Here is a 141,998-nt window from a genome sequence, read left to right on the forward strand (position 1 = left end):
TGATTGGTTGAAGAAAGGAGGATGAAATCATCAAGATGTGGAAACTGCCTTCTTTGGTGAGTGAGCCCCTCATGGGGGGCTGGCTATGATTCATGACCTTTATTGTGGTAAATGGCACTCAGGAAGCACTTTGGCTTGACTATCAGGCCAAATTTTATCAGCACCATGGGCAAGTTTGCAGGACGACTCGTTCCTGTTTACCCCATGCACCCCAAGGGAAATTGCTGAAGTTTCTGTTTATCTTGGTACAACTAAAGAAGGATGCAAGAATGGACAAACTTTTTTGGCCACTCATTTACTCCTCCCGGTGCTGGGTCTTTACACACCTGGCATGATTTCATGGGCTGGTTCTTATCCACAGGTGACTCTTCCACGTCACTCAGGTTTCTGCTCAAAGGTCACCTCCTGGGGGCCCCCTGCCTGATCACCATGTCCAGAACAGCCCCCTTGGTCCCTTTCTATCTATTCCTGCAGAATAACTGATGCCAGTAGTTTCCCTGATATGCAAAACCTGAAAGAATATCTCAAATGGAGAACTCACATTTCACAATGCTTGAGACGCTGTCTCTAGGGCAGTTAAAGAAGTCTATAATTTTGTGACAGGGTCTATGTGATTCTAAGGCAAGAAGCAGCAAACAGCTATGAGGGAGCAGTCAGAGAACAAGCTGACGTAATGATTAATGCTGCATGTGCTGCAGACTTGGTTCATTTTTTTCCCTCCTCCCTTCTTCCAAGATTAATTTTATAAAGTGTATAGGTGATATGGTTGGGCTGTGTCCCCACCCAAGTCTCCTCTTGAATTGTAGTCCCCACAATCTGCATGTGTCGTGGAAGGTACCCGGGAGGTAATTTAATCATGGGGGTGGTTACTCTCATGCCGTTCTCATGATAGTGAGTAAGTTCTCACAAGATCTGATGGTTTTATAAGGGGCTTTTCCCCCTTTTGCTTGGCACTTCTCGTTGCTGCTGCCATGTGAAGAAGGACATGTTTGCTTCCCCTTCCACCATGATTGTACATTTTCTGAGGCCTCCCCAGCCCTGTGGAACTGTGAGTCAATTAAAACTTTTTCCTTATTAAATTACCCAGTGTCTTTATTAGCAGCATGAAAACAGACTAATACAATAGGGATGGGTCACTGGTGAGGGTGCTGGGGTCAGCTGTTCAGGACCAGCACCACCCAATAGATCCCACCCATGAGGGGTTGATGCCAACTCTTATGGGTCATCTGGACTTTTCTGAAACTTTCCTGGGGCTGTTTTTCTCCAGCTCATCTGATCTCCTGTTGCCTCTGGCAAGGTGCTAGCCAGTCAGTCTAGCTCTGGACATGCCTTGGGAGGCTGGCTATGATTCATGACCTTTATTGTGGTAAATGGCACTCAGGAAGCACTTTGGCTTGACTATCGGGCCAAATTTTATCAGCACCACGGGCAAGTTTGCAGGACGACTCGTTCCTGTTTACCCCATGCACCCCAAGGGAAATTGCTGAAGTTTCTGTTTATCTTGGTACAACTAAAGAAGGATGCAAGAATGGACAAACTTTTTGGCCACTCATTTACTTCTCCCGGTGCTGGGTCTTCACACACCTGGTATGATTTCATGGGCTGGTTCTTATCCACAGGTGACTCTTCCACGTCACTCAGGTTTCTGCTCAAAGGTCACCTCCTGGGGGTCCCCTGCCTGATCACCGTGTCCAGAACGGCCCCCTTGGTCCCGTTCTATCTCATCTCACTCTTGTAATTTCTTTCATCACCATCACCATTGGATTTGGTCTTATGATCTGTTGGCTTCCTCCGTCAGACAAGAACACCAGGTTGGCAGTGTTGACTGAAATTAAGGCTTTGAGGCAGAAATAATTCGATAAAGGTTTATTGGAAGTCAAATGTGAGGATTGATTGGGGAAGACACAGTAACGAAATTGAGCATGCTTTAAAGCCTTTTATACATTGGAATGTTTTTGTGAGAAGGTTTAGGAGAAGGGAGGGGAACTCAAACAGGAGTTGTATGTTTTTCTTCCCCTTCCTTCTTTCCTTCCTTCCTTCCTTTCTCTCTCTCTCTCTCTCTCTTTCTTTCTTTCTTGTTTTGAGACAGGGTCTCACTCTGTCACCCAGGCTGGAGTGCAATGGCACAATCACAGCTCACTGAAGCCTCAACCTCCTGGGCTCAAGCGATCCTCTTGCCTCAGCCTCCCAAGTAGCTAGGACCACAGGTGTGCACCACCAAGCCTGGTTAATTATTTTTTTTTGTAGAGACAGGATCTCCTTTTGTTTCTCAGGCTGGTCTCAAACTCCTGGGCTCAAGCAATCCTCCCACCTCAGCCTCCCAAAATGCTGGGATTACAGGCATGAGCCACTGTGCCTAGCTGGAGTTGTCTTTTTCATTGCAGGGTATAATATAGAGATTATAATTTTGGCTACAAATGACAACATATAGGCTAAAACATTAATATATGTAAAACAATCTGTACAACTTTATGATTTAGAAACAAATTTGTGTCTTTTTCAATGTCAGTAGGTTACATATTAAGCATGTCAACAGTTTGAGGAACTCAGGATAAAATTTGAGGCTGACTATGATTCATGACCTTTATTGTGGTAAATGGCACTGAGAAAGCACTTGGCTTGACTATCAGGCCAAATTTTATCAGCACCATGGGTAGGTGTGCAGGACGGCTGGTTCTGCCAAGCATTATTTTTCATTCAGGGACAGGAGGTAAACCACGAATCATAAGATCTTCCTGGGATGGTTACTTTGGAAGCCTGCCAAAGGTGACTTGTAGATTATTAGTCCTTTGGATAGAAAATCTTTTCAAGGAAGCAGTGATGACCAATCTCTGTTCAGGTTAGAGTAACAGGGGTTATTTATCTTTTGCCATTGGGAAGGCTCATTTGCAAGAAGTCATGTCTTTCCAGGCTGAGGAGATAAATAATTTTGTTATTGCAGGCAGGTGAAATTGTTAGCGACATGGGGCAGGTCATGACTTAAGGCTCTGTGTTTTCTTTTGAATTGCGAGTCATATCTAGTTGTTGGGCAACCATTATTTTGGTCTTAGCTGTTGATGAATAGTTTTAAAATTCTAGAGAATTCAGGTAGAGAGAAAGGTAAATGTTTTAATTTTGTTTATAAAATTGTGTTTTATCCATTTGTTGTAAGACATACATAGTTTAAAAGAAAAAAATTTTTTTATTTTGGAAAACAATATAAAAATAATTAGCATTGTGTTAAATAGAAGCTCATATAAATCATAAGGAATGGTACCAGTTCCTCCTTGTACCTCTGGTAGAATTCAGCTGTGAATCCATCTGGTCCTGGACTCTTTTTGGTTGGTAAGCTATTGATTATTGCCACAATTTCAGAGCCTGTTATGGGTCTATTCAGAGATTCAACTTCTTCCTGGTTAAGTCTTGGGAGGGTGTATGTGTCGAGGAATTTATCCATTTCTTCTAGATTTTCTAGTTTATTTGCGTAGAGGTGTTTGTAGTATTCTCTGATGGTAGTTTGTATTTCTGTGGGATCGGTGGTGATATCCCCTTTATCATTTTTTATTGTGCCTATTTGATTCTTCTCTATTTTTTTCTTTATTAGTCTTGCTAGCGGTCCATCAATTTTGCTGATCCTTTCAAAAAACCAGCTCCTGGATTCATTAATTTTTTGAAGGGTTTTTTGTGTCTCTATTTCCTTCAGTTCTGCTCTGATTTTAGTTATTTCTTGCCTTCTGCTAGCTTTTGAATGTGTTTGCTCTTGCTTTTCTAGTTCTTTTAATTGTGATGTTAAGGTGTCAATTTTGGATCTTTCCTGCTTTCTCTTGTGGGCATTTAGTGCTATAAATTTCCCTCTACACACTGCTTTGAATGTGTCCCAGAGATTCTGGTATGTTGTGTCTTTGTTCTCGTTGGTTTCAAAGAACATCTTTATTTCTGCCTTCATTTCGTTATGTACCCAGTAGTAATTCAGGAGCAGGTTGTTCAGTTTCCATGTAGTTGAGCGGTTTTGAGTGAGTTTCTTAACTCTGAGTTCTAGTTTGATTGCACTGTGGTCTGAGAGACAGTTTGTTATAATTTCTGTTCTTTTACATTTGCTGAGGAGAGCTTTACTTCCAACTATGTGGTCAATTTTGGAATAGGTGTGGTGTGGTGCTGAAAAAAATGTATATTCTGTTGATTTGGGGTGGAGAGTTCTGTAGATGTCTATTAGGTCCACTTGGTGCAGAGCTGAGTTCAATTCCTGGGTATCCTTGTTAACTTTCTGTCTCGTTGATCTGTCTCCAATCAATAGAAAAAGAGGGAATCCTCCCTAACTCATTTTATGAGGCCAGCATCATCCTGATACCAAAGCCGGGCAGAGACACAACCAAAAAAGAGAATTTTAGACCAATATCCTTGATGAACATTGATGCAAAAATCCTCAATAAAATACTGGCAAACCGAATCCAGCAGCACATCAAAAAGCTTATCCACCATGATCAAGTGGGCTTCATCCCTGGGATGCAAGGCTGGTTCAATATACGCAAATCAATAAATGTAATCCAGCATATAAACAGAACCAAAGACAAAAACCACATGATTATCTCAATAGATGCAGAAAAGGCCTTTGACAAAATTCAACAACCCTTCATGCTAAAAACTCTCAATAAATTAGGCAATGATGGGACATATCTCAAAATAATAAGAGCTATCTATGACAAACCCACAGCCAATATCATACTGAATGGGCAAAAACTGGAACCATTCCCTTTGAAAACTGGCACAAGACAGGGATGCCCTCTCTCACCACTCCTATTCAACATAGTGTTGGAAGTTCTGGCCAGGGCAATTAGGCAGAAGAAGGAAATAAAGGGTATTCAATTAGGAAAAGAGGAAGTCAAATTGTCCCTGTTTGCAGATGACATGATTGTATATCTAGAAAACCCCATCGACTCAGCCCCAAATCTCCTTAAGCTGATAAGCAACTTCAGCAAAGTCTCAGGATACAAAATCGATGGACAAAAATCACAAGCATTCTTATACACCAATAACAGACAAACAGAGAGCCAACTCATGAGTGAACTCCCATTCACAACTGCTTCAAAGAGAATGAAATACCTAGGAATCCAACTTACAAGGGATGTGAAGGACCTCTTCAAGGAGAACTACAAACCACTGCTCAATGAAATAAAAGAGGATACAAAGAAATGGAAGAACATTCCATGCTCATGGGTAGGAAGAATCAATATCGTGAAAATGGCCATACTGCCCAAGGTAATTTATAGATTCAGTGCCATCCCCATCAAGCTACCAATGACTTTCTTCACAGAATTGGAAAAAACTACTTTAAAGTTCATATGCAACCAAAAAAGAGCCCGCATCGCCAAGTCAATCCTAAGCCAAAAGAACAAAGCTGGAGGCACCATGCTACCTGACTTCAAACTATACTACAAGGCTACAGTAACCAAAACAGCATGGTACTGGTACCAAAACAGAGATATAGATCAATGGAACAGAACAAAGCCCTCAGAAATAATGCTGCATATCTACAACTATCTGATCTTTGACAAACCTGAGAAAAACAAGCAATGGGGAAAAGATTCCCTATTTATTAAATGGTGCTGGGAAAACTGGCTAGCCTTATGTAGAAACCTGAAACTGGATCCTTTCCTTATACCTTATAAAAAATTAATTCAAGATGGATTAAACGTTAGACCTAAAACCATAAAAACCCTGGAAGAAAACCTAGGCATTACCATTTAAGACATAGGCATGGGCAAGGACTTCATGTCTAAAACACCAAAAGCAATGGCAACAAAAGCCAAAATTGACAAATGGGATCTAATTAAACTAAAGAGCTTCTGCACAGCAAAAGAAACTACTATCAGAGTGAACAGGCAACCTACAAAATGGGAGAAAATTTTCGCAACCTACTCATCTGACACAGGGCTAATATGCAGAATCTACAATGAACTGAAACAAATTTCCAAGAAAAAAACAAACAACCCCATCAAAAAGTGGGTGAAGGGCATGAACAGACACTTCTCAAAAGAAGACATTTATGCAGCCAAAAACACATGAAAAAAATGCTCACCGTCACTGGCCATCAGAGAACTGCGAATCAAAACCACAATGAGATATCATCTCACACCAGTTAGATGGCAATCATTAAAAAGTCAGGAAACAACAGTTGCTGGAGAGGATGTGGAGAAATAAGAACACTTTTACACTGTTGGTGGGACTGTAAACTAGTTCAACCATTGTGGAAGTCAGTGTGGCGATTCCTCAGGGACCTAGAACTAGAAATACCATTTGACCCAGCCATCCCATTACTGGGTATATACCCAAAGGACTATAAATCATCCTGCTATAAAGACACATGCACACGTATGTTTATTGCGGCACTATTCACAATAGCAAAGACTTGGAACCAACCCAAATGTCCAACAATGATAGACTGGATTAAGAAAATGTGGCACATATACACCATGGAATACTATGCAGCCAGAAAAAATGATGAGTTCATGTCCTTTGTAGGGACATGGATGAAATTGGAAATCATCATTCTCAGTAAACTATCATTAAGGACAAAAAACCAAACACCGCATGTTCTCATTCATAGGTGGGAGTTGAACAATGAGAACACATGGACACAGGAAGGGGAACATCACACTCTGGGGACTGTTGTGGGGTGGGGGGAGGGGGGAGGGATAGCTTTAGGAGATATACCTAATGCTAAATGACAAGTTAATGGGTGCAGCACACCAGCATGGCACATATATACATATGTAACTAACCTGCACATTGTGCACATGTACCCTAAAACTTAAAGTATAATAATAATAAAATTAAAAAAAAAGTCAGGAAACAACAACAACAACAAAAAGAAGGTCATATAAATCATTTTAGTCTTTTATCATTTCAGTCTCCTATAATTTTTGTTGTGTTTGATGTTGGGTTAATAATCTTTATGCATAAGTTTTTATTGGAGTTTTGAACGTTTTTATTTAGTCTATAGATCATTAAATTATTAGAAATCTGTGTTGTAGAGTCTTTTATAAGAAAAGTAATTTTGGACTGGGTGCAGTGACTCATGCCTGTAATCCCAGCACTTTGGGAGGCCAAGGCAGATGGATCAATTCAGGCCAGGAGTTCCAGACCAGCCTGGCCAACATGGTGAAACCCCGTCTCTACTAAAAATATAAAAATTAGCCAGGGGTGGTGGTGTGCACCTGTAGTCTGAGCTACTAGGGAGGCTGAGGCAGGAGAATCGCTTGAACCTGGGAGGTGGAGGTTGCAGTGATCATGCCACTGTACTCCAGCCTGGGAAACAGAATGAGACTCTGTCTCAAAAAAAAAAAAAAAGTAATTTTATGCTAGAGTTGGTTGCAAATGTTTTTGGGCCAGGCATGGTGGCTCATGCCTGTAATCCCGGCATTTTGGGAGGCCAAGGCGGATGGATCACCTGAGGTCAGGAGTTTGAGACTAGCCTGGGCCACATGGCAAAACTCCATCTCTACGAAAAATACAAAAATTAGCTGGGCATGGTGGCGGGGACCTGTACTCCCAGCTACTTGGGAGGCTGAGGTAGGAGAATCGCTTGAACCTGGAAGGTGGAGGTTGCAGTGAGCTGAGATTTCGCCACTGCGCTCTAGCCTGGGCAACAGAGTGAGTGAGACTCCTTCTCCAAAAAAAAAAAAAAGATAATGACCAGAATTATCACTGGCAACAGCATCACATCAGAATCATCAGACTTTTATAAATTTTGCATAATCTTTAGGATATTTATAACATTTATATAAATCTAATTTTAGAAAGTATTAACATAATTAAAATTATGACTGCAAATATATTCGATATTTATAAATTTAAATAATTTTTGGAACATTTATATCAATAACATATTTATAAACATGACTGAAAGATCTAGTATTATTTATCATTTGACAACATTTTTAATATAATTTTTCAAATCTAATTATTTAATCTATAAAGACTTATTTTAGGATTTTGATCTTGGAGAAACCTGTAAAAGATAAAAAGATCTAAACACCTTGTCAAATTAGAGTCATAGGCCAGGCATGGGGGCTCACATCTGCAATCCCAGCACTTTAGGAGGCCAAGGCCGGCGGGTCGTTTGAGCTGAGGAGTTTAAGACCAGCCTGGGCAACATGGTGAAACACCATCTTTACAAAAAATTCAAAAATTAGCCGGGTGTGGTAGTGCACACCAGTAGTCCCAGCTACTCAGCAGGCTGAGGTGGGAGGATTGCTTGAGCCCAGGAGGTTGAGGTTGCAGGGAGCCAAGATTGTGCCACTGAACTCCAGCCTGGGCAACAGACCAAGACCCTGTGTCAAAAACACCAAAAAAAAAAAAAAAAAAAAAAAAAAAAAGAAAACAAATTAAAATCACAGGTCATTGTAAAATAATATTTATTTAACTAGAGTGATGATCAAAATACTTTACAAGCAATAGAGAAAATTATATGGATGTGAAAATCTTAACTGTTTTATTTTATTTAATTAATTAATTTATTTTTGAGACAGGGTTTTGTTCTGTCACCCAGGCTGGAGTGCAGTGGTGCAACCATAGCTCACTGTAGCCTTGACCTCCTGGGCTCAATCTATCCCATTGCTTCAGCTTCCCGAGTAGCTGGGACTACAGATTTACGTCCCCACACCCAGCTTTTTTTGGTTTGTTTTGGAGAGACGGGGTTTCCCTATGTTGCCCAGGCTAATCTTGAACTCTTGAGCTCAAGCAATCCACCTGCCTCGGCCTCCCAGGGTGCTAGGATTATAGGCGTGAGCCACCAGGCCTGTCCTAACTCTTTTGCAGCTTAGTCTTAGTAAGTAATTAAAAATGTGATAAAGATAACACAGAAATTATTTCAATAACATGTAAACTTTTTGTTTTTAAGGCCAATGACCAAAATGTAAAGACAAACCTCTTGTAGTGTGACTGTGGTTTTTTTTTTTTTTTGAGACAGAATTTTGCACTGTCACCCAGGCTGGAGTGCAGTGGCGCCATCTTGGCTCACTGCAACCTCTGCCTCCCGGGTTCAAGTGATTCTCCCGCCTCAGCCTCCCTAGTAATTGAGATTACAGGCATGTGCTACCACATCAGGCTAATTTGTTTTTGTATTTTTAGTAGAGATGGGGTTTCACCAAGTTGGCCAGGCTAGTCTGGAACTCCCGACCTCAGATGATCCACCCACCTTGGCCTCCCAAAGTGCTGGAATTACAGGTGTGAGCCACTGTGCCTGGCCTGAATTTTTATTTTTAGTAACCTTAAATTTTAGTGGAAACTTAGAAAGTAAGATCTTGAGTTGTCTGTCACAAATTAGTATGTTAAAGAGATGAGCTACTTTATAATGTTTAGAAACATGTTTTTTTATAATATAGTTTTTTCTTTTCTTTAACTTTTATTTTAGGTTCAGGCGTACATGTGCAGGTTTGCTACACAGGTAAATGGCACGTTGCAGGAGTTTGGTGTACAGATTATTTGATCACTAAGGTAATACACATAGTACCCAGTTGGTAGTTTTTGGTCCTCACCTTGCTTCCCACCCTCCACTCTCAAGTAGGCCTTGGTGGTGTTGTTCCCTTCTTTGTGTTTATATGTCCTCAATGTTTAGCTCTTATTTATAAGTGAGAACACACAGTATTTGCTTTTCTGTTCCTGTGTTAGTTTGCTTAGGATAATGGCCTCCAGCTCCATCCTTGTTGTTGCAAAGGACATGGTCTCATTCTTTTTTTATGGCTGCATAGTATTCCATGGTGTATATGTACCACATGTTCTTGATCCAGTTGATGGACATTTAGGTTGATTCCATGTATTTGCTATTGTGACTAGTGCTGCAATGAACATACATGTGCATGTGTCTCTATGGTAGAACAATTTCTATTCCTTTGGGTATATACCCAATAATGGGATTGCTGGGTCAAATGGTAATTCTGTTTTAAGTCCGTTGAGAAATTGTCAAACTGCTTCCCACAATGCCTGAACTAATTTACATCCCCACAAGCAGTGTATAAGCATTTCCTTTTCTCCATAACCTCTCCAGCATGTTATTACTATATATATAATTTTTACTTTTTAATCATAGTCATTCTGACTGGTGTGAGATGGTATCTCATTGTGGTTTTGATTTGCATTTCTCTAATGATGAGTGATGTTGAGCATTTTGTTGTATGCTTTTTGGATACGTGTATGCCTTCTTTTGAAAACTGTCTGTTCATATCTTTTGCCTACTTTTTTAATGAGGTTGCTTGTTTTTTCCTTGTAAATTTAAGTTTCTTATAGATTCTTGGTATTAGACCTTTGTCAGATGCATAGTTTGCAAATATTTTCTCCCATTCTGTAGGTTGTCTGTTTACTTTGTTGATGGCTTATTTTGCTGTGCAGAAGCTCTTTAGTTTAATTAGGTCTCATTTATTGATTTTTGTTTTTGCTTTGTTACAATTGCTTTTGGCGTCTTCATCATGAAATCTTTGCCAGTCCTATTTCCAGAATGGCATATCCTAGATTATCTTTCAGAGTTTTTACAGTTTTTGGTTTTACAATTAAGTCTTTAATCTATCTTGGGTTAATTTTTGTGTATGGTATAAGGAAGGGGTCCAGTTTCAGTCTTCTGCATATGACTAGCCAGTTATCTCAACACCACTTATTGAATAGAGAGTCCTTTTTCCATTGCTTGTTTTGTCAGCTTTGTCAAAGATCAGATGGTTGTAGGTGTGTGAACTTGTTTCTTGGCTCTCTATTCTGTTCCATTGGTCTATAGGTTTGTATTTGTACCAGTACCATGCTGTTTTGGTTACTGTAGCCCTGTAGTATAGTTGGGTAATGTGATGCTTCCAGCTTTGTTCTTTTTGCTTAGGATTGCCTTGGCTGCTCAGGCTATATTTTGTTTCCATATGAATTTTAAAATAGTTTTTTCTAATTCTGTGAACAATGTCATTGGTAGTTTGATAGGAATAGCATTGAATTTGTAAATTGCTTTGAGCAGTATGGCCATTTTAACAATATCGATTCTTCATATTCATGAACATGGAATGTTTTTCCGTTTGCTTGTGTCATTTCTGATTTCTCTGAGCAGTGTTTTGTAACTCTAGTTGTAGAGGTCTTTCACCTCCTTGGTTAACAGTATTCTTAGTTATTGGGCCAGGCGCGGTGGCTCACGCCTGTAATCCCAGCACTTTGGGAGGCCGAGGCAGGCGGATCACGAGGTCAGGAAATCGAGACTATGCTGGCTAACACGGTGAAACCCTGTCTCTACTAAAAATACAAAAAATTAGCTGGGTGTGGTGGCGGGCGCCTATAGTCCCAGCTACTGGGGAGGCTGAGGCAGGAGAATGGCGTGAACCTGGGAGGCGGAGCTTGCAGTAAACCGAGATCGCGCCACTGCACTCCAGCCTGGGTGACAGAGCGAGACTCTGTCTCAAAAACGAAAACAAAAAAACGGTATTCTTAGTTATTTTATTCTTTTGTGGCTATTGTGAATGGGGTTGCATTCTTGATCTGGCTTTCAGCTTGGACATAATTTTTTCTTAATTAGAAATGACCCAGATGTTTAATGAGTATCTATTATTTAATTTAACATAACTTTAAGATTTTGAATTACACAAAAAGTTTTTAATAAGCATTTATCTCATTTACGCTTACCCAATTTATTTATTTTTAATAGGTTGACTAGACTATTTATGAGAACTTAGATATTAGACAAAGTCATTATCAAAAGTTATGTATGGTTATGTTAAACATTTTTATAGCCTGTGATTATCAGGTGTTCACCCGAGTGAGAAACTTAAATTAAAATATGGGTATTTTGTCAACAACTCAGAAGATTTAGCTGTTTTTATTAAGCTAACAATATTAAATGTCTTATTTATTAAAATTACACAAACAAAGATCATTTGGTTTTGACCAGATTTATAGTCTTATAACCTTTGTGTCAAACCCAGGCACCTTAAAATATCTAGTGGAGAGAAATACAAAACTTTCTGACCAGTAAACTCAGACAAAAATGTACGTTGACAATTTTAAAGACATTTAAATGTTTCTCTTATCAATAATTTGAACACCAACTTATTTATTAAAGACTTCTTTAAGTCATATAAACTTGGAACACACTTGGGTTTAGTAATTTATGAGCACTCATCTATTTAGAAGTCAGTTTTGTAGCATATAGATACAACATATAACAATATATGTACATATATTTAAACACATCTAAACGAACATATACACACACATAAAGACTTTATAGTATTTATTTTAGAATTTTAGTCATGAGAGAGTAGCATAAACTTACTAGTTTATAAAAGACAGTTGGATCCATATTACATCTGACAAAATTGGAACTTGTTTACATGGCTTAAACTTTATTTGTCTCAACAGATAACTTAATGAAGGCTGTGGATCAAAATTTTGGGTAAAGCAATTCTTATGGCAGTTTGATTTTAAAAACATCTTCTGCCCCCTTTTTCTTTAGTTCTAAATGAGCTTAGGGTTAACATTTTAATGTTTATATTTTAGTTAGAACTGGCTGAATTGTTAAAAACACACACACACACACACACACAAAATCTCTACGTAATTTTGCATTAGCAATACCATAAACAGTGAGCTTTATCTCAATACCAGTAGAAAAGTTAGCAGATTTAAAGTGGGCAGAAAAAAAAACAGAGAACTTAGAAGGCTCTGTGTGCTAACTCTAAAGTTATAAGTTGACCATCTGAGCTCTGAATTCCTTTTCTTTTTTTCCAGCAGGAGTCTTGCTCTGTCACCCAGGCTGGAGTGCAGTGGCACGATCTTGGCTAACTGCAACCTCCGCCTCCTGGGATCAAGTGACACTCCTGCCTCAGCTTCTCAAGTAGCTGGGACTACAGGTGTGTACCACCACACCCGGCTAATTTGTGTATTTTTATTAGAGATGGAGTTTTGCCAAGTTGGCCAGGCTGGTTTCAAACTCCTGACCTCAAGTGATCCACCCGCCTCGTCCTCCCAAAGTCCTGTGATTACAGGCTTCAGCCACCTCGCCCGGCCCCTGAATTGTTTTAGTGTAATCTGTCCATCAATTTAAAATGTACAGAAGAACCAGCCATGATACATAGCCAGCTGTAGTCTCAAAAAAACCTGGCATATATTAATGTTTGAGAATTTTATTTTGTTTCTTAATCTCCCAGTTTAGAAAAAAATTTTTGAATCTGCATTTTTAAATCTTGTTTCATTTTCTTTTTGTAGTTGTTCCATTTACTCTTTTCGTTTTACATTTATATATATTTTCCCCTTTTGAGGGAAGGAAATGTGTGCATTGTGAACTCCTAAAAATCTCTGCCTAAGAGATATATGGGAGCTGAGTGAACAAGGAAAAAGGGATGAACTCATATTGTTTCCGGAACCAAACTGGGTCTGGCTGCGTTTTCTTGAGGCCCGATAAGGAGAAGCAGACAAACTAGGAAAGAAAGGAATTTATTACTGTAACCAGACACACGGAGAAGGCCAGAGATAATTCAAACAGACCAACTCAAAGTGTTAGAATTTTCTTAGTGCTTACATAGGTTGGGGTTATGTGCCTATCTGCTGTATATCATTCACCTAAGTCTACTGGTAACTAATTTTGTTTCAACTAGAAGGTCAGAGGCAAAAAATGCTGGCTAAGTCTGATTAAAAGGGTCCTAGTGCCTTCAAGGCCTGTCTACTGTGGTACTGGAGTGACTATTTCTTTTTCTTTCTTTTCTTTTTTTTTTTTTGAGACGGAGTCTCACTCTGTCGCCCAGGCTGGAGTGCAGTGGCACAATCTCGGCTCACTGCAACCTCTGCCTCCTGCGTTCTAGTGATTCTCCCGCCTCTGCCTCCTGGGTAGCTGGGATTACAAGCGTGTGCCACCATGCCGGGCTAATTTTGTATTTTTAGTAGAGATGGGGGTTTCACCATGTTGGCCAGGCTGGTTTTGAACTCCTGACCTCCGGTGATCCGCCTGCCTCAGCCTCCCAAAATGCTGGGATTACAGGTGTGAGTCATCGCGCCTGGCCTGGAGTGATTATTTCTATCTTATCTCCTTTACAGCTTGACCCAGAGAGCTGCCTTAGACTCTCCAATGAATCTATTCAAACAGCTGCCTGTTACCTTGACTTGTCTCAGATTCTGTTACCCGAGATGGGTCCTGGCACTAGGAATGTAAGACTGTCTCTATTATTTTGACTTGTTCCAGGTTAGGGAGAAGCCTGTGCAAGGCTCCTACTGACCATATGTTTCATTTCTAGCTTTGATGTCTGGGCACCTATTTCCCTAGTTTGGACTATTTGCTCAATTTTTAAGGCAGCTCTGTGGAAATCTGTTTGTGTAACACAAGCGCTATGCAGGCCTGTCTGTGTGACTGTCATGTAGGCCTGGTTGTGTGGTTGTCAGGGAGAACTCTCCTGCCACAATAGCACAGGGGGTAAGAGGAGGGGAAACAGTTGGAGGTTTAGAAGCTTGTAAGTCCCATTGAAAGTCTCTCATTTAATTTTTCTGGTTCTAAGACTAGCAACTTTTTCTTTTTCTTTTTTTTTCTTTTTTTTTTTTCCTCAGGGGAGTCTCGCTCTATCGCCCAGGCTGGAGTGCAGTGGCGCTACCTCGGCTTACTGCAAGCTCCGCCTCCTGGGTTCACGCCATTCTCCTGCCTCAGCCTCCGGGGCAGCTGGGACTACGGGCACCTGCCACCACGCCCGGCTAATTTTTTTTTGTATTTTTAGTAGAGACAGGGTTTCACCGTGTTAGCCAGGTTGGTCTCGATCTCCCGACCTCATAATCCGCCTCCCTCGGCCACCCAAAGTGCTGGGATTACAGGCGTGAGCCACCGCAGCCGGCCAAGACTAGCATCTTTTTTAATTGCCCACACAAACAAATCACTTAAGGCATTTCAAAAAGATCTCCATTTCAGCTATTGTTGCTTATAACCATTGTGGGTTAGGCAGGACCACTTACCTCAGCACTTGTAAATATGAAGACTTTTAAAAATAACTTTTCATGGCTGGGTGCAGTTGTGTCCAGAATTGGTGGGTTCTTGGTCTCACTGACTTCAAGAATGAAGCCGCGGACCCTCGCGGTGAGTGCTACAGCTCTTAAGGTGGCGCGTCTGGAGTTTGTCCCTTCTGATGTTCAGCTGTGTTTGGAGTTTCTTCCTTCTGGTGGGTTCGTGGTCTCGCTGGCTCAGGAGTGAAGCTGCAGACCTTCGCGATGAGTGTTACAGCTCTTAAGATGGCGCGTCTGGAGTTGTTCCTTCCTCCCAGTGGGCTCGTGGTCTCGCTGGCTTCAGGAGTGAAGCTGCAAACCTTTGCGCTGAGTGTTACAGCTCATAAAAGCAGTGTGGACCTAAAGAGCCAGCAGTAGCAAGATTTATTGCAAAGAGCGAAAGAACAAAGCTTCCACAGTGTGGAAGGGGACCCCAGTGGGTTGCCAAGGCTGGCTCGGGCAGCCTGCTTTTATTCTCTTATCTGGCCCCACCCACATCCTGCTGATTGGTAGAGCCCAGTGGTCTGTTTTGACAGGGTGCTGATTGGTGTATTTACAATCCCTGAGCTAGATACAAAGGTTCTCCACGTCCCCATCAGATTAGTTAGATACAGAGTATGGACACAGAGGTTCTCCAAGGCCCCACCAGAGCAGCTAGATACCAAGTGTCGATTGGTGCATTCACAAACCCTGAGCTAGACACAGGGTGCTGATTGGTGTGTTTACAAACCTTGAGCTAGATACAGAGTGCCGATTGGTGTATTTACAATCCCTGAGCTAGACAAAGGTTCCCCACGGCCCCACCAGAGCAGCTAGATACAGAGTGTCGATTGGTGGATTCACAAACCCTGAGCTAGACACAGGGTGCTGATTGGTGTTTACAAACCTTGAGCTAGATACAGAGTGCTGATTGGTGTATTTACAATCCCTGAGCTAGACATAAAGGTTCTCCAAGGCCCCACCTGACTCAGAGGCCCAGCTGGCTTCACCCAGTGGATCCCGCACTGGGGCTGCAGGTGGAGCTGCTTGCCAGTCCCGCGCCATGTGCTCGCACTCCTCAGCCCTTGGGTGGTCATGGGACTGGGCGCCCTGGAGCAGGGGGTGGTGCTCGTCAGGGAGGCTTGGGCTGCACAGGAACCCACGGAGACGGGGGAAGGCTCAGGCATGGCGTGCTGCAGTCCCGCGAGGCCTGCCTCGCAGGAAGGCAGCTAAGGCCTGGTGAGAAATTGAGCGCAGCGCCGGTGGGCTGGCACTACTGGGGGACGTAGTACAGCCTACGCAGCCGCTGGCCCGGGTGCTAAGTCCCTCATTGCCCGGGGCCGGCAGGGACAGCCGGCTGCTCCCAGTGCCGGGCCCGCCAAGCCCACGCCCACCTGGATCTCCACCTGGCCTGCAAGCGCCGCGCGCAGCCCTGGTTCCCGCTCGCGCCTCTCCCTCCACACCTCCCTGCAAGCTGAGGGAGTGGGCTCCGGCCTTGGCCAGCCCAGAAAGGGGCTCCCACAGTGCAACGGTGGGCTGAAGGGCTCCTCAAGTGCTGCCAAAGTGGGAGCCCAGGCAGAGGAGGCGCTGGGAGCGAGTGAGGGCTGTTGGGACTGCCAGCACGCTGTCACCTCTCACAGTGGCTCACGTCTGTAATCCCAGCACTTTGGGAAGCCGAGGGAGGCGGATCACCTGAGGTCAGGAGTTCGTGACCAGCCTGGCCAACATGGTGAAACCCTGTCTCTACTAAAAATACAAAAAAACCCAACAACAACAACAACAACAACAAACTAGCTGGGCGTGATGGTGGGCATCTGTAGTCCCAGGTACTCGGGAGGCTGGGATGCTGAGGCTGGAGAATCGCTTGAACCCTGGAGGTGGAGGTTGCAGTGAGCTGAGATTGCGTCATTGCACTCCAGCCTGGGTGACAAGCGTGAAACTCCGTCTCAAAACAAACAAACAAACAAACAACTTTCTCCATAACTTTTACGTATAAACACTGGCTGATGTACAGTCAGTCTTAACAGGACCCATTTCCCATCCTGGTTGTTTTGAGTGAGACAAGCTATGTTGTGGAGCAAGAGTGTCCTAATGTGATCAAAAAATGATAAAATGAAGGAAAGTTTGTCTCTCCCCAACCCCCTAGAGAAACCATTCACAAAGATCCTATTTTACCCTGCCCTAGAATTCAACAAAAACCCTTACCTTAAATTTCTAGCAGTAGCTCTTATTCTGAGAACATCACTGCACTTCCTAGCCAAGGGGGAAAGCAGCTTCAATAAGGCAGAACTTTGCCTAAAACAGGAAGTTGGTTGATTTCAGGAGAAACTTATCTGTTGCATCCAGCAGGGGCATCCCAGTTGGGGGAACACGATGGATTCCGTGCATGAAGGTTGAAACCTGCTCAGGAAGGTCCAGGGTGACCAGGGAGGCCACTCTGAAACACTGATGACTACATCATTTTGTGGACTGAAATTAAAGCTGCCGAGGCAGAAATACTTTATAAGGGTTTATTTGAAGCCAAAGGTGAGGATCAACCCAGAAAGATGCACCAACACATTTGGATGTGTGCCAGAATCTTTTACAATTTGGAATGTTTTTATAAGAAAGTTTAGGAGAAGAGAAGGGAACTTCTTATATCAGAATTGTCTGTTTTTATTGGAGGGTATAATGCAGAGGTCACAATGATTAGATACAGGTTATAACATACAGGCTAAAACATTTTGTATGTAAAACCATCAGTGAAACTTTATAAGAGAGGGCACAGTGGCTTATGCCTGTAATCCCAGCACTTTGGGAGGTTGAGACGGGCAGATCACTTGAGGAGAAGCTCATCACTCCTGAGGCCAGTAGTTCGAGACCAGCCTAGCCATATGGTGAAACTCTGTCTCTACTAAAAATACAAAAATTAGCTGGGCATGGTGGCACATGCCTGTGATCCCAACAACTCGAGAGGCTGAGGCAGGAAAGTTGCTTGAACCTAGGAGATGGAGGTTGCAGTAAGATGAGATTGCGCCACTGCACTCCAGCCTGGGTGACAGAGTAAGACCCTGTCTCAAAAAAAAAAAAAAAAGAAAAGAAAAGAAAAGAAAAACTTTATGATTTATAAATATATCAGCAAAACTTCATGGTTTAGAAACAAAGGATTGTGCTTTTCCATATCAGTGGAAAATCAGAACAACAATTGGAAGAACTCATAAGATCTGAGTAATTAAAGATAAAATTTGAGAAACTCACAAGACTCTTTACTCAGGAACAGGATGTAACCCATGCATCAAGAGATCTTTTCCGGGGGCTAATTGGGGAGCCTGCCAAATGTGACTGGTAGGTTATCAGCAGAGACCACGTCTGTCTTGTTCAACCTGTGTCCCAGGTCCTAGCACCATGCCTGCTACCATTTAAGTGTTCATGTGAAGTTTGTTGTTGAGAAACTAATTACCTAAAAGTTAGAACTTGACCTCTCCATTTTACCGAGGAGGCTATGAGACTCAGAGGGTTACACAGCTAGTGAGTGGCAGAGCCTGGACTTGAACTCAGTTGTGCTGAAGCCAGAATGTGTTCCTTCCTGAGCATTCAAGGACAGGGAAGGTGAAACTCCAGCTAGCGGGCAGCCCGTGTGCTTGTTCTAGGGAGACCGCAGGCCGATTCCTGGGAGCTGGGTCTTCATGGTGACACAGTAAGAACAACTAACCTATTGGCTGGGCGCAGTGGCTCACGCCTGTAATCCCAGCACTTTGGGAGGCCGAGGTGGTCGGATCACTTGAGGTCAGGAGTTCGAGACCAGCCTGGCCAATATGGTGAAACCCTGTCTCTACTAAAAATACAAAAATTAGCTGGGTGTGGTGGCTCATGCCTGTAATCTCAGCTGCTCGGGAGGCTGAGGTAGGATAATCGCTTGAACCTGGTGGGGCGGAGGTTGCAGTGAGCCGAGATTGGCACCATTGCCCTCCAGCCTGGGTGACAAAGTGAGACTCAGTCTCAAAAAACAAAGCAAAGCAAAACAAAACAAAACGAAACAGAACCACTCACCTATGTTGTGGATCAACTGTGTCCCCACTGTACCAAATCCTTATTTATTTAAAAAAATTTGCTTTGGACCCTTTTCACAAGATGGCGCTGAAAGCGAAGAAGGAAGCTCCTGCCCCTCCTAAAGCCGAAGCCAAAGCGAAGGCTTTAAAGGCCAAGAAGGCAGTGTTGAAAGGTGTCCACAGCCACAAAAAGAAGATCCACACATCACCCACCTTCCGGCGGCCGAAGACACTGCGACTCCGGAGACAGCCCAAATATCCTCGGAAGAGCGCTCCCAGGAGAAACAAGCTTGACCACTATGCTATCATCAAGTTTCCGCTGACCACTGAGTCTGCCATGAAGAAGATAGAAGAAAACAACACACTTGTGTTCATTGTGGATGTTAAAGCCAACAAGCACCAGATCAAACAGGCTGTGGAGAAGCTCTATGACATTGATGTGGCCAAGGTCAACACCCTGATTTGGCCTGATGGGGAGAAGAAGGTATATGTTCGACTGGCTCCTGATTACGATGCTTTGGATGTTGCCAACAAAATTGGGATTATCTAAACTGAGTGCAGCTGCCTAATTCTGAATATATATATATATATATATCTTTTCACCATATACATGCCTCTCTGTCAATTTCTGGTTGGGCTGGGAGGCCACACACAGACACTGACATGACAGGGCTTAGGCAAGACTCCTGTTCTACTTATCCTTTTGAAATATTCACCCTGCCACTCCACCATGTGTGATCACTCCAGAGATCTTTGTGACTAGAGTTAGTGTCCTAGGAAAACCAGAACTTGGAACTTGCCTCCATGGTTGAGGGTAACAAGAAGCTGTACAAGAACCCCTTTTATCCCTGGAATAGGCTGTGTATGAAACCAATGCCCAGAGTTTGAAGGGCGTTAGCATACATTTCAGGGGAGTGTGGATTGGCTGGCTTTCTGGTAGCATTTTGTCCTCACACACCCATCTACTATGTCCAACCGGTCTGTCTGCTTCCCTCACCCCTTGCCCAATAAAGGACAAAGACTTCAGAGGAAAAAAAAATTTGTTTTAATTATTACATTTATAGCAGCCCAGCTTGAAAAATGAAGCAACAGAGACATGTAGAAAGTTAAAAGGTTTCTACTCCAATTGTAATTTCTCCAATTCCATCGTGGTATGTGCATTCTTCTGGATTTTTTTCAATGTGCGTACACATGTGTACATACAGACACACACACATACACTCATAGATTTTTTATATTGATGGGACCATTACTCACATCTTTAATTTGGAACTTATTCTCTGCTCTCTCTCCCTGTGTCTGATAGAATGCTGGCAATGCTTTGTGATGCTTTAGGAGACACATTTGTCAGATGTGATGACTTAGGCTTAGGAATTGATGGGTGGTGACTGAGGCTGGTCACTCTGTGGTCTGGTGCACTTTCCCACTGCCTCACTCTGGGTAGGGGTGGAAGGGCCCCTGCAGAGAAGCACCAGCTTCTGTTTTCCCATGAGTGACTCCTCTCCCTCCAATACTCACTAGGGGACTTTCCATAAGCCAGGCTGTGTGATTTGGCCCCTGAGATATTCCTGGTTGGATGAGAAATCTTGGGGAGACTCCAGCCTTCTCAGGCACAAAACTCCCAGAGTAGAGAGCTCCCTCTGGACTATCACTCCTGCCCTTGGCCTCAATTTCCTGTTCTGCTACCTGGTCCAGGAATCAGGACCTCAGTGATGAACCTTGGCTTCTCCCAGGCTGCAGAGTCCTGCTGGGGTGTGAGTCCTTGCTCATGGCTCATGAAAGTTCAACATATGCTTATGGCTTCAATATTGGGCCAGATTTCGCTTCCCACCTTGGCCTTCCCAAGGATGAATTGTGTGGTCCCACGTGTTGGTGATCTCAGCATGAACTGCAAAGGAACAAGAACTCATGTGCATTTTTGCGCAGCCTGGGTGCCGCATCCCATGGCTGCCCTTGGAGGGTCTCCCTCTTCATTCATGTCTCTGCTAAAAGGTCACCTCCTCCTGGAAGCCCTCCCTGATTCTCTGATTTATTGGATTGTCTGATTTATTGGATCATTGCCTGTCTCTTTATGTGATGTGATACCTTTGACAGCTGAGCACTCACTGTTGCATCCCCAGTGCCTGGCACATAGTAGGTGCTCAAGAAACATATAGTTGCATGAACAGCCCTGAGAGGCATAGATTTTTCTTTTTATTTTATAACTGAAAGAAGCCCTGAGAATCAGAAAGGTTAAGGGGTTAACTCCCAGCATCCCTGCAAAGCCTGGAGCCAGGAATCTTAAAACAAGTCTACTTAAACTTGAAGGATTGTATAGGGATTTCCTGGGGTTCTATTAAGATGCAATCCTGAGTTAGTATTTCTGGATTGGGGCATGGGATTCTGCATTTCCTGCCAGCTCTCAGGTAATGCTCATGGCGCAGGTCCCTGGACCACACTTTGAGTAACTGAGCCTTACAGTTAAAGTGCATGTTGCCAGCTCCTTCCCTTCACCTCTTTTTGAGGTTCTTTCCTCTGAAGACTCCTCCTCTGTCCCCCTCTAAAGCCCCTCATTCCACATGCCATCTCCCAAATGCAAAATCTGAGCTCACAGCAATTTGGGAGGCCGAGGTGCGCAGATCACGAGGTCAGGAGTTCGAGATCAGCCTGGCCAACATGGTGAAACCCTGTCTCTACTAAAGATACAAAAAATTAGCTGGGCGTGGTAGTGGGCGCCTGTAATCCCAGCTACTCGGGAGGCTGAGGCAGGAGAATCGCTTGAACCCAGGAAGCAGAGGTTGCAGTGAGCCGAGCTCACCCTCCATCCCGTCGCGTCAATGCACTCCAGCCTGGGTGACAGGGCGAGACTCTGTCTCAAGAAAAAAAAAAAAAAAAAAAGCCTGAGCCCAGGAGGGGCAGTACTGCCCATCATCAAAGCAAGGACAGAGCAGAAGGAGGACTCCACTCAGGGTCCCCTGGCTCTGCCTTCCACTGTCTCGACCTCGTCTGCTCTCAGCTTCCCTCAGCCTTACCCTTCACGGGCCCCCTCTGTCCTCCTATGCTGAGCCCAGCATCCAGGTTGCTTTCCCAGCTGGTCTCGTTATCTCCAGAATCTGACCCTGGGTAATCCCCAGTGGTGCTGCATTCTTTGTTCCTGCTCCTGTCAGTCAGGTCTCAGCCTAGGTCCTGGGCTGCTGGGAGGCAGGACTTGAATTCCTGCCAGGCTGGCAGTGGAGGGCAACAGGCTTCTGTCTCTGAATCTCCTAAATCTGCACTGAGAAATGGTGCACAGCATTCTCCTGGCCCACATTTGGAGGGGAACTCGGGGGATGTTTTGGGAGAAGGCTTGCCCTCACCCAGCTCACCTGGCATCTGAACACTTCATTCCTTTACCTACCTTCCTCTGGTCTTGGAAAGGCAGGGTGGCTGCAAATTTTGGGGCTCAGATCACCATTGGCTGCCCTCCAACTTACCCTCTGCCTTACATGAGAGGTACCAAGGACTGAGTGGCCATGCTCGGTCACCCTGAATTGGTTCTTCTACAGTTATGGTCCCCACCAGTCCCCGGGTTTTGGTTGGCTGCCCTGGCACAAAGGAGGCATCCAGGCTGTGAGGATTGGCTAGTCCAGCCCAGCCCAGCCCCGCCCAGCCTCCTGCAGTGTTTCCTAGATCTGGGGCCAGGAACAAAAACCTCCTGGCAAAGGAGGAGAGGAGGTTGTGCGGGACAACCTTCTCCTGACAGAAGGTGCCAGGCTGGGGGTGGCAGGGCTGGATAGGGAGGGGCACTGCCCAAGACTGGGGTGGCTCCAGGGAGCTGGCCCTGGTGATGGGTGCTTGCAGGTAACCAGAGGTCAAGTTGGCTGGTGGTTCTAGATGAGGCTGTCTGGTTTCTGGTCTCTAGTTTCCTTGATCTCTAATTTTGTGTCACTTCTCCTCTCCCCTCTCCCTTGGCTTCTTCCCCTGAGATTCCCTGAATCTCCCTCCATGCTCTTAACCATGTTTACCCATCATTGGTCCTGGAGCTCCCCAGCCCCTTTCCTAGGCCTCAGGACCTCACCCTCCATCCCGTCTGCCCTGCAGGATGTCGCTGCTGAGCCTGTCTTGGCTGGGCCTCAGGCCAGTGGCAGCATCCCCGTGGCTGCTCCTGCTGGTGGTCGGGGCCTCCTGGCTCCTGGCCCACATCCTGGCCTGGACCTATGCCTTCTATCACAACTGCCGCCGCCTCCGGTGTTTCCCGCAGCCCCGGAAACAGAACTGGTTTTTGGGTCACCTGGGCCTGGTGAGTGGCAGGAGGATGGATCTAGTGTCTCAGGGTGGAAGGGTGGAAATGGGGCTCAGGCTGAGGGGGTGGGCTCGGGTCTGAGACGGCAGAGAAACTCACTCATTCCTCTCCTCACTCACTCATTCCTCTCCTCACTCACTCATTCCTCTCCTCACCCACTCATTCCTCTCCTCACCCACTCATTGCTCTCCTCACTCACTCATTCCCCTCCTCACCCGCTCATTCCTCTCCTCACCCGCTCATTCCTCTCCTCACTCACTCATTCCTCTCCTCACCCACTCATTCCTCTCCTCACTCACTCATTCCTCTCCTCACTCACTCATTCCTCTCCTCACCCACTCATTCCTCTCCTCGCTCACTCATTCCTCTCCTCGCTCACTCATTCCTCTCCTCGCTCAGTCATTCTTCTCTTCACTTGCTCATTCCTCTGCCCACTCACTTATTCCTCTGCTTTGCCATGCCAAGCCTTTCTCATCTCCTTGTCTAGGGGAAGTCACCCCTAGCCTGTTTTGAATTCTTTTCCTGACTGTTTTCAGTATACTAGTGAACCTCTGATGGGTTGCTATGGGAGAGTGGGGCTTACACAGCAGGTATTCACCATTATTTCCACATTATCCACTGCTGTACTGGAGGCCTCTTGGGCTCACTGTCTAGAACCCACTTTCTGCCTGGCCCATTTGCTTGTGTCCATCCATCTCTGGGCTGCAGTTTTCCCATAGGAAGTAGCTATACACCCCCTACCCTCACATCGTGACACAGCTGGGCCAGAAGAGAGATGTGTGCCATCTCCACCCTCTCCCTTGTGGGGGCATCTTCTTTATCCCCACTAAGCTGTCCCAATGAGTTGTGTTGCCCAACCTGGATAAAAATTGGCCAGTGACTTCCTCTTTAAAGTTATCTTTGAGCCTTCAGACCCTGCCCTTTCACTTAGACCTGCTGTCCCCTTTGGGCGATTTGGCATCAGTCTGTTCATTGGCAAATGGCAGGAATGATGGGTGTGTCCACAGGTGCAGGGTGAGGGAGCACAGGACGGACTAGCTCTGAGCTTGATGTGCAAAAGGTGCTCCCTGGTGAGAGCCGCTGTTCTTCCTGACAGACAGTTAGAGTCACCTCTTCTCCCCTGGGGGCTGCTGAGAAAGGAAGTTCCACAGTGTGCAGACCTTCTCCATGGGAGGACCTGGAGCCCCTGAGGCCCAGCCAGGACATAAAAGGATGTGGGGACCAGTCCTGGGGACATGTCCTGAGGCCACATTGCTGCCCACACACCACCCTTGTGGAGCCCACCCCACATTACTGTCCGTGGGCTGGAGCCACTCCCAGGATGAGAAAATCCATCCTCTTTATTCAAGGTGGGCTTCTCCATGAACAGACAGTTTGTCTTCCCCCTGTTCCCTGGGATGTAGCCTTGGAACTTAGATACTGCCCCCAAGAGAAGGGAGCAGGAGGGAGTGGAGATTACCCCTATGTGTGCAGAATCTGGACATGCTGTTCATTGCAGAGGCTGTGCCACCTCTAAAGCCTGCAGTGGGACCTGCTGTGGCTCCTCCTGGGAAATGTATTTATTTCTCCAGAGTAATAGAATTAATAGGATATCAATATCTATATCTATCTATCTATCTATCTATCTATCTATCTATCTATCTATGTATCTATCTATCAGTCTGTCTGTCTGTCTATGATCTATCTAATCTATGGAGAGACAGAAGAGGGCATTTATTATAGGAATTGACTCATGTTTATGGAGGCTGAAAAGTCCCACTCTATGCCTTCTGCAAGCTGGAGAATCAGGGACACTGGTGGTGCAATTCCATCTGGGTCCAAAGCCCTGGGAACCTGGAGTTCTAATGTTCAAGGGCAGGAGAAGATGGATGTCTCAGCTGCAGAGGAGAAAACAAATTCACCCTTCCTCCACTTTTACATTCTACGTGGACCCTCAACAGATTGGATGATGCCCACACAGACTGGGAAGGGGAGATCCTCCTTCCTCAGTTTTCCTTCAAATGCTAATCTCTCCTGAAACACTCTCACAGAGATACCCAGAAATAATGTTTGACTGGATATCTGGGCATCCCTTAACCCAGTCAAGTGGACACAGGAGGTGATGGCCCTTGCCTTGCTTGCAGGTCACTCCCACAGAGGAGGGCTTGAGGGTCCTGACCCAGCTGGTGGCCACCTACCCCCAGGGCTTTGTGAGGTGGTTGGGCCCCATCACTCCCATCATCAACTTGTGCCACCCCGACATCGTCCGATCTGTCATCAATACCTCAGGTACTCCTGCAGAGCTTGTGGTGGTGGGCACAGGAGAACATTGGAGGGCTTCTAGATCTCATCCCCAAAGCTTCTGTGCAGCTCTTGTAGTACTCAGCCCCTTCCTTCCTGCTTCTCTCTCAGCCACCTTCCTCTTTCCTTCCTGTAGTCACCAACCCCAACCTCAGTGTCTTTTCTCTCTGCTGCCATCTTCCCCACCTCCGTGTTGTTCTGGGAACCACTGGGGCCCCAAGAAGCCTTAATCCAAGGCTCTGTCCTGGAGGAATCCCCAAACTTGAAGAGATGGATCAGTACAGAGACATCCCCAACTTCATGGGGTTCAGAATGGGCCAGGAGGAGATAGGCTGTGACAGAGCAGAGGAGAACAAGGTTTCTACTGGGGCAGGCTGGAAGGCTTCGTGGAGGAGGAGTAGCAGGAGTTGGGTCTGGAAAGATGAGTGATAATTTTTTTTTTAAAAGCAGGGGCAGGGTGATGCAGTGGGCATTGTTAGTATTCAAGGCTCCGGACCAGGCTTGGCATTGGCCTTGTCCTTCTGCAGGCCCAGAGCAAGGACAAGAAGATGAGAAGGAGTTGTGGTTGGTGGAAGATCTGGGCTGCTATTTCCATGACATTCACCTCTTGTGGGTCGATTCCTTCTAACCCCATCCTGTGGCACTTCCACCATATGCTCATTGCCCTCTTGCTCCAGGCCCCAGGAATCTCCAATAGGAGACACCACCCCAGCCTGGAGCCGTACCCTTGCCCTCTGCCCTTCCCATCTTTGGACAGGCCAGGGAGAGCAGCAGAAGGGGTATCACGCCACAGAGACCATGGCTCAGGCCCCAAAATGCTGAGTGACTCTGGGCAGGTCCACGGCTCTCTGTGGGTGCTGAGGTGTCTTTCCATTGTGAGTGGTAGAAACTCAACCCCAAGCAGTCAAAGCCATTAAAGAGAAGCTATTGACTGCAACATCCAGGGAGGATGGCCTTCAGGCACAACTGGATCCAGGTCTCACCTAATATCATCAGAATTCTGTCTTTAACTCTTATTCTGTAAATGTGTTTTGTAGAGTGTTGACTTATGCTTGGGTGTTGCAGAACATGTTGGACCATGTAGGAGCCACGTCAAGACATGCTGGGTGTGCTGTACCATGTCAGGGTGTATCATTGCTCTATAGTGTTGTTGCAGCCTAGTCCGGCCCCCTTTATGCCCCCCACCCTCCTTTCTTCTTCTGCCCATGGCCTCCTTCCTGCTATGCTGGGCTTGGAGAAAAGAAGTCCAAACCTCTGGCTGGGAGCCACCCTCCATACCCAAAGTCCCTCCTCTATTCCTCTCCATGGACCCTGATGGTCCTCATTCATGTCAGATGCCATTACAGACAAGGACATAGTCTTCTACAAGACCCTGAAGCCCTGGCTGGGTAAGTAACTGTAGGTGGACGGGACGGGGACCAACTTTTGTGGCCAGGGGAAGATTCTGCCCTTGCCCACAGCCTTTGGCTGCCATACTAGGGGATGGGCTCTTGTTAAGTGTTGGTGACAAGTGGAGACACCACCGTCGCTTGCTGACGCCTGCCTTCCATTTCAACATCCTGAAGCCCTATATAAAGATTTTCAGCAAGAGTGCAAACATCATGCATGTGAGTGCCTTGAACTCAGCGTCCCAGCTGCAGCTTTGGGGTGGAGGGATCACATACAATTGGGTCTGGAATGTTGGCTCTCCTGGGTGGGTTTGGGGCCATTGCTCTTCCTCTCTGTGCCTTGATTTCCCCATGAGGCTAATAATCCTCACTAAAAGGTGGTAGGAGCATGTGATGGACTCATGTCTCTGACACTTAGTAGGTGGTCAGAAGGAGTCAATTTCCACATTTTTCTCACAGAAGCCCTGTAAACTCAAGAAAGGAATGATGACACTTGCATAGTAGTCATTGCTGAGTACAGATCACTTCAAAACTAATTGGTTTAGAGCAATAAGGGTTTATATTTGCTAACAAATCTGTGGGACTGTTGGCCAGCCCTTCTGCATGTGGATAGGATCCCTCATGGTATAAGAGCAGCTGTGGGTCAGGTAGGCAGCTTTGCTTGTGCCAGCTCAGTTCTCTCACATATTTGGAGCTTTGCTGGCTTCTGGCTGATTTAGGATGGCCTCAGCTGGGACACCTGGACTTTTCTCCATGTGATTCTCTGCCTCTAGACGACACCCCAGGATTGCTCACATGGCAGAGACAGGATTCCAAGGCAGTGAGAGGAGGATACAATGCTTCTCACTAGTTATTATTATTTATTTTATTTTTGAGATGAAGTCTCGCTTTGTCTCCCAGGCTGGAGTGCAGTGATGGGATCTTGGCTCTCTGCAACCCCCGCCTCAAGCAATTCTCCTGTCTTAGCCTCACGGGTAGATGGAATTACAGGCGCCCACCACCATGCCCAACTAATTTTTTGTATCTTCAGTAGAGACAGGGTTTCACCATGTTGGGCAGGCTGGTCTTGAACTCCTGACCTCAAGTGATCCACCCTCCTCGGCCTCACAAAGTGCTGGAATTACAGGCATGGGCTGCTGCACCCAGCCAACTTCTCACTAGTTATGGCCTTATCATTTTCACCACATTCTATTGGCCAAAAAAAGTAAAACGTCCACCATGAATCAATGTGGGGCAAAATAGGCTCCATCTCTTAATGGAAGTTGCTAAAAAATCACATTGCAAAAGATGTGGATGCAGGGAGAAGAGAAGAAATGGAGCCAAGCGTTTTGTGAAACGACTAGGATTTTTTTTTCTCCTGTGAGCTAATAAATTAGCTTGTTACTTTTGCATGGATTCTGCCAGAAGACACGAGACTTCTGGGTCAAAGACAAAAGTTTATTACTCATGTCTCAGCAAGTGGCATGTGCATCTTGTTGGTTTGGATCCTTTCTCTAAGCCACCCAAATTCCCTGGGGTGATAAGGTGGGCTTCTATAGATGCCTGCCATGTAGTATATTTGCATGATGGGGAGGAGCATTAGGCTTAGAGAATCAGCTTTTAGAGCAAGCAGAATAAGCCTAACGTGTGTCCCAGAGGAGCCATTACCTTATACCCCAAGGCTGTTCTCTGCAAACACAATGCTGAGAAATAGCCCAGATTAAGAACCTCAGGGTTGACCGGGTGTGGTGGCTCATGCCTGTAATCCCAGCACATTGGGATCACTTGAGGTCAGGAGTTCGAGACCAGCCTGGCCAACATGGCGAAACCCTGTCTCTACTAAAAATACAAAAATTAGCAGGGCGTGGTGGTGCGTGCCTGTAACCCCAGCTACTCAGGAGGCTGACACAGGAGAATTGCTTGAACCCAGCAGGCAGAGGTTGCAGTGAGCCAAGACTGTGCCACTGCACTCCAGCCTGGGCAACAGAATGAGACTCCATCTCAAAAACTAGCAAACAAACAAAACAAACAAACAACAACAACAACAACAAAACTTCAGAGTTTTGCATTCTTGGCATGCTCAGAAAAAAATGTTCAGGGGGATCACAGGGACTTTTTGTAATCAATTTATAACAATGAAGATGAATCAAGATAATATTTATTGAGAACTCATCATATGACAGAAACGATGTCATATGCCTATTCCGTGGTATATGTGGTCTCATTTAATTTACACAGCCTTGTGAGGTAGAGGATATTTTCCACCCTCTTCCCCATGCCATGACAAATGGTGAAACTGAGGGCCAGAGAGGTTAGGGAGATTTCCCAAGTTCACCCAGCTTGTCAGTGAGTCTAAGAGTGGGGGAAAAGAGGTTCTAGCCTGGCTCCCTGGCATCAAAGCAGGTCATCTTGATTGCTATTGAGGATTTGACAGGTGAGACCTAGAGGAGGGCTGTGAGTTGACCAAGGGTACACACAGCTTAGGAATCACAGCTGGGGCTTGAACCCAGCCATGGGATCTTCATCTCCTAATAGTAACAGCTTCCACTCTCACCCAAGCCTAGTCCTCCCTGAGGATGGGCATCTGGGACAGAAAACCAGGAGCATGCCTCTGGGGGAGTCCATCCTGGTGGTTGGGGTTGCAGGGGGACTCAGAGGAGCCAAGGCCTGGCCCCAGCCCTGTTCCCTTCTCTGGCCAGGCCAAGTGGCAACGCCTGGCCATGGAGGGCAGCACCTGTCTGGACGTGTTTGAGCACATCAGCCTTATGACCCTGGACAGTCTGCAGAAATGCATCTTCAGCTTTGACAGCAATTGTCAGGAGTGAGTTCTTGCCCAGGGCCTGGGAACATGGGATGGAGTCGGGGGGGGCGGTGGGTGTGGGGAGAGCAAAGCCCAGGGAGACAAGAAGAGCTTTCCTGGAGAGGTGATGAGAACTAGGCATTGAAGGACAAAGAAGGAGAGAAGGAGAGAGAGAGAGAGTGAGAGAAAGAGAAGTTTCCTCCAAACAAGTGGAACTGTTTGGGTCAAGGCAAGGAGGCTAAGATGAGCACAGCATGTGCAACAGGCAGTTGGGAGACACTTGGAAATGAAGGTGGAGGGGTTGGCAGTAACTAGATCTTAAGGATCTTGAAAAGTCAGACAAAGGGAGATGCATTTTATCCAAGGTTCCTAAGGAGCCATGGAGGTGTTTGAGCAGATGAGAGTCATGGTCAGTACTGAGCTTGGACACTGGGCTCTATGGGACTCTATGGAAGATTGACTGTCATGTAGACACAGCATGCAAGGATGCCAGGGAGAGGAGGTCTGAGTTTGGTGGAGAAAACGGGGCAGATTTGGGAGAAACTGAGTAATAATAGGCAGGAGCAGATGTTTTATAAGACAGAGAGAGGAGATGCCCATGATGGCCAAGCTGTGCCCTGGGGACCTGGGGCAGGAGGCAGCTCACAGAGAGTGGGAGGCAGAGAGTGAAGTGTGCTTGCAGGACACCCCTTTCTGCATGGAACGTGGTCCTGGGATTCTGGCTGGAAGGTGCTCCCAGGCTTTCATGTGGGTAAGGAGCTGCTTCCTCTCTCTGGACTGGCCCTGCAGGAAGCCCAGTGAATATATTACTGCGATCATGGAGCTCAGTGCCCTTGTAGTGAAACGGAATAACCAGTTCTTCCGGTACAAGGACTTCCTGTACTTCCTCACTCCCTGTGGACGGCGCTTCCACAGGGCCTGCCGACTGGTGCACGACTTCACAGATGCTGTCATCCAGGAGCGGCGCCGCACCCTCACTAGCCAGGGTGTTGATGACTTCCTCCAAGCCAAGGCCAAGTCCAAGACTTTGGACTTTATTGATGTGCTCCTGCTGAGCGAGGTGGGCCTCTCTGGGATCTGAATTCAAGAGGTGAAGTGGAGCTTCAGGTCAAATGTCAGATTGAAGGACCGGACTTGATACAGAGGGCACTAAGGAGCCATGGAAGGTGCTCGAAGAAGGGAGGGACAAGTCAGATAAATTTTAGAGGTGATTGCATAGAAAGCTGCATAGAGAGCTGCCTGGGAAGAACAAACAGGAGGTCGGAAGGAAGCTGTGGGGGTAGATCTGGAGGTGACAAGGGAGGGATCCTTATGGGATAATGGGTCTTCAGAGACTGTTTCAGTTTAGACTCCAGTGACCCCAGAACTAGTGTGATTGGGGTTCTTGTCTCCAGGATAAAAATGGGAAAGAGTTGTCAGATGAGGACATAAGAGCAGAAGCTGACACTTTCATGTTTGGAGGTGAGTGTCCCAGTCTGGGGCTACAGTGGGGACAGGGGTCTCTCCACTCCAGGGAAGTGGAGGGCCGGCCCTGAATCACTTCATTCTGCCCAACCTTCCCCTCCCCTCAACCTTCCTGAGAGCCTCAATGTATGGGCGCTGTCCACCCTCTGGGTGCTGAAGCAGCCCAGAGATTCAAGCCTGCCTGGCTGACCCTCAGGCCATGACACCACGGCCAGTGGCCTCTCCTGGGTCTTGTACAACCTCGCGAGGCACCCAGAATACCAAGAACGCTGCCGGCAGGAGGTGCAAGAGCTTCTGAAGGACCGTGAGCCTAAAGAGATTGAATGGTGAGTGCAGGTGCTGGTGGCTCTGCCTTTCTGCCTTTCTGAGTCCTTCTCGTTGGTTCTTCTCCCCAGGTGGGGGAAAAGGGGAGGATCTTTTTGATGATTCTGCCATTGTTGCCTAGTGGGAATAGGAGTAGAGCCCAGAAACAGGGCTCTACTACTCTACCTAATGGGGGCTAGCAAGGGTAACATTGCATGCTTTGGGGACAGAATGGTCTGGGAGTCCATATTTATTCCCCCACTAACTTGCTATGCAAGCTTAGTAAAATCAATTCCCTTTTCTGAACAACTTTTCTCCTTTGTAAATTGGGGGTGTGGGGAATTGCTGTCCCACAGGGCTGCTTGGAGAATTAATGGCAAAAACCGCAATGACTTTTGGACCAATCTAATATTATGATTTATCAAAACATTCTCTTATCAACGCGTGTTTTTATACTTTCCAGCCTTTTGGTATAAAAGACATGATGTGTTGAATATCGGTGTACGATGATCATTGCTGACATGTCATCTTTGTAGAGCAGATTCCTAGAAGTGCAACTGCTGAGCCAAAGACCATTTGAGTTTTACAACTCAATAGCTCTTGGGAAATCTACTCCTATACACAGATTTTGAGAATACCAAATTTCCTCATAACCTCCCCAGAAGTGCCTATTATGAAACTAAAACATTTGCCAATCTGATAGATGCAATATAACATTTTGTTATTTTAATGAACATAACTTTAAATGTGGGTAAAGTTGAGCACTGTTTTCACCTGCTGATGAGCCATCCATATCTCTTTTTCTGTGAAGTCAGTTTTTGCGTAATTTGTTTTTTCTACTTTGGGTCATACTAGTTTTCTTATTTACTTATAAAAACTCTTTACATATTAAGAAAATTATTTCTTTTTTCTGTTATGCAAAATGTTGCCTTGCATTGTCTTGGACTTTATTTTTATTTTTGGTTCATTTATTTGTCACCAAATTTATTAATTTTTTCTTTTATAATTCCTGTTTGTGTTTTTTAAAAAGTTATTTAAAAACCCTTTTATACTCTAATAGTAAAATGCAAAACTCTTGTTTGACTTATTTTAATAGGCTTATATATTTTTAAAAGTTTAACATTTTATCAATATTTTTCACATTTAGAAATATTTCCCTTTGAAATCTATGTTGGAATCTATTTTTTCTCCAAATGTCTAATTGTCCCAACCAAGTTTAATGAATATTTTGTCCTTGTGTCATGATTCTAAATAACAACAAATTCACAAGAAACTATGTGTATGTGTATATATATATAGTGTATATATATAGTGTGTGTGTATATATATATACACACACACTATATATAGTGTATACACTATATATATATGTATTTTAAGGCAACAAATAAAACCATATATATATATGCCTATCTTAGGCATGTATGTATATATATGGTTTTATTTGTTGCCTTCATTTTGTTCCATTTATTATGTAGTCTTACATGAGCAGCATGAAGTCTACTTTTAAAAACACTTTAGTATTTGGTAGAGTTTGTTCTGTCTCATTACTTTGTGTTTACAGTTTTTTTTCCCTCGAGTTCCTATTTTTTTCCATTTGAACTCTGTGATCAGGTTAACTAGTTTGACAAATACTTTTGAAAATGTTAATTAATAAATTTTTTGGACCTTAGGTGCTAATGTTTGAGTTAATGATGCTCCTCAATTCATGGCAAATTCTCATCATTTTTCTATACAATACGTATTTCTTCCCATTTATCTCAAATCTCTACTTCCAGCTCTCCATCAGTATGATTACAAAATGGTGGATACTTTTATCTGTAAAACTTGTTGTTGGGGTGGATACATTTTAAAATTCTATATATGTTTTTATCTCACAGATGTTGTGCTGGTTCTTACCTTTTCAGAAATATAGCACTATGATTTGTGCTACGTTTGCAGCACCGTGGCTGCATGCTATGATTTGTGCTATATAAATGTAGCAATATGATTTGCGCTACGTTTGCAGCACCGTGGTTGCATGCTATGATTTGTGTTATATAAATGTAGCACTATGATTTGCAGCACCGTGGTTCTAAGTACATTTATTCTCTTGCTTTTAGCTATGATCTAGTCCTTTTCTCTTCAATTCTGTAGTGGATACCTGGACTGCTTCTATCTCTCCAGTGCAATGACCATCTTTGTGCATATCTCTTTATCTGCATGTCTGATAATTTCTCTGGGATCTACAGTTGGGAACCAGCTTGCTGGGCTGTAAAACACACATCTTTCCTTGGCCATGTCCTGGAGGTTGCCTTCCATATTGGCAGCTTCTGTGCACCCCACTATCAGTGCATGTGACCCCTCTACCCACACCTCAGCCAACCCTTGGCAACACCTACCTTTGGCCATTCTAGCCTCGAATAGATGTGAAGTGGTACCTCGTTGTCAGCTAGCTTCTATTTCTATGACAGCTAGTGACTTTGCACATCTCCTGTTACATTTCTCATGTTTGAGCATCCATGAATTCTTAGATCAAATCCTTTGTCTACTTTTCACTTGGGTCACCTGTTCGTTCTCTTGTAGATTTGCAGGAATTCCTGACATATTCAGATATTGTTCTGGATCTATCTATCTATCTATCTATCTATCTATCTATCTATCTATCTTAGGCATCTTCTCTGAATCTCTTATCTCTCTTTGGAATGTTAATTGGGTCCACTGTATCTTTTACTGCACAGAAATCCTTAATTTGCATGCATATTTATCCTTTATATTTTATCTTGTTTAAGCTTTTGGGGTTTTAAGAATTCCTACTCTTAAGTCACAAAAATTTCTCCTATGTTATCATCTTTTAACATTATAATTTTACCTTTCTCATAAAGGAAAAGACTCCTCCTTGTATATGCAGTAGACAAGAACCTGTTTCTCTCTGTTCCCACATTTCCAGTGGTCTGAACAACTTCCACCACACTATCCATTCTCTAGGGGCGTGTGGACCTTCCTTTAGCAGATGTTAAGTTTCCCCCTATTCACAGGCCTGATTCTGAGCTCTCTACTCTGTTCTATGGATCTGTTTTTCTGTTCTTGCAGCAGTCCCACAGTTTTTTTTAAAATTATTTTATTTTTATTAGTATGCATTTGTAATATCTCTCAATATCTGGAAGCTTGGGTTCTCCTTCTTCAATCTTTTATTTAAAAATTGACCTAGCTTGGATAGGGCATGGTGGCTTACGCCTGTAATCCCAGCACTTTGGGAGGCTGAGGCAGGCAGATCACTTGAGGTCAGGAGTTTGAGACCAGCCTGGCCAACATGGTGAAACCCCGTCTGTACTAAAAATACAAAAATTAGTTGGGTGTGGTGGTGCACACCTGTAATCCCAGCTACTTGGGAGGCTGAGGCACAAGAATCGCTTGAACGCAGGAAGTGGAGGTTGCAGTGAGCTGAGATCAGGCCACTGCACTCCAGCCTGGGTGACAGAGTGAGAATCCATCTCAAAAAAAAAAAAAAATTGACCTAGCTCTTGATGAACTTTAAAATTCCTTCAATTAGAATAAGATTTCAAAGTTCCAAAAAGAATCCAGCTAGATTTTTATTAATCGCATGAAGTATACTGATTAGTTTAGAAATAATTGACACCTTTACAACATATGGTCATCCCACCCTACAGTGTGGAGTGGAGATTATTTATTCAAATAACTTTATAAGCCCTTTGTAGAGATGTTTTTTTCCTGCTTTTGTTACCTCTTTATATAATTTTAAATACTTTTTCACACAAACAAATGAACACTTTTGTTTTTGAGATGGAATTGCTCTGCCTCCCAAACTGGAGTGCGATGGCGTGATCTCGGCTGACTGCAACCTCTGCCTCTCAGGTTCGAGGGATCCTCCTGCCTCAGCCTCCTGAGTAGCTGGGACTACAGGTGCCCACCACCATGCGTGGCTAATTTTTGTATTTTTAGTAGAGATGGGATTTCACCATGTTGGTCAGGCTGGTGTTGAACTCCTGACCTCAAGTGATCCCCCTGCCTCAGGCTTCCAAAGTGCTGGGATTACAGGAGTGAGCCACTGCACCCCGCCGGAATGAACACTTTTAAGAGACACCCTCTGAATATTGTTTTGCTCAGAAATACCTCTAAAAACACCAGGTCAACTTTTCTTCTAGTAGTTTTGTGACTTTGGTCTTCTAATGCTTACATCTTTGTTGCTTCTGGAATTAATTTTGTTATAGGACTGAGGGTCAGAGGGAGGTGGTGAGAGGGTCTCCAGGGGCAGCAGGAGGGCCGTGTTTGCTCCCTGGATAATTGTTGGGTGTTTCCTTAGGGACGACCTGGCCCAGTTGCCCTTCCTGACCATGTGCCTGAAGGAGAGCCTGCGGTTGCATCCCCCAATCCCTATATTCGCCCGCGGCTGCACCCAGGACGTGGTGCTCCCAGACAGCCGAGTCATCCCCAAAGGTGCCCTCCATGGCAGGGGAGGAGGGTCCTGGGCAGGGCGGTGGTCCCAGCAGGCAGCTCGGACCTTGTCCTTACTGTCCTCTCCTGCACGACAGGGAATGTCTGTAACATCAACATCTTCGCAATCCATCACAACCCCTCAGTCTGGCCAGACCCTGAGGTGCTGCCCCTCCCTGTTTCTCCATCCCCCGGGCCTGGTTGGGGGAGGGGTCTTGTCCCGGAAAACCAGATACTCCCTCTCTACTCCACCCACATCTGTTTTATGTGGGGGTGGCTGGGTGTCCTGAGAGGCCCCATCAGCAGCCTTAACTTGCCTCCACCCCAGGTCTATGACCCCTTCCGCTTCGACCCAGAAAACGCCCAGAAGAGGTCACCTATGGCTTTTATTCCTTTCTCGGCGGGGCCCAGGTGAGGCCAGGGGGTGTCTGAGGTGGGCATGGGCTGAGGGTGGCACAGATGGCTGCCTTGTCAGATGCCTGACTTGTAGGACCACGTGTTTCTGTGATAGGGGTTTTAAAGAAGATCCTAGGAAAAAGGGTGTGCTCAGAGCCTCCTGCCCCGTCTGGTTTCAGTTGGGGCTGGGGTCTGGGCTAGGCTCTGGGAATATGCAAGCCCACATGGGGGTCCCAGACCCAGCTTCCCCCCTGTCTGCCCAAGGTGATCTGGGTGGGGTTGGGGGTTCCGGGCCTGGTTTCTGGCGCAGTGGGGCCGGGATCTGGGTCCTGGGTGCAGTCAGACCTTCCACCCTGGCCCCCAGGAACTGCATCGGGCAGAAGTTCGCGATGGCAGAGATGAAGGTGGTCCTGGCGCTCACGCTGCTGCGCTTCCGCATCCTGCCCGACCACAGGGAGCCACGCAGGACGCCGGAGATTGTTTTGCATGCGGAGGACGGACTTTGGCTGCGAGTAGAGCCCCTGGGCTGAGGCCTGCAGTGACCCACCCACCTACCTTTGCATCACCTACCTTTGCACCAACTACCTTTTCAGATTTCCGGTAATAAATCTGTGCTGGCCCCTGTGCCTGAGTCCCGCGGATGGCCAGTAGGGGGCGCTGGAGGACTGCGGGGATCTAGGGCCTGGCTGGGAAGAGGCGGCGAGATGTCTCTGTGCCCAAGATACTCACTGCCTCTCTGGGTGAGCACAGGAGCCCCGTGCTGAGGGTGGGATCTCCCAGAGTCTAAGTAAAGACTTTTTCCCCCCAAAAATAATTGTGTATTCTGATATAAATTTTTTCCAATTTAGAATCCCTGTTTTTTAGCTAGGTGCATAGCAGCCTGAAATACAGATCACATTTGAAAGCCTTTCTTGAAGCTCAATTGGTTAAGTGACTGTGGCTGTCCCATGTGGAGAAGCCAAAGATTATGTGGTAATTCTGGTAACCTTTCTTAAGAGAAAGCTGCTACAGTCTGTCTGCTCAGTCCTCCCCTCTTCCCTCCTGCTGCTTGGAAGATTTTTTTTTTTTTTTTGAGACAGGGTGTCTCTCGTCGCCCAGGCCGGAGTGCAGTGGCTCACTGCAACCTCCACCTCCTGGGTTCAAGTGATTCTCCTGACTCAGTCGCCTGAGTAGATAGGACAACAGGCGCCTACCACCACACCCGGCTAATTGTATTTTTAGTACAGATGGGGTTTTGCTATGTTGGCCAGGCTGGTCTCAAACTCCTGGCCTCAAGTGATCAGCCCACCTCAGCCTCCCAAAGTGCCAGAATTGCAGGTGTGAGAATAAAAATTCTTGAGTTTCAATGTTTATTTTAGAATCAGGTGCTAACATGCAAATTTATTACAAAGGTATATTGCATCATGCTGAGGTTTGGAGTATGAATGACTCCATCACCCATGTAGTGAGCATAGTATCTAATAGGCAGTTTTTCAGCTTTTCCCCCTCCCTGCTTCCCCTGTCTAGTAGTCCCCAGGATCTGTTGTTCCCATCTTTATTACCATGTGTATCCAATGCATAGCTCCCACTTATAAGTGAGAATATGCAATATTTTGTTTTCTGTTCCTGCATTAGTTTGCTTAGGATAATGGCCCCCAGCTGCATCTATGTTGCTGCAAATGACATGGTTTTGTACTTTTTAATGACTGCATAGTATTTCATGGTGTATTTCTACACATTTTCTTTATCCACTCCACCATTGATGGGTGCCTGTGTTGATTCAGCATCTTCGCTATTGTGATTAGAGCTGCGATAAACATGTGGATGCATGTGTCTTTTTGGCAGAATGATTTATTTTCCTTTGGGTGTATACCCAGTCGTGGGATTGCTAGGTCAAACGGTAATTCAACTCTCAGTTCTTTGAGAAATATCCTAACTGCTCTCCACACTCCATTAGTTTAGTGGATGAACTAATTTATATTTCCACCAACAGTGTATAAATGTTCCTTTTTCTCCATAGCCTTGGCAACATCTGCTATTTTTTGACTTTTTAACAAATTGCTTGCAAGATTGATGTGGCCTCTGGAGCTCCATCTTGGCCCATGAGGACAGGGACTGCTATTTAGGGCAGATGGGGCAGATGGCTAGAAGCAGTCAGGGTCTATGACCCTAGATCCATGCTGTGACCTGAATGTTTATGTAGCCCCCAAATCCATACATTGAAGCCTAGTCTGCATGTGGTGGTATTAAGAGGGGAGGCCTTTGGGAGGTGATTAAGTTGTGAGGGCTCTGCCTTCGTAAGTGAGATTACCCCTTATAACAGAGACCTGAGGGAGCTTGTTTGCCCCTTCCACCATGTAAAGACACAAGCAAAGCCATCTATGAGGAACAGGCCCTTAGTTGACACTGAACCTGCAGGCACCTTGATCTTGGACTTCCCAGCCTCCAAAATTGTAAGCAATAAATACCTGTTGTTTATAAACTACCTAGTGTAAGTTATGTTGTCATAGCAGCCTGAATGGGCTAAGATAATCCATATCCCCTTGGAACTGTACTAAACATCACCTTGAAGTTGTATTATAAATGTCAGAATCCCAGTCTGCTATTCACTAGCTGATTGGCTTGGGGAAAACTTGTTTATCTCTGTAGCCCTGGTTTTGTTTACCACTTAATAGTATTCACCTCATTGGGCTGCTGGAAGACTGAACAAGCCAGTATCTACAACATCCCTGAGCTACATCTGTTGGGTATTAGCGGTCCATGAGGGTTAATTGCCTCTCTTTCTCTTCTTTTTGCATCACATTTGAAGTTTTGACATTTTAAAAAATCGCAAGAGGTTGCTTCAAGCTTTGGGATGCATGGCAACCTTCTCTTGAGGAAAATTCATTCGAATATTTTGTGTGCTGAAAATATCTGTTATGACATCCGAGAATCTACAGTGGACTTTGGTGAAAGGTTGGCCCAAAGCTTAGAACGGAAAAAATTAATTTTTCCAGAGAGGCACGACTCGGAATTTATTCCTGTCTAAAAAGTCCAGGTCATGAAGGTTTTCTTTTTTTTTTTTTTCTTTTTTAATAAAAAAATAAAGATTTTTATTAGGTACGGGGGTGTTCTACTCTCTCACATTACCCCATGTCTTCATCCTACCTTCTGTCCTGATGAGACGCTGCTTCCTGGCTCACAAGGCGGGGCTCCATAGACAAGGGGAACCAAGGTGGGGCAGGGAGAGGGTAAGGCTAACACAAACAACAGAAAGATGGTTCTGGGCCCAAAGTCTTCCCGCGCCCCCTCCAATTACAATCTAATCAAATCTGGCCAGTCAAATATCCAGGTCGTCATCTGGGTCTTCTTGGTCCAGGTCATCATAAGCATCTGGCTCATAGAAGATGTGGCTGGTAGCCTGCCCTGGCCTAGGCCGCAGGAGAGCCTGCTGTCTGAGAAGGGAAGATTTGGTGCTGGTGAGGGTAGCTAACAGGTTGGGTCTGGATACTTTCTTCCAGGTGACTGTGACTCTCATTCAGGCAACCTGTTAGGCCTCCATGTCATTTTATTGGTCCAAGTCCCTTTCTCTGACCTCCATGTTAGAGCTGAAGCACCATTTGGTACTGGGATAGATACCCTTGTACTGCTCTCCTAATAAAACCGTAAGTTCCTAGCAGCTTGAGGGCAAGGATCTTGTAGTCTTGCTTCATCCGCCCACATACTGGGCACAGAACAGCAGGCATGTACTAAGCCCTTGTTAACCAGCCTTTGCCACACCCATATAGCCTTCTGTCCTCCTAGCACCACTGCCTAGGGATAGCGCCACCTCCCAAGGGTCTGGTCTGGCTCAGCCCAGGCCCAGGGTGCTCTGGGGACAACTGGAGCTGTGACCCAAGGGTCTAAGGGAGAGAAAAGAGACATAAAGGTCCTCTGCCATTATAGGGGGAATGGGTGGATCAAGAACTTGGACTTGTCTCTGGAGGTGGACTTCAGTCCCTATAAAGTCAGGTTAATCAATAACCTGTTGCCCCACCTCTCCACGGCCCAGATGCTGGGCTCTACTCAGGGATCCACGTACCCAGGTCCCAACCTTACTTTTCAGAACTGAACTGGAAGGGCAGGATCAGGCTATCTCTGGCTTCTCTCTCTTTCTTGGACAGGTGAAGGTTAAAGGTCAAATGAGTTGTGGGATCCACCTGTAGGTACAAAGGATGCTGCCACTCTGCCCCATCCCTAGAATCCCTGACCCCACCCCCAACCTCTGCAGCTTTTATTTTCTCTCCCTTGACCAGACACTAAACTACATTTCCTTGTTCTGGCCTTGGCATTCTTAGATACCGGGGGTATATGAGGATCGGAGTAGGGCTGGGACTCTACAGAGGGCCCCTCTTGGAGATCCAGGCTGAAGTCCGGAAGGATGGAGAACCACTGAGTCTGGTCAGTTGGGCGCTGTCGGGGCCTCCGACACAGGATGTGGGCCAAGGCCTGGCCCATGGTACCGCCCAGGGTCACCTCAGTCTGAGCAAGGCTGCTGAGAGCTCCCACAGGGCCTGGTCCATGAAGCTCTTCATGTAGCAAGCCCAGCACACTCACTTTCCCCACTGAGGAGCTGTCACCAGGACAAGAGTCCTGATGGCTCACAGCATGCAGGGCCTGGCAGAGTGTGGTGCAAGGAAGGCGAAGTAGCAGCCAGCTGAGTGAATCGAGAGCAATGGTGACAGGAACAGGATCTGTCCTCTTGCACATGGCTCTCAAGGCTCCCAGCGGCCCCCCAGGAAAGGCCTCCTCAGTTTTTGACCAGTTGAGAGGGTCTCTGAAGAAGTCATGGTAAACCAGCCGATTGTTGATATCAGAGTCAAAACCTTCACGAAACTCTTCCTCGCTCACTTCACAGCCCAGGATATGCACTTGCTCCCCACACAGTGCAGATTTCTTGACAAGCGCCTTCAAGAGACTGCGCCCCTCCCACTCCACGGAATCCCGAAGCAGCACCAGGCCGCCCAAGGCCAACAGCGAGTCCAACATCTCCAACTCGCGTCCGGTCCCTGCTCTGGCGCCCTCTGATGGCGTCATGACCCAGTGTCCCGCCCCCTCGGGGTGAAACGGGCGGAGGACTCGGGCGTCCTCCCACCATTAAGACCTAACATAGTCTGGAATGAGAGGTGATTATGTTCAATATTCCCAGGGGAGCGCTCACGCGGAGGGCGCCCGTCCCCGAGCCCTGGCGCACAGTCGTGCGGACAACGACCCCGTCTACATTTTCACTGTGACCGGGGCGGGAAGAGCAGTGAGGGCAGTTGTCAGTGGGAGGGGGAGGAGGACCCACAAGCCCCCGTCATGAAGGTTTTCAAGTGAGAGGAAGGTAGAGGGTGTGGGCTGGGCGGGGGGGGGGGGGGGGGGGGGGGCCCGCCCCTTTCAGCACCAGGGACAGCGGCTGCACCGGGACTTCCCCCTGTCTGACTGTAGGGGGCTCCTGCGGGGCGCAGAGTCCAAGGACCGAGCGCCTTTCAGGGGCCCACAGACTGGGAACCTGGAAGGATTATTGGCTGCAAAATAAGAATGGAACATTGCAAAACGAAATAAATAACTATTTAATATATTCTATGCTGAAAGTCAATTTGTTTTTCTTCCCTTTAAAGTTTAACTTTCATAAATAATGCATGCTTATAGAAGAAATTGCAAGAAATAAAAATCATCCATAATTTCAAAATGTCAAAATAATCACTGTTTATATTTTCTTGCATATGCTTCCAGTTTTTAATTCATATGTGATCTTTTTACATACGAAAATGTTTATTTACATCTATATATCTGTGTCATATCACATTTGCATGTAATTTTGTTTACAAATGCTATTTTTCTGCCAAATGAGCACATGAAAAGATGCTAAACATTATTCCCATTATGCAAACCAAAAGCACAACGTGATGTCACCTCAACACCTACAGGATGGCTAGCAACTAAAAAAGGGAATATAACAAGTGTTGGAGAGGATGTGGAGTAATTGAAGCCCTCATCCATTCCTGGTGTGACTGTAAAAATGGTGCAGCTGCTGTGGAAAACACTCTGGAGATTCTGAAAAAGTAAAACATAGAATTACTATATGACCCAATTCCACGATATCATATTAGGCTCCTAGCTATATACTCAAAAGAATAGAAAACAGTTGTTCAAACAAAAAAGCTTGTACATTCATGCTTATAGCAGCCCCATTCACAATTGCCAAAAGGTAGAAAGAACTCAAATATCCATTAACAGATGGATGGATAAAGAAAATGTGATCTATTCGTATAATGAAATATTACTCAGCCATTAAAAGGAATGAAGTACTGATACATACTACCACCTGGATGAACCTTGAATACATTATAGTGTGTGAAAGAAGTCAGACACAAAAGGTCACATAGTGTATGATTTATTTATAAGAAATGTCCATCTGGGTGTGGTGGCTCATGCCTGTAATCCCAGCACTTTGGGAGGCCCAGGCAGGCAGATCACTTGAGGTCAGGAGTTCAAGAGCAGCCTGGCCAACATGATGAAACCCCGTCGCTACTAAAAATTCAAGAAAAATTAGCTGGGCGTCATGGGATATGCCTGTAATCCAAGTTACTTGGGAGGCTGAGGCAGGAGAATCACTTGAACCCAGGAAGCGGAGGTTGTGGTGAGCTGAGATCATGCCATCACGCCACTGCACTCCAGTCTGGGCAACAGAGTGAGACTCTGTCTCAAAAAAAAAATAATGTCCAGAATAGGCAAATCTATAGAGACAGAAAGGAGATTGGTGGTGTCAGGAGCTGTGGGGAAGTGGGAAGAGGAAGTGCTAATGGGGTCAGGATTTCCTGCTGGGTGGTGAAGATGTTCTGGACCTAGACCGTGGTGAAGTTTCCACAACACTGTGCATATACTAAGTGCTACTAAATTGTACCCTTTAAAATGGTGAATTTTATGTTATGTGAATTTTACCCAAACAAAAAATGCTATTTTATCTCAAATTTTTGTTAATTTGGGCTACTCACACGATATGCTGTTAACGTCTTTCCATGACATCAAATCATTTTATGAAACATTATTTTGTGGTTTTAACAAATATTTGGGTTATGTATTCAAACCACTCTATTTCTTAAAAATGGCATGATGTTACAAAATGATATAAAAGTGCTTTGTCTCACGTTGCAAGAATTGTCTTCATACAAGTTGACAGTTTGAGGTATCATCGGTTACAAATTGAGTAACTTCATCAAATAACTTTTGGGGTAAAGATTTCATTTTCAAAGCAATAGATAGCAACTATTTTTTGTCTTTCTACTCAATATATGGGTAGTTTACATAACGCAGTTACAGTGTTATAGTATTGTGTTTGTCTATGTACTTACAGTGAGTTTTGTACCTTCAGATGATTTCTTATTGCTCATTAACATCCTCTTCTTTCAGAGTGAGGAACTCCCTTTAGCATTTCTTTTAAGACAGGTCTGCAGATCCCTTACGTTTTGTGTGTCTGGGAAAATCTTTATTTCTCCTTCATGTTTGAAGAATATTTTTGCTGGATATAATATTCTAGGATAAAAGTTCTTCCCTTCAGCACTTTAAATATGTCATGCCACTCTCTCAGCATATGAGGTTTCCACTGAGAAGTCTTCTGCCAGACATATTGGAGCTCCTTTGTATGTTATTTGTTTCTTTTCTCCTGTTGCTTTTAGGATCCTTTATCCTTGGCCTTTGGGAGTTTAATTATTAATCTTTTTTTTTTTTTTGACAGGATCTGGCTCTGTTACTCAGGCTGTATGTAGTGCAGAGGCATGATCTCAGCTCACTGCAACCTCTGCCCCCTGGGCTTAAGCCGTCCTTCAACCTCAGTCTCCTAAGTAGCTGGGACTACAGATGCATACCACCATGCCCGGCTAATATATATATATGGTAGATACAGGGTTTTGCCATGTTGCCCAGGCTAGTCTCCAACTCCTGGGCTCAAGCAATCCACCTGCCTCGGCAACCCAAAGTGCTGAGATTACAGGTGTGAGCCGCCCTGCTCAGCCTAACTATTAAATGTTTTGAGTTAGTCTTATTTGGATTAAATCTGCCTGCTGTTCTGTAACCTTCTTGTACTTGAATGTTGATATCTTTCTCTAGGTTTGGGAAGTTCTGTTATTATCCTGATCTCTCTCCACCTCCTCTTTAAGGCCAAGAATTGTTAAATTTGCCCTTTTGAGGCTATTTTCTAGATCCTGTAGGCATACTTCATTTTAAAATTCTTCTTTCTTTTATCTTCTCTAACTGTGAATTTTCAAATAGTCTGTCTTCAAGATCACTAATTCTTTCTTTTGCTTGATCAGTTCCACTGTTGAGGGACTCTGATGCGTTCTTCGGTATGTCAAATGGATTTTTCAGCTCCAGGATTTCTTTGGTTCTTTTAAATTATTTCAATCTTGGTTCTTCTTAATTATTTCGATCTCTTTGTTAAATTTACCTGATAGGATTCTGAATTCCTTCTTTGTGTTGTCTTGAATTTTACTAAGCATTCTCAAAACAGCTATTTTGAATTATCTGCCTGAAAGGTCACATATCTTTGTCACTCTGGAATTGATCACTGGTGTTGTATTTAGCTCATGTGGTGAAGTCATGTTTTCCTGGATGGTCTTGATGCTTGTGAATGTTTGTTGATGTCTGGGCATTGAAGAGTTAGGCATTTACTGTAGTCTTTGTGGTCTGGGCTTGTTCTCACCTGTCCTTCTTGGGAAAGCTTTCCAAATATTCAAAGGGAATTGAGTGCAGTAATCTAAGTCTTTGGTAACCACAGCTGTATCTACACAGGGAGCACCTCAATCCCAGTAATGCTGGGACTCTTGCAGATTAGTAGAAGTACTGCCTTGGTTGTCTTGGGTAAGATCTGGGAAAATTCCCTGGATTCCCAGGCAGAGACTCTTCTCTTCCCTTACTTTCCCCCAAACAAATGTGTCTCTCTCTCGATCTGTGCTGATCTGTCTGGAGCTAGGGGAGGGTTGACACAAACACCCCTGTGGCATCTACCACTGGGACTGTGCTGAGTCAGACCTGAGGCCACCACAGCACTGGGTCTTGCCCAAGGCACACAGTGACCACTGCTTGGCTACCAGCTGTGTTGACTCAAGGCCCAAGGGCTGCATAATCAGCATGTGGTAAATCTAGCCAGGCCTTGTGACCTTCCTTTCAGTGCAGTGAGTTCCCCACATATCTGGTGGGTCCAGAGATACTGTCCAGGAGCTGTGGCCTGGAATCAGGGACTCCAGGTGCTCCATCCCACTGTGGCTAAGCTGGTACCCAAGCTGCAAGACAAGGTCCCCTTTACTCTTACCTCTCCTTTCCTCAAGCAGAAGGAGCTTCTCCCCGTGGCCACTATGGCTGGGAATGTGCTGGGTCACACCTGAAGCCTGTATGGCACTGAGTCTCACCCAAGGCCTGCAACAAGTACAACCCAGCTACCACTGATGATTATTCAGGGCCTATGTCCTCTTTAATCCACAGGTGGTAAATCCTGCCAGGACTGGGTCCTTCCCTTCAAGGCAGCATGTTTCCTTTGTCCAAGAGTGTGTTTAGAAATGTTGTCTGGGAGCTAGAGCGTGGAATGGGAGCCTCAGGATGCTGTCTGGTGCCCTATTCTTCTGTGGCTGAGCTGGTATCCAAGCTGCCTCTCCTCAAGCAGAAGGAAGAAGTCTCTCCTGGAGCAGCAAGCTGTGCTGCCTGGAGTTGTGGGAGGGATGATGCTTGCCAAGACTCCCTTGGCTGCCCTGGCTGGTGCCTCACTAGGTTGTGTGCACCCCAAGTTCACTGGCTCTGAGCCCAGCGCAGCACCAGGACTTGCTCCAGAATTGCAGTCCTTGTAGCTGGATTTACCACATACTGATTGTAGAGCCCTTTGGCCTTTAACAAACATAGGTGGTAGCCTTTCAAGTTTATTTAGGACCCTGGAGCACTTTAGCCTGCAATGGTGGTACTAGCTGGAACTCAGGTTCTGACCACTGGGACGGACAATTCCCTTCTGACTAGGGCTGGCCTAAATGCTTCCTCTGTCGGCACTGGCTAAATTCTACCCCATGTTGCTTTCTGCTGTGACAGGGCAGCACTGAGTTTCAATGCAAAGTCCCAGGATCACTGTGCTCTCTCCCCTCCACTCAAGCACACAGATTCTCTCTCCAGCCATGAGGCCACTTCTAGGAGATGGGGAAGTGTTAGTGTAGGCAATTTAAGACTCTTTTGGCCAGGCACAGTGGGTTACTCCTGTAATCCCAGAACTTTGGGAGGCCGAGGCAGGCAGATCACCTGAGGTCAAGAGTTCAAGGTCAGCCTGGCCAATGTGGCGAAACCCTGTCTCTACTAAAAATACAAAAATTAGCCGGGCGTGGTGGCATGAGCCTGTAGTCCCAGCTACTTGCGAGGCTGAGGCTTGAGAATCTCTTGAACCCAGGAGGCAGAGGTTACAGCGAGCTATCGTGCCATTGCACTCCAGCCTGGGTGACAGAGCAAGATTCTGTCTCAAAAAAGAAAAAGAAAAAAGAAAAAAACCCTGTCTTTTGTACATTCTTTAGTGCCTCTTTAAATTTTTAATTTTTGTGGGTACATACTAGGTATATATGTTTATGAGGTACATGAGATATTTTGATACAGGCATGCAATGCACAGTAATCAAATCATGGAGAATAGATTATCCATCCCCTCAAGCATTTATCCTTTGTGTTACAAACAATCCAGTTACATTCTTTTCATTATTTTAAAATGTACGGTTAAGTTATTATTGACTATAGTCACCCTGTTGTACTATCAAATAGTAGGTCTTATTATAGGTCTAATTAATTCTTTCTATCTTTATTTGTACCCATTAACCATCCCTAACTTCCCCTCACTCCTCCACTCTCCTTCCCAGCCTCTGGTAACCATCCTTCTACTCTCTATCTCCATGAGTTCAAAGTACCTCTTTTTTTTGATATGATGTTAAAACCAGATACCATGATCACTCACCTAATTTTTGGTTCTTATGAAGGTATTTTCTTGTGTGGATATTTGTTGTATTTGGCGTTCCTGTGGAGGAGAAGATCAATGACGCATTTTATTCTGCCTTCTTGCTCTACCTCCTCGTTTTTGTGATTCAGATGAGACTCCTTGACAGCTGGTGGCTAAATTTTCAAATGCAATATTTTTGGCAGAAAATATATTCACGCATGTAAAAAATAAAATGCACAGTGAAAAATGTTTCTTGTACCTATGCCCTTCATTTATCCAGTCTCCCCATCTTTACAAAGGTAAACACTTTTACTTTTTCTGTATCCTTTCATAGTATATTTAGGCAAATAATACATGTAATTAATCTCCTTTGGTCAGGATGATGAATTGCCCCCCGCAATTGTCAGTTCACCTCCCTGGGGCACAACCGTAAAACCCTCACAGCTCTTGCTGTATTCAGGGTCAACTCCACCAGCCATTTCATCCACCATATGACTCCTACAGATGAGGTGCAGACAGGTTGAGAGATTTGCCCAAGGTCACACAGCCAGGAAATAGCAGAACTGTATCCAAACCTAGGCCTGGTGAACATCCACAACACCGCATGCCTCCTGCATGGTCTCAAACTCCTTCTCCTTGTCCTTGCCTGTGGACAGCCCCACTCATCTTAAAATTACATTTACGGCCAGGCACAGTGGCTCATGCCTATAATCCAAGCACTTTGGGGGTCCGAGGCAGGAGGATAACCTGAGGTTGGGAGTTGGAGACCAGCCTGACCAAAATGGAGAAACCTCGTCTCTACTAAAAATACAAAATTATCCGGGCATGGTGCTGCATGCCTATAATCCCAGTTACTTGGGAGGCTGAGGCAGGAGAATCACTTGAACCTGGGAGGCGGAGGTTGCTGTGAGCCAAGATAGTGCCATTGCGCTCCAGCGTGGGCAACAAGAGTGAGACTCCATCTCAAAAAAAAAAACAAAAAACAAAAACAAAAAAAAAGCAAAAAACCAAAAAAACATTTACTCAGTAGGCACTCTTTTTTTTTTTTTTTGATGATGAGTATCGCTCTGTCTCCTAGGCTGAAGTGCAGTGGCATGATCTCAGCTCACTGCAACCTCTGCCTCCTGGGTTCAAGCAATTCTGCCTCAGCCTCCTGAGTAGCTGGGATTGCAGGCACACACCACCATGCCCAGCTAATTTTTTGTAATTTTAGTAGAGGCAGGGTTTCACCATGTTGGCCAGGCTGGTTTCGAACTGCTGACCTCGTGATCTGCCCGCCTCGGCCTCCCAAAGTGCTGGGATTGCAGGTGTAAGCCACTGTGCCTGGCCCAGTAGGCACTCTTTAAGAGCAGGTGTCACACAGTAGAAACTCTATGTAGACCATATGTAGACCATGAGTCACAGAGTGGGCACACTATGAAGAGCAGGTGGCAGCAGTAGGCACTCTTTATGTAGAGCAGGCAGCAGTGAGTAGGCACTCTTTATCAGGAGCAGATGATATTCAGTAAACACTCTTTATATAGAGCAGGTGGCATCTGTAGGCACTCTTTATCTAGAGCAAGTGGCATTCAATGGGCTCTCTCTCTTTTTTATTTTTTTGTGAGACAGAGTCTCACTCTGTTGCCCAGGCTGGAGTGCAGTGGTATGAACTCAGCTCACTGCAAACTCTGCCTCCCGGGTTCATGAGATTCTCCTGCCTCAGCCTCCCGAGTAGCTGGGATCATAGGTGCCCGCCACCGCGCCCGGCTAATTTTTGTATTTTTAGTAGAGATGGGGTTTCACCATGTTGGCCAGGCTGGTCTTGAACTCCCGACCTCAGATGATCTGCCTGCCTCGGCCTCCCAAAGTGCTTGGATTACAGGCGTGAGCTACTGTGCCTGGCCAGTAGGCACTCTTTATGTATTGCAGGTGGTACCAAGTAGGCACTTTTTATGTAGTGCAGACAAGAGTAGGAACTCTTCATGTAGAGCAAGCAGCACTCAGTAGGCACCCTTTATGTACAGAAGGCAGCCCACAGTAGGTACACTTTATGGAGCACAGGCAACACTCGAGCAGGCAGCACTCAATAGACCCTCTTTATGTAGATCAGGAAACACTCAGTAGGAAGTCACCATATAGAGCAGGTGGTATCAGTAGGCACTGTTTATGTAGAGCACTTGGCACTCAGTAGGCATGTGTTATGTAGACAGCACCTGGTGCTCAGTGGGCACTCTTCATATACAGGGGGTGGCACTCAATAGGCACTCACTATGTAGAGCAGGTGGCACACAGTAGGCACTCTATGAGGAATATCAGGAACTGAGTATACAGGGTTAATGTAGAGCACCTGGCACACAGTAGGCACACTTTATGGAAAGCACTTGGCACAGAGTAGACAGGATTTAGCACCTGGCACACAGTAGCTGCCCTTCATTTAGAGTATTGGCACACAGTAGAAGTACTTTCCATGCAGCCTTTGTGCAGAGTAGAGACTGGCACACAGCAGCTCAAGTGCTAGTTGCCACCCTTTCCCTTCACTCCTTTTTGGGGCTCCCTCCTCTTAGGAGCCCTCATTGTCCCCCGCTAAGGCCCTCATCGAACATCCCATTTCCCAGATGGGAAGACTGCGCCCAGGAGGGGCAGTACTGACCAAAGTCAGAGCAAGGATGAGGCAGAATGAGGACTCCATTCATGGTTCCCTGGCTCTGCCCTTCCCCTGCCTGGACCCCATCCGTTCCCTCTCATCCTAACCCTCCACGTCCCCGCTCTGTCCTCCTATACTGAGTCTGGCCTCCAGATTTGCTTTTCCAGCTGAGCTCTTAATCTCCAGAATCTGACCCAGGTAATCCTCAGTGGGGCTGGATTCTTTGTTCCCGTTCCTAGCAGTCAGGTCTCCAACAGGGCCCTGGACTGCCTGGAGGCAAGACTTGAACTCCATCCAGCAGCAGGGGGATAGAGGCTTGTCTCTTCCAGGTTGCCTGATTCAGCATCCAGAAGTGGTACACGGTGTCCTACCGGTCCAGGGTTAGAGAGGAGCACAGGAGATGATCTGGAACAAGGCTTGGCCTGGCCTGGCTCGCTTGACACCTGAACCCTCAAGTTCATGCTTTTATCTGCCACACACTCAGTAGGTGCTCTTTAAGAGCAGGTGTCACACAGTGGAAACTCTATCTGACCCCTCTCGGCTTACTCTCCACCTTATGTGGGAGGTGCTGAGACCTGAGGATCCAGTGCCTGTGCTGTGTCACCCTGAGCTGGTTCCTCTGCATCCAGTTGGTCTCCCACACCCAGGTTTTGGCCAGCTGCCCAGACATGGGCGCGGCACCCAGGCTGTGGGGATTGGCTGGCCCAGCCCAGCCCAGCCTAGCCTCCCACAGCCTTCCCTACATCAGGGGCCAGGGGCAAAAACCTCCCAGAAGAAGGGGAGAGGAGGTTGTGTGGGACAAGGTGCTCCTGACAGAAGGTGCCAGGGTGGGGGTGGTGGGCCTGGGGCATCCTAGCCTGTGATGGAGATGGGCACTGGGCAAGGGATTGGGTGCACACATAGGGGAGCCCCAGCCTTCCCACATTCTCCATTGCTGCCCAAGGCCCAGGCAGCTCCTGGTTGCTGGCTTGGAGGATGAGTGGTTTTCTAACTGAAACCAAGCCCCTGGCAACCTCCTAATGATTCAGGCTGGGCCTTTCTGGACTTTAATCAGTTTCTCTATCTTTCTCAATCTAAGTGCTTACCAGGTAACTGGAGGCCACTTGGTTGCTGGTTTTGGCTGGGCCTTTCTGGACTTTACCCCTCAGCCCCTGTTTATCCATCCCTGTTTACTCTTACTGTTCTATCTCCAGCACTGCCCGTCTCTGCCTCTCTCCACTGTCCCTGGAGCTCCCTGGGCCCTTCCCTGGGCCTCAGGACCTCACTCACCATCCCATCTGCCCTGCAGGATGCCACAGCTGAGCCTGTCCTCGCTGGGCCTTTGGCCAATGGCAGCATCCCCGTGGCTGCTCCTGCTGCTGGTCGGGGCCTCCTGGCTCCTGGCCTGCATCCTGGCCTGGACCTATACCTTCTATGACAACTTCCGTCGCCTCCGGTGTTTCCCGCAACCCCCGAAACGGAATTGGTTCTTGGGTCACCTGGGCCTGGTGAGTGTGGCAGCAGGACGGGTCTGGGGTCTCAGGGTGGATGGACTTCCTGAGGGGTAAGAATGAGGCTCAGGTGAGAGGGGGTGGGCTAGGGTCTGGGGTGGCAGAGAAGCAGGGGAGGCGTCTTACTCATTCCTCTGCTTATTCATTTCTGTGAGGTGCCAACCCAAGCCCTTCTCACCTCCTTGTTCTCCCACTCTTGGCCTGTGTTGAATCCTTTTCCTGCCTGTCTTTCTACATTAATGCACCTCTGCGGGGCTCTTGGGCAGGGGGTTGGGTGCACAGAAAGGTGAACCCCTGGCGTTCCCACATTCTCCATTGCTGGACTCAAGGCCTCCTGCACCCACTGTCCAGGGTCCTCTCCCTACCTGGCCTATTTCCTGTTATGAGGGTACAGGTGGGCCAGAGGAGAGGTGTGGGCTGTCTCTCACCTCCACCACATCCGGAGGCACCTTCCTCTTATCTTGTTCCTCCCCAGTAAGATGTCCCAATGGGGTCCTGTTGCCAAACCCACATAAAAGTTGGCCACTCACTTCCCCTTTCAGAAGCCTTCCCTGACCTTTCTCCTCCCCCAGACCTTGCCCTCTGACTTAGACCTGCTCTCCCCTTTGGGGAATGTGGTCTCAATCTGCTCATTGCAAATGGCAGGATTGATGGGTGTGTCCACAGGTGAAGTGGGAGGATGCACAGGATGCACTAGCACAGAGCCTGGTGCAGAAGCTTCTCCCAGGTGGGAACCACTGTGATGATGGACAGTTAGAGTCACCTCTGCTCCCCTAGTGGCTGCTGAGAAGGGAAGGTCCCCTGTGTGCAGAACCTTCTCCATGGGAGGAACTGGAACCTGTGTGGCTGGTGGAGGAACCAGCCAGGGCATGAAGGGATGTGGGGACCAGCCTTAGGGACATGTCCTGAGGCCATACTGCTCCCCATAAACCTCCCCTGTGAGGACCTCCTCATATGCCCACCTCTGGGCTGAAATGACTCCCAGAACAAGGAAATCTTTCCTCTCAAGCTAAGTGGGCCTCTGTGAGTGGACAGTGTGTCTTTTCCTTCTGCCTCGGGATGCGCTCTTGGGACTTGGAGGTGGCCCCAAGAGAGATAGAGCAGGAGGAATGTAGACAGATAGATAGGTAATAGGGTAGATGGATGGGTGGATGCACAGATAGGGTGAATAGATGGCTAGCTGGCTGGATAAGTTGGTGGGTAAATAGACAGATAGATAGATAGATAACAGGATAGATGGATGGATGGACAGATGGATGCATGGATAGGATGTATGGATGGATGTATGGATAATACATACATAAAGTAGTAGAAAGGATGGATAGATTAGGTGGATAGATAGGTAGAGTAGATATGTAGGATGGATAGATTAGACAGATGGATGGATAGATAGCTAGATGATTGATAGATAATAGGATAAATGGATGAGTGGATGAATGTACAGATAAGATGGATGGATGGATGGATGGATGGATGGGCAGATAGATACATAGATAGAAAAGTTAGATAGGATGAATAGATTAGATAGATAAATGAATAGATAGGTAGGTAGATAATAGGCTAGATGGATGAATGGATACACAGATAGGATAGATGAATGGATAGATAGATAGACATATAAGATAGAATGGATGGATTAGATAGATGGATAGATACATAGAAACATAGGTAGATAGATTAGATAGATAGATAGATAGATAGATAGATAGATAGATAGATAGATAGATACATACATACATACATAGATACATAGATAGATAGGTAGATATGTAGATATATATATAGGTAAATAGATAGATAGATAGATAGACAGACAGACAGACAGACAGATAGAAGAGGGAGTTTATTACGGGAATTGGCTCACAGGATTATAGAAGCTGAGATGCTTCATGGACTGCTGTCTGCAGGCTGGACAAACAGACACTGGTTGTGTAACTGAGTCCAAAGGCCTGAGACGGTGGAGTTCTGGTGTCCAAGGGCAGGAGAAGATGGATGTGCCAGCCCCAGAACAGAGCAAATTAGCCTTTCCTCTGCATTTTTGTGCTACCTGGGCTCTCAACAGATTGAATGAGCTCTGCCCACACTGGGGAGGGTGATTCTTCCTTCCTCAGTTTACCAAATTGAATGCCAGTCTCTTCTGGAAACACCCTCACAGACGGATGATCAACTATCTGGGCATCCTTTAGCCCAGTCAAGTGGACACCTAGAATTAACCATAACAGGAGGTGACGGCCCCTGCCTTGCTTGCAGGTCACCCCCACGGAGCAGGGCATGAGGGTCCTGACTCAGCTGGTGGCCACCTACCCCCAGGGCTTTAAGGTCTGGATGGGCCCCATCTTCCCCGTCATCCATTTTTGCCACCCCAACATCATCCGGTCTGTCATCAACGCCTCAGGTACCACCTGGAATACTTGGTGGTGGGTGCTGTGGTGCATTTGAGGCCTGCAAGTCCCTCTATCCCCAAGCCCCTGTGTGGCCCCTGCAGTACTCTGGTCTCTCCTTTCCTTCTCTCTCAGCCATCTTCATCTTTCTTTCATGTATTCACCAATTCCCATCTCAGCATCTCCTCTCTCCATTGCCATCTGACCCCCTGTCCTGGTGTTCTGGGCTGCCCTGGGGCCCCAAGAGACCTCAACCCAAGGCCCTGTCCTAGAGGAACCCCCAAGCTTAAGGAGGTGGATGTAGACAGAGACATCCCTAACTTCATGGGGTCAAGAAAGGGCCAGAGGGAGATGGATGACAGCCCAGAGAAGTGCAAGTTCTCTGCTGGGGCAGGCTGGAAGCCTTCCTGGAGGAAGAGTTACTGGAGCCATGTCTGGAACAATGAGTAGGAATGTTTGAAAGGAGAGTGCAGGGTGATGCAATTGGGCATCGTTAGTGTTCAAGGCCCCTTGCCAGGTCTAGCGTCACCTTGCCTGTCACAAAGCTTAGAACAATGAGGAGGACTTGTGGCTGGTGGAGGATCTGGACTGTTATTTCTGTGATGTCCATCTCTGGTGTGGGTCAAGTCCTTTTACCCCATCCTGTAGTTTGTCTGCCCGAAGTTCATTGCTTTTCTGCTCTAGGCCCTGGGAATCTCCAAAAGGAGAATCCACCCCAGTTTGGGGCCCTCTCCTTGACCCCTGTGCTTCCCTTCTTGGACAGGCCAGGCTGAGCAGGGAAACAGGCAGCATCCTACAGAGACCATGGCTCTGGCCTCAAAATGCTGAGTGACTCTGGGCTGGTTCCCAGCTGTCTCTGGTTATTGAGGTCTCTTTCAGTTGTGAGTGGTGGAAATCCAACCTGGTGTAGTCTAAGCAAAGAAAGAGAATCTATTGATTTTAAAGTCCAGGGAGGATGGCCTTCAGGCATGGCTGGATCCAGGTCTCACACAGTGTCACTTCCTCTCTTGGCTTTAGCTTTCTCCATGCCACTTTTGGCTTGTCTTCCTCTCTTGGCTTTAGCTTTTTCCACGCCACTTTTGCTTTCAAGACAGTCTTTCCCTCATGAGGTCAACAATGAGTCCTAGAAGCTCAATTCTCATGGGAAAGCCCACATTTCCCCCAGAGTTCCCAGAAAAGGCCCATGATTTACTTCTCCTGGCCTGGATCACCAGACCAATTTTTCACCCAGTCCCTGTGTTTCTGATTGCCTAGTCTCGGCAGGCCTGGGCCTTCTAGAGCTACTGTTTTGGGGGCACAAAGAAGTTTGATGGTTAAGGACTCAGGCCATGGGTGCAGATAGACCCAGTCTCAGGCCTCAGGCTTGCCATGGTCTGGGACTCTGGGCAAATTACTTTATCATTTAGAGCCTCAGTCTCTTCATCTGGAAAATGGGATGAATGAGAGCCCAGGGAACATGGTGTGTGGATCCACACGGGGAAAGACCTTTTCTGTCTGTGTAACTGAAGGACTGGAGAGTCCTGCATGGAGGATGTGAGTAGGAAGCCCAGGGGGGGCTCAGCACTGAGAGGGAGATGAGATGCTGCTTGAAATTCTCAGGGAGAGGGCTTCCACCTCTTCCCTGCAGATCCTTCTCTCTCGCAGCCTAGGAGAGCATGAATTGGGTCCTGTGTCTTTCTCTCCAGATTCACAGCTCGGAGGAAGGTCTCCTATACACACAAAGCCTGGCATGCACCTTCGGTGATATGTGCTGCTGGTGGGTGGGGCCCTGGCACGCAATCGTCCGCATCTTCCACCCCACCTACATCAAGCCTGTGCTCTTTGCTCCAGGTAGACACTGCACTGGCCACTCCAGGTAGACACTGCACTGGCCACGCCTTGCCCATAGCTGGGGTCTCTGTGCTGCCTCCAGCAGGTCGCGTGCCCATGTGCAGACAGGAGGGGCTGTGGTGGAGATGCCACTGCTTCCATCTCCCCTGGACTTCCATCTGTCTGACCTCTGTTCCTGTTTGCTCATGTCTGGGAAGTGTCTCTATGATGGCTGTTATATGGTCAAGTCTGCTGTACGGCTACGTCTTGTCACCTGTATATTTACACCTGGGTCCTGGTTACACATGAAATATGTTATACCTGGTTACATCTGGTATATCATTCCAACTGAGGTCATGTAGAGCTGGTCATGTGTGGGGTTCATCTGTGGCCAAGGACATTTGGGGCATGTGAGGGGCTGTTTGGTTCTTGTCGCAGGTGCTGTTTGACACTGCCGTTTTCTCCTGCTGGTCACATCTGGGCCATGTTTGGGGGTTGTGTGAGGTCTGGGACCCAGGGTCCCTATGTGAACTGTCTGAGACATTATTTGAGTCTTGTCTGAGGCATGTGTTGTAGTATGTTTGGGTCATACGTGAGGAACAGTCTGGGTCACGTGTTGGCTATGTCTGGGACGTTAAAGGTACCATATTTATATTCAACCCAGAGCCTGTATGTGGAACACGCTTTTAAGGTCATGTTAGACCTTCTCATGTGCATGTTAGAGCACACAATCTCATGTTAGGAATTGTCATGTATTTTGTGGCCATGTCAGGACATGTGAACACATGTCAGTGTCATGTCTCATGTCTAGGTCCATGTCAGAAGATGCCATGTGAGAATATGTCAGAGAGTGCTGGGACAGACAGGGTGTCCTAGGTCCTTGTGAAGGCATTCTGTAGAGTGCTGAGCGTGTTCAGGGTTTGCAGAACATGTTGGATCATGTAGGAGGCGTGTCAAGGCATGCTGGAGCCCTGACATAGCTCCTACGTGCCATGTTAGGCAGTGTCATTGCTGTACTGTGCTGCCGTAGCCTGGTCTGGTCTTCCCTCCCCTCCCCCATCCTGCCTTCTTCCTCTGCCCTTGACCCTCTTCTTGCTATGTGGGGCTTGGAGGGGAGAAGTGCAAACCTCTTGCTGGGAGCCTCCCCCCACCCCCAAAGTTCCTCCTTCACCTGCCTCCATGGCCCCTGATTGTCCTCATTTATGTCAGCCGCCATTGTACCAAAGGACAAGGTCTTCTACAGCTTCCTGAAGCCCTGGCTGGGTGAGTATCTGCAGGTGAACAGGGTTGGGAACAACCTGGGGGGCCAGGGGAGGGAGAGGTCCTTGCCCATGGCCCTTGGCTGCCCTGCCAGGGGATGGGCTCCTGCTGAGTGCTGGTGAAAAGTGGAGCCGCCACCGTCGGATGCTGACGCCTGCCTTCCATTTCAACATCCTGAAGCCCTATATGAAGATTTTCAATGAGAGTGTGAACATCATGCATGTGAGTTATTTGAAGCCAAGGTCCCAGCTGCAGCCTTTGGTTGGGGGGAACCACAGACAGATCTAGTCTGGAATTCTGGCTCTGCTGGGTGCCTCTGGGCCATTGTCTTCCTCTCTGAGCTTTGGTTTCCTCATCTGTAAAATCCCTACTTAAAAGAAGGTCAAGGTGATGTAGTGGAGTCATGTCTCTGGCACATAGTAGGTGCCCAGAAGCTGTCTGTTTCTATGTTCGCGTCACCCGAACCCTGTAAACTCAAGAGGGTCAGGACAACAATTGCATAATAGCTGTTGCTGATAAGAAACAACCTGAAAACTCATTGGTTTAAACCAATAAAGGTTTATGAATCCTGATAAGTCTGTGGGACAGTTTGTGGATTCTTCTGGATGTGGATGGAAGGGATCAGTCATGGTACATGAGCAGCCTGGGGTCAGGTAGGCAGCCTTGCTGGTGTTGGCTGAGTTCTCTCACATGTTTGGGTTTTGGCTGGCTTCAGACCGATACAGATGGCCTCAGCTTAGACCCCTGGATGTTCCTCCATCTGATTCTCTCCCTCCAGAAGGAGTCCCATGGTTTACAATACAGATAGGGTTCCAGGGAATAAGATGAGGCTTAGCTTCATTAGTTATCACCTCATCATTTTTACCACATTGTATTTTGACATCAAAAGCCAATAGTCCAACACGGAATCAATGGCAGGGGGTAAAATAGGCTCTCTGTTTATTATTGGGAGTTGCTGAAAAAGCACATTGCAAAGGGTGTGGATATGGGGAGAAGGGAAGAATTGGGGCAAAGGTTTTGTGAAGTGTTTAGAATTTTTTAACTTTAAAATTGATGTTAAGCTAGTTACTGTTTCATAAATTATTCTGGAAGAACAAGAAACTCCTGGGTCAGAGACAAAGGATAGTTTTACTACTCATGACACAGAGAGCAGCATGTGTTGCTTGTTAGATTGCACTTCTTCTCCAAGCCTCTCAAATCCCATGGGCTGACACAAGTGGGCTTCTATAAATGCCTGCTGACATCATATATTGCATTACAGGGAAGGGGCATTAGGCTTAGGAATCTGTTTTTATAGCAAGCAGAAGCAGCATATCCAGGGGGTGTCCCTTATCCTCAAAGTTATTTTCTGCAAACACAACTCTGAGAAATTTTTCAAGTTAACAACATCAGCGTGTTGCATCTGTGACATGCCCAGAAAGGGTGCTCAGGACTCATGGAGGACTACCTCTACAAACCTAGGATATTTTTATAATCAATTTATAACTGCAGATGAGGAAACCCAACATTTATTGAGAACTCACAATATGCCAGAAACAATGCCATGTGCCCATTCCATGATACGAGTATATATTGTCTAATTTGATTTTAACAACTCTGCAAAGGAGAGATTATGTATTTTTGCCCCATGGTAGATGATGAAACTGCAGGTCTGAGAGATTAGGGAGCTAACCCAAGTTCACCCAGCTAATGAGTGAGCATGGCGAGGTGGAGCAGAGTTTCTAATGTGAATTATATGGCTCCAAAGCACATCATCTTAACTGTTCCTGAATATCTGACAGGTGGGATATAGGGGAGGGTAATGAGTTGACTAATGGCACACAGAGCACAGAGGACAGAGCTGGAACTTGAACCTAGGTCTCCTGACTCCCAATCTTGGGGCTTCATCTCTTAATAGTAACAGCTTTTGCTTGCACCATAACCTGGTGCTCCCGGGTAAAGGGTCCCTGGGGAGAAGATGAAGAGGCTTATTCTGGGGCGTGCATATTGATTGTTGGGGTTGGAGAGCTGCTCAAGGGAGCAAGGGACCTGCCCCAGCTCTGTCCCCTTCTCTGGCTAGGCCAAGTGGCAGCTCCTGGCCTCAGAGGGTAGTGCCCGTCTGGACATGTTTGAGCACATCAGCCTCATGACCTTGGACAGTCTGCAGAAATGTGTCTTCAGCTTTGACAGCCATTGCCAGGAGTAAGTTCTTGCCCAGGGTCTGGGATCTTGGGCCGTGGACACAAAGTTGGTAGGTGGGGGGCGGGGGAGGACTGAGCAGGGAAATCAGACAAGCCTTCTTGGAGGAGTTGTTATACCTGATCGTTGAAGGACTGGTATGAATTTTATCTTGAGGTTTCCAGGGACTCATTAAAAGGGTTTGAACTGGTGGGTGTGGTCAAAGCAGGTCTCTCTCAGGGACTGACTGTAATGTAGCACTAAATGGAGTTAACACTGATGCAAAGAAGCTAGGGTGGAAGCTGGACCATGGACCAGTTGGAAGAGGATAAAGTCTGAGCTTTGTGGACAGCTTCAGGAAGGAGAAGGGGCAGGACTGTATACTGGGAGGGAGAGAGAGAATAGGAGCATAATGTGCAAACTATCCTCTGGGTGCCTAGCTGCATGGAGGCATCTCACAGAGATGGGATGCAGGGAGAGATAAGAGAGCCTGGAGAGTCGATTTCATGCTGATCCCCATCCTGCATCTGAGGGGCCATCTGTTCCTGGATATCCCGTTTACTGATAGGAGGTAGCTCCTAGCTGCTGGTGGGAGGTGATCCTGGGGCTTCAGGTGTATTAAATTGTTGCCTCCCTTTCTGCCCTTATCCTGCAGGAAGCCCAGTGAATATATTGCCGCCATCTTGGAGCTCAGTGCCCTTGTGACAAAAAGACACCAGCAGATCCTCCTGTACATAGACTTCCTGTATTATCTCACCCATGATGGGCAGCGTTTCCGCAGGGCCTGCCGCCTGGTGCACGACTTCACAGATGCCGTCATCCAGGAGCGGCGCCGCACCCTCCCTAGCCAGGGTGTTGATGACTTCCTCCAAGCCAAGGCCAAGTCCAAGACTTTGGATTTCATTGATGTGCTCCTGCTGAGCAAGGTGGGCCTCTCTGGGATCTGAATTCAAGAAGTAGAAGGGAGCTTCATGTGAAATGTCAGATGAAAGAATTTGAACTTGATTAAGAGGGCACTAGGGAGCCATGGAAGGTGATTGAGGAAGGGAGGGACAGGTCAGAGATAGGTTTTGGAGATAGCTCTGTGGACTAGCACCTACCAGGGGACTGCTAAATGAAATTGTGATGAGTCTGAGATTTACTCTATTTGTAAGTTAATAAGCTAATTGACCACCTTTTAATCTATATATCTACATCTATACCTATGTCTGGGTCTATGTTTATGTTTTTGCCTATGTCTTTCTGTATCTTTGTCTCTGAGTTTGTGTCTCTGTCTATGACTATGACTATGTCTATGTCTTTGTCTTTGTCTTTTTCATTGGCCATATCTGTATGTCTTTGTCTGCATCTGTGTCGTCTTTGTTTACGTTTATGCCTTTGTCCCCTCCCTCCCTCCCTGCTTTCTTTCTTTCTTTCTTTCTTTCTTTCTTTCTTTCTTTCTTTCTTTCTTTCTTTCTTTCTTTCTTTTTCTTTCTTTCTCTCTTTCTGTCTGTCTGTCTGTCTTTCTTTCTTTCTTTTCCTTCCTTCCTTCCATCTTTCTTTCTTTCTTTTTTCTTTCTTTCTCCTTCCTTCCTTCCTTCCTTCCTTTCTTTCTCTCTCTCTCTTTCTTTCTTTCTTTTTCTCTCTCTCTCTCTTTCCTTTTTTTGATGGTGTCTCGCTCTATCACCCAGGCTGCAGTGCAATGGCATGATTTTGGCTCACTGGTAACCCCTGCCTCCCGGGTTCAAGTGATTCTCCTACCTCAGCCTCCCGAGTAGCTAGGACTACAGGGGCATGCCACCATGCCTGGCTAACTTTTGCATTTTTAGTAGAGACGAGGTTTCACCATGTTGGCCAGGCTGGTCTCGAACTCCTTACTTCATGATCCATCCACCTTGGCTTCCCAAAGTACTGGGATTACAGGCGTGAGCCACTGTGCCCCACCTTGTCATGTCTTTTCTATGTCTGTGTTTATGTCTTTTTCTATATCTATATTTTTGTTCTTGTCTATGTCTATGTGTCTGTGTCTATGTCTTTGTCTTTTCTCTGTGTTTGTGTCTTTGTCTCAGTGTATGTCTATGTCCATGTTTTTTTGTCTGTGTCTATGATTGTGTCTATGATTATGTCTATATCAATGCTATATCTATATCTTTGTCTTTTTTTTTTTTTTTTTGAGATGGAGTCTCGCTGTGTCACCCAGGCTGGAGTGCAGTGGTGCGATCTTGGCTTACTGCAACCTCCGCCTCCCGGGTTCAAATGATTCTCCTGCCTCAGCCTCCCAAGTAGCTGAGATTAGAGGCACCTGGCTAATTTTTTGTATTTTTAGTACAGACGGAGCTTCACTATTTTTAGTCTCAAACTCCTGAGCTTGTGATCTGCCTATCTCAGCCTCCCAAAGTGCTGGGATTACAGGTGTGAGCCACCGCGCCCGGCCATATTTTTGTCTTTGAATTTGCCTGTGCCTGTGTCTGTTTTTGTCTGTCCATGTTTATGTCCATGAGTATTTGTGTCTGTGTCTATGTCTATGTCTATGTTTATGTGTATTTGTGTGTCTGTGTTTGTGTCTAAGTCTATGACTTTTTCTATGTGTTTCTATGTCTATGTCTGTGTGTCTATGTCTTTGTCTATGTGTATGTCTGTTGTGACAGAGGCATTACATCTCTGGATCAGAGCAGCTCATGTCTTGCTTACGGCAATACTATCAGCCAGAGTAGGATTGTGGCACTGACTCTCCATTCCCAAGTCAAATTCCTCCAAGGGCAATGCAATGTTTTCCCCTGTACGTGCAGCAGACTTTGTACCCTAGGAAAGGCACCCTATATTATGAGTCTCAGCACATTTTCTATAGAAAGAGGGAAAGAGGAAGAAAGAGAGAGGGCACCAGCTTTGTGAGAGATTATGTGCTTTGTTCTGGATGCCATATTCCATAGACTTACAACTCAAATGTCTCCAGGGAGATAAGATTCATTTACCACTGTAGAATGTGGGCAAATATCTTTGAAGCAATACTTAATCTCTAATTTCCAAGACAAATTGCCATTTAATTATCCTGTAACCCAGGTTGCCAGTAACTTTTTCTCAGAAAGTTTTCATCAGGCAGAAACATGAAAGCATTCATGGATCATTGAGTCTTGCCATTAGGGACCAAAGAAAAGGCAAGGAAGCCAGGGAGGAAGCCCATGGGGTCGGGGCTCTGGCCATGGTGACCAAGAAGGGTCTAGGAGTGCAAGATGGGCTTGGATTTCTGGAAAGAGGATGAATCTTCAGAGATTGTCTCAGATTAGACTCAAGAGCCCTCAGAGGTACTGTGACTTTTTATGGGGGTGGGGGTGGGGTGTTATTGCCTTCTCTCCAGGATGAAGATGGGAAGAAGTTGTCCGATGAGGACATAAGAGCAGAAGCTGACACCTTTATGTTTGAGGGTGAGGGCCCCAGTATGGGGCTAGAGTGGGGACTTGGATATCTCCATTCCAGGAACAGGGTGGGTGGACCCCTCACACTTCCCATCCCCCTTCCCCCATCCTCCCTGAGGTCCTCAATGCAAGGTTGCTGTCCACCCTCGGGTGCTGAAGCAGCCCAGAGACCCAAGCCTGCCTTGCTGCCCCCCAGGCCATGACACCACGGCCAGTGGTCTCTCCTGGGTCCTGTACCACCTTGCAAAGCACCCGGAATACCAGGAGCGCTGCCGGCAGGAGGTGCAAGAGCTTCTGAAGGACCGTGAGCCTAAAGAGATTGAATGGTGAGTGCAGGTGCTGGTGCCCTGTTCCTGAGCCTCTCTCATTGGCTCTGTTCCCCAGGTAGGGAGGGGAGAAGGGGTTGTTTTTGTTGATTCTGCCACTATTGTTTAGTGGGAATAGGAGCAGAGGACCACAGGCAGGACTTAGTACCCATCCTGACTGTCTGGGAAAAGGTTATAGGCCCTTAGGACAGAAAGACCTGGGCTTCTGAGAGAATTGTTGATGATATGTGAGGACAGATAACGCCACTTAGCATGTGTTCAGCAAATGAACTTCCCCTCCACTCTCTTCCTTTTCTCCAAGAAATATTTTTTTGAATGTCTTCACTTGTTGAATGTTTGCTCTTCTGTTCCCTAATTCCTACCCTTCTGTCCAGTCCAGGGATTTATAAGGGAGACCTGGGGATAAAATTCATCCATTCTTGTCCAGAACACCTGCATCATTCATCCTTCCAGTCCTCGTTCAGCAAATACTCTCATACTGCATTCCAACCCCCCACATCTGTGCACAGCATCTTTCTGTGCTCTGGAGACCTGGGAAGGACCCAACCAGGGATCTATTTTCCAGGTGCTCCCAGCCTGGTGGGGGAACTGTCCCTGGGCAGGACAGTCCCAGCCCACGTGGGCAGGGATGGGGTTTACAGTAAGGGAAGCAGGACTAGGGGGGTATAGAAAGTGTCTCAGTTGAAAGCCTGAATAATGATCAGTAGATAATTGGGTACAGTTGGGGAGCAGTGCTGTAGGTCAAGAAGACCGCCTGGGGTCTTTGGGGGAGGAAGAGAGAGGGGAGAGAGAGAGAGAGAGAGAGTGAGAGAGCGAGAGCAGGGTCAGGACAGAAAGGAGGAGAAGGGGAGAAAGAGGGAGAGACTGAGTTGTGGTGAGATGATAAAACTGGAGATGGTAGCAGGGGCTGGCTGTGGAAGCCTTGGGGAAAATGTTAATGGCTTCAGTTTTAGCCCAAGGGCAATAGGGAGCCATGAGAAGTGTTTGAACAGGGGAGGGACAAGTCACATCTGGGTACCAGGAAGATCTTTCTAGGGCTAGTGTGGAGGGTGTACTGGAGAGGACCAGCTATAGAATGAGAGCACAGTGGGGACATTCTGAGGCTCAAGCCAGGCCAGGGGCTGGAGGAAGGAGAGGAAGCATTGGAGTGGACGGGTGTTTTGGATTCAGTGTCCTCCCGTCCACGCCTTTGCCCAGCACAGCAGTCCTGGGAAGGGAAGAAACATTTTTATGCTTTTAAAATAAAGAATATTTTTGCAATTTTATTTTTTAAAACACATTTTTATTGATGCATAATAGATGCACATAGTTTTGAAATACATGTGATAATCTAATACATTCATATAATTGATGAAGATCAAATCAGTGTACTTGGGATATCCATCGCCTGAAATATTTGTCTTTTCTTTATGCTAGAAACATAACTAACATAAGCAAACTACTTTCTTTTTTCTTTTTTTTTTTTTTTTGAGACGGAGTCTCGCTCTGTCGCCCAGGCTGGAGTGCAGTGGCGCGATCTCGGCTCACTGCAAGCTCCGCCTCCCGGGTTCACGCCATTCTCCTGCCTCAGCCTCCCAAGTAGCTGGGACTACAGGCGCCCGCTACCACGCCCGGCTAATTTTTTGTATTTTTAGTAGAGACGGGGTTTCACCGTGTTAGCCAGGATGGTCTCGATCTCCTGACCTCGTGATCCGCCCGCCTCGGCCTCCCAAGCAAACTACTTTCTAATGTACAGTACATATTGTAAACTACAGTGAACCTACTGATCTATCAAGTGCTAGGTTTTATTTCTCCTATCAAAACTCAAATTCGTACCCATTAATCAACTTCTCCTTATCCTTCCCTCCCCTCTGCCAATCTGTCTTCTTTTTTCATGAGACCCACTTTTTCAGCTCCCACACGTGAGTGAGAACATGCGATATTTGTCTTTCTGTTTTTGGCTTATTTACTTACCACAATGACCTCCAGTTCCATCCATGTTGCCACAAATGACAAAATTTCAGTCTTTTAAATGACTGAATAGTATTCCATTGCGTATACACATTACATTTTCTTTATCCATTCATCTATTGATAGACATTTAAGTTGATTCCATATTTTCGTTGTTGTGAATAGTGCTGCAATAAATACAGAAGTACAGATGTCTCTTCCATAGATTTATTTTCTTTCTTTGGGATAGAAATTTCTTCTCTTTCTTTTCAGTAGTGGAATTTCTGGGTTATATGGCAGTTCCAGTTTTAGTTTCTTGAGGAACCTCTGTGCTGTTCTCTGCAGTGGCTGCACTAATTTATATTCCCACCAACAGTGTGTGTGAGTTCCCCTTTCTCCATATCCTCACCAGCATCTATCATTGCCCTTCTTTTTGATAAAAGCCATTTTAACTGGGATGAGATGATATCTCATTGTGGTTTTGATTTGCATTTCTCTGACTGTTAGTGACATTGAGCATTTTTCCATCTACCTATTGGCCATTCGTATGTTTTATTTTAAGAAATGTCTATTCAGATCTTTTGCCCATTTTAAAATCAGATATTTGGTTACTTTTCCTATTGAGTTGTTTGAGCTGCTTATATATTCTGGTTATTAATCGCTTGTCAGATGAGTAGTTTGTGAGTATTTTCTGCCATTCTGTGGGTTGATTCTTCGCTTTGTTGATTGTTTCCTTTGCTGTGCAGAAGCTTTTTCGCTTGATATAATCTCATTTCTCTATTGGCTCTGCTTTTGAAGTCTTACATAGAAAGTCTTTGCCCAGACCCATGTCCCGGAGTATAAAACCAAGATTTCAAGCAAAATTATGCGTGTAGTTTAAAAAAAATGGTCGAAAGACTTTATGACAAAAATGAAGTTCCTTATTAAGCTGCACCTTAGCGGTGACTACAGTCAACAGTTCTCTGTGTATTCTTCTAGAAAATGGCTATCCCGATGCCCACATTTATATGAACTCACACTGTGACTTTTATTTATATGAACACATACTGTGCTTTTCTTTGTAAGTGAAAGTCCATAAAATAGACATGGGTCTGCATATTATCTCTGAGATCTTTTGCTTTTCTCAAAATATACATTTTGGAAAATGAGTTTGTTTTTAAATTTGTTCTTTGTCTTTAATTGACAAGTTTTAATTATATATGTTTAGAGGCACAGTATGATGTTATGATATATGTATACAACCTGAAATTATTAAATCAAGGTAATGAACAAATCCATCACTTCATGTGTTTATCATTTTTGTGTTGAGAACATTTGAAGTTTACTTTCTTAGCAATTTCAACTAATACAATACATTGTTCACTAAAGGCACCAGGCTGGGCAGCAGATCTCAAAAACTTATTCCTGTTGTCTAACTGAAGCTTCTACCTTTTGACCAACATTTCACCCTTCTCTGTCCCTCCCCCAGCCCTGGCCTCTGGTAACCACCATTCTATTCCTATTTCTATGAGCTCAACTATTTTAGGTCCCAAGATAAGTAAGATCATGTGCGTTTGTCTTTTCTGCACCTGGCTTACTTCACTTAGCATGAGTTCCTCCAGGTTCTTCCACGTTGTGGCAAATGAGATAATTTTTTCTTTTTTAAAGGCTAAATGGGATTCCATTGTGTATATATATATATACACCACATGGAAAAACAACATTAAATTACAAAATGAATGATAAAAAAGAGTTCTTCTTGTACCAAATGAGACATTACAGATAAGACTAGGGTTTTCCTTGACAATCCTGCCACCTGACCTAATCCTTTCTCATTCTCCAAAGGTGTTTCTAGAGCCATAGATTTGTTATCTATCTATCTACCTACCTATCTATCCATCTATCTATCTTCTATCTATCATCTATCAATGTATCTATCATTGATCTATCTATCATCTATCAATGTATCTATCATTGATCTATCTATCATCTATCAATGTATCTATCATCTATCTCTATTATCTGTCTATCTATCATCTATGTATCTCTGTATCTATCATCTATGTAACTATGTCTCCATCATCTATTATCTATCTCTCTACTTATCTATCTACCTATTATCTATGTATCTATCTATATTATCTATCTATCTATCTATCTATCTATCTATCTATCTATCTATCATCCATCCATCCATCAATGATCTATCTCTCCATCATCTATGAATCATTCATTTTTATAAATATATATCCATATGCTTCTTGCTGTTTTACATGTACATATGTATATATTTGTCACTTTTTTTCACTCAACAGGGTGCCTTAATGCTATCTTTTTCTGAGTGCTGTATATTTTATTCCATATTTTATTCAGCTCATTTCTATGTTGAAGAGGACATTAAACATTTTCAATTATAGTAGATATTTCCAATTTGCCTTCCAGAGTGTCTGTACTGATTTACCTTCTAGCCTGCAGTATGTGGTGAGACTAGTGATCCCTATTTCCTTCTTTTGTGTAGCTGTATAGTATTCCATTGTGTGGCTGTTTATCTAAACATTTTCCCATTAATGTATATTTGGCTTGTCTCCAAACTTTTGCTAAACTGGACATGAAGCAGTCAGCACGTGTGCACAGTGACCATTCCTTACATGCATAGGCATCTCTGCAGGACAAATTCTCTGAAGTGCAATTGCTGAATCAAAGACCATTTGCACTGTATAATAATTATTTTTTTGAGACAGTTTCACTCTTGTTGCCCAGGCTGGAGTGCAATGGTGTGATCTCAGCTTACTGCAATCTCTGCCTCCCAGGTTCAAGCAATTCTGCCTCAGCCTCCTGAGTAGCTGGGATTACAGGTGCCCCCCCACCATGCCTGGGTAATTTTTTTTGTAGAGATGGGGTTTCACCATGTTGGCCAGGCTGGTCTCGAACTCCTAACCTCAGGTGATCTGCCTGCCTCGGTCTCCCAAAGTGCTGGGATTACAGGCATGAGCCACCATACAATATGACTGCAAATCCTTTACTATTAGCTGAGTTTTATGGCACAAACTTTCCCATAACTTTACCAATAGTACTATTGTATTATTGAATTTTAAATCTTGGCCAATCTTCATATTTCTTCTTTTGATGGACATTTAAAAAAAGTAAGAGTGAGGCTGAACATCTTTTGCACGTGTTGATGTTATTTGCTTTCTTTTTATGGAACTGGTTTTCTTATTATTTTTCCTCTTTTTCTTTGGACCCTTTAAAAGTATTTACTTTTAAGAATGTGTATTAAGATTGATATTTTGCGTGCCTAGTGTTGCAAAATATTGCCTTTTAACTTTTGGAGGGTACTGTTGATTAATTTTTATGACGTTAAGTAGGTCCACATTTTTCTTTCACAGCTGTAAAATCCATCCATTTCCCAGGATTTTGTTTGGGGTGGGTGGGGGCCCCTTCACCAAATGTGAAGTTTTCACTTATTCTCATGTCTTTTTCTGAGCTCTTTATGCTGTTCCATGGGTCTATTTTCTTGTTTCTGCAACAGTGCCACACTGTTTTTATTCCTGCGACTTTGTAACAATTCTTTTAAAAAGTTTATTTCGTTACAGGGAGAAAAGGTCTCACTTGCAAACAGAAGCTGGAGAGTTGTGTCTTTGCTCCCTTGATAAGGATTGGGGCTGGGGTGTTTCCTTAGGGACGACCTGGCCCATTTGCCCTTCCTGACCATGTGCATGAAGGAGAGCCTGCGGCTGCATCCCCCAGTCCCTGCCGTCTCTCGCTGCTGCACCCAAGACATTGTGCTCCCAGACGGCCGGGTCATCCCCAAAGGTGCCACAGCCTCGGGGGGAGGAGCCTTCTGGGTAGGAAGAGGGGCCCCTCAGGCAGGGAGCCTTGTCCTGACTGCCCCCTTCTCTCCCACAGGCATTATCTGCCTCATCAGTGTTTTTGGAACCCATCACAACCCAGCCGTGTGGCCGGACCCTGAGGTGCGGGGCCCCCCTCTCTGTTTTTGTCCATTCCAAGGCTCCTAGAGGAGGGGGCAGGGTTTTGATCAGGAGAATCCAACATCGCCTCCCTCCAAGACACACACCACTGTCTCTCCAAGGCTGGCGGACTGGGAGACCCCACCCGGCAACCCTTCTTGGTCTCGCCTCCAGGTCTATGATCCCTTTCGCTTTGACCCAAAGAACATCAAGGAGAGGTCACCTCTGGCTTTTATTCCCTTCTCAGCAGGGCCCAGGTAAGGGCGGCCTGTGTCTGAGGCGGGGACGGGGAGATGGGTGCAGGGGTCTGGGCATGACAGTGGGGAAAAGGGGGACATTGTAGACGGTCCGAGTTCCAGCTCTCCTTCCCTCACCTCCTCTGGAGTTTATGGGAAAAGGTCCATAGAGTAGGGTTGGGTTGGTCCTAGAAGGATCCCTAGTGTGCTCAGAGCTCCCTCCCACCCCACCTTGGTCTAGGCTGGGGGTTGGATCTGGGCTAGGCTCGCAGTATATGCAAGCCCACATGGGGATCCAGGCACGGATACCCCCTTCTCTGTTCCTCAAACTGACCTGGGCGGGGTTGGGTGTCCCAGGCCAGGTTACCGGCTTGATGGGGCCAGGATGGGGCTCCTGGGTGCAGTCAGAGTTTCCACCCCTCTCCCCAAGGAACTGCATCGGGCAGGCGTTCGCGATGGCGGAGATGAAGGTGGTCCTGGGGCTCACGCTGCTGCGCTTCCGCGTCCTGCCTGACCACACCGAGCCCCGCAGGAAGCCGGAGCTGGTCCTGCGCGCAGAGGGCGGACTTTGGCTGCGGGTGGAGCCCCTGAGCTGAGTTCTGCAGAGACCCACTCTGACCCCACTAAAATGACCCCTGATTCATCAAAAGTGAAGCCTAGAATTACCCTAAGACCCTGTTCCACAGTCCTGTATTCCATCCTAGATATCTACTCAAAATAATTGAGACAGGTGTTCAAACAGAAAGACGCTTGTGTGTGAATGTTCATGGCAGCCCTATTCACAGTAGCCAAACGATGAAAACAACCCCAAAGTATATATTACCAGATGAAAGGATAAACAAAATGTGGTCCATCCATACAATGGAATATTACACAGCCATAAAAAGGAATGAAGCAGTGATCCCTACTACACTGTGGATGAACCTTGAATGCATGATACTGAATGAAAGACGTCAGATGCAAAAGGTCACATAGTGTACGGTCCTTTTATACGAAATTTCCAGAACAGGCCAATCTGAAGAGATGCATAGCGGATTGGTGGCTTTCAGCAGCTGTGCGGAGGTGGGACTGAGGAGCGACTGCTAATCAGGATGGGGTTTCCTCCTGGGATGGTGAAAATGTTCCGGACCTAGATAGTGACGAAGGTAGCATGACACTGTCAGTGCACTAAATGCTATTGAATTGGACACTTTAGAATGGTTGAAATAGTGATTTTTATGTGAATTCTACCTAAACATGCTATTACAGCTCATATATACTTTTTCCATCTGGATTCTTCACAAAAGAATATGTTGTGAGCATCTTTCCATGATATTAAATCATCTTAGGAAACATTATTTTGTGTTCTTCAAAATGTGCATGTTAAGTATTCAAAACAGTCTTAAATTTTTAAAAGTATGTAATTTTAGAAAATAATTTAAAAGGTTTTGTCTCAGTTTGTAAGATTTCTTTTCTGGCACTTTAATGGCTTGAGGTATCATTATCAGTTACAAATCGAGTTATTCTTCATCAAATGACTTTTGGAGTAGAGATTTTATTTTTGTAGCAATAGATGCACAGATATTCCTGTAAGATACAGGTGTGGTTAGACACTTTTCTGGAACAGGTATGCCCTGCAAACTCCACAGACACTGACTGTTTTTGTCCTATTAACAAGTAGACCACTGAGAAGGGAGAAGGTGACATTTTAGCTTTCCCAGGTAAAAGTGGTTTTCATCCTCACACCAGTTTAATGGACTGGACGTTAACTCTCTTGCTCAAGGTCACTCTGTGAGTGGAAGAGTGGGGATAAATCTGGTTCGTTTGGCATCAGAGGCCATGACTTTTCCTACCACAGAAGTAATTTTCAAAGTAAGTCTCTGCCCTAGGCACATCAGATCACCTGGGGACCACTCCAGAGTGAGTAGACAAGACTTTGACAGGGGTGCCTAATTTTTTTTTTTTTTTGAGATGGAGTCTCGCTCTGTTGCCCAGGCTGGAGTGCAGTGGCATGATCTCAGTTCATTGCAACCTCCGCCTCCTGCGTTCAAGTGATTGTCCTGTCTCAGCCTCCCAAGTAGCTGGGATTACAGGCACCCACCACCACATCCAGCTAATTGTTGTATTTTTAATAGAGGCGGGGTTTCGCCATGTTGCACTGGCTGGTGTTGAACTCCTAACCTCAGGTGATCCACCCGCCTCGGCCTCCCAAAGTGCTGGGATTACAGGCCCGGCCCAGTTTGATAGTTTGTTATCATGTTATACGTACACTTAGAATATGATCCAGCCATCTCATTCTAACAGCAATGAGAACTTAGGCTCCCCTCTCTACTAAAATACAAAAGTTAGCTGGTCATGGTGGCGCGGGCCTGTAATCCCAGCTACTCGGGAGGCTGATGCAGGAGAATCACTTGAAACCCACAGGCGGAGGTTGCAGTGAGCTGAGGTGGTGCCACTACACTCCAGCCTGGGGGAGGGGGACATAGCGAGACTCGATCTCAAAAACAAAACAAAACAAAACAAAACAAAACAAAACACTGCCAAACTGTTTCCAAAGCATCTGCATCGTGTTCAATTTCCATAAGTAATGTATGAGAATTCTAGGTCCTCCAAATAATTAGCAGTCCTTGGTAGTGTCAGTTTTTGTTTCAGCCTTCCTTATGGGTATGCTGTGGCATATCCCTGAGATTTTAATTCGCATTTTCCAGTGACTAAGGGTGTTGAACCACTCGTGCCTTCCTGTGCCTATTTGACACTCCTATATTTTCTTTGGTGAAGTGTCTGTTCAATCATCTGCTCATTAAATTTTCCTTCGGTTGTTTGCCTTCTTATTGTTGGATTTTGAGAGTTCTATGTACAAGTCCTTTGTCAGTCGTGTGATTTGCAAGTCTTCTTCCTAGACTCTGAAGTTTCTTTCTTTCATAGAGCAAATGTTTTAAATTTTTATGAGGTAAGACTTCTCAGTTTTATTTTTGGTGAATTATGTTTATACTGCCATATATAGGAACTCTTTGCTTAACTGGAGGTCATGGAGATTTTCTCCTACATTTTCTTTTAAAAGTTTTACAGTTTCAGAGTTTACATGTAATTCCATAATCTCCATTTAGTTAAATTTTGTATGGGGTGTGAACTGTGGTTTGACTGTTTTCTTGTATATGGATATCCAATTGTTTCACACAATTTTTTTGAAAAGAATATCCTTGGCAGGGCATGGTAGCTCACACCTGTAATCCCAGCATTTTAGGAGGTCAAGGTGGGCAGATCATGAGGTCAGGAGTTTGAGACCAGCCTGGCCAATATGGTGAAACCACGTCTCTATTAAAAATAGAAAAATTAGCCAGGCGAGGTGGTGTGTGCCTGTATTCACAGCTGCTTGGATGGCTGAGGCAGGAGAATCGCTTGAACCCAGGAGTCAGAGGTTTCAGTGAGCCGAGATTGTGCCACTGCACTCCAGCCTGGGTGAAAGAGCTAGATTCTGTCTCAAAAAAAAAAAAAAAAAAAGAAAAGAAAAGAAAGAAAGAAAGAAAGAAAAGAAAAGAAAATCCTTTTTGCTTTAACTTGCCTTGCAGGTTTGTAGGAAACTCAATTGTTGAAATTTGGGTGGATATATTTCTGGATTTTCTATTCTATTCCATGTTGGACCAATACCACACTGCCCTGGTCACTGTTGAATTATAGTACATCTTTAAAGGAGTAATGGGAATCCTTCAACTACATTTTTTTCCCCAATAATTTTTGGCTATTCTGCTTCCTTTGTGTTTCTATGTAAATTTTATCATCAGTGTGTCTATTTCTACAAATAGTCCTGATAGGGTTTGAATTGGGATTTCTGTGAATCTATAGATCAATCTGAGGAGACTTAATAATGATATTGATTCTTCCAATTCATGAATATAGTATACCCCTGTATTTATTTGTTTTCTTGAATTTCTTTTATCACTGTTTTGTAGTTTTCACCATGAAAATCTTGCACATAGTTTGTTAAATGTACAGCTGAGAATTTAATTTTTTCTGGTGTACAATGCTAATAAAATGGTGCTTTAAAAGATGTGTTCTCCAGTTGTTTATTGTTAATACATGGTAGAAGTTTGTATCCTGTTTTTGTAAAAGGCCACATAGTCAATATTTTAGGTCTTGCATGCCCTATCTGGTTTCTTCTTCTCTTTCTCCTTCTTCTCCTTGTACCACCTTTTAAAATATAAAAACCATTCTTGGCTCATAGGCCATACATATACAGTACACAGGCCATATTTGATCCATAGACCATGGTTTGCTGACCCTGGGATATGGGAATATGGTTGATTTTTGTATATTGTCTGTATATTGGATCATTCTTATTGGAATACAATAATGCTGTTATTTCCTCAGTCTTAAAACACTTCCCCTCTTGGCCTCATTTTCACACCAGTCGATGCTCCATTTCTTTGCCCCACTATGCAGCAAACTCCCTCAAAGAGTGACCCACACGTGGGTGTCAAATGTCTCCTCTCCCACTCCAAACAGGCTTTGAGAATCCTCTCAGGGGAGTGAGGGTTTATAAATGAGACATAAACCCACAGGACTCTGCTACACCCGTGTATGTAATTCTCAAAACACACTCAGGCCTGGTCTTGTTACTGGCTGCTATGAGACCTCCATCCTCTCCTGAGTGAGTGTGAAGGAGGCACACTCTGCTGGACAGTTTGGGGACAACTGGCCCTATAGAGTCTTTATTAGTTTCATTGTATGTATGTGAGAGAGCAAGAGAAGACAGAGTGTGTGCGTATGTGACTCTATGTGTTTGTGTGACTGTGTGCAGTGTCGTAACAGCACGTGTGTGCGTGCATACAGGCGCATATGTGAGGCATTCTGACTGGTGTTAGGTGGCGTTTCATTGTGGTTTTGATTTGCAATTTTATATAATCAGTGATGTTGAATGTCAGGACATGTTAAGATATATTGGAGCTATGTCACATGTTCCGGCTTTATGTCAGGGGATGGTAGAAAGTGCCAAGAAAGACGAAGTATGCTAGGTCCCTGTAGAGGCATTTTGTAGTGTTGAGCTATGCTCAGGTTTTGCAGAACATGTTAGACTATTTTGGAGCCATGTCAAGTCGTACTGTAGCATGCTGTGCCATGTTAGGCTGTCATTGCTGCACTGTGCTGCTATAGCCTGGTCTAGTCTCCTCTCTCCTCCCCCATCCTCTCTTCTTCCTCTCTCTTTGGCCCTCTTCCTGCTGTGTGGGGCTCGGAGGGGAGAAGTGCAAACCTCTAGCTGGGAGCCTTCCCCCAACCCCAAAGTCCCTCCTTTACCCACCTCCATGGCCCCTGATTGTCCCCATTCATGTCAGCCACCATTGAACCAAAGGACAAGGTCTTCTACGGCTTCCTGAAGCCCTGGCTGTGTGAGTATCTGCAGGTGAACAGGGTTGGGAAAAAAGTTGGGGGACCAGGGGAGGAAGATGACCTTGCCCATGGCCCTTGGCTGCCCTGCTAAGGGACGGGCTCCTGCTGAGTGCTGGTGACAAGTGGAGCTGCCACCGTGGGATGCTGATGCCTGCCTTCCATTTCAACACCCTGAAGCCCTATATGAAGATTTTCGATGAGAGTGTGAACATCATGCACGTGAGTTATTTGAAGCCAAGGTCCCAGCTGCAGACTTGGGGTGGAGGGACCACAGACAGATCTGGTGTAGAATTTTGGCTCTGCTGGGTGGCATTGGGCCATTGTTCTTCCTCTCTGATCCCTAGTTTTGTTTTTTTTTTTAATCTGTAAAATGGGTATAATAATCCCTACTTAAAAGGTGGTCAAGGTGATGTAATGGAGTCATGTCCCTGGTGCATAGTAGGTGCCCAGAAGGTGTCTGTTTCTATGATTCTGTCACCCAAGCCCTATAAAATCAAGAGGGTCATGACGACAATTGCACAGTAGCTGATGCTGATAAGAAACCACTTGAAAACTCATTGGTTTAAAACAATAAAGGTTTATGAATGTTAATAAGTCTATGGGACAGTTGGCAGGTCCTTCTCTATGTGGAAGGGATCAGTCATGGTACATGAGCAACCTGGAGTCAGGTAGGCAGCCTTGCAGGTGTTGGCTGAGTTCTCTCAATGTTTGGGTTTTGGCTGGCTTCAGACTGATACAGATGGCCTCAGCTGGGACCCCTGGATGTTCCTCCATGTGATTCTCTCCTTCCAGAAGGCACCCCATGGTTCACAATGCAGGCAGGCAGGTTTCCACGGAGTGACACGAGGCTTAGCTTCATTAGTTATTACCTCATCATTTTCACCACATTGCATTTCATCATTGAAAGCCATAATCCCAGCACACAATCAGAAAAGGAGAGGAGGAGTAAAATAGGCTCTGTCTCTTAAGGAAAGTCGCTAAAAAATCACATTGCAAAGCGTGTGGATATGGGGGTAAGTGAAGAATTGGGGAGAGGGTTTTGTGAAGTCTCTGGGGTTTTATTAAACTTGCAAATTGATAAGTTAGCTTGTTACTATTTCATGGATTCTGCCAGAAGACAGGAGACTCCTGGGTCAGAGGCAAAGGGTGGTTTATTACTCATGGCACAGCAAGGAGTATGTGTTTCCTGTCAGATTGCATTGTTTCTCCAGGATACCCAGATCCCTTCGGGTGACATTGTTGGGCTTTTATAAATGCCTGCTCAGGTAGTATGTTGCATTACAGGGAAGGAGCATTAGGCTTAGGGAATAGCAAGCAAAGTAAGCCTGATACGGGTCCAAAGGGAGTCATCACCTTATTCTTGAATGCTGTTCTCTGCACACACAACTCTCAGAAATGGCTGAAGTTAAGAACTCAGTGTTTTGCATTTTTAGCATACCCAAAAGGGATACTCAGGGCTCATGGAGGACTTCCTGTCCCAACATAGAGATATTTTTGTAATCAATTTATAACAAGGCAGATAAGGAAAGCCAACATTTATTGAACCCTCACTATATGCCATAAACAATGCCATGTGCCCATCCCATGGTATGAGTGTATATTGACTGATTTGATGTTCACTGTTCTTTGAAGGAGATATTTTTGCCTCACTGTAGAGGATGAAGCTGTGGGTCTGAGAGATTAGGGAGCTTGCCCAAGTTCACCCAGCTAATAAGTGAGCTTGGAGTAGTGAAACAGGGTTTCTAACCTTGTTTATGTGGCACCAAGGCAATCATCTCAACTGTTCCTCAAGATTTGACAGGTAGAACGTAGGGAAGGATAAGGAGTTCACCAAGGACATTCAGAGCTGGAACTTGAACCCAGGTCTCCTGACTCCCAGTCTTGCATCTCCATCTCTTAATATTAACAACTTTTACTCTCACTGCAATTTGGTTACCCCTGGGGAGGGATTCTTGGGGAGAAAACGAAGAGGCTGGAATAGTGTGCCTTGGTGGTTGGGTTTGGGAGGGGCTCAAGGAAGCCAGGGACAAGCCCCAGCTCTGTCCCCATCTCTGGCTAGGCCAAGTGGCACCTCCTGACCTTGGAGCACAATGCCTGTCTGGACATGTTTGAGCACATGAACCTCATGACCTTGGATAGTCTGCAGAAATGTGTCTTCAGCTTTGACAGCCAATGTCAGGAGTGAGTCTTTGCCCAGTGGCTGGGAATTTGAGCCATGGACCCAAAGGAGTAGGCTGGGGGAGAGAGAACTGATGAGGGCAAGCAGAAGTGCCTATCTGGAGGAGTTGTGTCACAGTCTTTGAATGACTGGTATAAACATTATCATGAGGTTTCCAGGGAGATATTGAAGGGGTTTGAGCTAATGGGCATGGTCAGAGCTGAGTTCTGTGAGGGACTGACTGTAGTGTGGACACTAAATGGAGTTGACGTTGGATGCAAGGAGGCTAGGGTAGGGTAGGGACAGTTGGAAGAGGATGAGGTCTGATCTTTGTGAACAGTTTCAGGAAGGAGAAGGGTCAGGATTATATACCGGGGGCAGGGGAGAGAGAATAAAAGCATGATATTCAAGTTATGCTCTGGGTGCCTAGGGGCATGAAGGCATCTCACAGAGATGGGATGCAGGGAGATAAGGGCTTGGAGAATCAATCTCATGGCTGACCCCCTCTTTGTATGTGTGGGGTCATCTGTTTCTGTATACTCTGTTTCCTGATAGGAGGTAGCTCCTAGCTGCTGGTGGGAGGTGCTTCTGGGGCTTCAGACATGTTAAGTTGTTGCCTCCCTTTCTGCCCTTATCCTTCAGGAAGCCCAGTGAATATATTGCCTCTGTCTTGGAGCTCAGTTCCCTTGCGGCAAAAAGAAACCAGCAGATCCTCCTGCACATGGACTTCCTGTATTATCTCACCCGTGATGGGCGGCACTTCCACAGGGCCTGCCGCCTGGGGCATGACTTCACAGATGCTGTCATCCAGGAGCAACGCCACACCCTCCCTAGCCAGGGTGTTGATGACTTCCTCCAAGCCAAAGCCAAGTCCAAGACCTTGGACTTCATTGATGTGCTCCTGATTAGCAAGGTGGGCTTCTCTGAGATTTGAATTCAAGAAGCAGAAGGGAGCTTAATGTCAAATGTCAGATAAAAGAACTTAGACTTGATCCAGAGGGCACTGGGGAGTCATGGCAGGTGCTTGAGGAAGGGAGGGACAGGTCAGAGATAGGTTTTAGAGATGACTCTGCTGAATGCACCTAGCAGGGGACTGCTAGATGTGAAACTGACAAGTATAAGATTTTACTCTATTTATGCATTAATAAGCTAGTCTATATATGTATTAATATATCTATATCTATATCTATATCTGTATCTGTATCTGTATCTATATCTATGTCTAGGTCATTGTCCATGCCTGAATTTGTGTCTGTGTCTATGACTATGTCTGTGTCTTTGTCTTTGTCATTGCTAGTGTCTGTCTTCGTATCTGCTTCTTTTTCTTTCGTTGTGTCTATATCTATGTCTTTGTGTCTTTTCTATGTCTACGTCTGTGTCTTTTCTTTGTCTATATCTTTGTCAATGTCTATGTTTATGTCTTTGTGTATGTCTGTTTATATCTTTATGTATGTCTTCATCTCAGTCTTTATGTCTATGTTTAGTGTCTTTTCTGTGTCAATGTCTATATCTAGATCTATGTGTCTTTGTACATGTCATATCTGTGTATCTATGTCTTTGTCTTTTTCTGTGCCTGTGTCTTTGTCTATGTCTATGTATATTTCTGTGTCTCTTTGTCTATGTGTATGTGTATGTGTATGTCTATGTATATGTCTATCTCTTTCTCTTTGTCGATGTCTGTCTGTGTATTTGTCTACATCTATACCTTTGTCAATGTCTGTCTTTGTCTATGTCTGTGCCTATGTCTAGGTCATGTTTATGCCTTTGTCTATGCTCATGTCTATATCTTTCTCTATGTCTGTGTCTGTCTTTGTCTAATTCTTGGTCTTTGTCAATGTCTACTTCTTTGTCTATGTCTGTGTCTTTGTCTGTTTCTTTTCTTTTTCTCTTTCTTTTTTTTTTTTTTTTTGAGAAAGATTCTTGCTCTGTTGCCAGGCTGGAGTGCATGCAATGGCATGATCTCGGCTCACTGCAACCTCTGCCTCCTGGGTTCAAGTGATTCTGCTTCAGCCTCCTGAGTAGCTGGAACTAAGAGTGCCCGCCACCACGCCCAGCTAATTTTTGTATTTTTAGTAGAGATGGGGTTTCACCATGTTGGCCAGGGTGCGCTAGATCTCCTGACCTTGTGATCTGCCTGCCTTGACCTCCCAAAGTGCAGGGATTACAGGAGTGAGCCACGGCGCCCAGCGTCTTTGTCTGTTTCTATTTATGTCTACGTCTACATCTTTCCCTACGTTTATGACTTTGCCGATGTCTATACCTTTGTCTATGTCTATATCTTTGTCTATATTTGTGTCTGTGTCTATGTCTATATCTATATCTTTCTCTATGTTTATGTCTATGTCTTTTTCTGTCCATGACTTTTTCTATTGTGACAGATGTCTATTGTAACAAGTGCATTAAACACCTGGATCACAGCAGCCCATTTATTGCTCACAGCAACACTAGCAGCCGGAGTAGGATTGTAGCATTGGCTTTCATTCCCAAATCACATTTCTCCAAGAGCAATGCAATGTTTTTATCTGTATGTGGAACAGAGTTTGCGCCCTAGGAGAGGGGCTCCACATTACGAGTCTTGGCACATTTTCTATTTATTTTCTCGACAGAGAGAGAGAGACAGAGAGAGAGCAAGAGAGAGTGCTTTATTCTGAAGCGTAAACCAATTCTCTCCAGTGAGATGTAATAGTCTGTAGACTTACAACACAAATGTCTTCAGGGGAAATAAATAAGATTGTCTGCATTTACCACACTGGAATGTGAGTATACATCTTTGGAGCAATACTTAATCTCTAACTTCCAAGGCGAATTGTTATTTAATTATCCTGCAGGCTCATTTGCCAGTAACTTTTTCTCAGAAAGTTCTCAACATGTAGAAACATGAAAATATTCATGTGTCATTGATTCTTCCCACCAGGGACAAAAGAGGAAGGAAGGAAGCCAGTGAGGAAGATTGCATGGTGTGGGCTCTGGTGATGGTGACCAAGAGACATCTAGGAGTGCAAGCTGGGCTTGGGTTTCTGGAAAGAGGATGGATCTTCAGAGTTTATTTCATGTTAGACTGAGGAGTCCTCAGAGCTTGTGTGGTTTTCAAGGGTGTTTTGCCTTCTCTCCAGGATGAAGATGGGAAGGAGTTGTCTGATGAGCACATAAGAGCGGAGGCTGACACCTTCATGTTTGAGGGAGAGGATCCCAGTGAGGACCAAGATGTCTCATCCCAGGGACGTGGTGGGTGGACCCTGGATGGCTTCACCCTTCCCATCCCCCTTCCCCCATCCTCTCTGAGGCCCTCAATCCATGGGTGCTGTCCACCCTGTTGTGCTGAAGCAGCCCAGAGACCCAAGACTGCCTGGCTGCCCCTCAGGCTATGACACCAGGACCAGTGGTCTCTCCTGGGTCCAGTACAACCTTGCAATGCACCCAGAATACCAGGAGCGCTGCGGGCAGGAAATGCAAGAGTTTCTGAAGGTCTGCGAGCCTAAAGAGATTGAATGGTGAGTGCAGGTGCTGGTGGCTGTTCCTGAGCTCCATGACTCATGTTGGCAATGCCGATGGCTCTGCTCCCCAGGTGGGGATGGGAGGAGGAGTTGTTTTTGTCTATTCTGCTACTATTGCTTAGTGGGAGTAGGAGTAGAGGATGACAGGCAAGGCTTAATACCCAGTCTGGCTATCAGGGGAAAAGTTGCAGGCTGTTTGGACAGAAAAGATCTGCTCTGCTGAGAGAATTGGTGACAACATGTGAGGGGAGATGATGCCACTTAACACATGCTTAGTAGATGAACTTCCCCTTTACTCCCTTCTTTTTATCCCTGAAATGTCATTTTGCATGCATAATCTGTTTTAGTTATTGCAACAACCTTGTGAGGTGCTGCTGCTGAAACACCCATTTACGGACGTGAAGGAGCACAGCCTGGTGGTGAGGGGGAACAATGTGAGGCTGGGTGGGTGGTCTGGGTGCACAGCCCAGATCCACCAGCTCTATGACTGTGGGTGGTCACTCAAATATTTTCCAGACTTGATTTCTCATTTGTAAAATGGGAAAACAAAATGGTTAATGTAGTTAAAAGACTTAAAACAGGCTCCATGACTCATGTTGGCAATGTTGATGGCCGCCATTCCTGCTCTAACCTGCTTGCCCATCCCAGGCACACAGGAGGTCTGCAGTGAGCTGAGCCCCTCTAGCCACTGGGGGCACTTTCTTCTGTGTCCCTAGGACCCTGCCTGTTCATCAACCTCTGGCTTTGCTCCCTGAGCCTAAGAAGGATGGAACCACCAGCAGGTGAGGTCTGTCCTTGCAGAGGTAGTGGGGATTTTGGGGGATGCACCCTACGCGAATGAAGCTGTAGGACCAGGTGCCTGAATCCTCTGGCTGATTGAGCTGGCAGGGGTAGTGGGGTGGGGGTGGTCTAGGGGCTCCCCAGTACCCAGCCAGTGTCAGGAGTACTGTCTTCCCCGCCCTCCTGCTCAGCAGTTCTGCTAGGAGCCCCCTCCTTCAAGCGCCCCCCTCACCTGAGTCCACCCCACAGGGCAATTCAGGACAGGATCTAGGGAGGGCCAGGAGGGGAGCCCTGGATCTGTTGGGAGGAGAATCCTGCATGAGGGAGAAGGAGCCAGGTGCTGATCCAAGGGCCTCAAGATATTTCCCCTTTGGGGCTATCACACTGCCTGAGATTACTCCATTATAAATGTCCCTATATTAATATGGCATTGACACTAAAGAAGGGGGGTGGAGCAGCATGGCAGAGGGAACGGATTTGGACTTGAGGGTCTCATAGTCTTGAGTTCCTATGAGCTCTGCAACCTGGACTAGAGGCCTGCCCTCTCTGAGCCTCAGTTTGCTTTTGTGTTAAATGGACACCTTCCCTCCTCTGGATGCCATCACTCAGGTCTCTTCAACAATGCCCAGGGTTCTGGCCTAGGGAGCTGTTGGGAGGGTGGTGGGACAGCTTTGGGCATTGTGATGCAGGTGAGCATCTGATACAAGCAGGTGCACATTATATAGAGCACCTGGCACATAGTAGGTGCACCTTATGTAGAGCACCTGGCACACAGTAGGTGTACTTTATGTGGCGTACCTAGCACATAGTAGGTACACTTTATGCGGCATACCTGGCACACAGTAGGTGCTCTTTATGTAGCATATCTGGCACACAATAAGGCACACTTTATATAGTGTACCTGGCACACAGTATGTGTGCTTTATGTCAAGTATGTTGCACCGAGTAGTTTTACTTTATGTAGGGGACCTAACACACGGGAGAAGCATTTTATGTGGAACATCCGGCACACAGTAGGTGTGCTTTATTTAGAACACCTGGCACACAGCAAGCATGGTTTATATAAAGGGCCAGGGACTCAAGATACAGGTTTTGTGAAGGGCTCCCAGCATACCGTAGACAGTCTTTATGTGCAGCACCTGGCACACAGTAGGTGCATATATGTGGAGTAGCCAGCACACAGTAGACAAGATTTATGTAGATTACTTGATGCAGAGTAGGTGCACTTTCTGTGGGTCACCAGGTACATAGTAGACATGCTCAATGTGGAGCACCTGACACACAGTAGGTATGCTTTATATACAGCACATGGCACAGAGTAGGCACGCTTTATATGAAGTACTCTGCATAAAGTAAGCTTACATTATGTACAGCATGCTGCACACAGTAGGTGAGCTTTATGTGGCATACCTGGCACATAGTAGATAGAATTTATGTAGAGTATCTGATACACAGTAAGTGCACTTTATATAGTGAGACTGGCACACACTAGGTGCACACAGTAGTGCCTTCCATACAGTCTTTCGCATGGAGTAGAGACAGGCACACAGCAGCTCAAGTGCTAGTTGTCATCCCCTTCCCTTCAGTCCCTCTTTTTGGAGCTCCCTTTTCTTAGGAGCCTTCCTCCGTCATCCTCTAAGGCCTCATCTGACATCCCATTTCCCAGATGGGAAGCCTGAGCCCAGGATGGCCACACTGCCCACAGTCAGAGAAAGGACAGGGCAGAACAAGGACTTCACTCGGGATCCCTTTGCTCTGCCCTCCCCTGCCTGGACCCCGTCAGCTCAAGGCCCCTCTCAGCCTCATCCCCTGTGCCTCCGCTCTGTCCTCCTAAGCTGAGCCCAGCTTCTAGGTTTGCTCCTCCAGCTGGGCTCTTTATCCCCAGAATCTGACGAAGGTAATCCTCAGTGGGGTTGGGGCTGGATTCTTTCTTCCTGCTTCAAGCAGTCAGGTCTCAACTCAGGCCCTGGGCTGCCAGGAGGCAGGACTTGAACTCTTGCCAGGCTGTGAAGCCAGAGATGAGAGGCTTCTGTCTCTGAATCTCCTAAGTCTGCACCAAGATGTGGCGCCTGACATCCTCCCCGCCCATGTTTGGAGAGGAGCCCAGATGATCTGGGACAAGGGTTGGCCTGGCCCAGCTCAGCTGGCTGCCAACTGTCATGATAAGTATATGCTTTTATCTGAGCACCCTTGTCTTGGAAGGGCAGGGTGGAGGTAAACTTGGGGCTCAGAGTCCTCTCAAACCACCCCCCAACTTCCCCTGCAAACTCCCAAGAAGGTACTGAGACCTGAGAATTCAGTGCTCGGGCTGGGGCACCCTGAGCTGCACCCAGTGGGCCCAACCCCAGGTTTTGGCTGGCTGCCCAGGCACGGAAGACACACCCAGGCTGTGGGGATTGGCAGCCTCAGCCCCGCCTCCTACGGCCTTCCCTAGATCAGGGGCCAGGTCCAAAGATCTCCCAGCAGAAGAGGAGAGGAGGTTGTGTGGGACAAGTTGCTCCCGACAGAAGGTACCAGGCTGGGGGTGGCAGGGCTGGAAGGTCCTGGCCTGGGATGAAGAGGGGACTGCCTAAGGCTGGGTTGGCTCCAAGATGCTGGCATGGGAAACTGGGGGTTTCCTGGTAACTGGACTCCTAGCAAACTCCCAAGGATTCAGGCGGGGCCCTTCTGGACTCTAATCGGCCCATCTCTTTCCCTTTCTGTGTGGTTACCAGGTCACTGGAGGCCACTTGGTTGTTGGTTTTGGTTGGGACTTTCTGGACTTTAGATCTCAGCCCTCGTTTACTCACCCCTGAGCCCTCCCTGCCCTGCCCCCAGCAGTTCCTGACTTCGCCCCTACACACTGTCCCCAGAGCTCTTCCCTGGGCCTCAGGTCCTCACCCTTCATCCCATGTGCCCTGCAGGATGTCGCTGCTGAGCCTGCCCTGGCTGGGCCTCAGACAGGTGGCAATATCCCCATGGCTACTCCTGCTGCTGGTTGTGGGCTCCTGGCTACTCACCCGCATCCTGGCTTGGACCTATGCCTTCTATAACAACTGCCGCCGGCTCCAGTGTTTCCCACAGCCCCCAAAACGGAACTGGTTTTGGGGTCACCTGGGCCTGGTGAGTGTGACAGCAAAATGTGTCTGAGGTCTCAGGGTGGATGGACTTCCAGAGGAGCAGGAATGGGGCTCAGTGAGCTGGGTATTGACGGTGGCTGGGATCTGCGACCCCAGAGAAGCAAGGGAGATGGCTCACTCATTCCTCTGCTCACTCACTCATTCCTCTACCCACTCACTCCTCTACCCACTCACTCACTCCTCTACCCACTCACTCACTCCCCTACCCACTCACTCATTCCCCTCCTCACTCACTCGTTCCCCTCCTTACTCACTCATTCCTCTCCTCACTCACTCATTCCTCTCCTCACTCACTCATTCCTCTCCTCACTCACTCATTCCTCTGCCCACTCACTCATTTCTCCATCCACTCACTCATTCATCTACCCATTCACTTATTCCTCTATCCACTCACTTTTTGCTCTCCCCACTCACTCATTCCTCTCCTCACTCACTCATTCCTCTCCACATTCACTCATTCCTCTCCTCACTCACTCATTCCTCTCCACATTCACTCATTCCTCTCCTCACTCACTCATTCCTCTCCTCACTCACTCATTCCTCTCCTCACTCACACATTCCTCTATCCACTCACTCATTCCTCTGCTCAGTCATTCCTCTCCTCACTCACTCATTGCTCTCCTCACTCACTCATTCCTCTCCTCACTCACACATTCCTCTATCCACTCACTCATTTCTCTGCTCAGTCATTCCTGTCTTCACTCACTCATTCCTCACTCACTCACTCATTCCTCTCCTCACTCACTCATTCCTCTCCTCACTCACTCATTCATCTCCTCACTCACTCATTCCTCTCCTCACTCGCTCATTCTTCTCCTCACTCACTCATTCCTCTATCCACTCACTCATTCCTCTGCTCAGTCATTCCTCTCCTCACTCACTCATTCCTCACTCACTCACTCATTCCTCTCCTCACTCGCTCATTCTTCTCCTCACTCACTCATTCCTCTATCCACTCACTCATTCCTCTGCTCACTTAGTCATTCCTCTCCTCACTCATTCCTCACTCACTCACTCATTCCTCTCCTCACTCACTCATTCCTCTCCTCACTCACTCATTCCTCTCCTCACTCACTCATTCCTCTCCTCACTCGCTCATTCTTCTCCTCACTCACTCATTCCTCTATCCACTCACTCATTCCTCTGCTCACTTAGTCATTCCTCTCCTCACTCACTCATTCCTCACTCACTCACTCATTCCTGTCCTCACTCACTCATTCCTCTCCTCACTCACTCATTCCTCTCCTCACTCACTCCTTCCTCTCCTCACTCGCTCATTCTTCTCCTCACTCACTCATTCCTCTATCCACTCACTCATTCCTCTGCTCACTTAGTCATTCCTCTCATCACTCACTCATTCCTCACTCACTCACTCATTCCTCTCCTCACTCATTCCTGTAGTCACTCACTCATTCCTCTCCTCACTCACTCATTCCTCTCCTCACTCACTCATTCCTCTCCTCACTCACTCCTTCCTCTCCTCACTCACTCATTCCTCTCCTCACTCACTCATTCCTCTCCTCAGTCGCTCATTCTTCTCCTCACTCACTCATTCCTCTATCCACTCACTCATTCCTCTGCTCACTTAGTCATTCGTCTCCTCACTCACTCATTCTTCACTCACTCACTCATTCCTCTCCTCATTCACTCATTCCTGTCCTCACTCACTCATTCCTCTCCTCACTCACTCATTCCTCTCCTCACTCACTCATTCCTCTATCCATTCACTCATTCCTCTGCTCACTTAGTCATTCCTCTCCTCACTCACTCATTCCTCTCCTCACTCACTCATTCCTCTCCTCACTCACTCATTCCTCTCCTCACTCACTCATTCCTCTCCTCACTCGCTCATTCTTCTCCTCACTCACTCATTCCTCTATCCACTCACTCATTCCTCTGCTCAGTCATTCCTCTCCTCACTCACTCATTCCTCACTCACTCATTCCTCTCCTCACTCACTCATTCCTCTCCTCACTCGCTCATTCTTCTCCTCACTCACTCATTCCTCTATCCACTCACTCATTCCTCTGCTCACTTAGTCATTCCTCTCCTCTCTCACTCATTCCTCACTCACTCACTCATTCCTCTCCTCACTCATTCCTGTCCTCACTCACTCATTCCTCTCCTCACTCACTCATTCCTCTCCTCACTCACTACTTCCTCTCCTCACTCACTCATTCCTCTCCTCACTCACTCATTCCTCTCCTCACTCGCTCATTCTTCTCCTCACGGACTCATTCCTCTATCCACTCACCCATTCCTCTGCTCACTTAGTCATTCGTCTCCTCACTCACTCGTTCTTCACGCACTCACTCATTCCTCTCCTCATTCACTCATTCCTGTCCTCACTCACTCATTCCTCTCCTCACTCACTCATTCCTCTCCTCACTCACTCATTCCTCTCCTCACTCACTCATTCCTCTGCTCACTTAGTCATTCCTCTCCTCACTCACTCATTCCTCTCCTCACTCATTCCCCTCCTCCCATTTCTTTACCCACTCACTCATTCCTCTCCTCACTCACTCATTCCTCTCCTCACTCACTCGTTCATCTACCCACTCACCCATTCTTCTCCTCACTCACTCATTCCTCTCCTCACTCACTCATTCCTCTCCTCACTCACTCGTTCCTCTCCTCACTCACTCATTCCTTTACCCACACACTCATTCCTCTCCTCACTCACTCGTTCATCTACCCACTCACCCATTCCTCTTCTCACTTCCTCATTCCTCTACCCACACACTCATTCCTCTCCTCACTCACTCATTCCTCTACCCATGCACTCATTCCTCTCCTCACTCATTCCTTCCTCTCCTCACTCACTCATTCCTCTCCTCACTCACTCATTCCTCTCCTCGCTCACTCATTCCTGTCCTCACTCACTCATTCCTCTCCTCACTCACTCATTCCTCTCACTCACTCATTCCTCTGCTCACTCACTCATTCCTCTGCTCACTCTCATTCCTCTCCTCACTCACTCATTCCTCTCCTCACTCACTCATTCCTCTCCTCACTCACTCATTCCTCTCCTCACTCACTCATTCCTCTCCTCACTCACTCATTCCTCTACCCAGCCACTCATTCCTCTCCTCACTCACTCCTTCCTCTCCTCACTCACTCTTTCCTCTCCTCACTCACTCATTCCTTTCCTCACTCACTCATTCCTCTGCACTACTATTTCCATCCTGTTTACCTTCAAATGCTAATCTGTTCTCAAACACCCTCACAGAGACACACAGCAATAATGTTTGACTGGCTATCTGGGCGTCCCGTAGCCCAGTCTAGTGGACACCTAAAATTAACCATCACAGGACATGACAGCCCTTGACTTGATTTCAGATCACTCCTACAGAGGAGGGCTTGAAGGACTCGACCCAGATGTCAGCCACCTATTCCCAGGGCTTTACGATATGGCTGGGTCCCATCATCCCCTTCATCGTTTTATGCCACCCTGACACCATCTGGTCTATCACCAATGCCTCAGGTACCCATGCAGAGCTTGTGGTGGTGGGTGCCAGGCCAAGCTTCTGTGTGGTCTCTGCAGTACCCAGGTCCCTCCTTGAGTACTCGTGCCCCTCATTGAGACGTCCATCTCAATGTCTTATCCCTCCATTGCCATCTGCTCCCTGTCTTGGTGTTCTGGGCACCACTGGGGCTCCAAGAGGCCTCAATTCAGGGCCCTTTCTGGAAGGAACCCCCATGCTTAAGGACACGGGTCTAGACAGAGACATTTACAGCTTCTTGGGGTCAGGAATGCGCAAGAGAGAGATGGGTATGACAACTCAGAGAACTGGGTGTCTGCTGGGGCAGGCTGGAATGATTCCTGGAGGAAGAGTTGTTGGAGCTATGTCTGGACCAATAAGTAGGATTTTTTAAGTGTGGGGCAGGATGATGCAGTGGGCATCATTGGTATTTGGGGTCCCAGCCAGTCCTGGCACCAGCCTTGCCCATCCCTCAGTCCAAAGCGATAGGACGATTTGTGGCTGGTGGAGAATCTGGGCTGCTATTTATGTGACATCCACCTATGATGGGTCAGTTCCTTCTACCTCATCCTATCACTCATCCACCCTAAGTTTCCTGCTCTCCTCCTACAGGCTTCAGGATTCTCCAATAGGAGAACCCACACCAGCTGCTTCATCTCCCCTTGCTCTCTGCTCTTCTCATCCTTGGACACACCAGGCTGAGCTAGGGAAGTGGCAGCATCCCACAAAATCTATGGCTCTGACCCCCAAATCCTTAGTGACTCTGTGCAGGTCACCAGCTCTCTGGCTGCTGAGGTCTCTTTCAGTTGTGAGTGATGGAAACTCAACTTTGTGTGCTCTAAGCAAATAAAGAGAATCAAAGGAGTGTAAAGTTCAGGGAGGGTGGTCTTCAGGCATGGCTGAATCCGGGTGTCAATGAACATTATCAGGAATCTGTCTCCTTTTCTTAATTTCGCCATTTCTCTGCATCACTTTTTCTTTTAAGGCAGCCGTTCTCTTATGCTGTCAACCATGGGTCCTAGCAGCTCAGTTCTTGTCAGAAAGCTCACCTTTCCCCCAGGGGTCCCATAAATAGCCTATAGTTTCAATATTAGACCTGGTTATATCTTTTCTGTTTAACCTGGGATCATATGGAGAAGTCATCATGTGTGTGGCTCAGCTGTGGTCGAGGACACTTGGGGCATGTCAGAGACTTTCTGGTTCTTCTCTGACGTGTGATTTGAAATTGTCTTTTCTCCTCCTTGTCATCTCTTGGCCATGTTTGTAGCTTGTCCAAGGTCTGGGAGCTAGGGTCTCTTTGGAATTGTCAGAGTTATTATTTTAGTCTCCCTAAGCCAGGTTTCGGAATCCATTCTAATCACGCTTGAAGAAAACTCTTGGTTACACCTGGGAAATGTCCGGGACATTTAAGAAATCACATTTAAACCCTATCTGGGGCCTGTCTGTGGGGTACACAGAGGTCATGTCGGACTATCTCAGGTCCATGTCAGGAGATGACAGAGAGTGCTATGGCAGACAGGGTGTCCGAGGTCCTTTAAAGGTATTTTGTAGAGTGTGGAGCTGTGTTCAGTTGTTGCGGAACATGTTGGGATATATAGGAGCCATGTCAAGGCGTGCTGGGGTGTGCTATGACCTGTTAGGTTGTGTCATAGCTTTACTGTGCTGTTGCAGCCTGGGCTGGTCCTTCTTCCTCTATCCTCCCTTCGTCCTTTGCCCTTGGCCCCCTTCCTGCTATGCTGGGCATGGAGTGGGGAAAGTGCTGGTAGGGAGCCTTGCCCTATACCTGAAGTTCCTCTCTTGCCCTCTACATGGCCCCTGATGGTCTTCATTCATGTCAGCTGCCATTGCACTCAAGGATGATCTCTCCATCAGGTTCCTGAAGCCCTGGCTGGGTGAGTACCTGCAGGTGAAAGGGGTTGGGGACAACCTTGCAGGGACAGTAGGGGAAGTGCTGCTCTTGCCCACTGTCCTTGGCTGCCCTGCCAGGGGATGGGCTCCTGCTGAGTGGCGTTGACAAGTGGAGCCGCCACCGTCGGATGCTGACGCCCGCCTTCCATTTCAACATCCTGAAGTCCTATATAACGATCTTCAACAAGAGTGCAAACATCATGCTTGTGAGTCCCTTGAAGTCTGGGTCCCAGCTGGAGTCTTGGGGTGGAGGGACCATGGACACATCTGGTCTGGAATTTTGGCTCTTCTGGGTGGCACTGGGCCATTGCTCTTCCTCTCTGAGCCTTGGTTTCCTCATCTGTAAAATGGGGATGATAATCCCTACTTGAAAGGTCATTTACTTGGCACACAGTAGGTTCTCAGAAGGTGTCAGTTTCTGTGTTTTTCTCACAGAATCCCTGTAAACTCAAGAGAGTAAAAATGAAGATTGTGTAGTAGTCATTGCTGATTACAAACCACTTCAGAACTCATTGGCTTAGAGCCATAAGGGTTTACAATTGCTAAGGAGTCTGTGAGACAGCTGGCCAGTTCTTCTGGATGTGGAAGGGATCACTCTTGGCACATGAGCAGCTGTGGGTCGGGGGGCAGCTTTGCTGATCCTGGCTCAGTTCATTCACGTTTGGGGCTTCAGTACCTTCAGACTGTTCTGGGATGGGCTCAGCTGTGACACCTGGACTTTCCCCCATGTGATTCTCTGCCTCCAGAAGGCACCCTGTTGTTCACATGGCAGAGACTGGGTTCCGAGAAACTGAGAGGAGGCTGCAATGTCTGTGGACATTGTCTCTGCAATACTTCAAAGTTCAACCAGGTTTGAGTCTATTAGAGTTATTACATCATCATTTCACCACATTGTACTGGCCAAAAAAAGTCGAAAGTCAAAAGTCCAGTACAGACTCAAAGGGGTGTAAAATAGAATGCATCTCTTAATGGGAGTTGCTGAAAAATTACTGTGGAAAGGGTATGAATACAGGGAGAAGTGAAGAATTGGGGGTCAGGATTTTGTGAAGTGTCTAGGATTTTTTTAAAATATGCAAACTGATAAGTTAGCTTGTTACTGTCTCATGCATTCTAACAGACTCCTGGGTCAGAGACAAAGGGTAGTTGATTACTCAAGGCACAATAAGTAACATGTACTTCTTGTTGGTTTGTATCCTTTTTCTGAGTCTACCTAAATTCCATGGGGGTGACACTGGTGGGCCTCTACATTAGCCTGCTCATGCAGTACATTGCATGACATGCAATGGGCATTAGGCTTAGGGAATCTGCTTTAATAGTGGCAGAAACAAGCCTGATATTGGTCCAGGGGGAGTCATTGCCTTATCTCTCCAGGTTGTTATCTGCAAATACAACTCTGAGAAATGGCTCAGGTAAGAACATCATGGTCTTGCATTGGTGGCATACCCAGCAAGGATGCTCAGGGCTGATGAAGAAGTGTCTCTTCCAACACAGGGATATTTTTGAAATGAATTTATTACAATGGAGATGAATAAAGCAAACATTTACTCATCACATGCCTGAGAAAATGTCATGTCCCAATGCCAGGATATAAGTTGTCTAAGTTAATTTTAATAATCCTGTGAGGTTATGGTTATTTTTGTCCTATTGCAGATGATGAACTGAGGGCCGGAGAGATTAGGGAGCTGGACAGAGTTCAACCAGCCAGGAAGTGAGCTAGGACTGGTGGAGCAGAGATTCTATCCTGGTTTATCTGGCCCCAAAGTAGATCACCTTGACCGTTATTGAATATTTGACAGGTGGGGCCTAGAGGAGGGCAATAGGTTGACCAAGGGCACACAGAGCATAGGAGACAGAGCTGAGACTTGAATGCAGGTCTCTTGATTCCAAGCCATGGGTCTTCATCTCCTATACTAACAGTTTCTGCTCGCATCCCAGTCTGGTCCTTGCTGGCAATGGGTTCCTGGGGCAGAGGACCAGGAGGCTGGTTGTGGGGGAGTCCATCCTGATGTTTGGGACTGGGGAGGGGCACAAAGGAGGCAGGGCCCAGCTGTAGCTCTCTTCCCTTCTCTGGCCAGGACAAGTGGCAGCACCTGGCCTCAGAGGGCAGCAGTCGTCTGGACATGTTTGAGCACATCAGCCTCATGACCTTGGACAGTCTGCAGAAATGCATCTTCAGCTTTGACAGCCATTGTCAGGAGTGAGTTCCTTCCTAGGGCCTGGGATGTGAATCCATGGACCAAAGGGAGTAAGTTGGGGAGGGAGGAATGAGCAAAGTAACCAGAAGTACCTTTTGGGAGGATTTGTATCATAGCTGTGCTTTGAAGGTCGAGGAAGAGGAGAAAGTGCTGTCTTTCCAGGTAGAAATATGTGTGTAAAAGCAAGAAGGTTAGGATGAGCCAAGCATGTGCAAGAGACAGTAGAAATGAGGTTGTGGAAGTAGGGGCTAGATATTAAGGGCACTGAAAATCAGGAAAAGTGCTATGAAGTTTATCAAGACATTTCCAGAGACCTTTTGTAGTTTCAACTGATGATGGATGTGGTAAGAGCTGAGCTGTGTGGGAAACTGATAGCCCGACACCACGCCCAGCTAATTTCTGTATTTTTAGTAGAGAGGGGGTTCGCCATGTTGTCCAGGCTGTTCTCGAATTCCTGACCTCAGGTGATCTGCCCTCTTTGGCCTCAGAAAGTGTTGGGATTACAGGCATGAGCCACTGTGCCCGGCTGCTCCTTCTTTCTTACAGGGTGAAAGAGAGAGGGAGAGAGAGAGAGAGAGAGAGAGAGAGAGAGATGAGACAGAGAGACAGAGAGAGAGAGAGAAAGAGAGAGAGAGTTGGTTATGCTGGGGGCTGGAGCAGGGCTGACCTGGAAGAGGATGAAGTCTGAGTTGTGTGGACAGTTTTGGTAAGGAAAATGATCAGTACTGCATACTGGATGGGAGACAGAGGAGAGAAGCATGGTGTCCAAGCTATATTCTAGGTGCCTAGGTGCATGGAGACAGCTCTCAGAGATAGGATGCAGGGAGAGAAGACAGTCTAGAGAGTCAATCTCATGACTGATACCCACCATGTATCTCTAGGACCATCTGTTTTTAGATACTCAGTTTCCTGATGGGAGGTAGCTCCTGGCTGCTGGTGGGAGGTGTTCCTGGGGCTTTGCATACGTTACATTGTTGCCTCCCTTTCTGCCCTTGGCCTGCAGGAGGCCCAGTGAATATATTGCCACCATCTTGGAGCTCAGTGCCCTTGTAGAAAAAAGAAACCAGCATATCCTCCAGCACATGGACTTTCTGTATTACCTCTCCCATGACGGGCGGCGCTTCCACAGGGCCTGCCGCCTGGTGCATGACTTCACAGATGCTGTCATCCGGGAGCGGCGTCGCACCCTCCCCACTCAGGGTATTGATGATTTTCTCAAAGACAAAGCCAAGTCCAAGACTTTGGATTTCATTGATGTGCTTCTGCTGAGCAAGGTAGGTTTCTCTATGATCTGAATTTAGGTGAGAGAATAGAGCTTCATGTCAAATGTCAGGTGAAATAAATTGGTTTTGATCCAAAGGGCACTGGGAGCCATGGAAGATGCTTGAGAAAGGGAAGGTCACAGATAGGTTTTAGAGATGACTTTATTGCATGCAGCCCACAGGGCACTGCTAATTCTGAAACTGTGAAGAGCATGATATTTTATTCAACTTACAAGTTAGTGTGTTAGTCTTTCACATTTTTATGTGTATCTATATGTCTATGTCTTTGTCTATGTCTGTATCTATGATAAAAGATGCACCAAACCCCTCGATCACAGCAGCCCATTAATTATTTACAGCAATAACAGCAGGTGGAGTAGGATGGTGGTGCTGGCTCCCCATTCCTGGGGCAACACAACGTTTTTACCTGTAAATGCACAAGAATTTGCACCAAAGAGAGGGGCCCCCACATTATGAGTATTATAGCTTATATAGGACAGCTAGCTCATATGCTCCTTCTTTATTACAGGGTGAAAGTTAGAGACAGAGAAAGAGAGAGAGAGAGAATGCTTTGTTCTGGAGTATAAACTACCCCTCTCCTGTGAGATGGCAATTTCTAGAGTTTTATAACCCAAATATCTTCTGGAAAGATAAGATTCTCTGGGTTTACCACTCTAGAATGTGAGCAAATATTTTTGGAGCAATACATAATTTCTAACCTCCAAGGCAAATTGCCACTCAAATATCCTGTACCCCAGGTTGCCAGTATCTTTTTCTCTGAAAGTCTGTATTATGCAGAAAAATGAAAATATTTGAGAACCATTGATTCCTGTCACCAGGGTCCAAAGAGGAGGCAAAGGATCTGGGGGAAGCCCTTGGAGTTGGGGCTCTGGTGATGGTGAACAAGAAAGATCTAGATGTGCAGAGTGCATTTGAGTTTCTGGAAGATCAGAGCTTCAGAGATTATCTCAGGTTAGACTCCGGAGTCTCAGAGATAGTATAATTTGTGTGTGTGTGTGTGTGTGTGTGTGTGTCTGTGTGTCTGTATGTGTGTGTGTGTGTGTCTTGCTTTCTCTTCAGGATGAAGATGGGAAGGCATTGTCAGATGAGGATATAAGAGCAGAGGCTGACACCTTCATGTTTGGAGGTGAGGGTCCCAGTGTGGGACTACAGTGGAGGCAGAGGTCCCTCCATCTCAGGATCCGGGTGGGTGGACCCTGGATCACTCCATTCTGCCCATCTTCCCCCTCCCTCCATCCTCCTGAGGGCCTCAATATCTGGGCGCTGTCCACCCTCTGGTGCTGAAGCCAAGCTTACCTGGCTGCTCCTCAGGCCATGACACCACGGCCAGTGGCCTCTCCTGGGTCCTGTACAACCTTGCGAGGCACCCAGAGTACCAGGAGCGCTGCCGACAGGAGGTGCAAGAGCTTCTGAAGGACCGCGATCCTAAAGAGATTGAATGGTGAGTGCAAGTTCTTCTGGCCTGTTCCTGAGCCCATCATTGGTTCTGCTCCCCAAGTGAGGAGGGGTGGAGGAGTTGTTTTGTGGATTCTTCCACTATTGCTTAGTGGGTATAAAAGCAGAGGACCACAGGCAGGGCTTGATACCAAGCCTGGCTGTCAGGGGAAAAGTTGCAGGCCTTTAGGACCGAAAGACCCGGGCTGCTAAGAGAATTGGTGACAATGTGTGAGGACAGATAATGCTACTTTGCACATGTTCAGCAAATGAACTTCCCCTCCACTCTCTTTCTGTTCTCCCAGAAATTTATCAGTTTTTTCGAAAATCCTCACTTCTTGAATGTTTGCTCAGGTGGGGAGGGGGAAGTTGTTTTTGTCAATTCTTCCATTATTGCTTAGTAGTACTAGGAGCAGAGCACAGAAGCAGAACTTGGTATCCAGCCTGGCTAGCAGGGGAAAGTTTTCAGACTTTTGGGACAGAGAGTCCTAGCCTGCTGAGAGAACTAGGGACAATATATGAAGGCAGACGATGACATCTAGACATGTTCAGTCAATGAATTTTCCCTTCACTCCTTTCTTGTTTTCTCTGAATTATCATATTTTTTTCAAACATCTTTAGTTCCTGAATGTTTTCTCTTCTGTTCCCTAATTCCTACCCTCCAGTCCAGTCCAGGGAGTCCTAAGGGAGTCCTGGGGGTAAAAGTCATCTATCTTTTGTCTAGAACACCTGCATCGTTCATCCATTCAGTCTTCATTCAGCAAACTCTTCCACATGCCTTTCCATTGCTAGTTTTGTTCCCAGCACCTTCCTGTGCTCTGGAGACCTGGAAAGAACCCTGCCTATGGATGTGTTTTCCAGGTACTCCCAGCCTAGTAGGAACAGTTCCCCACAAGACATTCCCAGTCCACATAGGCAAGGATGGAGTTGAGAGCAAGAGAAGCATGGCTGGGAGTACAGAAAGTGTTATAGAAAGTGTTTCAAGCCAGATCTGGTGGCTGTCGCTTGTGATACCAAGTACCGAGGAGGCTGAAGTGGGAGAATCACTTGAGGTCAGGTTTAAGATCAACCTGGGCAATATAGAAAGAACCCATTTCTAAAAAAGTAAAAAACCAAAATAATAAAGTGCCTCAACTGAAACCCTGAATGGTGATCAGTAGGTGTTTGGATGCAGTAGTGCCCTAGGTCAAAAAGAGAGCCTGGGCAAAAATGCAAAAAGAGGGAGCAGGAGAGAGGGAAAAGAGTGAAAGAGAGGTTTGTGTGTCAGGGAAGGAGATGGTTATAAAGGGAGGAAGAAGTAAGAGGGAGGAAAAGTGAGGGAGAGCAAGATAAAGAGAGGAGGGAAGACAGAAGGAGACAGAGAGAGAATGAGAGAGAGAGGAACTGAGTTGTGATGAGATAATAACTACGGAAGTGAAAGCAGAGTCTGGCTGTGGAAAATATGGGAAAATGGTAATGGCTTCCATTTTAACCCAAAGGCAATGGGGAGCCATAACAAGTGGTTGAGCAGGGGAGGGGCAGGTCATATCTGGGCACCAGAAAGATCTTTTCAGAGCTACTGTGGAGAGAAGATCAGCTGTAGAATGAAGTCCCAGTGAAGACATTCTGGGACCTGAGCCAGGGCAGGGGCTGGGGATGGAGAGGAGGCAATGGACTGGACATGTGTTTTGGAGGCCGTGTCCTCCCGTCCAAGCCTTTGCTCAGCACAGCAGTCCTAAAAGGTGGCAACACTTTTTATGCTTTTAAAAACCAAGATATTAAGTAATATTGTGCACTTTGTAAACAAAAAAAGTGTCTAAAACATTTATAAAAATGAGCTTTCCTCACGCCTGTAATCCCAGCACTTTGGAAGGCCGAGGCGGGCGGATCACGAGGTCAGGAGATCGAGACCATCCTGGCTAACACGGTGTAACCCCGTCTCTACTAAAAATACAAAAAATTAGCCGGGCGTGATGGCACGTGCCTGTAGTCCCAGCTACTCTGGAGGCTGAGGCAGGAGAATGGCGTGAACCCGGGAGGCGGAGCTTGCAGTGAGCTGAGATTGCACCATTGCACTCCAGCCTGGACAACAGACCGAGACTCTGTCTCAAAAAAAAAAAAGAGCTTCCTTCTTAACTGTCACCCTAGTAGTTTCTACCATCAATGGTTTTGTGTGTCCCTCCAGAAGATGGCTATCTTGATGCCCACTTTATAAGAACACAGACTTCTTCCATACAAATAAGAGTGTATAAAATAGACACAGTACTTTTTCCCAAGATGGTGGGTTGGAGGCAATGTCAGTGTGCCTCTCCCATGTGGAAGGACAGAATAGTGTGTAGAGATTCATAGTGTAAGCTTTCTTTTCCCAAGAAACAACACAGGGACTTAACAGGAAAACCAGAAGAATCCACAGACCCTTCAAAAGAAGCTGCAGGCTGCATTCTACTCTGTGAGACAGGTGAAAAACTGTGAATCCTCAGAGTGTGAGAGGGGGAGAGACTGCCTGCAGCGTACACATCTTCACTGGAGAATCTGAAAATCCAGACCACAAGAGAAGGCCTTAACTCTATCCAGGGCTTGAACTGATTTAGGGAGTGGTAAGAAATATAAAAGTAGAAGCAGCAGCAGGAAGTCCCTTGCAGGCATTCACAATCTCCAGCATGGACTGAGGGAAGCCATTCCTTATTGTATCTCACAGGGGACCTTAGGGAAGTCAGACAACTAGCTCAGGCGAGGTCACAGGTTGAATGAAATGCCCAAATGAATTTCTTGATATAACCTTGAGTGGGGATGAACTCCCTTGACCAGAACCCGGGAGGCAAGCAGGAAGTGTGCTGCAGACAGGAGTTCAGAAGCTGGGTGCCTGGCCTTGGACAGGGACAAAAAAGGACATGGCCTGAAAGCATTGCTATTTCTGTGGGAAAAGCTTATGGCCTGGGGCAGGGCTGAGTTCTGTGCACAGACTACCTGGATCTAAATCCAGTGCTATGAGTGGAACACTGCATGTGTGAGACCCACCTTGTGCCAACTGCATGGGAGCTAGATGAGGCTTACGGCCACCTGCTACTCTCCACTCCCTTGTCAAACTCTTCTGTGAGGCAGAGGCGGTTATACTCACCTCTGGAACATTACCCCAGTGACCTAAGAACCGCCCTCTGACTCTCACAGGGCAAAACAAACAAACAAAAAAACAGTTGCAAAAAAAAAAAAATACCTAGGAATATACTTAACCAAGGAGGTTAAAGCTCTCTACAAGGAGAACTACAAAACAGTGCTGGACAAAACCATAGATGACACAAACCAATGAAAACACATCCCATGTTCATGGATTGGAAGAATCAATATTGTGAAAATGATCATAGTGCAAAGCAATCTACAGATTTAACACAATGCCTATGAAAATGCCTTCATCATTTTTCACAGAACTGGGAAAAGCAATTCTAAAATTCATATGGAACCAAAACAGAGCCTGTGTAGTCAAAGCAATACCAAGCAAAAAGAAAAAATTTGGAGGCATCACATTACCAGACTTCAAATTACATTACAAGGCTACAATTACCAAAACAGCATGGTACTGGTATAAAAGTAGGCATTTAGATGAATGGAACAGAAAGGAGGACCCAGAAATAAAGCCAAATACTTACAGCCAACTGATCTTTGACAAAGCATACAAAAACATAAATTGGGGAAAGACACCCTATTCAATAAATGGTGCTGGGAAAACTGGACAGCCACATGTAGAAAAATGAAACTGCATCCCCATCTCTCACCTTGTACAAAAATCAAAGGCTTAAATCTAAGACAGAAACCATAACAATTCTATAAGATAACTTTGGAAAAACTCTTTTGGACATTGACCTAGGCAAAGAATTCGTGACCAAGACCACAAAAGCAAATGCAACAAAGCCAAAAATAAATCAGTGGAACTTAATTAAACTAAAAAGCTTCTGCACAACAAAATAATAATAATAATAATAGCCGATTTAACAGACAACCTACAGAGTGGGGGAAAATATTTGCAAACTATGCATCTGACAAAGGGCTAGTATCCAGAATCTACAAGGAACTCAAACAACTCAGCAAGGAAAAAAAACACAAACAATTAGTTCCATCAAAAAGTGGGCAAAGGGCATGAGCATATAATTCTCAAAAGAAGATACACAAACAGCCATGAAAACAGCATTTTTTCATATGGAAAAAATGCTCAACATCACTAATCATCAGGATATGCAAATTAAAACCACAATGAGACACCATCTTGTTTCTACAAGAATGGCCATAATTAAAAAGTCAAAAAACAGTAGATGTATGTTGTGGATATGTTGAAAAGTGAATGCTCATACACTGCAATGAAAATTAATGTAACCTCTGTGGAAAACGATAAGGATATTCCTTAGAGAACTAAAAGTAAATCTACCATTCCATCCAGCAATCTCACTACTAGGTATCTACCCAAAGGAAAAGTGATTATATGAAAAAGGCACATGCACATGCATGCTTATAGTAGCACAATTCACAATTGTAAAAATACGGAACCAACCTAACTGCCCATTGACCAATGAGTGGATAAAGAAAATGTGGCATATACACACAATGGAATACTACTCAGTCATAAAAAGGAATGAAATAATGTCTTTTGCTGCAACTTGGATGGAGCTGGAGGCCATTATTCTAAGTGAAGTAACTCAAGAATAGAAAACCAAATACCATATATTTTCACCTATAAGTGGGAGCTAAGCTGTGAGGACACAAATACATACAGAGTGATATAATGAGCTTTGGAGACTCGGAGAGCAAGGTTGGGAGCCGGGTAAGGGAGAAAAGACTGCATATTGGGGACAGTATACACTGCATGGGTGATGGGTGCACTAAAACCTCAGAATTCACCACTATAGAAATCATCCATGTAACCAAACCACTTATATCCCAAATGTTATTGAAATAAAAGGAAATAAAGAAGAGACAGATCTGCACATTAACAATATATCTTTGGGAGCTTTTCTTTTTCTAAAAATATGAGTTTTGGAAAATTCGTTTGTTTTTATTTTTAATTGGCAAATTTTAATTATATATATTTATGGGGTGCAATGTGATATTACTCAGCCTCTCGAGTGACTGGGACTACAGGCATCCTCCACCACACCCGGCTAATTCTTGTGTTTTAGGTAGAGATGAGGTTTCACCACATTGGTCAGGCTGGTCTCAAACTCTTGACCTCAAGTGATCCACCCACCTCGGCCTCCCAATACTCTGACTTTCTAATAGGTTTTAATATCTGGCAGAGTGGCTTTTTTTTGTTGTTAAATCAACCCTTGCAAACATTTGTTGTGTGATAAAGTGTATGTTTTATTTGGATTGAGGGAAATTTATAATGAAATACAGAGATTTCATGTTTCTTTTTAAGTTTAATCCAGGTATTTTATATTATTATGACTAGTATCTTTTCTTTTATTATCTTTTCATTTGATGGTTATTTCTATATGGTAAAACTAATGATTTATGCATATAAATTCTATGCCCAATGAACATAGTATATGCTAAAGATGGTATGCGTATCAAGAGAAAAAATATAGATAATTAAGTAAAAGCTCTTGGGGCAACTGGAAAGCCTTCTGGAAAAAAGGCAACTGAACCTGGTTGTCATATCTTATGACAAGATAATGTTCAGATTAATCATTTTTTTCTAAAAGAGTCCTAAAAGCTCTAGAAGGAACCATGAGAAAATTATTTCATAGCGCCAGAGTAGGGATAACCTTATTTTGACGTAAGTCCCAGGGGCTATGAAAAAGTGATAAACTGGTAAATGAGAAAAGATACACGCCAGGCATGGTGGTTCATGCCTGTAATCCCAGTACTTTGGGAGGCCAAGGTGGGCAGATCACTTGAGATCAGGAGTTCAAGACCAGCCTTGCCAACATGGGGAAACCCCATCTCTACTAAAAAAAAAAAAAAAAATTAGCTGGCAGTGGTGGTGAATGCCTGTAGTCCCAGCTACTTGGGAGGCTGAGGCAGGAGAATCACATGAACCTGGGAGGTGGAGGTTGCAGTGAGACAAGATTGTGTCACTGCACTCCAGTCTGAGCGACAGACACTCCATTCCCTCCCCCCATTAAAAAGATACAGAATAGTGTCTACAGTAGATGGTGTGCTCCTATATAATTTTTTAAGATGCTTAAAATCAGCCCAGAAAGCATACATTAAAAAAATAATAACCTGGCAACGTGTGGGGAGAAGTAAATGGCATTGGGCCATAGGAGTGAATTATGTTTTATAGTTTTCAAATTCTGAACCAGGTAATTGCAGACGGTATGAAAATTTTAAATAGCCACTGCAAAAGAAGAAAGATTAAGCAGAGAATTCAGCTCCTTTGCTCGATCTTAAATGTTTATAAACGTTTTCCAGTGGGGCCTCTAGTGTTTTCTAAGTATAAAATCACTATCTGCCAAAATGATACATTTACTACCACATTTCAAATTGCCTGACTCTCGTGTTTTTTTGGATGCATAAATGTCTTCTTTGGAGAAGTGTCTGTTCATGTCCTTCGCCCACTTTTTGATGGAGTTGTTTTTTTCTTGTAAATTTGTTTGAGTTCATTGTAGATTCTGGATATTAGCCCTCTGTCAGATGAGTAGGTTGCGAAAATTTTCTCCCATTTTGTAGGTTGCCTGTTCACTCTGATGGTAGTTTCTTTTGCTGTGCAGAAGCTCTTTAGTTTAATTAGATCCCATTTGTCAATTTTGGCTTTTGTTGCCATTGCTTTTGGTGTTTTAGACATGAAGTCCTTGCCCATGCCTATGTCTTGAATGGTAATGCCTGAGTTTTCTTCTAGGGTTTTTATGGTTTTAGGTTTAACGTTTAAGTCTTTAATCCATCTTGAATTAATTTTTGTATAAGGTGTAAGGAAGGGATCCAGTTTCAGCTTTCTACATATGGCTAGCCAGTTTTCCCAGCACCATTTATTAAATAGGGAATCCTTTCCCCATTGCTTGTTTTTCTCAGGTTTGTCAAAGATCAGATAGTTGTAGATATGTGGCGTTAATTCTGAGGGCTCTGTTCTGTTCCATTGATCTGTATCTCTGTTTTGGTACCAGTACCACGCTGTTTTGGTTACCGTAGCCTTGTAGTATAGTTTGAAGTCAAGTAGCATGATGCCTCCAGCTTTGTTCTTTTGGCTTAGGATTGACTTGGCGATGCGGGCTCTTTTTTGGTGCCATATGAACTTTAAAGTAGTTTTTTCCAATTCTGTGAAGAAAGTCATTGGTAGCTTGATGGGGATGGCATTGAATCTATAAATTATCTTGGGCAGTATGGCCATTTTCACGATATTGATTCTTCCTACCCATGAGCATGGAATGTTCTTCCATTTCTTTGTATCCTCTTTTATTTCATTGAGCAGTGGTTTGTAGTTCTCCTTGAAGATGTCCTTCACGTCCCTTGTAAGTTGTATTCCTAGGTATTTTCTTCTCTTTGAAGCAGTTGTGAATGGGAGTTCACTCATGATTTGGCTCTCTGTTTGTCTGTTATTGGTGTATAAGAATGCTTGTGATTTTTGTCCATTGATTTTGTATCCTGAGACTTTGCTGAAGTTGCTTATCAGCTTATGGAGATTTTGGGCTGAGACAATGGGGTTTTCTAGATATACAATGATGTCATCTGCAAACAGGGACAATTTGACGTCTTCTTCTCCTAATTGAATAACCTTTATTTCCTTCTCCTGCCTAATTGCCCTGGCTAGAACTTCCAACAATTTATGCAGCCAAAAAATACATGAAAAAATGCTCACCATCACTGGCCATCAAAGAAATGCAAATCAAAACCACAATGAGATACCATCTCACACCAGTTAGAATGGCAATCATTAAAAAGTCAGGAAACAACAGGTGCTGGACAGGATGTGGAGAAATAGGAACACTTTTACACTGTTGGTGGGACTGTAAAGTAGTTCAACCATTGTGGAAGTCAGTGTGGCGATTCCTCAGGGATCTAGAACCAGAAATACCATTTGACCCAGCCATCCCATTACTGGGTATATACCCAAAGGACTATAAATCATGCGGCTATAAAGACACATGCACACGTATGTTTATTGCGGCACTATTCACAACAGCAAAGACTTGGAACCAACCCAAATGTCCAACAATGATAGACTGGATTAAGAAAATGTGGCACATATACACCATGGAATACTATGCAGCCATAAAAAATGAAGAGTTCATGTCCTTTGTAGGGACATGGATGAAATTGGAAATCATCATTCTCAGTAAACTATCGCAAAGACAAAACAACCAAACACCGCATGTTCTCACTCGTAGGTGGGAATTGAACAATGAGAACACATGGACACAAGAAGGGGAACATCACACTCTGGGGACTGTTGTGGGGTGGGGGGGAGCAGGAAGGGATAGCATTAGGAGATATAACTAATGCTAAATGACGAGTTAATGGGTGCAGCACACCAGCATGGCACATGTATACATATGTAACTAACCTGCATATTGTGCACATGTACCCTAAAAGTATAATAATAATAAAAAAACAAAACAAAAAAAACAAATTGCATGACTCTCCTTTTTTCCCTTGCCTAATTGCACTTGCTAGTATCTCTAGCACCATGCTAAATAAGAGCAAAACATTGGATCTGGGTATGTTGTTTGTTATTCATTTGCATTTGAGTTTGCTTTCTTGCCATAGACAATATTTATTTTTATGTGAGTTTGTTAATTTTTTACCGCTGGCTTCTGGGTGTTTTCCTCAGAGTATTTATTTTTATCTATTTGGCTAAATTTTCTCTGGTACTTTTCTAATTCTCTGCTTCTCTAATTGTTTTCTGCTTTTTAAAATTCTCAAATGTTTGATCCCCGTGGAGTTTATTTTGTGATAGGGAGAAAAGGTCTCATTTGCAAATAGAAAAGGTGGAGAGTTGTGTCTTTGCTCCCTTGATAATGACTGGGGCTGGGGTGTTTCCTTAGGGACGACCTTGCCCAGCTGCCCTTCCTGACCATGTGCGTGAAGGAGAGCCTGAGGTTACATCCCCCAGCTCCCTTCATCTCCCGATGCTGCACCCAGGACATTGTTCTCCCAGATGGCCGAGTCATCCCCAAAGGTGCCCACAGCCTCAGGGGGAGAAGCCTCCCGGGTAGGAAGATGGTTCCCTCAGGGGATCCTTGTCCTGACTGCCCCTTTCTCTCCCACAGGCATTACCTGCGTCATCAATATTATAGGGGTCCATCACAACCCAACTGTGTGGCCGGATCCTGAGGTGCTGCCTTCCCCATTCACCACCACCACCCCTATCCTCTACTTTTGTGTGTGTGTGTGTGAATTCCAAGGTTCCTAGTGGAGGGGGCAGGGTTTTGATGAGGAAAATCCAACATCACCTTGCCCCAAAACACACACAACTGTCTCTCCAAGGCTGCTGGACATAGGAAATCCCACGGGCGAACCTTCTTTGTCTCACCTGCAGGTCTACGACCCCTTCCGCTTTGACCCAGAGAACAGCAAGGGGAGGTCCCCTCTGGCTTTTATTCCGTTCTCCGCAGGGCCCAGGTAAGAGCGCCCTGTGTCTGAGGCAGGGATGGGATGATGGGTGCGGGAGTTAAAAAAAGGGGGACGTTGCAGATGGTCCCAGTTCCAGCTCTCCTTCCCTCCATTCCTTCACAGTTTATGGGAAAACGTCCATAGAATGGGGATGAGTAGGTCCTAGAGGGGTCGGCGGAGTGCTCAAAATCCCCTTCTCCATCTGCTGGTCTGAGCTGGGAGCTGGAGTCAGGCCCAGTCTCCGGGACATACAAGCCCACATGGGAGTCCCAGGCACGCTTAGTCTTTCTCTCTATCTCTCAGGCTGAGCTGGGTGCAGTTGGGGGTCCCAGGCCAGGTTCCTGGGTTGATGGGACCCAAATGCGGGACTTGGGCACAGTCACAGTCCCCACTCCCGCCTGCAGGAACTGCATCGGGCAGGCGTTCGCCATGGCGGAGATGAAAGTGGTCCTGGCGTTGATGCTGCTGCACTTCCGGTTCCTGCCAGACCACACTGAGCCCCGCAGGAAGCCGGAACTGATCATGCGCGCCGAGGGCGGGCTTTGGCTGCGGGTGGAGCCCCTGAATGTAGGCTTGCAGTGACTTTCTGACCCATCCACCTGTCTTTTTGCAGATTGTCATGAATAAAACGGTGCTGTCACCTCTGCCTGGGCCTCACTGACAGCCTGCAGGGGGCTCTTGGGGACTGGGAGGCTTCAGGGAAGGGGCCTAACGTGGGTGGGTTAGGCAGGATGTTTTCCCTGAAACCAAGAACCTGACTGCCTCTTTGGCTGAGCATAGGGCCTCCATGCTTATAGCAGGGTCTCTCAGAGCCCAAGTATGGACTTTATCCTGTGGACAGTATGGAGCCATGGGAGGTTTTTGAGCAGGAGAGGGACCAGGATTAAGAACGGATTTAAGAGGTACGACTGAGGCTAAGTGAGAAGCAACCATAGGGGCAGATCCTTTCTTTTGGTCTGGGAGTGTCCCAAGACCGAGGTCCCTGGCCAGTTCAGAACACAAGGATAGAAGGGTGCAGCTTATACCCTGGCAGGCTCTCAGGAGTTCTGTTTCCTTTCTTGCTAACGTCCCACCCTATGTCTCCCCCTTCCAGTTGATCGCTTTTGTGACCCCTTTCCCTAACTTCAGGCAGCTCCTATTTTTCCTCTTTCGAGCCCTCTGACTCTGCCCAGGCTGCTTGTCCATCAGCTGCTATCTGAATCCTCCCCCTACTCTCTTCTGCTATGTGCCAGGCACTCTCACAAGTGTCAGGGCTTGGGCAAGTCTTCACCCTTTCACCTCTAGATTCCTCCTTCATTCCCATCACTGACCGATCTTGGGGTGGGGTGCAGTCAGGAACATCCTGTTTGACCCTTGAGATTCAAAGACAGATGATTGGAAACAGAACACCATCCCAAAGGCATGGGATCTGGAGCCAGACTGTTGGGCTGAAGTCTCATCTTTGCTGTGTGACTTGAGCAAGTTAATTCCCCTCTATGCACTTCAGTTTCCTCAAACATAAAATGTGGGCAACAACACTACCTAACTCAGGGTTGTCCTGAGGACAAAATGTGGAGAACTCAGAACTTGTTGCCTGGTGCATATTGGATGCTTAATAAATATGGCCATTATTAACTCCTCTCTGAGAAAGTCTGGCTAATAAACCATGTTGCCTTTCAAGATAGTTTTTTTCTACCACGACTTTAAAGACTGTCTTGGAACTTACAGGCAAAAATTCTAATATTTGTGCTCCTTGAATAATCTCTTGCCTTTTAGAGGGCTGTGCATTTAGGAGGCAATTTTTTCTAAGACTGGTTGCGGGCACCTGAAAGTGCAAGGTGGTAGGAGAAGGAAAGAAGCCTCAGTTAATGTTTTAAAATGATGTCCTACTACAAACATTGACCTCTGTTCATAGCCTAAGGAATTCTGCACCGCTGCACCCTGCAGACTTGCCAAATCTTCTCTCCAGTTCATATCCCTCCCTTGTTACACTCAGTCACCTTGTCCTTGATTCTTATCTCCAAATACATTATATTTTCTTGTTTAGGGCCATTGTACTTCCTTGGAACTCTTGTGAAAGATCAGTTGCCTATACTTAACGTGGGTCTATTTTCTGGGATTTGTATTCTGGTCCATTGACCAATTTGTCTTTTACTAATACCACAACATCTTGATTACTGTAACTTTACAGTAAGTCTTGAAGTGGGATATTGTCATTCCTCAAACAATATTCCACGTCTTCAATAGTGTGTTGACTATTCTAGGTCTTTTGTCTCTCCATGTGCATTTTAGAGTTAGTTTGTTGATATCCATTAAAAAAGCTTTCTTAAATTTTTATTGGGACTGCATTGAATCTACAGAATTACTTGGGAAGAATTGACATCCTGAGAATATTTTCTGCCTTATAAGAAATGCTCAAGGAAGTCCTGCATCTGGAAGTGAAAATAGGATAACTACCATCATGACAACATACAAAAGTATAAAATTATCTGGCAGAAACTGGAAAAAACTTCACAGTGTGAACCTTTACACACTATTTTGTCTTGCAAGTGGAAGAAGCATACTAACAATGCCACCAATCCACCATCTCAGGAAAAAAATTAATAAACTGTGTTTTCTGTAATCCCCTTTTCAATGGGGGTGAGGTGTTATCTCACTGTGGTTTTGATTTACGTTTTTTGGGAACCAAAAGCAAACAGGAGTAGCTATATTTATATCAGATAAAATAGACTTTAAGTTAAAATCTGTAAAAAGAGACAAAGATGTTGATTATATAATAATAAAGGGATCAATTCAACTAGAGGAAATAATTGCAAATGTTGTAAATATTTACAATATTATTTACACCCAATAGTAGAGTACCCAGATATCTAAAGCACACATTATTAGATCTAAAGAGAGACATATACTGTGACACAATAATCACTGGGGACTTCAGCAACCCACTGTCAGCATTGGACAGTTCATCTAGACTAGCAGTCTCCATCTTTTTTGGCACCAGGGACGAGTTTCACGGAAGACAATTTTCCCATGGACGAAGGTAGGGGATGGTTTTGGGATGATTCAAGCACATTACACTTATCATTAGATTCTCATAAGGAGTGTGTAAACTAGACACCTCATCTTTGCAGTTCACAATAGGGTTCACATTCCTATGAGAATTGAATGCTGCTGCTGATCTGCATCCGATCAGCAGGGCAAGAGGTGGAGCTCACCTTTGCTTGCCTGCCCACCACCCACCTCCTGCTGTGCAGCCTGGTTCCTAACATGCATCGGACTGGTATTCTATACATACATATATTATTTAATATATATTATAATATAATATGTCTTTCCATTTTTTGGTGATCTTTTCAGTGTCTTTCATCAGTGTTTTATAGTTTTCCTTGCAGAGATCTTTTGCCTACTTATTTAAATTAATTTCTATGCAATATATATTACTAAGAAATAGTATAATATATATGTGTATATATATTATATATCTAAAACTTAGAAATAAATTTAACCTACTTAGTTAAATTTATTTCTAAGTGACTGGGCACTGTGGCTCATGCCTGTAATCCCAGCACTTTGGGAGGCTGAGCCAGTTGGATGACCTGAGGTCAGGAGTTCAAGACCAGCCTGACCAACATGGTGAAACCCTGTCTCTACTGAAAATACAAAAATTAGCTGGGTGTGGTGGTGTGTGCCTGTAATCTAAACTGCTTAGGAGGCTGAGGAAGGAGAATCACTTGAACCCGGGAGGCGAAGATTTCAGTGAGCCGAGATCGCACCATTGTACTTCAGCCTGGGCTAGAAAAGTGAAATTCCATCTCAAGAAAATATTTCTAAGTAATACAGATTACTAAGAAATAGTATAGTGTATATACATGACTTAAAAATAACAATAACTAAGCAGATGAAAGAGCTCTGCAAGGAAAACTATAAAATACTGACAAAAGAAACTGAAGAGGTCACAAAAAAAAATAGAAAGACATTCCATGTTGGAAGGAACATTATTCCAACATTAGTTGGAGGAACTAATATTGTGAAAATGACTCAACTACCAAGAACATTCTACAGATTTAATGCAATCTCTGCCAAAATACCAGTGACATTCTCTAGAGAAATAGAAAAAAACAGATTCTAAAATTTATATGATATCATAGAACACTACACAGAGTTGAAGCAATCCTGAGTGAAAAGAAGAAATCTGGAAGAATCACACTATCTGACTTCAAATTATACTACAAAGCTATAGTAATCAGAACAGTATGATACTGGCATAAAGAGAGACCAGTGGAAAAAGACCAATGGAACAGAACATAGAACCCAGAAATAAATCCATGAATTTACAGCCAGCTGATTTTCAACAAAGTTGCCAAGAATATTCAATGGGGAAAGGACAATCTCTTCAATAAATGATGGTGAAAGAACTGAATGTGTACATGCAGAAAATGAAACTAGACGCTTATCTCTTACCATATTCAAAAATCAAACCAAAATGGATTAAAGACTTAAATGCAAGACCTGAAACTATGAATTACTCGAAGAAAACATTGGGGAAATGCTTAAGGAAACTGATACGGGCAAGAAGTTTTTTGATAAGAACTCAACAGCATAGGCAACAAAGGTAAAATGGTGAAATGGGATTAAATCCAACAAAAAAGCTTCTTCAGAGCAAAGAAATCAATCAACAAAGTGAAGAGACAACCTACAGAATGAGAAGAAAAATTTGCACGTTTTCAGTCTGACAAAGGATTGGTAATCAGACCATATGAGGAACTCAGACAACTAAATAGCAAAGGAAACCCAAAAATAATTCGAGTAAAAATGGGCAAATGATCTGAATAGACATTTCTCAAAAGAAGACATACCAATAGGTATATGAAGAGTTGCTCAACATTACTAACCATCTGGGAAATGGGAATCAAAACCACAGTGAGATAACATGTCACCCCCATTGAAATGGGGATTATAGAAAAGACAGTTTATTTATTTTTTTCCTGAGATGGTGGATTGGAGGGATTGTTAGCATGCTTCTCCCACTTGGAAGACAAAATAGTGTGTAAAGATTCACACTGTGAAGTTTTTTCCAAGAAGTGACACAGGAACTTAACAGGAAAACTGAAAGAAACCACCCTTTGAAAGAAGCATCAGGCTGCAGCCTACACCACGAGCCAGGTGGACAACTGTAAGTCCCCAGAGTGTGAGAGAGGGATAAAGTGCCTCCAGGATATACAGTCCCACCGGGGAACCCGGCAATCCAGGCCACAGGGAAGGTCTTAATCCTTCCTTGTGGCAGGCCAACTGGGTGGCTGGGTCTTAATCCTTCCGAGTACTGGAGCTGACTTAGTAAGTGGTGGGAGTATATGAGAAGTGGCATCAGGGCAGGCATTCCTAGTCTCTGGCGTTCCCAGTCTCCAGCAGGACAAAGGGAAGCCATTCCTGATCCTACCTCACAGGGGACCTCATGGACATCTGCCAGCTAACACAGGTGGTTGTCACAGGTTGAGAGTAACTCCCAACTGAGATTCACAATATAATCTCAAGTAGGGATAACTCCCCCGTGGTCAGAACCAAGGGGCAAGTGGGAAGTGAGCTGCAGCTCCCAGCACAGGAGCTTGGTGTTCCTGCTTAATGGGCAAACCTGGAGAGGTGTGGCCTGAAAGCTGCAGATACTGGCTCAGCATTGGACCTTTGTGTCCCTGTTTAATGGGCAAACCTGGAGAGGTGTGGCCTGAAAGCTGCAGATACTGGCTCCTCAGGGAAGGCGTATGGCCTGGGGCACATTTGAATTCTGAGCACAGACTGCCTGGAACCTAGCTAGCTGCTGCTAGTGGAACACTGTGGGTGCAAGACCTGTCTTGCCAAGAGTGTAGGAGCTGGGTGTGGCTTATTGCCACCTGCTACTCCCCATTCCCCATACAGACTCTTCTGTGAAGCAGAGGCAGCTGTGCTCCTCCCTGTAACATTATTCCTGCAACCAGAGAACCACTCTCTGATCCCCAGTGGGGCTACTGCTTTTGTCCAGAGGTGGAGAGCCAGAGTGCGGACTTGCCTGATTGAGCTCTCACTTGGCTTTGCCCCTCCACCTGCCCTGATATATTAATACGTAGGGCAGAAATTTTTGGGAGCCCTATGGCCCCCCCGCCCGGCCTGCCACTGCCTGAGACGCGAGAGTAGCTCCTCTGGGTAACATGAGACAGACACAAATTCCACTGCTACCACCACAGCTGGTGTTGTTTTGCAAGCGCCACCTCCTGGCTGTGGGCCAATTGACAGAGTCCATTATAGCATCTGCTTGCAAGCACAATAACAGCCAGCAGGAAGGAGAAAACTTGTGCATGACCTCAGCTATCACTATTGCCTGCATCCATCTGGTTAATCAGGAAGTTCTGAGTCTGTCCACATGGCCAGTTTGTTAGTACCACAGCTGGCATTTGAGAAAGCCAACACACAAGGCTATTTATAACCTAGCAATCTCACAGAATCTACATCACTCCCCTTCTTCCCCCATCAGAGCTGGTGCTGGTACCACTGCTGGGGGTTTTGAGGATCGGTTACATGATTGGCCCCCTGCAGATATTCTCCAGCACCAGCATAAATTGTGGCCGCCCCACTGGGTGGCTAGACCAAGAGGAGCCGCAGCCTTCATAGTAGTCTGGCTCTCTGGGACTCCTACTTCTAGGGGGAAGGGGAGTGCACCGTATCAATGGAGCACACCACGGGACAAAAGATTCCAGATGGTAGACCTTGAGTCCCACTTTCTGCATATGAGAAGTTGCTTTTCTTTTTCTTTTTTTCTTTTTTCTTTTCTTTTTTTTTTTTTTTTGAGACAGACTTTCGCTCTGTCTCCCAGGCTGGAGTGCAGTGGCGCAATCTCGGCTCACTGCACCTGGGTTCAGGCAATTCTCCTGCCTCAGCTTGCTGAGTAGCTGGGGTTACAGGCGCCTGCCACCGTGCCCAGCTAACTTCTTGTATTTTTAGTAGAGATGAGGTTTTGCCATCTTGGCCGGCTAGTTTTCAACTCGTGATCCACTCGCCTCAGCCTCCCAAAGTGTTGGGATTACAGGCTTGAGCCACTGTGCCTGTCAAGAAGTTTCTTTCAGCAGAGGCACAGGTACAGTGCTGGGTTCAGTGGCGGAAATGTCTGCAGATCTACTTCAACAGTCAGGCACTTCTGGGGATCAATGAAGGGTCTTAGAGAAGGGGACTTTTTCTTCCCCTTCTCCACTACTGCAGACACAGCTGCAGCTTCTCCCATGACAGCTTGGCATAGCGACACATGTAGACATTCATTCTCTCTGGAATAGTTCAGAGTGACTGCATTCTATGGGAGGAGCGCTCTCCAGGTTCAGGCTTGCATGAGTGGCAGAGCCACAGTCCCTCTCTACAGGGAATATCAGCATTCCTGCAAATGAAAAGAGGTGCCTATCTGATCTGACTAGTCAGATCACTGGGTCAGGAGTGTATCTGGGAGGTGGGTAGGTTTCCTGCTGTCCTGGCAGGGGAGCTGAGGAGGCTCCCTCCCTTCCCCTTGAAAAGACCTCAGTGTGTTTCCCTGAGAGCTCCCCCAACCACATCTGTCAAGGATGGGACCTTTGCCCCCCACTGGGAACTGCATTGACCAAACTGCTTTAACCACAGCTGGTTTTTATTCATGGATACCTCCCTTGACTGGCCTAAAGCCTGAACTGTTCAACCAGGTAAAAAAAAAAAACGTTGGGGGGAATATAAATAAATAAATAAAGTGCATAGTACTGGGGAATGAGATAAGCTTCAAGAGACCTCTGCCCTTCCAACACCAACAGAAACAGTGAACCTGCCCTCACACTGAGCACATTGCTACTACAACTAGCATCTGAGAAAGCCACCATACAAAGACTCCGTATAACCAAGGAACTCATACAGAGTCTGCACCCACGAAAGCACCCAGAACCATAACTTACAATAAACTCTAAACATTAAAGTCACATCCTCAAGGGGAAAAAGATCTAAGAAAAATCACAATTAATCAAAAATAAGTTCAAAAATAATTAGAAGAAGTAGTCTAATCAGGTGAGTGGAAATCAGAAAAATAATTCTGGCAATATGACAAAACAGGGTTCTATAACACCCATTAGCTCTCCAGCAATAGATCCAAACCAAGAAGAAATCTTTGAAATACCAGATAAAGAATTCAAAAGATTAATTATTAAGTTACTCAAGGAGATACAAGAGAGAACTGAAAACCAACATAAATAAATTTAAAAATTAATTCTGGATATAAATAAAAAATTTTCTAAAGAAATAGCAATTTTAAAGAAAAATCAATCAGAAATTCTAGAAATGAAAGACACATTTAGAGACTTACAAAATGCAGGGGAATGTTTTGAAAGTAGGCTTGACCAAGTAGAAGAAAGAATTTCAGAGCTCAAAGACAGGGCTTTGAGTTAAACCAATTAGACAAAAATAAAGAAAAAAGAACTAACTTTTTTCTTTCTTTTTTTTTAAAAAAGAAAAGAAATGGAAAGTGTACCCAAGAAATACAAGATTATGTATAATGGCCAAATATAAGTATCACTGATGTTCCTGAGGAAGAAGATAAACAAAAAGTTTGGAAAACTTAGTTTAGGGAATAACTGAGGAAAACTTTCCTGGTCTTGCTAGAGATTTCGATATCTAAATATAATAGGCTCAAAGAACTCCTGGGGAATTATTTGCAAAAAGGACATGACCAAGGCACATAGTCATTAGGATATCTAAAGACAACATCATAGGAAGAATGCTAAGAGCAGTGAGGAAAAGCATCAGGTACCTATAAAGGAAAATCTATCAGACTAACAGAAGACTTCTCAGCAGAGACTTTATGAGCCAGAAGGAATTAGGGTCCTATCATTAGCTACCTTGTACAGAAAAAACTGTCAGCCAGGAATTTTGTATCCAACAAAACTAAGTAAAAACAGAAGGAGAAACAACATCTTTTTCAGACAAGAAATGCTAAGGGAATTTGTCCTAATAGACCAGTCCTACACCAGCTAAAACCTGTTTTGCTAAACTACATTTATGCACAACGAACACAGAGATAAATTAAACCAAAAAAAAGTTTGAATGAAACCACCGGGATCCTTCTATCCACACCACCAATGATTGCTAATTACTAATTGCTAAGAGGATTTCTTTTTTTTTTTTCTATTACCAAAATATCCATTTGGGTTTATTGAAATTATCATTTTTTATTTTTTTATTTATTTTATTTTATTTTGTTTTATTATTATTATAGTTTTAGGGTACATGTGCACAATGTGCAGGCTAGTTACATATGTATACATGTGCCATGCTGGTGTGCCGCACCCATTAATTCGTCATTTAGCATTAGGTATATCTCCTAATGCTATCCCTCCCCCCTCCCCCCACCCCACAACAGTCCCCAGAGTGTGATGTTCCCCTTCCTGTGTCCATGTGTTCTCATTGTTCAATTCCCACCTATGAGTGAGAACATGTGGTGTTTGGTTGTTTTGTCTTTGCGATAGTTTCCTGAGAATGATGATTTCCAATTTCATCCATGTCCCTACAAAGGACATGAACTCATCATTTTTTCTGGCTGCATAGTATTCCATGGTGTATATGTGCCACATTTTCTTAATCCAGTCTATCATTGTTGGACATTTGGGTTGGTTCCAAGTCTTTGCTGTTGTGAATAGTGCCGCAATAAACATACGTGTGCATGTGTCTTTATAGCTGCATGATTTATAGTCCTTTGGGTATATACCCAGTAATGGGATGGCTGGGTCAAATGGTATTTCTGGTTCTAGATCCCTGAGGAATCACCACACTGACTTCCACAATGGTTGAACGAGTTTACAGTCCCACCAACAGTGTAAAAGTGTTCCTATTTCTCCACATCCTCTCCAGCACCTGCTGTTTCCTGACATTTTAATGATTGCCATTCTAATTGGTGTGAGATGGTATCTCATTGTGGTTTTGATTTGCATTTCTCTGATGGCCAGTGATGATGAGCATTTTTTCCTGTGTTTTTTGGCTGCATAAATGTCTTCTTTTGAGAAGTGTCTGTTCATATCCTTTGCCCACTTTTTGATGGGGTTGTTTGTTTTTTTCTTGGAAATTTGTTTGAGTTCATTGTAGATTCTGGATACTAGCCCTTTGTCAGATGAGTAGGTTGCGAAAATTTTCTCCCATTTTGTAGGTTGCCTGTTCACTCTGATGGTAGTTTCTCTTGCTGTGCAGAAGCTCTTTAGTTTAATTAGATCCCATTTGTCAATTTTGGCTTTTGTTGCCATTGCTTTTGGTGTTTTAGACATGAAGTCCTTGCCCATGCCTATGTCCTGAATGATAAAGCCTAAGTTTACTTCTAGGGTTTTTATGGTTTTAGGTCTAACATTTAAGTCTTTAGTCCATCTTGAATTAATTTTTGTATAAGGTGTAAGGAAGGGATCCAGTTTCAGCTTTCTACATATGGCTAACCAGTTTTCCCAGCACCATTTATTAAATAGGGAATCTTTTCCCCATTGCTTGTTTTTCTCAGGTTTGTCAAAGATCAGATAATTGTAGATAAGTGGCATTATTTCTGAGGGCTCTGTTCTGTTCCATTGATCTATATCTCTGTTTTGGTACCAGTACCATGCTGTTTTGGTTACTGTAGCCTTGTAGTATAGTTTGAAGTCAGGTAGCGTGATACCGCCAGCTTTTTTCTTTTGGCTTAGGATTGACTTGGCGATGCGGGCTCTCTTTTGGTGCCATATGAACTTTAAGGTAGTTTTTTTCAATTCTGTGAAGAAAGTCATTGGTAGCTTGATGGGGATGGCATTGAGTCTATAAATTACCTTGGGCAGTATGGCCATTTTCACGATATTGATTCTTCCTACCCAAGAGTATGGAATGTTCTTCCATTTCTTTGTATCTTCTTTTATTTCATTGAGCAGTGGTTTGTATTTCTCCTTGAGGAGGTCCTTCACATCCCTTGTAAGTTGGATTCCTAGATATTTTATTCTCTTTGAAGCAATTGTGAATGGGAGTTCACTTATGAGTTGGCTCTCTGTTTGTCTGTTATTGGTGTATAAGAATGCTTGTGATTTTTGTCCATTGATTTTGTATCCTGAGACTTTGCTGAAGTTGCTTATCAGCTTAAGGAGATTTTGGGCTGAGACAATGGGGTTTTCTAGATATACAATCATGTCATCTGCAAACAGGGACAATTTGACTTCCTCTTTTCCTAATTGAATGCCCTTTATTTCCTTCTCCTGCCTAATTGCCCTGGCCAGAACTTCCAACACTATGTTGAATAGGAGTGGTGAGAGAGGGCATCCCTGTCTTGTGCCAGTTTTCAAAGGGAATGCTTCCAGTTTTTGCCCATTCAGTATGATATTGGCTGTGGGTTTGTCATAGATAGCTCTTATTATTTTGAGATACGTTCCATCAATACCTAATTTATTGAGAGTTTTTAGCATGAAGCGTTGTTGAATTTTGTCAAAGGCCTTTTCTGCATCTATTGAGATAATCATGTGGTTTTTGTCTTTGGTTCTGTTTATATGCTGGATTACATTTATTGATTTGCGTATATTGAACCAGCCTTGCATCCCAGGGATGAAGCCCACTTGATCATGGTGGATAAGCTTTTTGATGTGCTGCTGGATTCGGTTTGCCAGTATTTTATTGAGGATTTTTGCATCAATGTTCATCAAGGATATTGGTCTAAAATTCTCTTTTTTGGTTGTGTCTCTGCCCGGCTTTGGTATCAGGATAATGCTGGCCTCATAAAATGAGTTAGGGAGGATTCCCTCTTTTTCTATTGACTGGAATATTTTCAGAAGGAATGGTACCATTTCCTCCTTGTACCTCCGGTAGAATTAGGCTGTGAATCCATCTGTTCCTAGACTCTTTTTGGTTGGTAAGCTATTGATTATGGCCACAATTTCAGATCCTGTTATTGGTCTATTCAGAGATTCAACTTCTTCCTGGTTTAGTCTTGGGAGAGTGTAGGTGTCGAGGAATTTATCCATTTCTTCTAGATTTTCTAGCTTATTTGCGTAGAGGTGTTTGCAGTATTCTCTGATGGTAGTTTGTATTTCTGTGGGATCGGTGGTGATATCCCCTTTATCATTTTTTATTGTGTCTATTTGATTCTTCTCTCTTTTCTTCTTTATTAGTCTTGCTAGCAGTCTATCAGTTTTGTTGATCCTTTCAAAAAACCAGCTCCTGGATTCATTAATTTTTTGAAGGGTTTTTTGTCTCTATTTCCTTCAGTTCTGCTCTTATTTTAGTTATTTTTGCCTTCTGCTAGCTTTTGAATGTGTTTGCTCTTGCTTTTCTAGTTCTTTTAATTGTGATGTTAAGGTGTCAATTTTGGATCTTTCCTGCTTTCTCTTGTGGACATTTAGTGCTATAAATTTCCCTCTACACACTGCTTTGAATGTGTCCCAGAGATTCTGGTATGTTGTGTCTTTGTTCTCGTTGGTTTCAAAGAACATCTTTATTTCTGCCTTCATTTCGTTATGTACCCTGTAGTCATTCAGGAGCAGGTTGTTCAGTTTCCATGTAGTTGAGCGGTTTTGAGTGAGTTTCTTAATCCTGAGTTCTAGTTTGATTGCACTGTGGTCTGAGAGACAGTTTGTTATAATTTCTGTTCTTTTCTATTTGCTGAGGAGAACTTTACTTCCAACTATGTGGTCAATTTTGGAATAGGTGTGGTGTGGTGCTGAAAAAATGTATATTCTGTTGATTTGGGGTGGAGAGTTCTGTAGATGTCTATTAGGTCCGCTTGGTGCAGAGCTGAGTTCAATTGCTGGGTATCCTTGTTAACTTTCTGTCTCGTTGATCTGTCTAATGTTGACAGTGGGGTATTAAAGTCTCCCATTATTATTGTGTGGGAGTCTAAGTCTCTTTGTAGGTCACTCAGGACTTGCTTTATGAATCTGGGTGCTCCTGTATTGGGTGCATATATATTTAGGATAGTTAGCTCTTCTTGTTGAATTGATCCCTTTACCATTATGTAATGGCCTTCTTTGTCTCTTTTGATCTTTGTTGGTTTAAAGTCTGTTTTATCAGAGACTAGGCTTGCAACCCCTGCCTTTTTTTGTTTTCCATTTGCTTGGTAGATCTTCCTCCATTCTTTTATTTTGAGCTTATGTGTGTCTCTGCACGTGAGATGGGTTTCCTGAATACAGCACACTGATGAGTCTTGACTCTTTATCCAATTTGCCAGTCTGTGTCTTTTAATTGGAGCATTTTGTCCATTTACATTTAAAGTTAATATTGTTATGTGTGAATTTGATCCTGTCATTATGATGTTAGCTGGGTATTTTGCTCGTTAGTTGATGCAGTTTCTTCCTAGCCTTGATGGTCTTTACAATTTGGCATGATTTTGCAGTGGCTGGTACTGGTTGTTCCTTTCCATGTTTAGTGCTTCCTCCAGGAGCTCTTTTAGGGCAGGCCTGCTGGTGACAAAATCTCTCAGCATTTGCTTGTCTGTAAAGTATTTTATTTCTCCTTCACTTATGAAGCTTAGTTTGGCTGGATATGAAATTCTGGGTTGAAAATTCTTTTCTTTAAGAATGTTGAATATTGGCCCCCACTCTCTTCTGGCTTGGTTTTCATTGTGATTTCACTGAATCTATAGATTTAGTTGGGAAGAACTGACATCCTGACGATATTGAGTTTTTTGTCTTACAAGAAATGTTCAAGGGAGTCCTGCATCTGGAAGTGAAAAGAGGATCATTACCATCATGACAACATGCAAAAGTATAAAATCCACTGGCAAAGCAGATACACTTAAGAGAAAAAAACAAACCTTATTACTATAGAAAACTACCAAAACCACAATCATAAACAATAAGAGAAGAAGAGAGGAATAAAAGATATACAAAACCACTAGCAAACAATGAATAAAATAACAGAAGAAGGTTCTTACCTATAATAACTTTGAATGTAAATAGATTAAATCCCCCACTTCAAATATATAGACTGGCTGAATGGATTTTTTAAATGACCCAACTATATGCTTCCTACAAGAAATTCACTTTACCTATCAAGAAACATATAGACTGAAAGTGAAGGGATGGAAAAAGACATTCTACCCAAGTGGAAACCAAAAGCAAATAGGAGTAGCTATGTTTATATCAGATAAAAATAAAACAGACAAGGGATAAATTCAGCAAGAGCATATAACAATAGTAACTATGTATGCTCCCAACACTGGAACACCTAAATATAGAAAATAAATATTTTTAAATCTAAAAGGAGAGATAGACTCCGATACAATCATAATTGTGGACTTCAATAAGTCACTCTCAACATTGGACAGGTCATCTAGACAGAAAGTCAACAAAGATACATTGTATTTAAATTTAATTTCACTTTAGACCAAATAGACTTAATAGACATTGACAGAATAGTTTTTGCAACAGCTGCAGAATACACTTTTTTTCCATTAGCACATGTAGCCCACACATTGGGCTACAAAGGAAGTCTCAAGAAATTTAAATGTACTGATATCAGAGATCGAGACCATCCTGGCTAACACACAGTGAAACCCCGTCTCTACTAAAAATACAAAAAAATTAGCCATGTGTGGTGGCAGGTGTCTGTAGTCCCAGCCACTGGGGAGGCTGAGGCAGGAGAATGGCCTGAACTGAGGAGTCAGAGCTTGCAGTGAGCCAAGATTGAGGCACTGTACTCCAGCCTGGGTGACAGAGAGAGATTCCGTCCCAAAAAAAAAAAAAAAAGTACTGACATCACGTTAAGTATACTTTCTGCTCGCAAGGAAATAAACCTAGAAATCTGTAACAAAAATAACTTTCAAAATTGTACAAATACATGAAAATTAACAACATGCTCCCAAACAACTAATGAATAAATAAAAAATTAGGAAGTACATTTAAAATTTGTTGGATTAAATTAAAGTATAAACACAATATATCAAAAGCTATGAGATACAGCATAAGCAGTATTAAGAAGGAAGTGTATAGCAATAAACACCTGCATCAAAAAATTAGAAAGATTTCAAATAAAATATCTAATAATGCACCTCAAGGAACTAGAAAAGCAAAAGCAAACCAAACTCAAAATTAGTAGAAAAAAATGAAGTAATAAAGATTAGAGCAAAAATAAATGAAATTGAAAGTAAAAATAAAATACAAAAGATCAATAAAACAAAGAGTTGGGTTTGTAAAAAGATAAACAAAATCAACAAACGTTTAGCTAGACCAAGTGAGAACAAAAAGACTCAAATAAATGAAATCAGAAATGAAAAAGGAGGAGACACAATAAAAAATCGAAACAGGCTAATTACAAGTAATGATACATAATCAGTAATAAAAACTCTCTCATCAAAGAATAGCCCAGGACCTGATGGCTTTAAAGATGAATTCTACCAAACATTAAAAAAAAAAAGACTCAATACCAATTCTTCTCAAACTATTCCAAAAATCAAAGAAGAGGGAATTCTTCTTAACTCATTCTATGAAGCCGGCATTACCCTTATACCAAAACCAGAATGGGATGTAAGAAGAAAAGAAAACCACAGACCAGTATCTCTGGTTAATAGAGATGCCAAAATTCTCAATTACATACTAGCAAATCAAATCCAGCAGCATGCTACAAAGATAATTCACTATGATCAATTGAGCTTTATCCCAGGGATGCAAGGATGTTTTGATACATTCAAATAAAAAACGACATAACATCTTATTTATTGAAGAGCAACAGAGTGAATAGCAAAAATCATATGATCATCTCAATAAATGCAGGAAAAGCATTTGATAACATTCAACATTTCTTCATGATAAAAAGCACTCAACAAAGTAAGTATAGAAAAAGCATACATAACAAAATAAAGGATAGGCATGACAAATCCACAGCCACTATCATACAAAATGGGCACTGAAAGCTTTTCCTCTAAGAACGGGAACAAGAGAAGTATGTCCAGTTCCACCACTTTTATTGAACATAGTGCTGGAAGTCTTAGCCACAGAGATCAGGCAAAAGAAAGAAAAGAGTGGGCAAGGACGTCAAATTTTCCCTGTTTGAAGATGACATAATATGTGCGTAGAAAACCCTAAGTGCTCCACTAAAAGTCTGTTAGAACTAGTAAACCAATTCAGGAAAGCAGCAGGATTCCAAATCAACCTACAAAATCACTAGTGTTTCCATACACAAATGATGAGCTAGCAGAAAAAGAAAGAAACCAATGCCATTTACATTAGGTAGATATGTATATGTGTTTATATATATATGTGTGTGTGTGTGTGTATAAAATTTCTTAATAAATTTAACCAAGTAGTTGAAAGATCTCTGCAAGAAATACTATAAAACACTGATGAATGAAATGGAAAAGGTCACCAAAAAAATGGAACATCATCCCCTGTTCATGAATTGGAAGAAATAATATTGTGAAAATGACTCTACTACTAAAAGCAATATATAGAGAGAATGCAATTCCTATGAAAATACCAATGAGATTTTTCACAAAATTTCAAAAAATTCTAAAATTCATGTGGGATCACAGAAGACTCCAAATAGAAAAATCCGTCCTGAGAAAAAAGAACCTAGATGGAGATATTACACTACCAACTTCAAATTATACTACAATGCTGTAGTAACCAAAAACTTATAGTACTGGTATAAAAAGAGATGCATAGATCAATGGAACAGAGCAGAGAATCCAGAAATACATTCACGAATTTAGAGCCAACTAATTTTTGACAGAGGTGCAAAGACCATTCAGTTAGAAAAAAACAGTTTCTTCAATAAGTCGTGCTGAAAAAACTGGATCTTCATATTTAGAAGAATGAAACTAGACCCCTATCTCTCACCCTATTCAAAAATCAAATCAAGATAGATGTATTAGTTAGGGTTCTCTAGAGGGACAGAACTAATAGGATAGATGTATGAATCCCACTCCTGGTACCAAAATCTGTATTAGTCAGGGTTCTCTACAGGGACAGAACTAATAGGATAGATGTGTGAACCCCATTTCTGGTGCCAAAATCTGTATTAGTCAGTGTTCTTTAGAGGGACAGTACTAGTAGGATAGATGTATGCAAAAAGGGGAGTTTATTAAGGATTATTGACTCACACGATCTCAAGGTGAGGTCCCACAGTAGGCCATCTGCAAGCTGAGGAGCAAGGAAGCCAGCCCAAGTCCCAGAGCTGAAGAACTTGGAGTTTGATGTTCAAGGGCAGGAAGGATCCAGCAAGGGAGAAAGATTTAGGCTGGGAGGCTAAGCCAGTCTATTCTGTTCACATTTTTCTGCCTGCTTTTATTCTGACTGCACTGACAGCTGATTAGATTGTGCCCACCCAGATTGAGGGTGGGTCTGCCTTTCCCAGTCCACTGACTCAAATGTTAATCTCCTTTGGCAACACTCTCACAGACACACCCAGGAACAATACTTTGCATCCTTCAATCCAGTCAAGTTGACACTCAATATTAACAATCACAATAGATTAAAGACTTAAATGCAAGACATGACACTTTGAACTAGTAGAAGAAAATATTTGGGAAACACTTCAGAACATTGGTCTGGGCAAAGATTTTTTGGGTAAGACCTCAAAAGCACAGGCAACAAAAACAAATAGACAAATGTGATCATATGAATCTAAAAAGCTTCTGCACAACAAAGAAACAAATCAACAAAGTGAAGAGACAACCTACAGAATGAGAAAAAATATTTGCAAATTATCCATCTGACAAGGGATTAGTAACTGGAATATATAAAGAACTTTATTCAATAGCAAAAAAAAAAAAACCCCAAAAGCATTCTATTAAAAAAATTAGGCAAACTATCTGAATAGACATTTTTCAAAAGAGGAGATACAAATGGCAAATAGATACATTAAAAAATGCTCAACATCACTAATCATCCAGGAAATGCAAGTCAAAACCATGGTAAGATATCATCTCACTGCTGTTAACATGTGTAATTCTTTTTATACATTGTTGGATTCGATTTGATATTTTGTTGAGGATTTTGCGTCTAGGTTTGTGAGCAATATTAATCTGTAAAATTTTTTGTTTCTTAATTTCTTCTTTTTTTTCTTCTTTCTCTTTTCTTTGATTTCTTGTAATGTCTCTGTCTGTATGTGGCATTAGGGTACTGCTGGCCTCATAAAATGAGTTATGGAATATTCCCCCTCCTTCTGTCTTTCAAAAGACACAGAAGAAAATTGGTATAATTTCTTCCTTAAATGTTTGGTAGGATTCATCAGTGAGCCAACTGGGGTCTTGGCTTTCTGTTTTGGAAGGTTATTAATTATTGTTTAATAGATATAGGCCTATTTGGATTATCTACTAGCACTTTCCTTTTATTCCTTTCTTTCCCCTTCTCATATCTTTTGGATAGATGGAAGGTGAATGATGGTATATAAATGTGATTGAAAATTATGTAGCTGATAAAAATTATAACATTGATAGAGAAATATAGGCCCTACATGCATTATTTAAATACCTATATAATAAGCATAAAACATGTTTATGCAGTAAGTACAAAGATTAAAGGACAATATGAAAAGTGTAGTTTGGTGAGTCTTACAAGTAATTTAAAGACTGTGTAAGGTTAGTTAAACAGAGTGACATACAGAAAAGAAGACTAGTATTAAATCAGTGTCAATATCCTTCTGTGTTCGGCCACTCCTGTGTTCCTATAAAGAAATACCTGGCTGGGTATGGTGGCTCATGCCTGTAATCCCAGCATTTTGAGAGGACAAGGCGGGAGAATACGTTGAGGTCTGGAGTTTAAGACCAGCCTGGGCAACAAAGCAAGACTGTATCTTTAAAAAGAAAACAAACAAACAAAAAGGAAATACCTGAGACTGGATAATTTATAAAGAAAAGAGGTTTAATTGAATCATGATTCTGTAGGCTGTACAGGAAACATAGTGGCTTCTGGTTCTGAGGAGCCCTCAGGGAGCTTTGACTCGTGTTAGAAGGCAAAGCAGGAGCAGGCACATCACATGGCATAAGCAGGAGCTAGAGAGCGGGGGCAGGTGCAACACACTTTCAAATGACCAGATCTTGTAAGAACTCACTAACACGAAGGCTGCACCAAGCCATGAGGGATCTGCCCCCATGATCCAAACACCTCCCACCAGGCACCACATGTAGCATTGGAGATTACAATTCAACATGAGATTTGGGCAGGGACACAGACCCAAACCATATCAACCTCTAATGCCAGTAGAACCACTGAGTAGCTTCAGGATCTCAGGAAAGGATTTTAAAGCTCAAATAGTCCCAGCACTGTAATAATTACAAGAGAAAATGTAACTACAATGTTTGGAAGTAGCGTCTACTCAATAATTGTGATTCTCTGTTCTTGTCCAATCCTATGTTTAATATAAAAACTCAACTAAAGGTAAGTAAAAGCATTGGGGAATGACCTTGCCATGTGGTATTAAGGAGAAGATTCTCAAGCACAACTATCTCAGTTGAAATTACCAAATCTGCATATAGAAGGAAGATGTGAGATTTTTTATTCAAAGTTAACTAGAAACCTAGCATGAGGCAGATGGCTGGGAGCAGTCCAGGGAGTGTCCAAGATCTGACACAGAAAATCATGTTCGGAGGGGAAGCTTGTTGCTCATTCCCTTTTGTGTCCAGCTGCCTGGGTTCTCTTCTCCACCATTTTATTTGATAATAAGCTATCTGGAGAACTTGCTGAGCCCAGTGCTGAGCCAAGAAGAGAAATATGTGAGCTTTGAAGGTGCAGTTTCATTTCGAGGAATAGAGAATATCTGTTCAAAGTTGGGGCAGTTCAGAGCAGAGTAAGCTGCAAACTGTTGTGCAGGTATGGGGCTGGAAGGCTTCATACAACCTCATAGTCCTGGGACCCAAACTTTTTTTCAGACCATGGAAGCAGGTGAGACAAGAGTTGGGCAAGGCAGACCTTTAATTCACCCTGATAGGCTGGAGTGTGGGCTTATCGCATTTCTCCTTTGACCCAATTAGCCTCCACTCCCAATGTATCTCTGTGCAGAAGGCTAAGCTAGGTGTGTCAGACATTGTAAATCCTCAATATGAATTATAATTTAACCTAGAATACAGAGACTATGTAGCAGGAAGAGAGGAAATGTGGAGATATTAATCTCTTCTCCCTTATCTGAAAGGAACCTAGCGTAAGAAATTTCATGCTTAATAGGCCAGAGAGTAAATCAGAAAACTCCATGGGTGATGGTATGCTCATGGTGGTGGTGGTGGTGGTGGGGAATTCTTTGCCCTGTGACCTCCCTTGGATTAATTTGTCCCCAGCACAATGGGAAAAAACATTTAATCCTTGGAGTTTTTAAAATTTATTTATTTATTTTTTGCCTGAGAGTGACTCTGATCCTGTTTCTGATGGTCATGTTCGTCAGCATTGTACTGAGTAAGTCACTGGCCTTGTAGCATCTGGAGTGATGGGAGTGATTCAAGATTCCCAGTTCCCATGTCACAAATGAGGATCCCACATATCTGGGGCAGCGATGGAAAAGGACGCATGGCTGGAGGGTTAGGGTAGGCTAATTGCTGCTGGGATGGGAGAGGATGCAGAGGGAGCTGTGTCCCTCCTCTCTATCCCCAGCTTTGGAGGAACCACGTGTGCTTTGTCAGCTGAAGTTGGAGCAACATTCAATGGTGAGTGCCCTCTTACAAACAGCTCGATGTGAATATAATGAGAACACCAGGGTCTGCTGGAGGCAGAGTGGCCTGGTGGTAAGAACTCAGGCTCTGGGGTCTGGCAGAGCTGGTTCAAGTCCTGGCTCTGCATCTTCTAAGATGCACATCTCTTGGTTAGAGCCTTAACCTCACCAAACCTCAGTTGTACCATGTTCACAGTATCCCACCTCTGAGGTTGCTGTTGGCAGTAATGAGATGACGTGGACAGTCTCAAGAGGTGGCACATGGTCACCTCTAGGAGGAAGGGCATCAGGTGTGTGTAGAATGTAGCGTGAGCTTGGGGCAGGAAGTGAGGGAGTGGTGAGAGATGAAGAGAGGTGAGGAGAACTTCTAGAATTAAAGGAAGCTACTCTTGTTACAAAAGCAGCTGACGGGCTGTATTAGGGATCTCTAGAGGGACAGAACTAATAGGATAGATGTATATATAAAGGAGAGTTTATTAAGGGATATTAACTCACACAATTATAAAGTCCACAATAGGCCGTCTGCAGGCTGAGGACCAAAGAAGCCAGACCTAGTCCCAAAGCTGAAGAACTTGGAGTCCGATGTTCAAGGGCAGGAAGCATCCAGCATGGGAGAAAGATGTAGGCTGGGAGGCTAAGCCAGTCTAATCTCTCCACATTCTTCTGTCTGCATTTTATTCTGGCCACTCTGACAGCTGGTTAGATGGTGCCCACCTGGATTGAGGGTGGGTATGCCTCTGCCAGTCCACTGACTCAAATGTTAATCTCCTTTGGCAACACCCTCACAGACACAACCAGGACCAATACTTTGCATCCTTCAATCCAATCAAGTTGACACTCAGTATTAACTGTCACAAAGGCCCACAGAGCTGGACCCCATCCCAGACGCTGACTGCATGGCCCTCTCCTACCTCTGAGGTTGTCTTGACCACCTCACCCTCAAAACCCCTAGAGTCAGCCACCGCAGTGCAGCTGAGCTCACTGGGGGTGCTTCTGGCGTTCTGAGTCAGAGGATAGCGGGCCTGATGTCAGGGGTGAGGAAAGCTGGTCCTGGGGGCAGTGTGCTGCAGTGGGAGCTGGACAAATCCCCTGATCCTTGGGGGCTGAAACAGGAGCTGGAAGGAGCCTGTGTCAAAACATGGACCTGGGAAGGTTTCCAAGTTTAGAGAAGCCTGGAGCCCGCTTGAGGACTGGGGATCACGCATTTGACCTCCTCCACTACCCAGTAGCCTCTGAGACACTGACATTGCTGCGGGAAGAGCTAAGTAGCAATAATGAGCATAATTTGGAGACTCAAGAGACACCACCCTAGGGACCCAGGTCGTCCTCACCGGCCCCTGACAGCTCCTTGCTTGAGTCTCCCAGTGACCTAGGAACAGGCTGATGTGAAGTGCAACCCAGACTTCATCCTGTGCCAGGTATTCTGGCAAGTGAGAGGAGGGTGCAGGGGTCATAGAGGGGCTGCCTCATTCAGCACCAGGGACAGCGATCGCCCCCGGACTCCTTGGCCTCTGTGGCTGCAGGGACACTGGCTCAGGTGCATCCCATACACTCCTGCAGTTCAGAGTCCAAGGCCTGAGCACCTTGGGGTCCCACAGAGTGGGGGCTTGGGAGGAAAGATGACACCATGGACTTGAGCAGAGCATGAGTTGATGAGGACAGGACCACAGCTAGGATATATAGCAAATGTCCAGTCCAGAAACCATGGAACCAGACTTAAGGAAGAAGCATTGTGATGAAGGAAGGCAAATGTACTCAAGAATCCCCCAGAAGGATGGAGTGAAGTTCTGGTAAAGGGAATGGAAATCAAGGAAAACTCAAAGACAGAAGGAAGCCAGAATATGGGTGCCATTGAATGTCCTCCTGAGGAATTAGGACTAAATCTTCCAGACAGTGTTTCTGCCAGTGTGCCCTTTGGGATGCTAGACACCTCAGGTAATATATATTCAGAGGACTCTGGATATCACTAAGCTTGGCAAAATGACACATTGTCCATTATCCTCCTAAAAATTCACAATTATTATAACATATTAAAAGTACTATGACTCCCTGCACTAAAGAACTTCCTGTTTCATATTGCTTGATCCATAATTTAGACACACACACAGACACACACACTTGCAATTTAAAAAAATAACAGTAGGCATGACAATAGGAGAAATGACAGCCAGTTTGGTTTATGCCAAAATTAGACCCTTGAGGTAGTTGAGAAATTGTCTTGTTGGAAAACCTCTCCAAGCTCCAGAAAGGGGAATTTACAAGGTCTCAAGTATTCTCAAAGCCCAAAAAAAGTTTCATGTGAAAGTTGAAGCTGAGCCATCTTTCCACTTGTAAATGTCCTTCAGGTAGCATCTCCTGAGGTCAGTGCAATAATAGTCACCATGTTTAGTTGGAGTGATGAAATTCTGCATAAGAAAAAGTTATAGTCAAGAGATATGTGGGACCATAGCTAAGATCAGGGGTTGGGTCGTCTTCTAAAAAGACCAAGACACAGTGGACCCCACAGACAGGGGCCATTGTCAATGTCACAGTTGAATGTACTGGCTGAATGCTCTGGCTTGACATCCATCAGAACCATTATTAAGGCGTATGTGATCATTCAACTCAGACACACATGACAGTCAAGCACCTTGTCTGAAAATGGAGAAAACAATGACATTCGCCTCCAAGGCTCAGTGAAGAAATAAGGGCACAGTGTAGTGCCTAGCTGAGTGTGGGATAAGTGGTAATTAAGAATATTATTAAATGGTATTGATCAAAAGGTAAGGAGTTTGGCTCTACCCAGTATAAATGGTTAGGTGAATCAACTAGTTCACTGACATATATGGAGTCCTGCTGAGTGTCAACTCAAGTTCCAGGCACTATGGACTCAAAGGTGAGTCAGATCAAGCCCTTGCCCCTGGAAGATTGCTCATGTGTGGGGTGATGCACCTGTGATCTGACAGCACAGTCCAGAGTTGCATACTGAAATGAAAGCAGGTGCTGTTAACATTAGCCTCCCAATTGGCAGATGGAGGTGCAGAGAGATCAATTCACTTTACCAAAGCCACACAGCCAGGAAGTGGATGAGCCAGGATATGAACCTTAGTCTGTCTGCGATGAGTCAGTGCTGTGAAGCAAGGAGCCATCCAGGCTATGCTACAAGTCTCCCCTTAATCATTAATCTGTGTTTAAGAAACTGAAGAGAAACAAACAATTCGCAATGGTGATCAGCTGGTCTCTGTTTAAAGAAGAAAAGAAGCCCCTGGAGCATTCAACCGAAGTGATGTCATGGGGTCTCCCAACCAGGCAATTAGTAAAATTTATCTGAACCTGCCACCTCCAGCCCTGCTCTAAATCTCTCAATGCACATCGTTCAAAGCCCCCAGGTATCTTTTCTGGAGGACACAGCAGAGAAGAACATGGTGAGAGCCTTGATTGGTATTAAAGATCCCAATGGGACAACTGTCTGCACAACTCGCCAAACTCCACTGCATAACAATCCCCAGGAAGCCAATTCTAAGTTTTGATAGTGAACAAGCCATGGGATTTTCACTAACACCTGGGGACTCATTAAAAGTTGACACACAATTTCCATCTCCACTTCATTTTTTTTCTTTTTTCTTTTTTTTTGCAAATGAAAGGGTCTCTAAGGATGAGCTACAGAGCTGCAGGGAGGTTAGGTTTGAATGCATAGCTCAGGGATTAAGTGGAGACAGAAACACGGCTCATCTTACTCTGGGGAAATGGTCCCAGAGAGTTTTCCATTTAGCCTCAGGTTCAAACTTAGGTGTCTGATTAGCAGCAAGAGACATAGGTAGGCATTGGAAGTGGCTCTTTCTTCCCCAAGACACTATAGTCCCAGAACTCCACATAGCCAAATGTTACAGAAAGCACCACAGCATCTTGGACATCAGAACCAAAGTATGCAAAGTACTTGGTGCCAAGAGTGGCCCCTGTGAGCATTTTGTGCTGCCGGATGGGATGGAGGGGAAGGTCTCCAGAGCTCCGAGGTGGGCCAGGCTTCTGCTTCCTCCATCCTAATACTTACCACACTCTCCTTATTATATAAATGACTTGTTCAATACCTACTATCTTTCTCTACTCAACGTTCCCCCCAAGAAGATAAGGCCACACTGTATTTGCCCAACCTTGTGTTCTCACTGCTTGGCACCTAATAGATGCTCAATAAATACTCGCAGAGAAAACAAACAAATGACTCTCTCATTGCAACCCCATTCCATGTCTGTGAGTTGCAAAACCCTTCTAAAATCTGGATGGCTATTCTCAAGTTAATCTGAAATTCATTTTGTAGACGTGGTTGACATCACTTGAACCCACCTGCCCTTATGTGTGTATCCCCTGTGTCAACTCAGGTCTGATGGATTATGGGGAAAGGTCCTTTGGATGCAAACCTCTGCCTGTCTTTTAGGCTTCTTGAGCCACTCCTCACTCCTAGCTGCCCAAGGCCCCTTTCATATTGGCCTTCTTCGCTTCCTTGGATGAGCAGTCATTTTCCCACCCTAAGTCCTTTGCACATGCCCTTCCCTCTGCTTGGTGCACAACCTTTCCTCTCCCTCTGCAGAATGACTCAAATGAAGTGCTACCTCCTCCGTGAAGTTCTCTCCTATCAGCCTGTCCTGCTTTCTGAGGATTCGTTTGCCTACTCCTGTAGCCACTACCATCCCTTCCTTAAGCTCCTCCTGCTCTTGTCTGAAATTCAGTTATTCATCATCTACCTTCTCTCCTCCACTGTAAAGTCCACAAGAACAGGCATTAGGTCTGTACTGGCCATTGCAGTCTCCACAGCTCCTGGCTCAGTGATGAGCTCCAATGCTCTGGATACATCTGTTAAGTGTGTGGTAGCTGAGGCTGAACTTCCTCTGAGCTGGAGATAAGAGTTATCTCATGCACAGTCTTTAGGGGTTGAGGCTGATCACTCTCATCATCTTAAGCAGCCAGTGTGGCTCTTTCTATTTCTCCCTGTTACCAAAGAGCAGATCAAGCATGAGGTTTCCTGTTTCTACTAATATTTATTGTCAGGCAGTGCTTATCTCAGATGGAGGAGACCTCTTGAGCAAGAAGTTGACCAAGGCATTGAAGAGCCCTTCAACCCAACTCAGCCTTCTGATCTTTAGTGAAAATGTTATCCTATGAATATTTATGACACACCTAATATGTGCTAGAATGGTTACTGCGACCTGGATTCCACCTCTAAGAGCTTCTGGGCAAAGAAGGGAGACAGACCAGTGCATTAGTCATTCAGATACCGCAAGATAAATGCAATGAAAATGCTGCAGGCTCCTGCTTACAGCCCTTTTCCCTTCTCTGAAACTCATTGAGGTGAAAAGATCCAAAAAAGGAATTCATCTAGAATAAATTACCATTAATACTAAAGAGAACCTGCGTGGCTTGTTTCACTTGACACAATGTCTTCTAGGTTCATCCATGTTGTCATGAATGAGAGGATTTCCCTCTTTTTCAAGGCTGAATAGTATTCCATGTGTATTTATTACCTCATCCATTTATCCGTCGATGGACACTTAGGTTGATTCCATCTCTTGACTTTTGTGAATAGTGCTGCAATGAATGTGGGAGTGAAGATATCTCTTTAATATACTGATTTCATTTCCTTTGGATATATACTATACCCAGATTATATAATATGCTGGATATTATATGCTGGATTATATGATAATTCCATTTTTAATTTTCTGAGGAACCTCTATACTGTTTTTTATAATGGCTGTACTCATCTACATTCCCACCTACAGTTTACAAGAGTTCCCTTTTCTTCACATTCTTGCCAACATTTTTTTTATCTTTCATCTTTTTGATGTTGGTCAAAGAACATAAAATTTCAGTTAGACAGGAAGACCAAGAGATCTATTGTGCATGATGATGACTATAATTAATAACGATCTATTGTATATTTGAAAATTAATGAGAGTAGATTTTGAGTATTGCCATCACAGAAAAGAATGATAACTATGTGGGATAATGCACATGTTAACAGTCTTGAATGAACCTTTCCGCAGTGTATACAGCTATCCAAACGTCATATTGTACAGCATAAATACATACACATTTTGCCAATTAAAAAAATGAGTATCTGCCAGATTTCATGTATTTGGGATCAGATGGAAGAAACAGAGGAATTTGTCGCACAGTCCCTGACTCAAGGGCAGAATGCAGTGAAAGGAAGTAGATGGAGAAGATGTTTCTTTTTCTTTTCTCTCTTTCTTTTCTCTTTCTTTTCTTTCTCTTTTCTTTTTCTTTTCTTCCTCTTTTCTTTTTCTTTTCTTCCTCTTTTCTTTCTTTCTTTCTTTCTTTCTTTCTTTCTTTCTCTCTCTCTCTCTCTTTCTTTCTCTCTCTCTCTTTCTTTCTTTCTTTCTTTTCTTTCTTTTTTTGGAGATACAGTCTCACTCTGCCACCCAGGCTGGAGTGCAGTGATTTGATTGATCCCGGGTGAAAGTTGCGTGGGGGGGACACCGTCGTGTACCATCCTCGGCGCGTCTCCGTGAGTGGTGCTGCGATTGCGCATGTCTGCACGCATATCCAGGTGTGCATGGTGCCAGGACGCTCTGCAGGTGCGTGTCCACCTCCGCGGGCAGGGTCTCTGCCTCTGTGAGGGCTCAGGTCTGAACACTCTTGCTAGTGCGCGCGCGTGCCGGTTGGGTGCACGCTTGGTGTTGGCGACAGAGCCTGCAGCACGTGGGGAGAGGTGGCAGGCGGATGCAGGTACATGGACAGGTGTGTGAGGGACACAGTGGGCACCCGTGTCTCAGTCTGTGGAGGCGGAAGCCACCCATCCCTGAGCTTTCCTGAGGAGCCTCCCCCTCTGCTTTCAGACACAGCTGGGGTGGGGCTCAGCGCTGTCCTGGGCGGGAGCAGGAAGGCTGAGCCGGGACAGCGCTGTGGGTTCTGCCTCCCTTAGCTCCGGACTGACCCTGGGCACCCCAGGACCCTCTCCCTTCCTGAGCACAGACTAGGCTGTGAACACAGTGCAGAGACAGGGAGAGGTAGAACAAGGCTGAGGGTGGCCCACGGTGCATTTTTTTTTTTTTTTTGAGATGGAGTTTCGCTCTGTCACCCAGGCTGGTATGCAGTGGCGCAATCTCGGCTCACTGCAACCTCCTCCGCCCGGGTTCAAGCAATTCTCCTGTCTCAGTGATTCTCCTGTGATTCTCATTGATTCTCCTGCCTCAGCCTCCTGAGTAGCTGGGATTACAGGCATGTGTCACCATGTCCAGCTAATTTTTGTATTTTTAGTAGAGACAGGGTTTCACCAGGTCGGCTAGGCTGGACTCGAACTCCTGATCTCAGATGATTCACCTGCCTCAGCCTTGCAAAGTGCTGGGATTACAGGCGTGAGCCACTGTGCCCGGCCCCATGGTGTACTTTTTAAACATTGAAATAAAATTCACATAATATTGAATTAAATAGTATAAAGTGTACAGTTTAGTGCTGTTTAGTACATTCACAAGGTTGTACAACCACCACCTCTATCTAGTTTCAGAATATTTTTGTCCCCACCCTTAAAAACCCGTACCCATGAGCAATCACTCCCCATTCCCCCCTCCCAGCCCCTGTCAACCAACACCTGCTTTCTGTCTCTATGGATTGGCCTGTTCTGGACATTTCATAGCAATGGGATCAGAAAATATGTGACTCTTTTGTCTAGCTTCTTCCACTCAATATCGTGTTTTCAAGGCTCCTCGTTTTGCATGGGTCATGATCCATGTTGCATGGGTCAGTGCTTTATTCCTTTTTATTTTTTATAGGTATATAGTAGATGTGTATACTTATGGGGTACATGAGCTGTTTTGACAAAGGCATACGATGAGTAATAATTACATCAGGGTAAATACAGGATCCATCACCTCAACCATCACCTCAAGCATTTGTTGTTTCTTTGTGTTACAAACATTCCAATTATATATATATATATATAATTTTTTTTTGACAGAGTCTCGCTCTGTCGCCCAGGCTGGAGTGCAGTGGCATGATCTTGGCTCACTGCAACCTCTACCTCCCAGGTTCAAGCGATTCTCCTGCCTCAGCCTCCCGAGTAGCTGGGACTACAGGCACATGCCACCACACCCAGCTAATTTTTGTATTTTTAGCAGAGACGGAGTTTCACTATGTTGGCCAGGATGGTCTCGTGATCTGCCCGCCTTGGCCTCCCAAAGTGCTGAGATTACAGGCATGAGCCACCACACCCGGCCTCCAATTATACTTATTATATTAACTAATTATATTTAGCTCTTTAAAAATATACATTAAATTATTGTTGATTGTAATCCCCCTGTTGTGATATCAAATACTAGATCTTATTCATTCTGTCTAACTATACTTTTTTACCCATTAATCATCCCCACTCCCCCCAGCTATGTGCACTACCCTTCCCAGCCTCGAATAAACATCCTTCTGCTCTCTATGTCCCTGAATGCAATTCTTTTAATTTTTGGCTACCACAAATGAATGAGAACATGCAAAGTCTGTCTTTCTGTGCCTGGCTTATTTCACTTGACATAATGACCTCCAGTTCCATTCATTTTGTTGCAAAGGACTGGATCTCATTCCTTTTTTGTGTCTGAGTAATACTCCATTGTGTATATGTACCACACTTTCTTTATCTAATTCTCTGTTGATGGACACTTAGGTTTCTTCCGAATCTGGGCTATTGTGAATAGTGCTGCAGTAAGCATGAGTGCAGAAATCTCTTCAATGTACTAATTTCCTGGCTCACATCTGTAATCCCAGCACTTTGGGAGGCTGAAGTGGGTGGATCACTTGAGGTCAGGAGTTTGAGACCAGCGTGGCCAAAATGGTGAAACCCCTCTCTACTAAAAATACAAAAATTAGCTGGGTGTGGTGGCAGGCACCTGTAATCCCAGCTAATCCGGAGGGTGACGCAGGAGAATCTCTTGAACCTAGGAGGTGGAGGTTGTAGTGAGGTGAGAATATGCTATTGCACTCCAGCCTGGGCAATACAGTGAGACTCTCTCAAAAATAAAATTATGATTTTCTTTCTTTAGGGTATATGCCTAGCAGTGAGATTGCTGGATTGTAAGGTAGTTCTATTTTAGTTTGTGGGAAACTTCCATACTGTTCTCCATAGTGACTGTACTAATTTACATTGCCACCAACAGTGTATGAGGATTCCCTTTGCTCTGTGTTCTCACCTGGATTCTCTATCTTTTGGACAAAGCTATTTATTGTCTTCTATCTTTTAGATAAAAGCTGTTTTAACTGGCATGAGCTTTCAAAAATTTAGATTAAATTTATTTAACCTGAAATTATCCTTTAAATATTTTAAAGTGGACAATCAGTGGCATTTAGTACATTAACATGTTGTGCAGCTACTACCTCTAGTTACAAGACATTGTCACCATTCCAAAAAGAACTTCATATCCATTCGTCAGTCATTCCCCATCCCACACTAGCCCCATTCCCTGACAACCATGCATCTGCTTTCTTTCTCAGTGGATTTAACTATTCTGGACATTTCTTATAAATGGAATCATATACTATGTGGCCTTTCGTGTCTGGCTTCCTTCACTCAGCCTCATGTTCTCAAAGTGCATCCACGCTGTTGCATGTATCACTGATTCAATCTTTGCGTGGTTGCATAATATTTCATTGTGTGGTCGGACCACATTTTGTTTATCCATTCATTCATTGATCCAGTTTGCATTGTAACATAAACTTTTGTATTTTGCATCTAGCCTGTTTGCAGACTGGCAAGAAAGAGAGTGGGAGAGGAGTCACAGCCTCCTAGTTTAGTTTGCTGGGGAACTTCCATAAACTAAATAAAGTAGAAGGGCTCCTATTGGTGCAGGGAGGAGAGCTGCCCTGGCAGAGAAATTGGGCAGATCTGACTCTGTGGCCACTCAGGGAAGGTGATGAGAGAAGCCATGGCTGATAGCCTAGGTTTTTGCTGTTAGGCTTGGGATTGGAGGATTGGGGTTGGGGTCAAAAAGAGGAGGAGACCAGCAGAGTCACGTAGTGGAAGCATGCTGGGCCCATAACCTAGAGGTCAGTGGACCATAACCATTTTCTGCTAAGAAGTTTTTGACTGGGCATGGTGGCTCACACCTATAAATCCCAGCACTTTGGGAAGCTGAGGCAGGCTGATCACTTGAACTCAGAAGTTCAAGACCAGCCCGAGCAACATGGTTAAACCCCATCTCTACTAAAAATACAAAAATTAGCCAGGTGTGGTGATGCGGGCCTGTAATCCCAGCTACTCAGGAGGCGGAGGCAGGAGAATTTCTTGAACCCAGGAGGCGGAGGTTGCAGTGAGCCGAGATCATGCCACTACATTCCAGCAGGGACAGAGTGAGACTCTGTCTCAAAAAAAAAAAAAAAAAAAAAAAAAAAAAAAAGGCGGAATTGTGATAGAGAAAGAGTAATTCACACAGAGCTGGCTCGGCAGGGGACTGGAGTTTTATTATTACTCAAATCAGTCTCCCTGAGCACTTGGGGAGCAGAGTTTTTAAGGACAACTTGGTGGGTGGAGGGGAAGCCAGTGAGCCAGGAGTGCTGATTGGTCAGAGATGAAATCAAAGCGGTCTTCTTGCGGTGAGTCAGCTCCTGGGTGGGGGCCACAAGATCAGTTGAGCCAGTTTATCGACCTGGGTGGTGCCAGCTGATCCATCAAGTGCAGGATCTGCAAAATATCTCAAGCACTGATCTTGGGAGCAATTTAGGGAGGGTCAGAATCTTGTAGCCTCCAGCTGCATGACTCCTAAACCATAATTTCTAATCTTGTGGCTAATGTTAGTTCTACAAAGGCAATCTAATGCCCAGACAAGAAGGAGGTCTGCTTTGGGAAAGGGCTGTTATCGTCCTTGTTCCAAACTATAAACTACAAACTATAAACTAAATTTCTCCCAAAGTTAGTTCACCCTATGTCCTGGAATGAACAAGGACAGCTTGGAGGTTAGAAGCAAGATGGAGTTGGTTAAGTTAGATCTCTTTCGCTGTCTCAGTCATAATTTTGCAAAGGTGGTTTCAATTTTCCAGGGGAGCAATGAGGCTCAGAGAGGGGAAGCAACCTGCCCTGCATCTCACAGCTAGAAAGCAGTGGTGCCGAGAATTAAACAGAGTCCGGACGTTTCCATGACATAGGGAAGAGATGACTTCCAGCTGAAGGTGGCAATCAGGGAGCAGCTTGCTCATAAAATTCAGGTGGGATTTGGACCCATAAAGATAGGGAGAAGCATGAAAAGACCAGCATGAACAAAGGCAGAAAAGCAAGGTGTAGGTGGTGGTGCATGGATCTAATAATCATGATGGCAATAACAATAGCAGAATAATTATTACTATCAATATTTATAATTTATTAAATTCTTACTTTGTGTCAGGACCTGTGCAAAGCACTTAAGATGAGTGATCTTATTTAAACCTCAATACATTATTATTAATGCCTTTCTGCAGATGGAGTAACCATGGCTTGGACAGATGAAGGAGGCACTCTCAGATGTCCTCCCAGGCAGGAATCACTAGACACCCCCATGCTCCTAACCACTGGGTCTTCTTTCCTCTCTTCCCCAACTAGGGGTGGCCATCATGCTGGGGCTAAACCACACCTCCATGTCTGAATTCATCCTCGTCGGCTTCTCTGCCTTCCCCCACCTCCAACTGATGCGCTTCCTGCTGTTCCTGCTGATGTACCTGTTCACGCTGCTGGGCAACCTGCTCATCATGGCCACCGTCTGGAGTGAGCGCAGCCTCCACACGCCCATGTACCTCTTCCTGTGCGCCCTCTCCGTCTCCGAGATCCTCTACACCGTGGCCGTCATCCCGAGCATGCTGGCCGACCTGCTGTCCACCCAGCACTCCATCGCCTTCCTGGCCTGTGCCAGTCAGATGTTCTTCTCCTTCAGCTTCGGCTTCACCCGCTCCTTCCTGCTCACTGTCATGGGCTACGACCGCTACGAGGCCATCTGCCATCCCCTGCGCTACAACGTGCTCATGAGCCCACGGGGCTGCGCCTGCCTGGTGGGCTGCTCCTGGGCTGGTGGCTCGGTCATGGGGGTGGTGGTGACAATGGCCATTTTCCAACTGACTTTCTGTGGATCCCATGAGATCCAGCATTTTTTATGTCATGTGCCACCTCTGTTGAAGTTGGCCTGTGGAAATAATGTACCAGCTGTGGCCCTGGGCGTGGGCTTGGTATGTATCATGGCACTGCTGGGCTGTTTTCTCCTCATCCTCCTCTCCTATGCCTTCATCGTGGCGGACATCTTGAAGATCCCTTCTGCTGAAGGTCGGAACAAGGCCTTCTCCACCTGTGCCTCTCACCTTATTGTGGTCATTGTGCACTATGGCTTTGCCTCTGTCATCTACCTCAAGCCCAAAAGTCCCCACTCTCAGGAGGGTGACACCCTGATGGCCACCACCTACACAGTCCTCACGCCCTTCCTCAGCCCCATCATCTTCAGCCTCAGGAACAAAGAACTGAAGGTTGCCATGAAGAGGACCTTCCTCAGCAAACTCTATTCCTCAGGCACCTGAGTAGCTGGTGTGGAAGTGCTGATAGAATATGATAGGAGGATGACCATCACCTTGTCTGCACAGTGTGGCTAGTAATGCTTACCTTGTAAGGCAGGTGTAAAGATTTCTGTATATGACAACACTCTTCACATAGTAGGTGCTCAGTAAATGTTAAAAGCATGTTTACTTCCACAACTCTTGATCTGTATGTCTTTATCTGAGTTTTAATTTTTGAGTTATGGTAGCTTTATTAAGATGTAATTCACCTACCATACAATGTACCCATTAGAGGGCACATTTCTGTGGTTTTTGCGTATTCAGAGTTATGCAACCATCATGACAATCTGGCTTAGAGTATTTTAGTCATCCAAAAAAGAAACCCAAATCCTAGTGCTTTGGAAGGCCGAGTGGGAGAATTGTTTGATGTCAGGAATTCAAGATCGGTCTGGACAACATAGTGAGATGCCATCTACACACACACACACACACAAGTTCTTTTTTTTAAATTTATTACACTTTAAGTTTTAGGGTACATGTGCACAACGTACAGGTTAGTTACATACATATACATGTGCCATGTTGGTGTGCTGCACCCATTAACTTGTCATTTAACATTAGGTATATCTCCTAATGCTATCCCTCCCCACTCCCCCTACCCCACAACAGGCCCCAGTGTGTGATGTTCCCCTTCCTGACACACACAAAAATTCTGATAATTAGCCAAATGGGGTGGCACATTCCTGTAGCCCCAGCTACTCCAGAGGCTGATGTGGGAGGATTGCTTGCATCCAGGAGTTCGAGGCTGCAGTGAGCCATGATCACCACTGAACTCTGACTTGGGCAACAGAGCCAAACCTTGTCTCAAACAAACAGACAACCCATACTCATTATCAGTCACTCTCTGTTTCCTCCAAATCTCCATGCCCTCCAGCCCTAGGGAGCCACTAATCTTTCTGTCTGGTTAGAGTTGCTTTTTCTGGACGTTTCATATCAATGGACAACTATAAATATAATTCTTTTATTTTCAAATGAATTGTTTCACTGAGCATAATGTTTTTGAAGTTCTCCTACATTGTAGCTTGTATCAGTACATCATTTTTTTTTTGAAGACAGAGTCTCGCCCTGTCACCTAGGCTGGAGTGCAGTGGCATGATCTTGGCTCACTGCAACCTTCGCATCCCAGGTTCAAGTGATTCTCTTGCCTCAGCCTTCCAAATAGCTGGGATTACAGATGCCTGCCACCATGCCTGGCTAATTTTTGTATTTCAGTAGAGACAGGGTTTCACCATGTTGGCCAGGCTGGTCTTGAACACCTGACCTCAAACACTCCACCCACCTCGGCCTCCTAAAGTGCTGGGATTTCAGGCATGAACCACCGTGCCTGGCCAGTATATCATTTTGATTGCCAAATAATATTCCATTGTATGGATACACTACATTTTATTTACCCATTTGTCATTGATGGACATTTCAGTGTTTCTAATTTTTGCTATTTTGAGTAATAATGCTATCAGTGATCAGTACAAGTGTTGCAATATATGCTTTCATTTCCTGGGGATATATACCTAGGAGTGAAATTGCTGGGTCAAGTGGTATTTCTATGTTTTTTTTTTAGGAACTTCCAAGCTGTTTCCTAAAGTCTATGCATCATTTTACATTCCCACCAGCAATGCTGCAGGGGTCTAGGTCTCTGCAACCTCACCAATACTTGTTACTCTCTTTTTGATCACAGCCATCTTCGTGGGTGTGAAGTGGTATCTCATTGTGGTTTTGAACTGCATTTCCCTAGTGAGTAAGGATGTTGACCATCTCATCATGTGCTTATTGGCTATTTAGATATGTTCTTGGAGAAATAGCTATTGAGATACTCCACCCATTTTCCAATTGGGTTGTTTGTATTTTTGTTGTTAAGTTGTAAGAATGCTTTATATTTTTAGTTAAGACTCTTTTATCTGATCTGTGATTTTCAGTTATTTCCTTATAGTTTGTGGGTTGTGTTTTCATGGTCTTTTTGGCATCTTTCTGTAGCACAATAGATTTACATTTTGATAACATCAGTGTACCTATTGTTTTTTTTTTGTTGTTGCTTGTGCTTTTGGTGTCACATCTAAAAAAACATTGTATTGCTTTATCTAAGGTCATGAACATCTACGTTGCCTCATAAGAGTTTTGTAGTTTTAGCTCTTACATTTGGGTTTTTGATATATTTTGAGTGTCAAACTTTGTGTATGGTGTGAGGTAGGGGCCTAATCTTAGTTTTGGCTGGGTTCAGTGTGGTTGAATGAATCCTGTCTGTGAACTTCCATCAGTGACCTATGTCTGTGATTATATAAGTTTGTGAGGATGAGGAAATCATCATCACACACACACATGGCCCTAGGCAGACACATCATTCAGACTGAATTAGTAAACAGACACTTCATTCCCAGATATTAGGTTGCTTCCCATGCTGCTGCACAGCAATAGTAAAATAATAATGGTAGCCACTGTATGAGTGTCTACTATATGTTGAGCTGTATACTATGTCCAGCACCCTTCATAGATCATCTCTTCATTTCTAAAACTGTGTAACAGGTAAAAAGACAAGTGTGCCAGCAAAAATTACTTATTATTTATAATTTCTCAATGGCTTTGAGGGAGATTGAGTTCTAGAAAGAGATTTCTCTATACAAGCTGTGGAAAGTGGGCATGGTGGCTCATGCCTGCAATCTTAGCTACTTGGGAGGCTCAGGTGGAAGGTTAACTTAAGTCCAGGAGTTTGAGACGAGCCTTGGCAACACAGGGAAACCCCAATTTTACAAAAAAAAAATACAAATATTAGCTGGGCATGCTTGCACTAGCCTCTAGTCCCAGATACTCAGGAGGCTGAGGCAGGAGGATCACTTGAGCCCAGGAGATTGAGGCTGCAGTGAGCTGTGATCACATCACTGCAATCCAACCTGGGTGACAGAATGAGACCCTGTCTCAGAAAAAAAAAAAAAGACTGCCTTGAGCCTAGTTTGCTATATACTACTTGTACTTGCTGACAAATTGGATTGTGCATCTAATTTTATGGCTTTGTGAACAGAACGTGCCTAGTCCAGGATAAGCATATTGGGTTGTGTCCTTAATGGGGCTCAGAAGTGAGTGAAGACTTATTGTCCCAGGAAAGAATAGTGATTTCTCGCTCTAATATATTAAACATTTCCACTGTGGATCTCCTACTGAGCTCTGCAAGGTTTTACACAACATCCTCATTTTCCAGTTGCTCAGAGCACCACTGGGTCTGTTGGATTTTGAGAAATAAAAATAAAATCCTAAGGCCCCCAACCAACTGAACAGACACCCTCTTGAACATAAGAACCCCAGAGAAATCTTAAAAACTGTGTTCCCAGCTGTGATGGAAGGAGAGGTTGGCTATCCCTCAGTATGGCCCTTCCTTATCAGTCTTTAACCAGAATTCTCCATCCCTGTCTCCTTTGAGACTGGAATCTTCCCATCCTTTGCATGAGCTAAAATCTCCCTGGGCAGAGAGGTAGCAGTGAGCCCTGTGTGCTGGAGGAAGAGGTGGAGGCTGCAGGTTCCTGAATTCTCCCTGAGGCTCTTCCTGGCCTCTCCAGACCCAGAGGACAGCCTTTCCAGCGTGGTTTCCTGTAGAGGCCCATGGGAATGACCTGCTGGGAAGGCCACTGCAGGAATAAAGCTCACAGCACCAGTTCAAGGAGGCCCTGGGTCTGGCTCCTACACTTGCCTGCAGGTGTCCTTTGAAAACACCTAAAAAGGGTGTTTTTTGTGCCTTTTCCTTAGAGCCACTTCATTGAAGGCAGCCCCAGGTGGAGGTGGACCAAGAGGAGGAGGGTACAAGGGCAGAGTCAGAGAGCTGTGGATGGAGCTACCCAGCCTAGAGTTGGGGTGCAGAACTGGGGAGACGAGGAAAAGAGAGAGATCTCAACTTTAGTTGACTGCCTGGGGCCTTCTGTGTTTGCCCACTCAAGATGCCTGGTTGTTTAGTGAGCCCAGGCACTCATATCAGTTCTCAACTGGACATGATTCTGGCCCTCAGGGGACAATTGGTCGTGCCTGGAAACGGTTTGGTTGTCAGGACTTGTGTATGGGGGTTGGGGGGATTTTCCTACTAGCATCTAAGAGATTGAGGCCAAGCATGCCACTAAATGTCAGACAAAGCATAGGACAGCTCCCAGCACAAAGAATGATCCGGTCCCAAACCTCACTAGTGCTGAGACTGAGAAACCCTGTTCTAGGTATATTTTGTCTTCACTGTTGTGCCCCTGCTAACCTGGGGGCAAGGCTCTGTGGGAGGGCAGGATGCACTCCATTGCTGTGAGATGTTTGCTCAGCCTGTATGTATGAGCCATCTGCAATGATACCAGAGTAGGCAGAATTCTGTCCACTTGTCAGAGGAGATGGGGAAGCTGGGCCTTGAGAGCTGTGGCTGCTCCAGTAAGCAGGAGGTGGGATGTTGGACTGTAAGGGTGAGACAGGGGCTTGAGGAGAGGGGGAAGGTTAGATGAGACTCTTGGTTGGATCAGACACGGTGTTGTGTCATTGCCAGAAATCCTAAGGACCCTGCTGGGGTCAGAGAATTAGCCTAGAATGGGGTCAGCAAGTGACATTTGGTACAGAACGACACAAACAAACCAGCTCAGAAGACCAAAATCATTATCAGTCAATGACAATGACTTTTGCAAGGTGGACTCTCACAGTGCTCTGGTTACTCCTGTTTTTCACTTGGGGAGAGTAGCCTCGAAGCTGCAAAGTCGTTTCTCCAAAGACACACAGTGATGGTTGGGGTTTCCACCCTGAGTCTGATGCCTCCACAGCTTGTAAACATTTCAGGAAATTCTCTCTGGAAGCCTGAGTGGAGTGTGTGCAGAGGAGAGGAGATGAGGAGGATGGGGCAGCGGCCCAGGAGAGGGGATGGAGAGGAGGGGAGCAGATGGAGAAGTGCTTAGTAGGAGAGAGGGCGCCCAGCAATGGGAGGGATGGGGAAGGAAGGTGGCTGATGCTGGAGTATGGTTTCTGGGTAGGGCAGCTTCGTGGTCAGAAGACTTTCCTTCCGTGTCATAAGTGCGGTCTTTTCATGTGGGATACGTCATCCTCACTCCAGTAAAGTTCCTCACTGTCCGGGTGATTCTGTGTTCTCCAAGCGCCTGACTGACTCCTGCTTTGGTCAGGGGATACTTCAGAAAATATCCTAGTGAGACTACTAGGGGGATGTAATGATGAATGGGCCCATCCAGAAAGAAGGATTTCAGAAACTCTTGTAGCAATGTGGCTCACATTATTCATAAAAATATTTGTTTCTTTTATGGTAGAATTCAGGTGCGAAGGTTTGAGTCCGTGATATTTTCAGTTTGTGGCTTTTGATTAACATTGATTTGCGAAAGATCCTTCTCTTATTTCATTTGTTTCACTTTGTTTCCGTTCTTTGACAGGCATTTTCACATACTTAGTATGCACTT

General features: G+C 45.0%; 7 protein-coding genes across 9 annotated transcripts; 6 read left to right on the forward strand and 1 right to left on the reverse strand.

Annotated features, from left to right (window-relative positions):
- Positions 1 to 19,035: 19,035 nt before the first annotated feature.
- On the forward strand, positions 19,036 to 19,625 carry LOC100970872 (large ribosomal subunit protein uL23-like). The gene has a single exon (XM_034944930.3). The coding sequence runs from the start codon at positions 19,045 to 19,047 to the stop codon at positions 19,510 to 19,512; it is 468 nt and encodes a 155-aa protein (XP_034800821.1). The 5' UTR covers positions 19,036 to 19,044; the 3' UTR covers positions 19,513 to 19,625.
- Positions 19,626 to 21,262: 1,637 nt separating this feature from the next.
- On the forward strand, positions 21,263 to 38,079 carry CYP4F8 (cytochrome P450 family 4 subfamily F member 8). Of its 2 annotated transcripts, XM_057300641.2 has the most exons (13): positions 21,263 to 22,686; positions 23,022 to 23,220; positions 25,347 to 25,491; positions 26,838 to 26,891; positions 26,983 to 27,110; positions 29,570 to 29,691; positions 30,460 to 30,730; positions 31,065 to 31,131; positions 31,331 to 31,460; positions 35,741 to 35,874; positions 35,970 to 36,034; positions 36,200 to 36,282; positions 36,632 to 38,079. In XM_057300641.2, the coding sequence occupies exons 1-13, from the start codon at positions 22,454 to 22,456 to the stop codon at positions 36,795 to 36,797; spliced, it is 1,797 nt and encodes a 598-aa protein (XP_057156624.2). In that variant the 5' UTR covers positions 21,263 to 22,453; the 3' UTR covers positions 36,798 to 38,079. The 2 variants fall into 2 exon arrangements, with proteins under 2 accessions (XP_057156624.2, XP_003813624.4); XM_003813576.5 differs by having other exon boundaries at positions 21,263 to 23,220; positions 36,632 to 38,052.
- A 1,214-nt stretch (positions 38,080 to 39,293) lies between these two features.
- Positions 39,294 to 41,562, reverse strand: LOC100970534 (elongator complex protein 5). The gene is made up of 3 exons (XM_003813577.6): positions 40,567 to 41,562; positions 40,324 to 40,424; positions 39,294 to 39,680 (listed from the first exon to the last, which is right to left on the reverse strand). The coding sequence occupies exons 1-3, from the start codon at positions 41,299 to 41,301 to the stop codon at positions 39,566 to 39,568; spliced, it is 951 nt and encodes a 316-aa protein (XP_003813625.2). The 5' UTR covers positions 41,302 to 41,562; the 3' UTR covers positions 39,294 to 39,565.
- A 9,549-nt stretch (positions 41,563 to 51,111) lies between these two features.
- On the forward strand, positions 51,112 to 72,727 carry CYP4F3 (cytochrome P450 family 4 subfamily F member 3). Of its 2 annotated transcripts, none has more exons than XM_003813573.6 (12): positions 51,112 to 51,309; positions 53,563 to 53,707; positions 56,712 to 56,765; positions 56,857 to 56,984; positions 58,822 to 58,943; positions 59,575 to 59,845; positions 62,254 to 62,320; positions 62,508 to 62,637; positions 68,225 to 68,358; positions 68,452 to 68,516; positions 68,688 to 68,770; positions 69,180 to 72,727. In XM_003813573.6, exons 1-12 carry the CDS (start codon positions 51,112 to 51,114, stop codon positions 69,343 to 69,345), a joined length of 1,563 nt encoding a protein of 520 aa, XP_003813621.1. In that variant the 3' UTR covers positions 69,346 to 72,727. The 2 variants fall into 2 exon arrangements, with proteins under 2 accessions (XP_003813621.1, XP_008964351.1); XM_008966103.5 differs by lacking the exon at positions 53,563 to 53,707 and adding an exon at positions 55,379 to 55,523.
- Positions 72,728 to 74,125: 1,398 nt separating this feature from the next.
- Positions 74,126 to 79,766, forward strand: LOC100969847 (cytochrome P450 4F2-like). Its single transcript, XM_034945388.3, has 5 exons — positions 74,126 to 74,332; positions 76,173 to 76,294; positions 76,914 to 77,184; positions 79,385 to 79,463; positions 79,633 to 79,766. Exons 1-5 carry the CDS (start codon positions 74,255 to 74,257, stop codon positions 79,764 to 79,766), a joined length of 684 nt encoding a protein of 227 aa, XP_034801279.3. The 5' UTR covers positions 74,126 to 74,254.
- Positions 79,767 to 83,010: 3,244 nt separating this feature from the next.
- CYP4F12 (cytochrome P450 family 4 subfamily F member 12) lies at positions 83,011 to 104,116 on the forward strand. The gene is made up of 13 exons (XM_008966102.4): positions 83,011 to 83,055; positions 83,449 to 83,647; positions 87,004 to 87,148; positions 88,985 to 89,038; positions 89,133 to 89,260; positions 91,130 to 91,251; positions 92,253 to 92,523; positions 93,592 to 93,658; positions 93,844 to 93,973; positions 102,915 to 103,048; positions 103,140 to 103,204; positions 103,409 to 103,491; positions 103,887 to 104,116. Exons 2-13 carry the CDS (start codon positions 83,450 to 83,452, stop codon positions 104,062 to 104,064), a joined length of 1,575 nt encoding a protein of 524 aa, XP_008964350.2. The 5' UTR covers positions 83,011 to 83,055; position 83,449; the 3' UTR covers positions 104,065 to 104,116.
- Positions 104,117 to 135,589: 31,473 nt separating this feature from the next.
- Positions 135,590 to 136,618, forward strand: LOC100968792 (olfactory receptor 10H2). The gene has a single exon (XM_003813572.6). It carries the CDS (start codon positions 135,610 to 135,612, stop codon positions 136,555 to 136,557), a length of 948 nt encoding a protein of 315 aa, XP_003813620.3. The 5' UTR covers positions 135,590 to 135,609; the 3' UTR covers positions 136,558 to 136,618.
- Positions 136,619 to 141,998: the final 5,380 nt, after the last annotated feature.

Source organism: Pan paniscus, chromosome 20 (genome assembly GCF_029289425.2).
Source record: "Pan paniscus chromosome 20, NHGRI_mPanPan1-v2.0_pri, whole genome shotgun sequence".
Taxonomy (NCBI): Eukaryota; Metazoa; Chordata; class Mammalia; order Primates; family Hominidae; genus Pan; species Pan paniscus.

Bases quoted from the DNA above. Each gene is read 5' to 3' on its own strand.
- LOC100970872 (XM_034944930.3), top strand. From the start codon at position 19,045: ATGGCGCTGAAAGCGAAGAAGGAAGCTCCTGCCCCTCCTAAAGCCGAA.
- CYP4F8 (XM_057300641.2), top strand. From the start codon at position 22,454: ATGCTCGGTCACCCTGAATTGGTTCTTCTACAGTTATGGTCCCCACCA. The intron at 23,221-25,346 runs GTGAGTGGCAGG...CCTTGCTTGCAG, and splicing joins TTTTGGGTCACCTGGGCCTG to GTCACTCCCACAGAGGAGGG. The intron at 31,461-35,740 runs GTGAGTGCAGGT...GTGTTTCCTTAG, and splicing joins GAGCCTAAAGAGATTGAATG to GGACGACCTGGCCCAGTTGC.
- LOC100970534 (XM_003813577.6), bottom strand. From the start codon at position 41,301: ATGACGCCATCAGAGGGCGCCAGAGCAGGGACCGGACGCGAGTTGGAG. The intron at 40,425-40,566 runs GTATCTAAGAAT...TTGTACCTACAG, and splicing joins CCGATCCTCATATACCCCCG to GTGGATCCCACAACTCATTT. The intron at 39,681-40,323 runs GTAAGGTTGGGA...TTCCCTTCTCAG, and splicing joins TTCCAGTTCAGTTCTGAAAA to ACAGCAGGCTCTCCTGCGGC.
- CYP4F3 (XM_003813573.6), top strand. From the start codon at position 51,112: ATGCCACAGCTGAGCCTGTCCTCGCTGGGCCTTTGGCCAATGGCAGCA. The intron at 62,638-68,224 runs GTGAGTGCAGGT...GTGTTTCCTTAG, and splicing joins GAGCCTAAAGAGATTGAATG to GGACGACCTGGCCCATTTGC. The intron at 68,359-68,451 runs GTGCCACAGCCT...TCTCTCCCACAG, and splicing joins CGGCCGGGTCATCCCCAAAG to GCATTATCTGCCTCATCAGT.
- LOC100969847 (XM_034945388.3), top strand. From the start codon at position 74,255: ATGCTGATGCCTGCCTTCCATTTCAACACCCTGAAGCCCTATATGAAG. The intron at 76,295-76,913 runs GTGAGTCTTTGC...CTTATCCTTCAG, and splicing joins TTTGACAGCCAATGTCAGGA to GAAGCCCAGTGAATATATTG. The intron at 77,185-79,384 runs GTGGGCTTCTCT...CCTTCTCTCCAG, and splicing joins ATGTGCTCCTGATTAGCAAG to GATGAAGATGGGAAGGAGTT.
- CYP4F12 (XM_008966102.4), top strand. From the start codon at position 83,450: ATGTCGCTGCTGAGCCTGCCCTGGCTGGGCCTCAGACAGGTGGCAATA. The intron at 91,252-92,252 runs GTGAGTTCCTTC...CTTGGCCTGCAG, and splicing joins TTTGACAGCCATTGTCAGGA to GAGGCCCAGTGAATATATTG. The intron at 93,659-93,843 runs GTGAGGGTCCCA...GCTGCTCCTCAG, and splicing joins TGACACCTTCATGTTTGGAG to GCCATGACACCACGGCCAGT.
- LOC100968792 (XM_003813572.6), top strand. From the start codon at position 135,610: ATGCTGGGGCTAAACCACACCTCCATGTCTGAATTCATCCTCGTCGGC.